This window comes from Hyla sarda, chromosome 4 (genome assembly GCF_029499605.1).
Source record: "Hyla sarda isolate aHylSar1 chromosome 4, aHylSar1.hap1, whole genome shotgun sequence".
Lineage (NCBI taxonomy): Eukaryota > Metazoa > Chordata > Amphibia > Anura > Hylidae > Hyla > Hyla sarda.
The window spans coordinates 309,724,215-309,846,110 of record NC_079192.1 but is presented as its reverse complement, the minus strand read 5'-3'; the positions used below and the strand labels follow the sequence as shown (position 1 = coordinate 309,846,110).

The following is a 121,896-nucleotide window of genomic DNA, read 5'->3' as shown; positions in this document are numbered from 1 at the left end:
ACTAAGGAATAAGCAAGGAGTCGTTTCGGTTGGGAAATTTTACAAATCTGTTGTTTTATTTATTTTTTGTTAGGAGCAGAATTTGAAGAAGAGATCTGAAAAAGGATCAGTGCGACAATCACTAATGGGCTGGATCTCAATTCTCCTTTACGAAATTCTGAGCCATTTTTTTTTTAGCAATTTTCGGTAGATCATCTTGCAAAGTTGTCTACTGTTTGGTGCACCCTACCCCGCTTTATGCAGTGGAGCTGTATTTATTATTTGCGCAAATTACATTTAGAAGTGTTTTTTGCGCAAAGCCTACTTTTTTTGCGCAAACCTACACCACCTAATAGGACACGTACAAAAGTGTCAGATGCTAGCGCACAAAGCTTAAACCAATCTCTGCAGCTCATTGGTTTCTATAATTGCGCAAAATTTATCAAGTCCTGTGCACCTTTTTGGTAAATTTTGAGCAACTGTGCAAACAATACACCAAGCAAACAGGTGTAAAATCTATTCCACCTTACACCAACATTGATAAATGTCCCCCCCCCCAGTGCCTACACCTCCCTATGCACTACTGTGCTCATCCATATCCAGCAACCCAGGCCAGAAAAAGCTTTGTCTAATGTTAAAGGAGAACTCCGGAATATAAAAATTGTCGTCCATACTGCCGACAGTAAATAAATAAAGAGGTACATACCTTCCTCCGCTCCCCGTCTCCGCCGCGATCCACTTCCTGGTTGCCGGTGGTTGGATGAATCAGCCAATCACCAGCCGCAGCGCAGTCCGACTCGGCCGGTGATAGGCTGAGCGGCAGTGTGAAAACGCTTCAGGACACAAAATACTTCATTACACCGGCACCTGCGGCCGGGCCCGAAAATGTCACACTGCCGCTCAGCCTATCGCCGGCCGAGTCGGACTGCGCTGCGGCTGGTGATTGGCTGATTCATCCGACCACCGGCAACCAGGAAGTGGATTGCGGCGGAGACCGGAGCCGGTTACCGGAGGCCCCGGGGGAGCGGAGGAAGGTATGTACATCTTTATTTTTTTACTGCCGGCACTATGGGGGACAATTTTTATGGTCTGGAGTTCTCCTTTGAAGAGGGGGAATCCACGTGACCTGGTGGTGTCACTAGGGTTGGTGTCTTCTGGTGTAGGAAATTCACCAACTCCCTGAAGTAATTTTTCCCCATAAAACACTGAATAACAATATCAGGCTAGCAGAGAACTGGGGTGGGGGGCTAGGGGGGCTGGAACGCTGGCCAAGACTCTTCACCCTGGAACTACGTGGATTTTGACACCGCCTCCAGGGCTCCCTCAGAGGTCTCTTCTCTTCCAGCAATTACATAACCTTCCTAAGGATGTTGTGTAGCAAGATTGTGTTTCTCGCTTTCCTCCCCACAGTTTTCCTTTCTGGTGGGCAAGCAAGCCATCTGAGGGTGACACCATTGCGGGACGAATATATTACCGCTTGAAGGGTGTGGTCTGCAGGACCCTGGCAACCACTACTGGAGCTCACCTTGTTTTGGACATTTTCTTCACCATGCCTTTATTTAACCCTTTCCTATGCTTTCTTAATATGGTACCTCAATAGGGGCAGTTTGGAGCAGTTACCCACATGAAGGTTGTCCTAAAATAGTCACCATGGATGGCCAATGACGGAACTGTAGAACAAGACCGAATGTCATCAGAGGATGCCCATTCATTGAAGACACAATCTTGATAATGGACTTGTGTTTGTGTAGGGTTTCTTGTGTTTGGTGACCATGGCCCATAATGGAGATTATAAAGAGGGCAGGTAAAAGGGTCTGCTATGTGCATTTGCTGTATTTTACTTGCACTTTTGTGTTTGTCTTATAAATATTGCTTTTCATAGCTACCAGGGCGTGCTAGGTGTAAACAAAATGTGAGAAGTACTTGTCACCTCTCTAAGGTCCACTAACCATCTGTCAGCATATGTGCAGTCATGTGTTCTATATAGAGCTGCTGAGAGTGCATTAGCAATCCTCTAAAGTTCACTGCTAAGCCTCCGCTACCTTCCAAGTGCACACGCTGCCCGCTTCATTGGCCAAGATCTCTTAGTATACAGAGGGTATACACTGCACCATATTTTACAGTACTTTTCTAAACAACTCATTGGGAGAGATTCATCAAAACCTGTGCAAAGGAAAAGTTGCCCATAGCAACCAATCAGATCGCTTCTTTTATTTTGCAGGCGCCTTGTTAAAAATGAAAGAAGCGATCTGATTGGTTGCTGTGGGAAACTTTTCCTCTGGACAGGTTTTGATAAATCTCCCCCAAACACATATTAATTTGTTTCTAAATGTGTCAACTAATATATCAGTGTGTTAGATCACTATGGCTGCCTTAGTCATCTAAATGGAAATAATTGGTAGCTACAAAAATTCCTGCAAAAACTCTGACCTGCGGAAATATGCCCTGAGGGCTTAAGTTCATTGTAGATTGTACCAGGAATGCCATGTTACAGCAACATGGCATTAGAGTTAGTCTTATATCACTAAGGAAAGATTCATGTTAATCTTTTGACAAATGTCTGACGTGAGGTTATGGTTACACACACCATTTTTTGAGGCTTTTATCTTGATATGAAATCAGCTGTTTTACAGGCCAAAAAAAGTCTGAAAAACTCACTTTTTTTTAGCCTTTTTGCTTTTGAGCCATTTTAGAGTCTCCTTTTACAAATGTATTGGGTCATATTTTCAGATGTTTTTGGGGCTACAGCCCACAAAAAAACAGCTGTTTGCAGAAATTCTTTTTGGATCTTTACTTCCCAAAATACATTCAATATGATATGCCAAAATACACATTCTAAGAGTCCTTGCTAATGCATGTATTTTATTCTCTCTCCTGTCTGATAATGCTCCTCTGTGCTCTCTCCTGTCTGATAATACTCGTCTGTGCTCTCTCTTGTCATTCTGATAGTACTCCTCTGTGCTCTCTCCTGTCTGATAGCACTCCTCTGTGCTCTCTCCTATCTGATAGTACTCCTCTGTGTTCTCTCCTGTCTGATAATACTCCTCTGTGCTCTCTCCTGTCTGATAGCACTCCTCTGTGCTCTCTCCTATCTGATAGTACTCCTCTGTGTTCTCTCCTGTCTGATAATACTCCTCTGTGCTCTCTCCTATCTGATAGTACTCCTCTGTGTTCTCTCCTGTCTGATAATACTCCTCTGTGCTCTCTCCTGTCTGATAATGCTCCTCTGTGCTCTCTCCTGTCTGATAGTACTCCTCTGTGCTCTCTCCTGTCTGATAGTACTCCTCTGTGCTCTCTCCTGTCTGATAATGCTCCTCTTTGCTCTCTCCTCTCTGATAATGCTCCTGTCTGAAAATACTCCTCTGTGCTCTCTCCTGTCTGATAGGACACCTTTGTGCTCTCTCCTGTCTGATAGCACTCCTCTGTGCTCTCTCCTGTCTGATAGCACTCCTCTGTGCTCTCTCCTGTCTGATAGCACTCCTCTGTGCTCTCTCCTGTCTGATAGCACTTTTCTGTGCTCTCTCCTGTCTGATAGCACTCCTCTGTGCTCTCTCCTGTCTGATAGGACTCCTATGTGCTCTCTCTCCTGTCTGATAGTGCTCCTCTGTGCTCTCTCCTGTCTGATAGCTCTCCTCTGTGCTCTCTCCTGTCTGATAGCTCTCCTCTGTGCTCTCTCCTGTCTGATAGGACTCCTATGTGCTCTCTCCTGTCTGATAGTACTCCTCTGTGTTCTCTCTTGTCTGATAATACTCCTCTGTGCTCTCTCCTGTCTGATAATGCTCCTATGTGCTCTCTCCTGTCTGATAATGCTCCTCTGTGTTCTATCCTGTCTGATAGGACTCCTCTGTGGTCTCTCCTGTCTGATAGTACTCATCTGTGCTCTCTCCTGTCTGATAGGACTCCTCTGTGCTCTCTCCTGTCTGATGGGACTGCTCTGTACTCTCTCCTGTCTGATGGGACTGCTCTGTGCTCTCTCCTGTCTGATAGGACTCTGCTGTGCTCTCTCCTGTCTGATAGGACTCTGCTGTGCTCTCTCCTGTCTGATAGGACTCCGCTGTGCTCTCTCCTGTCTGATAGGACTCCTCTGTGCTCTCCCATATCTGATAGCACTCCTCTGTGCCCTCTCCTGTCTGATAGTACTCCTTTGTTCCCTCTCCTGTCTGATAGTACTCCTCTGTGCTCTCTCCTGTCTGATGGGACTGCTCTGTACTCTCTCCTGTCTGACAGTACTCCTCTGTGCTCTCTCCTGTCTGACAGTACTCCTCTGTGCTCTCTCCTGTCTGATAGCACTCCTCTGTACTGTCTCCTGTCTGATAATGCTCCTCTGTGCTCTCTCCTGTCTGATAATGCTCCGTCTGATAATGCTCCTCTGTGTTCTCTCCTGTCTTATAGAACTCTTCTTCGCTCTCTCCTGTCTGATAGGACTCCTATTCGCTCTCTCCTGTCTGATAGGATTCATTTGTGCTTTCTCCTGTCTGATAGTACTCCTCTGGGCTCTCTCCTGTCTGATAGGACTCCTCTGTGATCTCTTCTGTCTGATAGCACTCCTCTGTGCTCTCTCCTGTCTGATAGCACTCCTCTGTGCTCTCTCTTGTCTGATAGGACTCCTCTTCGCTCTCTCCTGTCTGATAGGATTCATCTGTGCTCTCTCCTGTCTGATAGTACTTCTCTGTGTTCTCTCCTGTCTTATAGTACTCCTCTGTGTTCTCTCCTGTCTGATAGGACTCCTCTGTGTTCTCTCCTGTCTGATAGGACTCCTCTGTGTTCTCTCCTGTCTGATAGCACTCCTCTGTGCTCTCTCCTGTCTGATAGCACTCCTCTGTGCTCTCTCCTGTGTGATAGCACTCCTCTGTGCTCTCTCCTGTCTGAGAGCACTCCTCTGTGCTCTCTCCTGTCTGATAGGACTCTTCTGTACTCTCTCCTGTCTGATGGGACTCCTCTGTGCTTTCTCCTGTCTGATGGGACTCCTCTGTACTCTCTCCTGTCTGATAGGACTCCTCTGTACTCTCTCCTGTCCTATTAGACAGAGGAGTTTTAGCCCATCCTCACTTATTGGACTTAGTCTATGCCTGTGCTTCAGCTTGGACAAAGCCATCCTTTTATAAGCCATGATTTCTATAAAAAGGAAATAACATGTTTTTTTTATGAATTATATTAGAAAAGTTAATGTTTTGCCAAGATTTACAACATATAAAAATGGTTTGAATCTCACAGTGCACATTTAATTCAAAAACTTGATTTAAAGAAGAGATAATTGTCTTATGACACATTCCCTTTCAGGCTGACTTATCAGGGGTTGTAATCGAGCTGAAATTAAGGTGTGCCAGGCCTTGAGGAGACTACCTATACAGGCAGCTCCCACCCAAGCAGACTCCATGCCAACAAGCCCTTGGTTTAAGTACCAATGGAAAACATATTTTGTACCGTGTTAGCCAGTAAGTGAAAAGATGATGACAATAAACAGACTTTCAGGATTACTTGGGTCTCTTCATCAGGTATGTTTGAAGAGACCTGAGTAGTCACAAAAGCTCACTATTAGTCATCATCTTTTCAGTTAGCCATTAAAAAATAACAACTACTGAGTATTTTGTCTTTTACCAGTTATGTAGTATGTAGAAATACTGCCAGCCTATCATTATTTTAAGGGTATATCCACAAATATACTGTATACACTGTAGATTTAGTGCTGCAGATTTGATACTGTAGATTTTATGCCTATAAACTAATAAAAGGGTAGGGTCCCACGTAACGGATCCACAGTGTATTTTACGCAGCAGATCTGCTGATGGCCAACCCTAGAGTGAACTCCATGCCTGTGGCCGCTTGTAGCGGCAATACGCTGCTACGAGCGCGCACACAGGGTTCTGCGCAACTGTAGTAAACTGCGCATGCGCAGTTTTTACTCGCAGACATCGCAGACGCTCCTCTGCTCCCTGAACCAGCTAGAGAGCGTCTGCCATGTCAGAGAGTAAACTGCGCATGTGCGCACAGTTTACTTCAGTCGCACAGATCCCTGTGTGTGCTCATAGCAGCGGATTGCTTCTATGAGTGGGCAAAGGCAGGGGCTCACTCAAGGATCAGTCATCGGTGAGTCCACAGTGTAAAATACAGCAAATTACCAACAGTAGAAGAAACTGTCTGATCCCACGTCCGTTTATAGCCGCTTACCAGCTGAGAAGATCCATCTTGGAAAATAAATATTTAAACAGATTATCAGTTGTTTACTGGGTTCTTTAAAAACATGATAACCAGTCTGAGTCAGCCATTTAATTATATGAGATTTATGGCCACTTTCATGATTCTATTTTATTGGCAAAAGAAGAGAAATCTAGCACAAAGCATTTATGGGCGGATAAAGAAAACCCTTTCCAAGTGTTACATAAGAAATTTTTTTATTCCCTTGAGTTCATTGTATGTCAAGGACCTGAGGTACCTTGCCGTACCCGTATGTTGATTCTGCGGGCAGTGCCATTGTGTCCATGAGATTATCAGCAGCTAAAACTTCAATCATGAGAGATTATTACTTCAGTGTTGTTCCATCTGGAACTCCTATTGAATTAATCAGAGTCCAGATCCCAACAGAGCTCCCCAGGGCATGTAATGGCTAGAAATAGTGAAGAAAACAAAAGGGAAAACATGTATTTTTGTTAAAACAGTTAAAGGGGCTGTCCACAGTATATTTTTATCTTTAAAAGTGGCCAGGCTAGTCTTAAAAAGAAAACAGTAAACACCCCTTCATTAAAGGGGTACTCCAGAGAAAACCTTTTTTCTTTGGCTCAGTGGTTAGCACTGCTGCCTTGCAGTGCTGGGGACTTGGGTTCAAATCCCACTAAGGACAACAATAAATAAAGCATTATTATTATTATAATAACGTCAGCAGAGAGAACTGTGCTCGTGATGTCATCAGAGAGCATTCCAAAAAGAAAAGAATTTCCTCTGTAGTATTCAGCAGCTAATAAGTACATGAAAGATTAAGATTTTTTTAATAGAAGTAATTTACAAATATGTTTAACTTTCTGCCACCAGTTGATTTAAAAGAAAAAAGGTTTTCACCGGAGTACCCCTTTAATTCCCGACTCTCCCATTCTATTCAGAATAGTGCCACCCAGAAAAGACGTAAACTATTAAAGGGGTTATCCGGTTATATGTTTCTCTTTTTAAAAGTGGCCACACTGAGCTAAAAAAATATATAAGAAAAACAGTAATCACCTTCCGCTATCGCCTGCTGCTGCTGTTCCAATGGTTCTGGTCCCCACGGCTTACCATTTCCTGGTCTCTAAAAGGAAGGATTGAGCAGCAGGTACTGGGCACCAACTAAACGGAAGCAGTGGGGGATGGGGGCAGGTATAGCTACCTTTGTAGCAAGCTCCTTTGTATAGCTCACATATGAAAGTAGAGGTACAGTAGAAAGGTCATGCCTTACAAAGGGAACCCTATTATGGATGTATGCAGGGGTCAAGTCCTGGAAAAAAAAAGTGTGGGAACTCACTCAAGATTTCCACTCAAGGGCTGGTTCTGCTAATGGGAACAGTGTTCCTGCAGTAGAAAAAGTGCAGGGACTCAGTTCCCACGAGTTCCTGCAGGACTTGAGCCCTGGATAGATGACAATCCAGCCACATGTATAGGGCCTTTTAGGGGTTGTGCAACAGGGTATGAGATAGGTGTCTGTTTGCAGGGGGTCTGACTGCTGGGTTGGACCCCCTGCAATTAGATGCTTATCCCCTATCCTTTTGGGTAGGGTCACACGGAACGGATCTACAGCGTAATTTAAGCTGCTGATCCTGCCGATGACAAACCCTACAGTGTGCTTCCAGCTGTGCCTGCCTGCTCGTAGCAGCAATCCGCCGCTACGAGCAGACACACAGCGATCTGCGAGTGTGTACTTGCAGACATTGCAGCCGCTCCCCCTGCTCCCTGAGCTCCAAGAGCAGCCGTGATGTTTGTGAGTACACTGTGTATGGGCGAGGCGACTTGCAGAACACTGTGTGTCTGCTCGTATTGGCGGATTGCTGCTATGAGCAGGCACAGCTGGAGGTACATTGTAGGGTCCGTCAAAATATGCTGTGGATCCATTCCGTGTGACCCTGCCCTTTGATAGGAAATCTTTTTTTTTTTTTTTTGGATTGATAACTCCTTTAATACATATAGGATAAGTACATATAGGATAATACATAAGTATTGTATAACTGATAAATTGGCAATGTCTCAACAATGGTCAAATGAATACTTAGAATACTTTAGAAACCTCAGTGTTTTTGCAAGTGGTTCCCTTTAAGGATGTCATAAACACTCCAAACTAGTAACCATCATTCCTATTCAGGCTTTGGGGATCTACATTCCCAGCATTTGTCTTATCCTCTGTCAGACCTTTTTCAAATAGATTTCTCATGATTTGGTAAAGCATTTTCATCCTGAGAAAGGTAATAAACATAGTAAAACATAAAGTATAATGATAAGGGGTAGACAAACATTTGGACAGGATGTAACACAAAGCAATGTTTCCTTTCTGATTTTAAGGCGCCAAAGGAAAATGTTGCATTTAGATGCCAACTTCACTGATCTCTGGTTTCACACCGGCAGCACAAATCTAGCAGGACATGTGCCTGTGTTACGTAACCTATTTCTATGGGAAAGTGCAGGAGGTGAAGTGATAAGTATTATATTTCAGTGCAAAACAAGTCAGTCTTTATGGGTTCTTCTAAGGGCAGCTCAAACATTACAGCTGCCAAAACCCAGTCAGCAAACCCTCATAGTGTTTGTAGTAATATTTATAGGTTGTTCTACTCTACCTATGATGTGTCCCAAACCAATGTATACCCTAATATTACACAAGATTACTCCCTCCATTATCATTTTTTGTTAACAACTTTTTTTTTTTTTTTATTAAAATAGAAATGATCGTGACATACATCAGCAATAACAAATGGCAAAAATCTTCCAGGGAAATAAATACAAAGTGTCACAGGTATATTGGGTCTGTAAACGGCCATTTAAAAACCAGCATTTTATCTATATCTATATCTATATATATATATATATATATATATATATATACATATATATATATATATATATAAAACAAGGAAAACCCTTCATTCCCAGTTTGAAAACCTGGTCATTCACACTCCGATACACGTTCCAAATACAGGTTCCCCTATAATGACATATAAAGTTAGCACCCCCATTAAGAAAGAATCTGTATTCATCCCATAATTTGCATCACAGAGAGACCGTTGTCTTCTCTAAAGCCAGCCCATGCCGTCATTCAAGAAGATCCAATGGGGTCCCAACACTGTCTAACCAACTAAGTATCTTAAGCAAGAAAAATGCCATATATCTCTGTTCCCCCAATCCATCAAATGCTGCAGCTGTGCTGCCAAAAAAAGAGAGACAATCCCCTATCCTTCTTAGGGACCGGATTTATGCTTTAGAACAGTGTTTTCCAACCAGGTTGCCGCCAGCTGTGGCAAAACTACAACTCCCAGCATGCCCGGACAGCCAAAGGCTGTCCGGGCATGCTGGGAGTTGTAGTTTTGCCACAACTGGAGGCACCCTGGTTGGAAAACAGTGCTTTAGAAACATAGGGGGAGATTTATCAAAACCCGTCCAGAGTTTGATGGATTAAATGATTTAGCAGGCTGATAAGAAGTCTATGGGGGAGATTTATCAAAACCCGTCCAGAGATAAAGTTGTCCAGTTGCCCATAGCAACCAATCAGATCGCTTCTTTCATTTTTAGCAAGGCCTCTGCAAAATGAAAGAAGCGATCTGATTGGTTGCTATGGGCAACTGGGCAACTCTTCCTTTGCACAGGTTTTGATAAATCTCCCCCATAGACTTCTTATCAGTCATTGCTCCTCCTTCCAATCCCTAAAAGACTCCATTGAGTTAATTTCGACGTGCTATGCCTCCTATTCAACCACCCTTGTGGTGAGTGCTCTTTCAAGATGCTTAGATTTATTTTTATTGGCTGTGATTTCCCTAAAGAAGACCCCCCCTTCATAGCATCCCAAAATGTCTTGCATCAATGCAGAACCTACATTATGGCGAAAGATGATCATTAAAGGGGTTATCCAGGTAAAAACGTTTTTATATAAATCAACTGGCTCCAGAAAGTTAAACAGTTTGTAAATTACTTCTATTAAAAAAATCTTAATCCTTTCAGTACTTATGAGCTGCTGAAGTTGAGTTGTTCTTTTCTCTCAAAGTGCTCTCTGATGACACCTGTCTCAGGAACTGTCCAGAGTAGAAGCAAATCCCCATAGCAAACCTCTTCTACTCTGTGCAGTTCCCGAGACAAACAGAGATGTCAGCAGAGAGCACTGTTGCCGGACAGAAAAGAACAACTCAACTTCAGCATCTGATAAATATTGGAAGGATTAAGATTTTTTTATAGGAGTCATTTACAAATCTGTTTAAAGGGGTACTCCGGTGAAAAACTTTTTTTTTTTTTTTTATCAACTGGTGCCAGCAAGTTAAACAGATTTGTAAATTACTTCTATTAAAAAATCTTAATCCTTCCTGTACTTATTAGCTGCCGAATACTACAGAAGAAATTATTTTCTTTTTGGAACACAGAGCTCTCTGCTGACATCATGAGCACAGTGCTCTCTGCTGACATCTCTGTCCATTTTAAGAACTGTCCAGAGTGGTAGAAAATCTCCATTGCAAACATATGCTGCTCTGGACAGTTCCTAAAATGGACAGAGATGTCAGCAGAGAGCACTGTGCTCGTGATGTCAGCAGAGAGCTCTGTTCCAAAAAGAAAAGAATTTCCTCTGTAGTATTCAGCAGCTAATAAGTACTGGAAGGATTAAGATTTTTTAATAGAAGTCATTTACAAATCTGTTTAACTTTCTGGCACCAGTTGATAAAAAAAAAATGGCTCCAGAACAAACCAGTTTGAGCCAAAAAAGATTTAAAGAAGATAAGAAAGAAAAGCAGGAAAGTAAGAAAGTGGTGAGAAATCTATCCCCTGCCCACTGGATTTTGGACAGGGACTGTGATTTTCAGTCCACCATACATTATGAATAGTGGCCATATTCTTTATATTATATTGAGAAGATCATCTCAATATAATATAATAGGGAGCAATATTCTGTTACCTAAGCCAGTGTTTTCCATGCTGGGAGTTGTAGTTTTGCAACAGTTGGAGACACACTAAAAAAACACTGATTTAAGCTTTACCTTGGCCTGTCCTGACTTTGCTTATGGGGTTGGGGTTGAACACAGCCAAGCCTTTTACAGGGGGTGAGAAATGTAGTAAAGTCTAGTGATTTCGGTAGCCTGAGTCCCCCCACTAATGACTGATCTTTCAGTGTGTTATCACAAACTGAATTTGGCCATTTAACATCATAGAACCTCATGTAATCTAAGTTTATTTTAGTAAAATCACAGAAGTTCAGGTTTTGGGACATGGATGCTTAAAGGGGAACTCCAGAGGAAACAAAATGTTTTCAAATCAACTGGTACCATAAAGTTAAACAGATTTGTAAATTACTTCTATTTAAACATCTTAACCCTTCCAGTACTTATCAGCTGCTGTATTCCCCAAGGAAAGTAATGTCGTTCTCTTCAGTCTGACAACAGTGCTCTCTGTTGCCTCCTCTGTCTGTGTCGGGAACTGTTTGGAGCAGGAGAGGTATATGGGGATTTGCTTATGCTCCTGACAGTTTCTGACACAGACAGATGTGGCAGCAGAGAGCACTATAGTCAGACTGGAAAGACCTACACAACTTTCTTTGGAGCATACAGCAACTGGAAGGATTAAGATTTTTAAATAGAAGAAATTTACAAATCTGTATAACTTTCTGGCACCAGTTGATTTGAAAACATTTGTTTTCCTCTGGAGTACCCCTTTAAGTATAACCACTATACAACCTTCTGAAATAGGCCTTATACTAACTTAAAAAACCCACACAAAGTAGCTATGCAAGGTAGAGCAGACAGTATCACAGAGGTATGACCAAAAAGAGTTAATTCTGTGACTCACAATGCTCTACAGGCTGATTTCAATAATTAAACCTAAAGTTCCCTGTAAGACATAGCGGAAATGTTACAAGTCTTTGTCGTAACTCTATTAGTCATACACATACAGAACCCTTGACCATCATGCCAGCCTGTCAAGATACAATATTGTTTAGTTTTCTCAGTGAAAGAGTTGCCTTTGAAGTCATCGTAAGTCGTAGGATCATAAAATTATAAAGATAACATATCTACAATATTACTGGAAAACATTTTCTATTACAAAGTCTGATAAAAAATTGTCCTTGAATAAAGTGTATTAGCGGATAAGCTCTTAAGAACATTTAGGAACCATCATAGTTGGTATCGAAACATGGATATCAAGTAATTGGATATCTGACTACAGCCGGTGGCTTTGCACCGTCACTGGTTTTCCCTTCTCCATAAACCATTGTGAGGACACTACCCTGTTAAAAAAATGTTGAATATATGACTTAAATTGACTTGAATGGTAATAAAGATCAGTCTGTGTATCAGTCTCTCAGAGAGGAGCGCGTGTTGTCTACCAGTAGATGTCACGTGCTCCATTCATTTCTATGGGAGTGCCGAAAAGACCTGAGTACAGCACTCGGAAATCATCGGCACTCTCATAAAAATTAATGCCGTCTACCGGTAGATGACAAGCGCTTCTCTCTGAGAGACCCAGGGGCCAGTCCTGAAGATCACAGTGGGTCCCAGCGGTCAGTCCCTTGTGATCAGCTACTTATCCCCTATCCTGTGGACAGGGGATAAGTTTATTTTTTGCCAGATTTCTCCTTTAAAGGGTACCAATCATCAGATTTTACCCTATAGAACACTTGGCAAAGCGTTATATAGGGTAAAATCTTTATCCTCACCATCCACGGGAGACGTTCCTGCTCTCAGGGATGGTGAGGAAATGAACTTATAAACTAGTCCCTGCCGACCCCGCAAGTAGTCCCCTTGGCGGGGTGCTCCTCTTACCTTGTCCCGTTACTTTGGTCGGCAGCAACGCCCCCTCGGCTTGATTGATGGGCCGCGTCATTGCTCTGCTCACTGAACAGATGAAGCAGAGTGATGACGCGGCACGTCAATCAAGCCGAGGGGGCGTCACTGCCAGCCGAAGTAACGAGACTAGGTAAGAGGAGCTCCCCGCCCAGGGGACTACTTGCGGGGCCGGTGGGAACTAGTTTATAAGTTCATATCCTCACCATCCCCGGAGGCAGGAGTGTCCCCCGGGGATGGTGAGGATAAAGATTTTACCCTATATAACACTTTGCCAAGTAAAATCTGATGATTGGTTCCCTTGTTACTGTTACATAAAAAAAAAAAGTTTGATTGGTTGGGATCTCAGTGCTGAGACCCCCACGATCTCTAGATATAGCCAGGAGAAGCACGCAGATGCCCACTTCACTCCCAAGATTACCACTTGCTCCAACCCAATTGTAGTAGGAGGGTGGCTACATTGTAAGTCAGATTGAGCGGCCAGCCAGGGAGTGAAGCACACAATCACATGCTTTTCCCTGCTATATCTAGAGGTCATGGGGGTCTATGTGACATGTCAAAGTGACACTAACACTGTAAGTCACATATAGGCAGATTGAAAGATACCGGTAGTTTTTATCCAACTGCAGTCAGTCTAATACATCTTTTTATGTTATGTATGTCCTTTTGTATTAGGTATATGTCACGATTCGGCTTACAGGTAGTGGATCCTCTGTGTCAGCGAGGGATTGGCGTGGACCGTGCTGGTGGACCGGTTCTAAGAGGCTACTGGTGTTCACCAGAGCCCGCCGCAAAGCGGGATGGTCTTGCTGCGGCAGTAGCAACCAGGTCGTATCCACTAGCAACGGCTCAACCTCGCTGACTGCTGAGAAGGCGTGGGACAGAAGGACTAGGCAGAGGCAAGGTCAGACGTAGCAGAAGGTCGGGGCAGGCGGCAAGGTTCGTAGTCAAGATGGATAGCAGGAGTTCAGGTAACACAGGCTTTGGACAACACTAAACGCTTTCACTGGCACAAGGCAACAAGATCCGGCAAGGGAGTGCAGGGGCAGTGAGCAGATATAGCCTGGGAGCAGATGGAAGCCAATTAAGCTAATTGGGCCAGGCACCAATCATTGGTGCACTGGCCCTTTAAGTCTCAGAGAGCTGGCGCGCGCGCGCCCTAGAGAGCGGAGCCGCGCGCGCCAGCACATGACAGGAGGGGCCCGGGACGGGTAAGTGACTTGGGATGCGATTCGCGAGCGGGCGCGTCCCGCTGTGCGAATCGCATCCCCGACGGCCATGTCAGTGCAGCGCTCCCGGTCAGCGGGACTGACCGGGGCGCTGCAGGGAGAGAGACGCCGTGAGCGCTCCGGGGAGGAGCGGGGACCCGGAGCGCTAGGCGTAACAGTATATAAACCCATATGCTTCATTTTTAATTATGTGAATTTCATTTTTTTTTTAAGTTTCATATATGACAATAAAGCATTTTTATATCGGTATTTTGTATGGTATAGGAGGACAGCAATATATATGTTATTACTGTACCCAGCACTGTTTCATATGTTTCCTGTATGTTTCCTTTTTACGGGATGTAAATAAACTCATCTTGTGCTTTTGATGCAAATGTGTGGTTTATTAAAGTCACTTCCTGCTAATATTTCCAGTTAACCCTCTTATGACAAAACACGAATACAAACTAAGCAATGGTTTACAAGAAAACCCAGTCCAAATGTACCTGTCACTCAAAGATGCCATAATGTCAAATTACAGTAAAACTGCTATTTAGTATCAGTTATTTGCTTCACAATAGAATAACATATTATACTAATGGTGGCCACACATTAAAAAGTAGTATGTTGATGGCTGAGCAACCATTGAATGAACGGTCATCTGGTGAACATTTTAAGGACTACTCCGGCAAAAATGAACTTATCCCCTAGCCACATGATAGGGGAGAGGCAGCTGATCGCGGGGAGTGGGGTGCTTTGACAGCTAGGGCCTCCCACGATCTCCAGGACGGGACCCTGGCGCTGTCAGTGAGAAGTGCGTATCATCTACATGTAGATGGCACACGCTCCATTCATTTCTATGGGAGCGCCGAAAATGCCTGAGAGCTGTACTCGGGTCTTTTCGGTGCTTTCATAGAAATGAATGGAGGCGTGTGGGCTTCAGAACGTGCTCCTCACTCAGCACCCGGTCACGTCCCACTGATTGCAGAGGAGGGGAGGCCAGCTGTCGGACCCCCGCGATCAGCTTCTTATCCCCTATCCCGTGGATAGGGGATAAGTTAATTTTTGCCAGAGATCTTTAATTCACCAACGCAGATATACCCATTTTTAGTCCATTTTGGCAGTTACAGTTGTTCAGATTGGCAAAACATGATCAATGGCACCAGGCAAAAGACGCATTTCTGAGAATGTTCCAGGAGCGTTCTTTCAAGGATAGATGGTGGATGGATCGAATAGGTGGGGTTCCCTAATTAGAAGAATGATGGTGGGTACTCTTCCATAACTCTGCTAGATTAAAATGGCGAGAATCACAATTGTCCACAGCCAACTTTTAATGTAGGCACCCAATCTATGTAAGTAATACCAGCTGTTTTGAATTTTAAGTGATGGAACTGTTAATTTATGCTTGGAAAATGCATTTACATAGAGACATGTTTTGAGCACTTGAGGGTCCCGGGCAAGGCTGGAGGTCCATGTTCTGAAACACCCCCCAATCACTGAAACAAAGATGCAAAATTGCTCAGCCTAGCACCGTGCCCCTGAGGTTATTGATGAACAGACTCATACAATTTCTATGAATCCATATGTCACTCTTTTCGTGTCACTGAGGTTCAGATGAATTTTTTTCACTTGCTAGGGGGCATTCACATCTAGGATTTGTTGATACGGCAGGAAAATTTCACAACTGCCTCCTGCCGTTTCCACGCCTTACCCCACTGTTTCCATGAGCCCAGGGTCAGACCGTATGCATTTTTTTAAACCGGACTAAAAAATGTGGTCTGCTGCGCTTTTCAGTCAGACACTGGAGACACTTCTTGACTTTGGGCTCTTTGAAATTTTTGGGGTACAGCGTGGATCCGGCAACGATACACAGGAGGCGGATTTGAAATTGTCCTGATGTATTCGGCTTCTGGATCCACAATTCATAGATGTGGATGCACCCTACATTAACCTTGAAAATTGATATAAAACTCTGTTTTTCAAACATGATCAATTATTGTATTGCTATTTCCATTGTTATACTTAATTGAAACTTTGTCTTGAGATCTTAGACTTACGACCTTATGATTTTACCATCATTTTCCAAAGGTCTTGTCTGGGAAACATAGTGAAGTCACAGCTTATTACTCCACTGATCACACGTTTTAGCATAGTCACAAAAAAGAGGAACTGACGTAATATTCGACTGACTCGTGGGAAAGTAAAAATATTTCGCTAATTTTGTGACATGCAATGCCTCTGTGAAATCCCAATTCAAAAGGGACCAAGAACTGAAGTAAGTGCCTGTAAAACAAAGGGGGAAAAGTCCCTTATGGAACAATAGTCATACTAAGAAATTGTAAGGCTTCTTTTCTCAGGATTCCCATGAAACTGAGGAATTATAAGAATAATTTTATGTTATATAATATATATTGTTATAATACTAACAAAGCCAATATGTGTAAGAAAAGTATAAACCAGCAACAAGCGGTGAAAGGAAGGAAATGGAGACTTTGTATATGAGCTTATCAAAGTGAGAATTTAGGAGGAGTAAAAATTAAGTAAGCTAGGGAAGTTAATGGATCAGTTTTTAGCACAAGGGACAGGGAGAACATTATCTATTCCCTATTCCATTACTCCATGAGATAATTCTCCCATTGACCTATCATGATATATGGCATAGCACATATGCCATAAAGGGGTACTCCACTGGAAAACATTTTTTTTTTTAAATTAACTGGTGCCAGAAAGTTATACAGATTTGTAAATTACTTCTATTAAAAAATCTTAACCCTTACAGGAAGTTCTTTTCTTTTTGAATTTCCTTTCTGTCTGACCACAGTGCTCTCTGCTGACACATCTGTCCATTTTAGGAACTGTCCAGAGTAGGAGCAAATCCCCATAGCAAACCTCTCCTGCTCTGGACAGTTCCTGATACGGACAGAGGTGTCAGCAGAGAGCACTGTGGTCAGACAGAAAGGAAATTCAAAAAGAGAGGAGCTTGGATCATACAGCAGCTGATAGGTACTGGAAGGATTAAGATTTTTTAATAGAAGTAATGTACAAATCTGTTTAACTTTCTGGCACCAGTTGATTAGAATTTTTTTTTTTCCACCGGAGTATCCCTTTAAGTAATGTTAAAGAGGCTTATGCTCTGTATGGGAACAGGGAAACAGGGATTACTCCCACATTAACTATTAACAATTCTACTATTAACTGTTAAAAAAAACCTTAAAGCTACCAATCTAGCAAACATAGCAGCCCAGCTGCCAACATGACCAATTTCCACTCAATAAGTAGAGGGAGGCTGATATCAGGTCGCTTGAAATTAAAGAAAGAAGAAAAAGATTGAGTTGACTGGAGACCAAAATAATTTTCTTAGTCCAATATTAAGTTCTGATATATATACTTTATGGTTTTGAAATTTCATTTTCTATGCAGACCAGATAATGTGATAGATTCAATTATTATTATATAAATTATTATTATAGGGGGATTTTGACTTAAATTATCTCATCCTCTATTCGCAGGATAAGGGATAAGTGCCACCCGACTCCTTTTTTTTTTTTAAATGGAGCAGCAGGTTGGCACAAATGAAGCTGCAGGTTGGCTTGCATGCCACTGCTCCATTTATTGTCCATGGAGCCTCTGGAGATAGTCAAAGTACAGGGCTTGGCTATGTCCGGCAGCTCCATAGACATTGTATGGAGCAACAGTGCGTGTGATAACCCACCCCTTCTGTAAGGATAAAAAGGAGCCAGGGTGAGGTTTAGGAGATCATAAGTCGGACCAACATCCCCCACCACATGAACTCACACTTATCCCCTACCTTGTGGATAGGTAAAAAGATCATTTAAATGGAAATACCCTTTTAAAACCATTTTTTTACATACCAATTATTAGTTGGATAATAGTCATACCACTTACCTATTATACAAAAAGAAATGAAATACACAAAGTAGGGTCATTGCAGTATCCCGCTGCCATCTCCCAGCTGCTTTAGTTTAAGGTTGTCATGTGCTTGTCACGATGCCGGCTGGCAGGTAGTGGATCCTCTGTGCCAGAGAGGGATAGGCGTGGACCGTGCTAGTGGACCGGTTCTAAGCCACTACTGGTTTTCACCAGAGCCCGCCGCAAAGCGGGATGGTCTTGCTGCGGCGGTAGTGACCAGGTCGTATCCACTAGCAACGGCTCACCTCTCTGGCTGCTGAAGATACTGAAGATAGGCGAGGTACAAGGGAGTAGGCAGTAGCAAGGTCGGACGTAGCAGAAGGTCGGGGGCAGGCGGCAAGGTTCGTAGTCAGGGGAGATAGCAAGGTACTGGTACACAGGCTATTGAACACACAAGGAACGCTTTCACTGGCACTAAGGCAACAAGATCCGGCAAGGGAGTGCAAGGGAGGAGACTAGATATAGCCAGGGAACAGGTGGGAACCAATTAAGCTAATTGGGCCAGGCACCAATCATTGGTGCACTGGCCCTTTAAGTCTCAGGGAGCTGGCGCGCGCGCGCCCTAGAGAGCGGAGCCGCGCGCGCCAGCACATGACCGCAGGAGACGGGAACGGGTAAGTGACCTGGGATGCGATTCGCGAGCGGGCGCGTCCCGCTGTGCGAATCGCATCCCCAACGGCCATGGCAGAGCAGCGCTCCCGGTCAGCGCTGACCGGGGAGCTGCAGGGAGAAGGACGCCGTGAGCGCTCCGGGGAGGAGCGGGGACCCGGAGCGCTAGGCGTAACAGTACCCCCCCCCTTAGGTCTCCCCTTCTCTTTATCGGGTAACTGCCTCCCCTGGGATGAGGACACCGGGAAAGGATGGAGGGATTCCTCAACGGCAGGCAGAACCGCAGGAGTAGGAATGGGGAGAGAGGGCAGAGGGCGAGACCTGGCACGGGGCAGTGTGACACCAGGACGAGGGCCATGAGGGGACACAGAAGCTTGCCTGATGGAACTGGGAGGGGGGGAGGGGCATTTCCTGTGGCAGGCAGAGTCCTTAAAGACCTTAGGGGGACCGAATACAGGAGAAACCACAGAGTTACGGCAAGGGTTACTGGGAACAGGTTTTAGACAGTTCTTGGCACAAGAGGACCCCCAACTCTTGATCTCCCCAGTGGACCAATCCAGGATTGGGGAATGAAGTTGAAGCCAGGGAAGTCCGAGGAGAATTTCCGAGGTGCAATTGGGGAGGACCAAAAGTTCAATCCTCTCGTGATGAGATCCGATGCTCATAAGAAGGGGCTCCGTGCGGAAACGTATGGTACAGTCCAACCTGGCTCCGTTGACCGCGGAAATGTGGAGTGGCTTGACAAGACGGGTCACCGGAATACGGAATTTATTCACAAAGGACTCCCAAATAAAATTCCCAGAAGCTCCAGAGTCCAGGCAGGCCACGGCTGAGAGGGGAGAGCTGGCTGAAGTGGAAATCCGAACAGGTACCGGCATAGTACAGGCAAAGATTCTCCATGCGGCGTCGTGTCCTCTCTTGAGGTGTCAAGCAAGACCGGTCAACTTGCATAGCCTCCGCGGCGGGAAGCACAGGAACAGATTGCAGAGGACCAGAGGAGAGAGGAGCCGGAGAGAAAAAACGCTTCGTGCGAACAAAGTCCATATCCAGGCGGAGCTCCAGACGCCATCCGGAAGAACGCATGTCAATGCGAGTGGCTAGATGAATGAGTTCATGTAGGTCAGCAGGAGTCTCTCGTGCGGCCAGAACATCTTTAATGTTGCTGGATAGGCCTTTTTTAAAGGTCGCGCAGAGAATCTCACTATTCCAGGACAACTCGTAAGCAAGAGCACAGAACTGAATGGCGTACTCGCCAACGGAAGAAACACCCTGGGCCAGGTTCAGCAGGGCAATCTCGGCTGAAGAAGCTCGGGCAGGTTCCTCAAAGACACTTCGAATTTCCGAGAAGAAGGAGTGTACAGAGGCAGTGACGGGGTCATTGCGGTCCCAGAGCGGTGCGGCCCATGACAGGGCTTTTCCAGACAGAAGGCAGAACACGAAAGCCACCTTAGACCTTTCAGTAGGAAACTGGTCCGACATCATCTCCAAGTGCTGGGAACATTGCGAAAGAAAGCCACGGCAATACTTAGAGTCCCCATTAAATTTGTCCGGCAAGGACAGGCGGAGGCTAGGAGTGGCCACTCGCTGCGGAGGAGGTGCAGGAGCTGGCGGAGGAGAAGATTGCTGGAGAAGTTGCGACTGAAGTTGGTGCGAAATGGTGGACATTTCCGACAGCTGACGGGTTAGAAGGGCGATCTGTCGGGCTTGCTGGGCGGCCACCGTGGTGAGGTCAGCGACAACTGGCAGAGGAACTTCAGCGGGATCCATGGCCGGATCTACTGTCACGATGCCGGCTGGCAGGTAGTGGATCCTCTGTGCCAGAGAGGGATAGGCGTGGACCGTGCTAGTGGACCGGTTCTAAGCCACTACTGGTTTTCACCAGAGCCCGCCGCAAAGCGGGATGGTCTTGCTGCGGCGGTAGTGACCAGGTCGTATCCACTAGCAACGGCTCACCTCTCTGGCTGCTGAAGATACTGAAGATAGGCGAGGTACAAGGGAGTAGGCAGTAGCAAGGTCGGACGTAGCAGAAGGTCGGGGGCAGGCGGCAAGGTTCGTAGTCAGGGGAGATAGCAAGGTACTGGTACACAGGCTATTGAACACACAAGGAACGCTTTCACTGGCACTAAGGCAACAAGATCCGGCAAGGGAGTGCAAGGGAGGAGACTAGATATAGCCAGGGAACAGGTGGGAACCAATTAAGCTAATTGGGCCAGGCACCAATCATTGGTGCACTGGCCCTTTAAGTCTCAGGGAGCTGGCGCGCGCGCGCCCTAGAGAGCGGAGCCGCGCGCGCCAGCACATGACCGCAGGAGACGGGAACGGGTAAGTGACCTGGGATGCGATTCGCGAGCGGGCGCGTCCCGCTGTGCGAATCGCATCCCCAACGGCCATGGCAGAGCAGCGCTCCCGGTCAGCGCTGACCGGGGAGCTGCAGGGAGAAGGACGCCGTGAGCGCTCCGGGGAGGAGCGGGGACCCGGAGCGCTAGGCGTAACAGTGCTTGAGGAGTTTCTCTCCAAGTATCTAAATCTTTATTGAGTGTCACATAAATAACTTAAAATTTTGTCTTTTTCCAAGTCATTTTTGCCTACACTGGTATTTGAGAAGTGCAGGGATTAATATTTTGCTCTTTAAAGAAAATTTTCTTTTCAAAAAGACACAAAAACAAATAAGGTTGTATGAATAAAAGCTATTCATTTTAGAATGGAGTGAGTCCCTCAAAGTCTATTGGCCTGGAAAGGATTGAGCTAAAATCTAATTCACATCCACAAAACTGTCTTAGTATAATGAAGCAAGCAGTGTATGGCGATTCCGTAGACCGCTTGCTTTGATAGGGGGCAACAGAGCTGCCAGGAGTTTTAAACGTGTATCCTTCCACAGAAACAACATTATAGTTATATTTTAAAGGGGTGATCCACCATAAGGGGATTTTAGTACTTACCTGCCAGAACTGGGTATATCCTGTTGGATTTTGTTCTCTAAACTACACATCCCACAGTTCTATATTATATCACCAACAAAAGAACATGGCCATATAAGAATAGCCACCACTGGTTTGCTCCAAATATATGCACCAACCAAGAAAACCAGTAATGTAAAAGATTATCACTTTATTTAACATATATGCAAATTAAGACATTGTTACGCCTAGCGCTCCGGGTCCCCGCTCCTCCCCGGAGCGCTCACGGCGTCTCTTTCCCTGCAGCTCCCCGGTCAGTCCCGCTGACCGGGAGCGCTGCTCTGTCATGGCCGTTGGGGATGCGATTCGCACAGCGGGACGCGCCCGCTCGCGAATCGCATCCCAGGTCACTTACCCGTTCCCGTCCCCTGCTGTCATGTGCTGGCGCGCGCGGCTCCGCTCTCTAGGGCGCGCGCGCGCCAGCTCCCTGAGACTTAAAGGGCCAGTGCACCAATGATTGGTGCCTGGCCCAATTAGCTTAATTGGTTCCCACCTGTTCCCTGGCTATATCTAGTCTCCTCCCTTGCACTTCCTTGCCGGATCTTGTTGCCTTAGTGCCAGTGAAAGCGTTCCTGTGTGTTTAATAGCCTGTGTACCAGTACTTTTGCTATCTCCCCTGACTACGAACCTTGCCGCCTGCCCCCGACCTTCTGCTACGTCCGACCTTGCTACTGCCTACTCCCTTGTACCTCGCCTTTCTTCAGTATCTTCAGCAGCCAGAGAGGTGAGCCGTTGCTAGTGGATACGACCTGGTCACTACCGCCGCAGCAAGACCATCCCGCTTTGCGGCGGGCTCTGGTGAAAACCTGTAGTGGCTTAGAACCGGTCCACTAGCGCGGTCCTCGCCATCCCTCTCTGGCACAGAGGATCCACTACCTGCCAGCCGGAATCGTGACAGTAGATCCGGCCATGGATCCCGCTGAGGTTCCCCTGCCAGTTGCCTCTGATATCACCACGGTGGTCGCCCAGCAAGCCCGACAGATCGCCCATCTAACCCACCAGATGTCAGAAATGTCCACCATTGTGCACCAACTTCAGTCGCAACTTCTTCAGCAATCATCTCCTCCGCCAGCTCCTGCACCCCTTCCGCAGCGAGTGGCCACTCCTAGCCTCCGCCTGTCTTTGCCGGACAAATTTAATGGGGACTCTAAGTTTTGCCGTGGCTTCCTTTCGCAATGTTCTCTGCACTTGGAGATGATGTCGGACCTGTTTCCTACTGAAAGGTCTAAGGTGGCTTTCGTAGTCAGCCTTCTGTCTGGAAAAGCCCTGTCATGGGCCACACCGCTCTGGGACCGCAATGACCCCGTCACTGCCTCTGTTCACTCCTTCTTCTCGGAAATTCGAAGTGTCTTTGAGGAACCTGCCCGAGCCTCTTCTGCTGAGACTGCCCTGCTGAACCTGGTCCAGGGTAATTCCTCCGTTGGCGAGTACGCCATACAATTCCGTACTCTTGCTTCTGAACTATCCTGGAATAATGAGGCTCTCTGCGCGACCTTTAAAAAAGGCCTATCCAGCAACATTAAAGATGTTCTGGCCGCACGAGAGACTCCTGCTAGCCTGCATGAACTCATTCATCTAGCCACTCGCATTGACATGCGTTTTTCTGAGAGGCATCAAGAGCTCCGCCAGGAAAAAGACTTAGATCTCTGGCCACCTCTCCCACAGTCTCCACTGCAATCTGCGCCTAGGCCTCCCGCCGAGGAGGCCATGCAAGTGGATCGGTCTCGCCTGACCCTGGAAGAGAGGAATCGCCGTAAGGAAGAGAATCTTTGTCTGTACTGTGCCAGTACTGAACATTTTTTGGTGGATTGCCCAATCCGTCCTCCACGTCTGGGAAACGCACGCTCGCACTCAGCTCTCGTGGGTGTGGCGTCTCTTGATGCCAAGTCGGCTTCTCCACGTCTCACGGTACCTGTTCGGATTTCCACTTCAGCCAGCTCTCCCCTCTCAGCCGTGGCCTGCCTGGACTCTGGAGCTTCTGGGAATTTTATTCGGGACTCCTTTGTGAATAAATTCCGTATTCCGGTGACCCGTCTTGTCAAGCCACTCCACATTTCCGCGGTCAACGGAGCCAGGTTGGACTGTACCATACGTTTCCGCACGGAGCCCCTTCTTATGAGCATCGGATCTCACCACGAGAGGATTGAACTTTTGGTCCTCCCCAATTGCACCTCGGAAATTCTCCTTGGACTTCCCTGGCTTCAACTTCATTCCCCAACCCTGGATTGGTCCACTGGGGAGATCAAGAGTTGGGGGTCCTCTTGTTCCAAGAACTGTCTAAAACCGGTTCCCAGTAACCCTTGCCGTAACTCTGTGGTTCCTCCTGTATCTGGTCCCCCTAAGGTCATTAAGGACTCTGCCTGCCACAGGAAATGCCCCTCCCCCCCTCCCAGTTCCATCAGGCAAGCTTCTGTGTCCCCTCATGGCCCTCGTCCTGGTGTCACACTGCCCCGTGCCAGGTCCCGCCCTCTGCCCTCTCTCCCCATTCCTACTCCTGCGGTTCTGCCTGCCGTTGAGGAATCCCTCCATCCTTTCCCGGTGTCCTCATCCCAGGGGAGGCAGTTACCCGATAAAGAGAAGGGGAGACCTAAGGGGGGGGGTACTGTTACGCCTAGCGCTCCGGGTCCCCGCTCCTCCCCGGAGCGCTCACGGCGTCTCTTTCCCTGCAGCTCCCCGGTCAGTCCCGCTGACCGGGAGCGCTGCTCTGTCATGGCCGTTGGGGATGCGATTCGCACAGCGGGACGCGCCCGCTCGCGAATCGCATCCCAGGTCACTTACCCGTTCCCGTCCCCTGCTGTCATGTGCTGGCGCGCGCGGCTCCGCTCTCTAGGGCGCGCGCGCGCCAGCTCCCTGAGACTTAAAGGGCCAGTGCACCAATGATTGGTGCCTGGCCCAATTAGCTTAATTGGTTCCCACCTGTTCCCTGGCTATATCTAGTCTCCTCCCTTGCACTTCCTTGCCGGATCTTGTTGCCTTAGTGCCAGTGAAAGCATTCCTGTGTGTTTAATAGCCTGTGTACCAGTACTTTTGCTATCTCCCCTGACTACGAACCTTGCCGCCTGCCCCCGACCTTCTGCTACGTCCGACCTTGCTACTGCCTACTCCCTTGTACCTCGCCTTTCTTCAGTATCTTCAGCAGCCAGAGAGGTGAGCCGTTGCTAGTGGATACGACCTGGTCACTACCGCCGCAGCAAGACCATCCCGCTTTGCGGCGGGCTCTGGTGAAAACCTGTAGTGGCTTAGAACCGGTCCACTAGCGCGGTCCTCGCCATCCCTCTCTGGCACAGAGGATCCACTACCTGCCAGCCGGAATCGTGACAGACATACATTTAAAATATAGCAAGAATGTAAAAACAAGGCACCAAATTGACAACTACAGAAAAAGTGGAGGGAGTATGGTGGATACAGCAGCATGGAATACAGTGAGATACAGATACAGTGACCCCTCGACCTACGATGGCCCTGACATATGATCATTTCAACATACGATGGCCTCTCAGAGCCCATCGCATGTTGAAGGCAGCATCAATATACAATGCTTTTGTATGTCGGGGCCATCGCATAACCGGCTATCCGCAGCGCTGACTACTTCAGCTGCCACCGGATAGCCATTTACGGTGCCCCGTGAGGTCCGGTGATGGTCACTCACCTGTCCTCGGGGCTCCGGCGCGTCCTCTTTAGAATCCTCTGCATCGTCGGCGCTCTCCTTCATCGTCATCACGTCGCTGTGCACACCGTCCCTTCATCATCCAATAGGAGCGGCGTGCGTAGCGACGTGATGGCGGCGATGGAGAGCACGGTTGCCGGGGAAGCAGAGGCCTTGTCAGAGCGTCGGGGACACCACGGGGACGCGGCGACAGCGATGGTCGGCGACATCCCGGGCAGCGGTGACGGTCCGGAGCAGTGGGGACAGGTGAGTACAACTTTCTCTAACAGTGGTCTACAACCTGCGGACCTCCAGATGTTGCAAAACTACAACTCCCAGCATGCCCGGACAGCCAACGGCTGTCCGGGCATGCTGGGTGTTGTAGTTTTGCAACATCTGGAGGTCCACAGGTTGTAGACCACTGTCCTATACTTTACATTGCACGGATCCCTCAACATGCGATGGTTTCAACAAGCGATGGTCCGTTTGGAACGGATTACCATCGTATGTTGAGGGACCACTGTATTACAAATAATGCCAATATTTATCTTAATGCAAAAAGAGGGGATAGAGAAATCCATAAAGCTGACACAGGCAAATAGTGAACCAAATCATAATATAGATAAAGCTTGATACAAAAAAAATAAGAACATGTAAGATGTATGTGGCACGCCCCCTGGCAAAGCACAAGCGAAACGCACGTTGGGGTTGGAGGTGGTAGGTGGACAGTGCATGGCAGGATGTTCTGACTTTGTAATTGTACATCTAACATGTTTTTATTTTTTTTGTATCAAGCTTTATCTATATTATGCTTTGGTTCACTATTTCCCTATGTCAGCCTTGTGGATTTCTCTATCCCCTTTTTTTTTATTAAGATAAATATTGGCATTATTTGTAATATCTGTATCTCGCTGTATTCCCTGCTGCTGTATCCACCATACCTCCTCCACTTTTTCTGTAGTTGTCAATTTGGTGCCTTGTTTTTACATTCTTGCTATATTTTAAATGTATGTATTAATTTGCATATATGTAAAATAAAGTGGTAATCTTTCACATTACAGTTCCATGCTTGAAAGTTTGAGATCACTTTCCTTCCTCCCACACATCAGCCACCCCACCCATTGAAACACAGTGTTTTCTAACCAGGGGGCCTACAGCTGTTGCTAAATTGAAGCAGGACAGGCTCCCTCTGATCACCTGACTAGTGATGTCAGGTCTCGATGCACTGCAATCTGGGAAAAATCTGAGACATTAGTCATTTTGTATTAGGACGATAATCACAGAAGAATTATGAGAAAACCGTCACACACAGGCACAGACACTATATTATGAACTACACTAACTTTACAGCCCCTGTAGCATAGTCAAATAAAAAAAAGATCCTGGAATACCCCTTTAAAGGGGTTGTGCGCTGCCCTGCCTTTCGGAGCTCCGCTCACAGCGTCCGGAAGTTCATTACTCCGAACGCTGTGTGCGGGCTTCCGTGTTTGAGACCGCCGGGCGTGACATCATGCCCGGCCCTTCGTGACGTGTCGCCCGCCCCCTCGTGACGTCTCGTCCGCCCCCTCAACGAAAGTCTATGGGAAGGGGGCGCGACCACTGTCACGCGCCCTTCCCATAGACTTTGGTAGTGGGGGCGGGCGAGATGTCACGAGGGGCCGGGCCTGATGTCCGGCGGCCGCGAACACGGAAGCCCGCACACAGCGTTTGGAGTAATGAACTTCCGGACACTGTGAGCGGAGCTCCGAAAGGCAGGGCAGCGCACAACCCCTTTAACTGAGCTGACTGACGTATTTAGTTGTCTTTCAGCTGGATGATATATGATGAAGATTTCGCTATCTTATTCTATACTGTCCAGACCTTAAATTCAGAGGAGGCTGTAATGCTGTCACTGCTTGTGCAGCACTTGGCTTAAATGATACGGGCATCAAGCCATACACCTGTGCCGCTGAGGTCATGGTCACTTATGGTTGTGTCACACTGTTTAGCTCGGCTGATCCAATGTTCACATATGGACATGAACTTTTTAAAGCCAGAACTTTTATATGTGATCTCATGAAGCATTGGATTCTGGTGCTTATTTAATACTCCATAAGTGCATATCATTTTCCTCATGCATTTCATTTACATAGGAAAAGATATCTATTTTAGCCCTTCAAATAAAATATTAAGTAAAGATATATATATAAAAATACTAAAATTATGACAGTACTGTTTATACATTAACGAGTGGCCTATTAATAATTTTCAATAATTTTGTTTTGACAGGTCCAGTTACACCCAGAATCCTGCCTAACCATTGTTTCTCTATCTTAGGTTACTTTCTATTTTAGCCATGTTTGCTGAGAGATTTGTGAAATAGCATGCTATTAAAGGGGACCTTTCCAGAGTATCTTTATCCTGTTATCTTTGCTTTGTAAACAGACACTGGCGGATTAGCGGATTAGGAATTTAAAGTTGCCCTGGAAGAAAAAATATAAAAGGGGCCCCAAGTTGTAGGCAGGTCCGGCACAAGTAGGCAGGGTTGGCAAACCATTTGCCATAGCCATAATAATAAATGGGCTAATACAAAACAGAGCTAATGTACAAATAAGCAAGAAATGGTATTGGTAGATGAGGCAAAAGCAACAGAACAGTAGGTGAAGCAAACACACAAGATTGGTGTGGGTGAGGATGGTCAAGTGTAGCCAAGGCTTGAGGCATCCTGGACAAACTGGGCACGGTCTCCTTATTGCTCTCCTACCATATATAGCAGCTGATGGGGAGCGAAAGTATCTCTGAAGTCAAAGTTCCACCTGTAGCTGCCGTCCTCTTGCAGCTCCCAGCTCAGTTCATGATGTGATTCATCTTTCCAAACAAGCTTCTGCATACTTTGGTACCTGGTCTGGGGGCGCCATCCAACCGCTGTACATCGCACATGCTCTAAAGTCCTTTGGATGGTTCCTGCAGACCTGCAGTAGCGCCCTTGTCAGTCGAATGGCCCAATTAGGTAAGAAAACCCTATAAAATGTCAACAAAGAAATTGGAAAAAGTAAGATAAGTGCCTCCGAATCACAAATACATTGGCAGAAATCACAAAAACTTTTTCCAATATATCTGTACTTGGATCAGCATGGATCTCATTAAATATAGTCGCCTAATGACAGGCTCAGAAAAAGATAATTGAATGGAGCCTGTGCTCATCCGAGCATGGATATGACAGTAGCCGATTTTGACATTGTGCCCATGTAGGCACGAATCGTAATTTGAATCTGGCCTAAGGATTAAAGAAAAATAAGCTGTCAAGTGACACACATAAAGCATAAAAGTCGTATAAAAGTTGTATAAAAGTCAGAGCTATGCAGAGATCAGGAGCCTCCTCAGGGTCCTGTACCGTACACAGGGTTTCCCAGAAACAGAACATAGAGCTGCCCTCACCTGGTGTCCAAAAGAGCAGCTTATCCAAATACAGGTAAAGGGCAGTATAGGACATGTAGTACCATGCTGTTCTGTAGAGAGGCGCTAACAGACAGCCAGTCAGTGCATGCACTTCATTAATACACGCGTATTACCAGTTAAATGCCCATTCTGATGGGTCAGATCTTTTGTCGTTGACCCATTTAGCAGATCTGGTCTGTCTATTGCATTGAATGTTGAGTACGGTTTTAAATTACAGTGATCCAAAAAAAGCATTATAACCAGAGGCCTATTGTAACTTGAGAGATCCCAGTACGTGCTAACTTAAAGTGTGAATGCTTTGTTAACCTGTTGCCCTTGGTTATGTTTAACGCCATTTTTTAAGACACATTCAACTGCACTCTCCTGGTCTGTCCTGAAAGAACTGGCTTACAGTCTCTACTGTACATGCAAGCAAGGAGAATGTGGCAAAGCGTGTGCAATGTCACTCGTCTACGGTTCCGAGAAAAATAAGGAAGGGATCAGATCAATGGCGGTGGAAAAATAGTACAGTGATATAGTTTATAAGCCTCTGATTTTACCAACTTTGCTCAGTGCGAAAACCCCTTTAGACCCTTTTCTGTCTCTATAATAAGACAAATTCTTGTGGCTATACCCAGCAATGTATTTTGTTTGACTTGACAGGTAAACATAGATAAATCATGACGTAAACTGTCTAAGTGACAGCTGAGAGAAAACAACATGAGTTGTGTCTTGCTTTTATGTGTCGGCTATTCTAATGGATGCAGAGATATCCGGCTTGAACAAATGGACTAGTGCAGGCCGGTCTACTTAAATGACACAGGGACAGCTGGGTGTCATGCCTTAAAATAACATGGTCCTTAAGTGTAGAAAGCGAATCGCTAGAGATGTGGTTGACATCCTGTGCAGGGGAGAAGAGCTGGATACTAAAATATCCGAAGGGCGCTCTAGTCCAGGAGTGAAGTCATTTTCCTCAATAGAGAGTTATGTCGTGTTCCAGCTATGCCTGGAGGAATCCATACAAGAGGAACTGCAGCAGGTCTGACACTATGCTGCATGTATAGCAGTGGAAAGCTACAAGCACTATAGTTATGCCTGCCATTTCAGCCTCCTAGTGAAAAAGAAATTATATTCATGTAATCCTAGCAGTAGGTGGGAAAAAAATAAGAGATTAACAATTAATTGATCCGAAAGTTACATAAAAAAGGATTAAAGTCTTGGGGAAAAAAAACTTTCCAAGCATGTGTGAGGGATATAAGCTTCATACACTCTATACCTTGAGAAACTGCTATACTGTCTGTCTGATTTGTGGGTATTTTCCACTGCCTTCAGAATAAAGAAAACTCTAGAAACAAGTGATATGTTCAGTTAGTAGTGCAAGATGAGGTTGTGTTCTGCTGTTTGTTGTTGCTTCTGAGTCTGCAGGACTATTTCTTGAAGGAGCAGACCAATCTAGTACATCAGGGCATCCATAGAATAGTCAGAATTTGGAAGAGGTATGGGTGCACACATGAGTAGATAAAGGTTAGTGCTTCTAAAATTGGGAAGATCCCTGGTAATAAATAAACAGATAACTCAGACTTGTCATTACCCTTTTTTATCTTCTATTGATTGCTATTACTGTTCAGTGCTATGTACTGGCATAGCACTGATAAGTAATTGCAATTCATTTGTATAGTCTTTAAAAAGGTAAACCATACCAGTGGATGGGAGCAGAGCAGCAAAGACCAGGTAAGCAGAGCTCCGACTTCCATCTTGACACATCGGACCCCCACAGTCTCGCTGCAGGTGATCCACTGAGTCTCACAAAGCCCCCCTATTGATTGTACTTCACTGTACATTCAACACCAAGACACAGCAACATACAGGTATGTTGGGTGTCCTCTAGGGGTTAATAATGAACAGAATTTTGGCAGGATTGATCAACAATGCATTGGCGCAAACCAATATTTGCCCCAGCCCTAGACATCCACTGCTGCAGAAAGTAAAACTGGACATGTAGATCAACATTAATTTGACAGTAGTGGTCATCTCAGGAACATATATCTGTTGCTACTTAAATGGGTTCTTACCCAATGCCATTTTACATTTTAAGGGAAACTACCTAATCTTAATAGGATACATCCTATCCATACATACCCTGAACAATCACTGCACTAGGAACAGCTGGCACATGACATCTTGTGACCAATGATGCAATACCACATGGTTGCTGCATCACTATCGACTTTCAGATAATGTGTTGACCTCTCCTCTGCACAGCAGAAGGCAACATTTTCCAGACATGGATAAACGTGGTCACTAGAGTGTCTTTGGTCCTGGGCAGATTGTTGGAGCCTGGATGTATGGTGTCATTATTTCTAAAACAGCTGACCTTGTTTGCTGTTCCTGAACCAGACTATCAATAGTGTACTAAGACTGAGTGAATCATGTATTGACATCTAACAGAAAACCAGTTAGAGCCAGGCCATGTGTGGTTGATCCAATAGGTGAGTGTCAGAGGGGCATTTGGTATCTCAGTAAAAGTAAGTCAAATATCCACAATAACCATTCTATTCCCCTTTTGTCGACTGTGGTTCAATAGCTGAAGATCACCTAGGCTGCCCAGGAGAACCGTACACCATCACATACAATACCTTATGTGGGCCACAAAAAGGCAGTTATTGTCCCATTTCCTGCTAAAACATATGCATGCTAGGGTCTGCATCTAGTATGAAGCCACATCCTGTGGGTTGGGGTCCAATAGGCCAGTGGTGGGAGGCCATGGTCTGGGGGGTGTTTTTCTTGCCCTAGGACTTTTAATCATCATACCACAATTCTTGAATAATGAATACTATAAGGACCTCTTAGCAGAAAATCTGCAACCATGGTCTTCACCGGCCACGATGGGTCTTCAATCACTAGGGAGTGGTTAAAAGTACATGACAATAAATTCACTAGACTGTAACCCCATTGAACATGTTTGGAATATGCTAGAACATGTTTTGAGATCTGCTCCCACTCCTGAAAAATTGGCACCAACTAATGGAGCTGCTGCAATAGAAAGCATCTTGCCTGTCAATCACATCTGCCGAGGCATGATCTATCACAGGCAAATAGCGGCGACTAGTTTCAGCCAGAAATGCGCCCCGATGACTACTTGGTATTGATTAGCATAAGGTGCACAACTAATTCAAAGTTCTTTATTTCGGGATTACTATATCACAGAACGGGTAGGGATGATTATTTAAAGGCCCATAGCACAGAGTGAGCAGACTAAGGGTGTAGTCACACGTGCAGTATCCTGCTCATATTTGATGCACAGGATTTGAAGCTGCAGATTTGAAGCCGTGTTCAGTCATTTAGTTTACACTGAAATCTGCAGCTTCAAATCCTGAGCATCAAATATGTGCAGGATACTGTTCATGTGAATACACCTTAAAGGGTAAAACCTGGTGACAGGTTCCCTTTAACAAAATCTACATATCTGTTGTACTCATTTGTGATTGTGTAAACACAGTCGTCTTCATAGAGGCACAAAGTGTACACTGGTGCATTCACTGAAAGGTTAAATATCATCACAGTTCCCGTTTCCTTTATGTTTGCCATCAGAACCTAATGTGCTTTATTTGTACGCAATAGGAAATATCATGCAATTCCTGCCTCCCACCCCTCCTCACTGTGTGGGAACTAAAGGTATCTATTTCTATACAGGAACTGGACTGGAAGTATTGTTCTGATCTGGATCACTGCATTTCATTATTTCTATCACCTGTTCACCACCAATCTGTGTTTACATGGACGTGTGTTTTCCAGGACAAGATCCAATTTTGTCCTTTAGGGGGGAAGCGTCACTTTTCACTAGTCTATTCTAGTCTAGTCTTTCAGTGGAGCAGGAAATACCTTTTTTCATTCCAAAGCAAAGTATAGCATTTTTGTGTGACCTACAACACAGTGGTAAATATTCACACCTAGTCATAAAGATACACACCAATGACAAATGCAAGTAGCACCCAAAAGTAATGTCTTTAAAGGGGTATTTGTACATTATAAAAATATGGCAACTTTTTTTTTCAGAAAATACTGCATTGGTGTCCATGAATTTTGCAGTTCATTTTCAGTGAAGTGAATAGGGCCACACTGCAATAGCACATACAACCCTTTGTGTGGTGCTGTTTTTGTTAATAAACATCCATGTATTCATAATGCAGGAAAAATCTTTAAAGAGGTACTTTAGGGAACTAAACCCATAGCCTATCGTCTCACTCTCCTCAACCTTGTAGTTTCCCTACTTTGGTTGTCACTTGCAAGCATGAAGTGAGGGAATTACATCATCCAGCTATCCACTCTGTCTCTTTCCAAATCTCCTTCTGAAAGCAGCACTCATCCTCTTGAGAGACACAGACCATGTGGTTTCTGCCCTGCACTCATACTCTTTCCTATGTTAAGAACTGAAAGGTGTGTGCACCCTCAACCAATCAGACACTGAATATCTCTCTGCTGCTCAGAGTTGAAGGCTGGGGGCTGCTCTAAGAGAGTGAGCTGGCGGGCAGAGCAGAGCTACAATGATTGCTGGGAAATGTAGGCAAGGGGAGGGAAGGATGGCAAAGAATATCAAACAGCCACAAAAGACAAAAGGGGCCACAGTAGCCGTGCATATCAGGCAAGATGGTTTACCAGGAACATATCCAGGAAGTGTGGTGGCTTTAGATATATATCTATATCTATCTATCTATCTATCTATCTATCTATCTATATATATATATATATATATATATAGATAGATAGATATACTTCCCAGGAGAACCCCTTTAAGTGCTTATTCAATAAAGGCCTAGCTTTTGTATAGGCCACCAACGTTTGAAGGGAATTCTGGAGGTTTAACCCCAGGGAGCCTCTCCCACCCTTTTAATAATGCTAGGCCTTTAGAAAAATGGCTAAAATTCATGGTGGCTCAATGGTTAGTACGGTGGCCTTGTAGTACTAGGTTGGAATCTGACAACATCAGCAAACAGTTTGTATGGTCTTCCCACGTCAGAATAAGTTCTCCCTATACTTCAATATTCTTCTACACTGTAAAAATATATTGATAAGTTAACCCCTAAGTGTGATCTGTCACCAAGAGGTGAGCCTGCACCATCAGCAGTAGAAGTCAGCCATAACAAATAACTGACTCCTTGCTGCAACAGTCAGGATTATAGCCAGCTCCAATCCTGGCCATTTCACAGCTTAGATGCCACAGTCAGTAGGGACTGTGGCATATTAACTGTTAAATCATACCCCTACAATTCACTCATGGAGGTTGATGTGGCCAGTTCTGCCATGTATGGAAGCTAGAGAAAGTTTTATACATCATAGAGCAGTATTGCAGCATGTAATACAAGTGATCAGATGATGCAAAAAATAAATAAAAAACAATAGAACTACAATAGAACAATACAACTAGAAATGTTGAGTTTCTTTGCTACTTGCCTCCAAAAAGTGGAGTAAAATGTAATTGAAAAGTTGCATGTGACCCAAAAACATACTGTCACGATGCCGGCTGGCAGGAGGTGGATCCTCTGTGCCAGAGAGGGATTGGCGAGGACCGCGCTAGTGGACCGGTTCTAAGCCACTACAGGTTTTCACCAGAGCCCGCCGCAAAGCGGGATGGTCTTGCTGCGGCGGTAGTGACCAGGTCGTATCCACTAGCAACGGCTCACCTCTCTGACTGCTGAAGATACTGAAGATAGGCGAGGTACAAGGGAGTAGGCAGAAGCAAGGTCGGACGTAGCAGAAGGTCGAGGCAGGCAGCAAGGATCGTAGTCAGGGGCAACGGCAGGAGGTCAGGAACACGGGCTAGGAACAGACAAGGGAACGCTTTCACTAGGCACTAAGGCAACAAGATCCGGCAAGGGAGTGCAGGGGAAGTGAGGTAATATAGGGAAGTACACAGGTGATCACACTAATTGGTAATTGGGAAGATTGGGCCAGGCACCAACATTGGTGCACTGGCCCTTTAAATTGCAGAGACCCGGCGCGTGCGCGCCCTAGGGAGCGGGGCCGCGCGCGCCGGGACAGGACCGACGGAGAGCGAGTCAGGTACGGGGACCGGGGTGCGCATCGCGAGCGGGCGCCACCCGCATCGCGAATCGCATCCCGGCTGGAGGCGGTACCGCAGCGCACCCGGTCAGTGGATCTGACCGGGGCGCTGCAGCAACGAGGATGAGGCGAGCGCTCCGGGGAGGAACGGGGACCCGGAGCGCTCGGCGTAACAGTACCCCCCCCCCTTGGGTCTCCCCCTCTTCTTGGGGCCAAAGAACCTGAGGAAAAAAAAGTCAATTTTTCCGTGATGAGGTCCGATGCACATTAGGAGGGGTTCTGTGCGGAAACGCATGAGACAGTCCAATCTTTTATTGTTAATACAATAGATGTAGAGGGGTCTGGCGAGACTGTTCACAGGGACGTAGAACCTGTTGATAAGAGAGGCCAAAAAAAATTTTCCTGCAGATCCGGAATCCAAGGAGACCATAGTAGAGAAGGAGAAGGTAGAGGCAGATATCCGCACAGGCACAGTAAGGCGTGGAGAAGCAGAGTTGACATCAAAAACTGTGTCACCTTTGTGCGGAGTCAGCGTACGTCTTTCCAGGCGGGGAGGACGGATAGGACAATCCTTCAGGAAGTGTTCGGTACCGGCACAGTACAGGCAAAGATTCTCCATGCGGCGTCGTGTCCTCTCTTGAGGTGTCAAGCGAGACCGGTCAACTTGCATAGCCTCCGCGGCGGGAAGCACAGGAACGGATTGCAGAGGACCAGAGGAGAGAGGAGCCGGGGAGAAAAAACGCTTCGTGCGAACAAAGTCCATATCCAGGCGGAGCTCCAGACGCCATCCGGAAGAACGCATGTCAATGCGAGTGGCAAGATGAATGAGTTCATGTAGGTCAGCAGGAGTCTCTCGTGCGGCCAGAACATCTTTAATGTTGCTGGATAGGCCTTTTTTAAAGGTCGCGCAGAGAACCTCACTATTCCAGGACAACTCGTAAGCAAGAGCACGGAACTGAATGGCGTACTCGCCAATGGAAGAAACACCCTGTTCCAGGTTCAGCAGGGCAATCTCGGCAGAAGAAGCTCGGGCAGGCTCCTCGAAGACACCACGGACCTCAGCGAAGAAGGACTGGACTGTGGCTGTGGCAGAATCATTGCGGTCCCCATCAAACTTGTCCGGCAGGGACAAGCAGGGGTTAAGAACGGCCGGTTGCTGCGGAGGAGTTGCAGGAGCCGGCGGAGGAGATGGTTGTTGCAGCTGTAGCTGTGACTGAAGTTGCTGTATCTGCGGCAGCAGCTGCTGTGACTGAAGTTGCTGTATCTGCGGCAGCAGCTGCTGTAACTGTGACTGAAGACGCTGTGTCTCGGAGATCAAGTATGCCAGCTGTTGATCTCGTTGGGCGATCTTTACGCCAAATTTGTCCGGCAGGGACAAGCAGGGGTTAGGAACGGCCGGTTGCTGCGGAGGAGTTGCAGGAGCCGGCGGAGGAGATGGTAGTTGCAGCTGTAGCTGTTGCTGTATCTGCAGCTGCTGTATCTGTGACTGAATACGCAGTGCCTCGGAGGTCAAGTATGCCAGCTGTTGATCTCGTTGGGCGATCTTTAGGGCTAGCTGGGCGACCAGTGTAGGATCTTCAGCGGGATCCATGGCCGGATCTACTGTCACGATGCCGGCTGGCAGGAGGTGGATCCTCTGTGCCAGAGAGGGATTGGCGAGGACCGCGCTAGTGGACCGGTTCTAAGCCACTACAGGTTTTCACCAGAGCCCGCCGCAAAGCGGGATGGTCTTGCTGCGGCGGTAGTGACCAGGTCGTATCCACTAGCAACGGCTCACCTCTCTGACTGCTGAAGATACTGAAGATAGGCGAGGTACAAGGGAGTAGGCAGAAGCAAGGTCGGACGTAGCAGAAGGTCGAGGCAGGCAGCAAGGATCGTAGTCAGGGGCAACGGCAGGAGGTCAGGAACACGGGCTAGGAACAGACAAGGGAACGCTTTCACTAGGCACTAAGGCAACAAGATCCGGCAAGGGAGTGCAGGGGAAGTGAGGTAATATAGGGAAGTACACAGGTGATCACACTAATTGGTAATTGGGAAGATTGGGCCAGGCACCAACATTGGTGCACTGGCCCTTTAAATTGCAGAGACCCGGCGCGTGCGCGCCCTAGGGAGCGGGGCCGCGCGCGCCGGGACAGGACCGACGGAGAGCGAGTCAGGTACGGGGACCGGGGTGCGCATCGCGAGCGGGCGCCACCCGCATCGCGAATCGCATCCCGGCTGGAGGCGGTACCGCAGCGCACCCGGTCAGTGGATCTGACCGGGGCGCTGCAGCAACGAGGATGAGGCGAGCGCTCCGGGGAGGAACGGGGACCCGGAGCGCTCGGCGTAACACATACCAATTAAAACGGCAGTGCACCCTGCATAAACAAGTAAAAATGAATACTGACCCATAGAGTTTTTGATTTGGAAAATTATATAGTATAATAGTAGAACATTATGGAAAACATTCATGGTGCAAAAAAGATTTAAAGGAGTTCCTTTCCTTCTTTCCTTCAATCCTTCCTTCTTACTTTGGTTTACTCTTTCCTCCTTCCTTACCTCCCTCTATCTTTTCTTTTTTCTTTTCTTGGTTCTTTTTCTCTTTCTTAGTTCTTTATTTCATTCATTTTTCTTTCTATCTCTAACATTTCTTCTTTCCTTCTTTCTTTCTTTCTTTCTTTCTCTGTCTTTCTTCCTTCCTTCCTTCCTTTCTTTCTTTCTTTCTTTCTCTCTCTCTTCTCTCTTTTTCTTTCTTTCTTTCTTTCTCTCTCTCAATTTCTTTCTTTCTTTTCCTTTCTCACTCTCTTTTTTTTCTCTTTCTCACTTCTTTCTTTCTTCTCTTTTAGTTTAAAGGGGAATTCCAGGCAAAACCTTTTTTTTATATATATATGAACTGGCTCCGGAAAGTTAAACAGATTTGTAAATTACTTCTATTAAAAAATCTTAATCCTTCCAATAGTTATTAGCTTCTGAAGTTTTCTGTCTAACTGCTCAATGATGATGTCACGTCCCGGGAGCTGTGCATGATGGGAGAATATCCCCATAGGAACTGCACAGCTCAACTCAACTTCAGAAGCTAATAACTATTGGAAGGATTAAGATTTTTTATTAGAAGTAATTTACAAATCTGTTTAACTTTCCGGAGCCAGTTGATATATAAAAAAAAGTTTTGGCCTGGAATACCCCTTTAACTGCAATAGCTAACCCTGGAAATATAATAGACATCTCAGCCTGGAGGATATGAAGCAGGGCCCACATCTCATGTGAGCTCTTGAATATGAGTCCATATTGACAAATGTGATTACAAAAGTGGAGCAAATTTTTTTCCCTTGTATATTAAAAAAAATTGGTTTAAAAAAAAAATTTTTTCATAAATGTACACCTGACCTTTACAGTCCTATTATGTTAATATTATATTTTAAATTCACAAGACTTCACAACAGAGATTGAAGTGCTGGCACTGCTCTCCCTCTATATACTCTCCCTTTAACAGTCTGTATGCGTACTCTAGCAGCGTATCTTCATGCGGTGGTGCTCATGTACTGCGATAGTGATAGGATGAATGCAACTCCAAATAATCAAGAAGAAAGTACAGGCAACTCACCACGTTGTAGTAACTTCGTGTTTATTGCTGGGACATGCAGGTAAAGCGGCTCCACGCCACACCGGGATGCCGAACACTAGTGCGTTAACCGATGACAGCTGTTTCTTTCCTTTCAGGAACTTCAACAGATCTGTTGAAGTTCCTGAAAGGAAAGAAACAGCTGTCATCGGTTAACGCACTAGTGTTCGGCATCCCGGTGTGGCATGGAGCCGCTTTACCTGCATGTCCCAGCAATAAACACGAAGTTACTACAACGTGGTGAGTTGCCTGTACTTTCTTCTTGATTATTTGGAATTATATTTTAAATATTTATGGAAAGAATGAATAAAAAGAAGATGCTGATTGATAGTCTATGTACCTGGTGAGTTTTATGTGTTTTAATGGAAATACAGCTCATATAGCAGCTGTAATGTACTGTATGTTCTTGGGAAGGTACAATGTTGGGAGGCATACAGTACGTATGCAGATACAATATGTGTAATACATGTAACAGGAAGTATTGGGTTTTTCCCCATAAGGTCTTAAGTTATATAACAGTGACATTCTCTAGACTGAAAACCAGAAAGTTTTTTTTAACTAAATGAGTCCTACCACAGCAACCCATGCACCACCAGCAGCGGGTAGGGGTGGAGTACAACATAGCTAACAGCATGGCAAGGGTTACATGACACGATGTAATCTGACGCTTGCTTTGTCACTGCCCAACCCTGTTACGTGAAATGTTATTACCACACGCTGGAGACACAAAGTTCAAACTTAGAAAAAATCCCAAAGCTCAGCAATACTCAATACTCTGGGAACTTTTGCCTGATTTGTGTCTGAAGTTATATGTTTTGCTGTCAGTGATGTTGCTACATTTTTGTTCTTTGGACTTCCATAAGCTAAAATAACAAAAAAAAGCATTGAGTATATACATTACTCTCATAAGTGAGTCCACCCCTCACAATTTGATGTTATCACTCTAACACTCTCTAATACTGGTCACTGGAAGTTCAACATGGCAATCTTAAAAATAATTGTTTCTCTACATAAAGATGGTCTAGGCTATAAGAAGATTGCCAAGACCCTGAAACTGAGCTTCAGCACGGTGGGACCATACAGCGGTTTTAAAGGACAGATTCAACTCAGAACAGGCGTTGCCATGGTCAACCAAAGAAGTTGCTCAGCATCATATTCAGAGGTAGTCTTTGGGAAATGGATGTATGTGTGCCGCCAGCATTGCTGCAGAGGTTGAAGGGGCGTGTGTGTGTGTGTGTGGGGACGTGCTCATACCATAAACTGGGTCTGCATGGCTGTCATCTTAGAAGAATGCCTTTTCTAATGCTGAAGCACCAGAAACCCACAAAGTAGTCTGTAGTCTGAAACTAAAGAGAAGCTTATTTGGTTGGTGTCAAGTGTGTGCGGCAGCAACCAGGTAAGGAGTGCAAAGAAGAGTATGTCTTGCCTACATGGTCAGTCAGTCCCCCATGGGTGGGTGATATCAGTGCCTGTCACCCACAGAATATTGGTACTAATTAAGTGGAGATGGCTGCTAATCTGACTATGGTTGACCAGAAATGGGGCCTGTCACTGTAAAATTATGAGAGAGGAAAAGGCACATAAAGCAGTGCTGCTACACATGCCTTTTTCCCTAACTCTTGATAGTCCTAATTTAGACAAACTATTAGTTGGCTTACTTTTTACGCCAACATTAGCCAAAATGTTGCTGCATTATGGCCCTTTTAGTGAAGCCACACCCCTTTGTAGTATGAGAAGCATCTAAAAGGTGTATAAAACATAAAATAAATATGGTACAAGTCATGTCAAGTCAAGTCAGTCTTTCTGCTCATTTGCAATAGAAATCTTCCCAAGACTGTCAGTAGGTGTTCCTTTTAAAACTTTCCCATTTTTGTTTATACTTGTACCAAATTTTATACATAACTGACTAGGAACGACATTGCTGCCACACTCTGAGTTGGATTTCCATCTTGAACTGTATAATCCTTGTCATTGTTTCAGTTTACAACTCTTTTTGTGGGCCATGTTTTCTTTCAGTTAGACAAGTCCACATCTCGGTAAGGTCTGTATATACTTTCCCTTTTAACCACAGACTCATTTGCATATTTAGACTGTATTTTTTGCATCATTTTTTCCTCTACTTGATCTGGAAAGACATAAGCAATGGATGAAAATGATTTGGTTTCATCTGTTTGAAATATATATTACGAAGCCTGAACAGTCAGCTAACATTGTTCTTTTTTCCATCTGTAATTTGTGTATTTACTACAAATAAAGAAACTTAGGTGACCATATTTTAAGTTTGAGAATTGCATATTTTTTGCCATGAGTTGTATGTTATACTTAAGCAATAGTGAAAGAGCACATTTCCATCCTCCAAATTTACCACTGAAACATAAATAGTTGAATAACCTTTTGAGGAGACCGCTGTATGTCTGGGACATGTTGTTCCAGTGCAAGCATGACTCTCTAAATGAAACACTCTCAATGGAGAAATCGTCTCACATCAGATTTCAAAGAGGGACCCAGTATCAACATGGATGCACCTACTGTCTGTAAACACGTCTAGATTGACTGTAACTACTCTCTCCATTTCTCTCTTCAGGTTTAAAGGGGTAGTCCAGTGGTGAAAAACTTATCCCCTATCCTAAGGATAGGGGATAAGTTTGAGATGCGGGGGGTCCGACCGCTGGGGCCCCCCGCGATCTCTCTGTACGGGGCCCCGGCTCACCGCCGAGATAGCGGGTGTCGACCCCCGCACGAGGCGGCGGCCGACACGCCCCCTCAATACATCTCAATGGCAGAGCCGGAGATTGCTGAAGGCAGCGCTTCGGCTCTGCCATAGAGTTGTATTGAGGGGGCATGTCGGCCGCCGCTTCGTGCGGAGGTCGACACGCCCCCTTCCCGCGGGCTGTCGGGGCTTCGTACAGGAGATCGCGGGGGGCCCCAGGGGTCGGACCCCCCGCGATCTGCAACTTATCCCCTATCCTTAAGATAGGGGATAAGTTGTAAACCACTGAGTCACCACTGGACTACTCCTTTAAGTCTAAATATGAGAAATTTAGTTTGGCAGCCATGGATATATTCTTCCAGTGCTACTGATATTACGTATTGTATTTTCTTATGATTCACTGATATATAGTGCTTTTGGGAATTATTTCAAGTTCCTCATCATTCTGCACTCAATACCCCATAGTAAAGTGAAAACAGAATGTTACAATCTTTGCTAATTTATTTAAAAGGAAAAACTACAATATTGCATTGACATATGTATTCAGACTCTTTACCCAGTACTTAGTTGAAGAACCATTGGCAGCTTTTACAGCCCACAGTCTTCTTGAGGATGATGCCACAAGTTTTACATACCTGGATTTGGGTTTTTCCACCATTCTTCTCTGCAGAACATTTCAAGCTCTGTCAGGTTGAATAGGGACTGTCAATGGACATCCACTTTCAGGTATTTGGAGATGTTAGATGTTGGCTTTATGTCAGAGCTCTGGCTGGGCCACTCAAGGACATTCAAATAGTTGTCCCCAAGCCGCTCCTGTGTTGTCTTGGCTGCATGCTTAGGGTCATTTTCTTGGTGAAAGATTAATCTTTGGCCCAGTTTGATTTATAGAGCATTGTGGATCAAGTTTTTTTTTAAGGAATATCTCTGCACATTGCAACATTCAACTTTCCATCAACCCTGACCAGTCTCTTTGTCCCAGTTGCTGAAAAACACCCTTACAGCATGATGCTGCCACCACAATGCTTCACTGCGGGGATGGTATTGGGCAGGTAATGAGTAGAGCCTGGTTTCCTCCTGACATGATGCATAAAATTGAGGCCAAAAATTTCAACCTTGGTTTCATCCTGTTTTGAAAACTTCATGTAGGCTTTCATATCCCCTTTACTAACGAGAGACTTCTTTCTGGCTACTCTGCCATAATGCCCAGGTGGGGTGCTGTGATGATTGACCTTCTGGAAATGTTTTTCTACTGCTAATAGGATATTTGGAGTAGAGTCACCATTGGGTTCTTGGTTATCTCTCTTACCAAGGTCCTTCTTCCCCAATTGCTTAGTTTAGTGGGGCGGCCAGCTCTAGGAAGAGTCCTGGAAACTAGACATGTGCAATTCGGTTCGGCACGAATGTCTAAATTAACGAATTTTACCGTTTTCGTGCATTCGGACCGATCCGAATGCACGAAAACATATTTTGAACATTCCCGAATAGCCACGATAATACGAATAGCAAAGTAACGAATACATTCGTTATTTCCCGACCATACTGCTGTAAATAACGAATGCATTCGTTATCTGTAAAGGAACGTGAAGAATTCATTCTGATAACAAATATAATAAAAAGGATATAGATAGTTTGATTTTTCGGATACATTCGGTATTCGGGTACATTCGGTAAATCTTTTTATTCTTTTTTTGGACTTTAGCGATCCTAAAAAATTATGGAGATACCTTTTTTATAAAAATTTCGTAGGGTATCATAAAAAAATCATAATAAAAAAGATACAGTGGTGATGGAAAAAATTGTATCTAATAAAATGTATCATTTTTATTATGAAATGTTTATTCATTTTTAAACAGGGATCAATTTATGTGAGCGGGTAAAGCACTAAAAATGTAGCCGACAATAATGAAAATGTAGTGTGTGCGTGTTTTTCACTTTTTTTTAAAACATTTTTTAGGTAGTACTACTACTCCCAGCATGGAACACACTCTTCCATGATGGGAGTAGTAGTTACCTGTACTAATTGACAGATCGCAGGGGTCCCTTGCGATCCTCTTGTATAATGTATAGATGCAGCGGCTGCTCTTCTATGGTCCCCTGCACTCACGTATATATACACATATTCATATTTCCCGCAGAGCTGTGATTGGCCAGATGGTTCCAGCCAATCACAGCTCTCTGTGAGAAATAGGAATATGTGTATATATACGGCCGTGCAGGGGACCATAGGAGAGCGGCCGCCGCTTTCATACATTATACTGGAGGATCGCAGCGGGCGTCAGGAGTGATACCCGCAGTGATCTTTCCTTTACTACAAGTACTACCACTCCCAACATGGAGTACACTCTGCTCCATGCTGGGAACTGTAGTATCTGCATTAATAGACAGATCGCAGCGGGTGTCAGAAGTTACACTCGCTGCCATATGTCTATTAATGCAGGTACTACAGCTCCCAGCATGGAGCAGAGTGTGCTCCATGTTGGGAGTATTAGTACCTGCAGTAAGGGACAGATCCCAGGGATGTCACTTCTCCTGACACCGCTGCGATCCTCCTGATGTGAATGTCGGGATCAGCTGTTCTCAGGGCTACAGAGCCGGGAGATCAGCTAACGCTGAACCGTAGGTATACATCGTATATCTACTGCCCAGCAAGAACTTACAGTGAGCTTGCAATGTGTATACAGTATACACATTGCTGGCTCACTTAACCCCTTGCTGAGCTGTGTGCTATGCGCAAGCCCAGCAAGGGAAGAGTTAACTTACACTGCTGGACAGTGTAGGTTAACCCTTTGGGCGGTATACACTATATACAGCTATCTATAGATAGCTGTATACAGTGTATACAGAAGACGAAGTCCAGCTTACTTCCCTCGAGTCCCGGGCGGGGTTCGTGTAGCTCCGCCCCCTAGTGATGACGTCATTAGGGGGCGGAGCTACAGAAGGGAACAAGGCTAATTAATCTGAAGCTCTGTTCACATTGTACGTTATGTATAATGTGAACAGACCCTTCTGGCAGTGTCTACCCAGACAGGGAGACTCCAGCTGTTGCTAAACTACAACTCCCAGCATGCCCAGACAGCCAAAGGCTGTCTGGGCATGCTGGGAGTTATAGTTTTGCACCAATTGGTGGCTCCCTGTTTGGATAGACATTGCATCATGGGTGCTCTCCCCAGCGGACAGCGCCAAAAATGTCATAACCAATTTTTTGTGTTTTTTTCTTCTCGTTTCAGATCCGTGTATGCAGAGGATTACTGCGGATTCGATGGATTGCGGCGGATTATTTATTTTTTACTTTAATAAAATGGTTAACAAGGGCTGTGGGGGAGTGTTTTTTTAAATAAAATAATTTTTCCAATGTGTTGTGTTTTTTTTTTTTTTATTGAATTTTCAAGGTTAGTAGTGGATGCTGTCTTATTGACGGAATCCATTACTAGGCCAGGGCTTAGTGCTAGCCCCAAAAACAGCTAGCGCTAACCCCCAATTATTACCCCGGTACCCACCGCCACAGGGGTGCCGGGAAGAGCCGGTACCAACAGGCCCGGAGCGTCAAAATGGCGCTCCTGGGCCTAGGCGGTAACAGGCTGGCGTTATTTAGGCTGGGGAGGGCCAGTAACAATGGTCCTCGCCCACCCTGGTAACGTCAGGCTGTTGCTGTTTGGTTGGTATCTGGCTGAGAATGAAAATACGGGGAACCCTATGCGTTTTTTTTTATTTTTTTTTTATTTAAATAAAAAAAAAAAACGCATAGGGTTCCCCGTATTTTCATTCTCAGCACAATACCAACCAAACAGCAACAGCCTGACGTTACCAGGGTGGGCGAGGACCATTGTTACTGGCCCTCCCCAGCCTAAATAACGCCAGCCTGTTACCGCCTAGGTCCAGGAGCGCCATTTTTGACGCTCCGGGCCTGTTGGTACCGGCTCTTCCCGGCACCCCTGTGGCGGTGGGTACCGGGGTAATAATTGGGGGTTAGCGCTAGCTGTTTTTGGGGCTAGCACTAAGCCCTGGCCTAGTAATGGATTCCGTCAATAAGACAGCTTCCGCTACTAACCCTGAAAATTCAATAAAAATTTAAAAAAAACACAACACATTGGAAAAATTATTTTATTTAAAAAAACACTCCCCCACAGCCCTCGTTAACCATTTTATTAAAGGGAAAAAAAATAATCCGCCGTAATCCATCGAATCCGCAGTAATCCTCTGCATACACGGATCTGAAACGAGAAGAAAAAAAAACACAAAAAATTGGTTATGACATTTTTGGCGCTGTCCGCTGGGGAGAGCACCCATGATGCAATGTCTACCCAAACAGGGAGCCACCAATTGGTGCAAAACTACAACTCCCAGCATGCCCAGACAGCCTTTGGCTGTCTGGGCATGCTGGGAGTTGTAGTTTAGCAACAGCTGGAGTCTCCCTGTCTGGGTAGACACTGCCAGAAGGGTCTGTTCACATTATACAAAACGTACAATGTGAACAGAGCTTCAGATAAACTAGCCTTGTTCCCTTCTGTAGCTCCGCCCACTAATGACGTCACCGCTAGGGGGCGGAGCTACACGAACCCGGCCCGGGACTCGAGGGAAGTAAGCTGGACTTCGTCTTCTGTATACACTGTATACAGCTATCTATAGATAGCTGTATAAAGTGTATACCGCACAAAGGGTTAACCTACACTGTCCAGCAGTGTAAGTTAACTCTTCCCTTGCTGGGCTTGCGCATAGCGCACAGCTCAGCAAGGGGTTAAGTGAGCCAGCAATGTGTATACTGTATACACATTGCAAGCTCACTGTAAGTTCTTGCTGGGCAGTAGATATACGATGTATACCTACGGCTCAGCGTCAGCTGTTCTCCCGGCTCTGTAGCCCTGAGAACAGCTGATCCCGACATTCACATCAGGAGGATCGCAGCGGTGTCAGGAGAAGTGACATCCCTGGGATCTGTCCCTTACTGCAGGTACTAATACTCCCAACATGGAGCACACTCTGCTCCATGCTGGGAGCTGTAGTACCTGCATTAATAGACATATGGCAGCGAGTGTAACTTCTGACACCCGCTGCGATCTGTCTATTAATGCAGATACTACAGTTCCCAGCATGGAGCAGAGTGTACTCCATGTTGGGAGTGGTAGTACTTGTAGTAAAGGGAAGATCACTGCGGGTATCACTCCTGACGCCCGCTGCGATCCTCCTGTATAATGTATGGATGCGGCAGCCCACGGCCGTATATATACACATATTCCTATTTCTCAAAGAGAGCTGTGATTGGCTGGAACCATCTGGCCAATCACAGCTCTGCGGGAAATATGAATATGTGTATATATACGTGAGTGCAGGGGACCATAGAAGAGCAGCCGGCGCATCTATACATTATACAAGATGATCGCAAGGGACCCCTGCAATCTGTCAATTAGTACAGGTAACTACTACTCCCATCATGGAAGAGTGTGTATCATGCTGGGAGTAGTAGTACTACCTAAAAAATGTTTTTTAAAAAAGTGAAAAACACGCACACACTACATTTTCATTATTGTCGGCTACATTTTTAGTGCTTTACCCGCTCACATAAATTGATCCCTGTTTAAAAATGAATAAACATTTCATAATAAAAAAGATACATTTCGTTAGATACAATTTTTTCCATCACCACTGTATCTTTTTTATTATGATTTTTTTATGATACCCTGCGAAATTTTAATAAAAAAGGTATCTCCATTATTTATTAGGATCGCTAAAGTCCAAAAAAAGACTAAAAAGATTTACCGAATGTACCCGAATACCGAATGTATCCGAAAAAAACAACACGAATACCCGAATACCGAATGTATCCGAAAAATCTAAACCGAAAATATTGCCGAACCGAAATTTTTTTCCAAAACGAAAAAACGAAACGAAATTAAACGAAAATTTTTCTAGTGCACAAGTCTACTGGAAACTTCTTCCATTTATGAATTGTGGAGGCCACTGTGCTCTTGGGAAATTTCAGTGCAGCAGAGCCCTTCTTGTACCCTTCTCCAGTTCTTTCCACCTAATGGCTTGGTTTTTCTTCTGATATACATTGTCAGCTGTAAGACCTTATATAGACAGGGCTGTGTCTTTCAAAATCATGTCCAATCATCGGAATTTACCACAAGAAACTCCAATCTAGGTGTAGAAACATCTCAGAGATTATCAAGATGAATGTGAGGCCCCCAGAGCTACATTTTAAGTGTCATAACAAAGGGTTTGAATACTTATGTCCATGCAAAATTAAAGTTAATTCATTTAAAAATTAAAGTTAATTCATTCAATTTTGCAATCATTTCTAAAATTGTATTATGATAATGGGGCATTGATTGCAGAATGGCAGAGCCGGAGATTGCCGAAGGCAGTGCTCCAGCTCTGCCATAGAGTTGTATTGAGGGGGTGTGTCAGCCGCTGCTTCGTGTGGGTGGTCAACACGCCCCCTCCCTGCCGGGGTCCCATACTGGAGATCGCGGGGGGCCCCAGTGGTCGGACCCCCAGCGATCCTATCCTTAGGATAGGGGATAAGTTTTTCAGCACTGGATATCTCCTTTAAGTTCTCCTGCAAAATGTCTTGATAAACTTGGGAATTCATTTATCCTTCCATGATAGCAATCTGTCCAGGCCCTGAAGCAGCAAAGCAGCCCCAAACCATGAAGCTCCCACCACCATACTTCACAGTTGGGATGAGGTTTTGATGTTGGTATGCTGTGCCTCTTTTTCTCCACACATAGTGTTGTGTGTTTCTTCAAAACAACTCAACTTTGGTTTCATCTGTCCACAGAATATTTTGCCAGTACTGCTGTGAAACATCCAGGTGCTCTTGTGCAAACTGTAAACGTGCAGCAATGTTTTTTTTTTGGACAGCAGTGGCTTCCTCTGTGGTATCCTCCCATAGAGTGTTTTATGTATTGTAGATTCGCTAACAGGGATGTTAGCATATGCCAGAGACTTTTGTAAGTCTTTAGCAGACACTCTAGGATTCTTCTTCACCTCATTGAGCAGTTTGCACTGTGCTCTTGCAGTCATCTTTACAGGACGACCACTACTAGAGAGAGTAGCAGCAGTGCTGAACTTTTTCCATTTATAGACAATTTGTCTTAATGTGGACCGATGAACAGCAAGGCTTTTGGAGATAATTTTATAACCCTTTCCAGCTTTCTGCAAGTCAACAATTCTTAATCGTAGGTCTTCTGAGAGCTCTTTTGTGCGAGGCATCACTCACATCAGGCAATGCTTCTTGTGAAAAGCAAACCCAGAACTGGTTGGTGTTTTTATAGGGCAGGGCAGCTGTAACAAACACCTCCAATCTCATCTCATGGATTGGACTCCAGTTGGATGACCCCTCACTCTCATTAGCTCTTGGAGATGTCATTAGTCTAGGGGTTCACATACTTTTTCCACCTGCACTGTGAATGTTTACATGGTATATTCAATAAAAACATGGTAATATTTAATTATTTGTGGGTTATTAGTTTAAGCAGACTGTGAGTGTTACGCCGAGCGATCTGGGTCCCCGCTCCTCCCCAGAGTGCTCACAGCGTTCTCCTATTCGCAGCGCCCCGGTCAGACCTGCCGACTGGGTGCGCTGCGATAATGTTCCCAGCCGGGATGCGATTCGCGATGCGGGACGCGCCCGCTCGCGATGCGCATCCCGACTCGCTTACCAGACTCGTTCCCCGTCTGTGCTGTCCCGGCGCGCGCGGCCCCGCTCCCTAGGGTGCGCGCGCGCCAGGTCTTTGCGATTTAAAGGGCGGTGCGCCACTGATTGGCGCATGAGTTTTTAATCAGTACCTTCACCTGTGCACTTCCCTACTTATACCTCACTTCCCCTACACTCCCTTGCCGGATCTTGTTGCCCTTGTGCCAGTGAAAGCGTTTCCTTGTGTGTTCCTAGCCTGTGTTCCAGACCTCTTGCCATTGCCCCTGACTACGATCCTTGCTGCCTGCCCTGACCTTCTGTTACGTCCGACCTTGCTCTTATCTACTCCCTTGTACCGCGCTTATCTCAGCAGTCAGTGAGGTTGAGCCATTGCCGGTGGATACGACCTGGTTGCTACCGCCGCTGCAAGACCATCCCGCTTTGCGGCGGGCTCTGGTGAATACCAGTAGCAACTTAGAACCAGTCCACCGACACGGTCCACGCCAATCCCTCTCTGGCACAGAGGATCCACCTCCAGCCTGCCGAATCGTGACAGTAGATCCGGCCATGGATCCCGCTGAGGTCCCGCTGCCAGTTGTCGCTGACCTCACCACGGTGGTTGCCCAGCAGTCGCAACAGATAGCGCAACAAGGCCACCAGCTGTCTCAACTGACCGTGATGCTACAGCAGCTTCTACCACAGCTTCAACAATCATCTCCTCCGCCAGCTCCTGCACCTCCTCCGCAGCGAGTGGCCGCATCCAGCCTCCGTTTATCTTTGCCGGACAAATTTGATGGGGACTCTAAATTTTGCCGTGGTTTTCTTTCACAATGTTCCCTGCATTTGGAGATGATGTCGGACCAGTTTCCAACTGAAAGGTCAAAGGTGGCTTTCGTAGTCAGCCTTCTGTCTGGGAAAGCCCTGTCATGGGCCACACCGCTCTGGGACCGCAATGATCCTGTCACTGCCTCTGTACACTCTTTCTTCACGGAGATTCGAAGTGTCTTCGAGGAACCTGCCCGAGCCTCTTCTGCCGAGACTGCCCTGCTGAACCTGGTCCAGGGTAGTTCTTCTGTTGGCGAGTACGCCATCCAATTCCGTACTCTCGCCTTGGAATTGTCCTGGAATAACGAGGCCCTCTGCGCGACCTTTAAAAAAGGCCTATCCAGTAACATCAAAGATGTGCTGGCCGCACGAGAGATCCCTGCTAACCTGCATGAACTTATTCATCTTGCCACCCGCATTGATATGCGTTTTTCCGAAAGGCGTCAGGAGCTCCGCCAGGATATGGACTTTGTTCGCACGAGGCGGTTTCTCTCCCCGGCTCCTCTCTCCTCTGGTCCACTGCAATCCGTTCCTGTGCCTTCCGCCGTGGAGGCTATGCAAGTTGACCGGTCTCGCTTGACACCTCAAGAGAGGACACGACGCTGCATGGAGAACCTTTGCCTGTACTGTGCCAGTACCGAACATTTCTTGAAGGATTTTCCTATCCGACCTCCACGTCAGGAAAGACGCACTCTGACTCCGCACAAAAGTGAGACAGCTCTTGATGTGAACTCTGCACGTCTTACTGTGCCTGTGCGGATTTCTTCTTCTACCTTCTCCTTCTCAGCTGTGGCCTTCTTGGATTCCGGATCTGCAGGAAATTTTATTTTGGCCTCTTTCATCAACAGGTTCAACATCCCGGTGACCAGTCTCGCCAGACCCCTCTACATCGCCTCTATTAATAATGAAAGAGTGGACTGTACTGTGAGTTACCGCACGGAACCTCTCTTAATGTGCATTGGACCCCATCACGAAAAGATTGAATTTCTGTTCCTCTCTAACTGCACTTCGGAAATTCTTCTTGGACTACCGTGGCTTCAACGCCATTCCCCAACCCTTGATTGGACCACCGGGGAGATCAAGAACTGGGGTACTACTTGCCACAAGAACTGTCTTAAGCCTGCTCCCTGTACTGTCAGTCAAGACCCTGTGGCCCCTCCGATACCTGGTCTTCCCAAGGCCTACCTGGATTATGCTGATGTTTTTTGCAAAAAACAAGCAGAGACTTTGCCTCCTCACAGGCCTTATGACTGTCCTATTGACCTCCTCCCTGGTACTACTCCACCCCGGGGCAGAATCTATCCTCTGTCTGCTCCGGAAACACAAGCCATGTAGGAGTACATCCAAGAGAATTTAAAAAAGGGGTTTATCCGCAAGTCTTCCTCCCCTGCCGGAGCTGGATTTTTCTTTGTTTCCAAAAAAGACGGCTCCTTACGTCCTTGCATTGATTACCGCGGACTTAATAAAATCACTGTAAAAAAACGCTATCCCCTACCTCTTATCTCGGAACTCTTTGATCGCCTACGAGGCGCCCACATCTTTACCAAGCTGGACTTAAGAGGTGCATATAATCTCATCCGCATCAGGGAGGGGGACGAGTGGAAGACCGCGTTTAACACCAGAGATGGACACTTTGAATATCTGGTTATGCCCTTTGGGCTTTGCAACGCCCATGCCGTCTTCCAAGACTTTGTAAATGAAATTTTTCGTGATCTTCTATATACCTGTGTTGTGGTCTACCTAGACGATATTTTGATTTTTTCTGCTAACCTAGAAGAACACCGCCAGCATGTCTGCGTGCGCGCCGGGTCTTTGCGATTTAAAGGGCCGGTGCGCCACTGATTGGCACATGAGTTTTTAATCAGTACCTTCACGTGTGCACTTCCCTACTTATACCTCACTTCCCCTGCACTCCCTTGCCGGATCTTGTTGCCATTGTGCCAGTGAAAGCGTTTCCTTGTGTGTTCCTAGCCTGTGTTCCAGACCTCCTGCCGTTGCCCCTGACTATGATCCTTGCTGCCTGCCCTGACCTTCTGCTACGTCCGACCTTGCTCTTGTCTACTTCCTTGTACCGCGCTTATCTCAGCAGTCAGAGAGGTTGAGCCGTTGCCGGTGGATACGACCTGGTTGCTACCGCCGCTGCAAGACCATCCCGCTTTGCGGCGGGCTCTGGTGAATACCAGTAGCAACTTAGAACCGGTCCACCGACACGGTCCACGCCAATCCCTCTCTGGCACAGAGGATCCACCTCCAGCCTGCCGAATCGTGACAGTGAGTGTCTATTGTTGTGACTTAGATGAAGATCAGATCACATTTTATGACCAATTTGTGCAGAAATCCATATAATTCTAATTCTTTCAACTGTATACAATGATAGAGGTGCAGCCAGCTTTACACTATCCCCTAGCTTTTCCAGGCTCCTAAATGGAACATCTGCTTAGTATTACAACCAGTAATTTACAGGAACATTTATATGTGTTCTAAAGTGTACTTGTCCATAAAGTGATAAACCGATAAGCAGATAGATAGGAGAATAGAAAATCTAGGTGAAAATGTCTGACCTAGCTTTTCCATGCTCCTGAATGACATATCTACTTATAGCTGTAATACTTTATATACAGGTACATTTACCAACTCATATAATTGTCCCTGTAATGGTGCTGGAGCTAGTTATGGTGACCAACTGGCCATGTGGTTACTGTACTAAGCAGATGTGCAATTCAGGAGCTCCTCTGCCTTAACCCCATCTCCACACCCCCATCCTTTGTTACTAAAGCCTCCCAACTGCTCTCCTATCCCAACCCCAATGGCTGCCTCTCTTCCAGCCTACCATGTTATGTCAGGTTCACCTAGGACTTTGCAGATCTGAACTCTGTATTTTTCACCATTTACTTTGTCCATGTTTTGCATCCTTTATAGAAACTTGAGTATTAGATTGATGCATATTAGACCTGAAATGTTTACGTAATTGATCATACATAAGTGCACATATATAAGTCTGCCTTGTGAAGAATTCTATTTACTATTCTAGAATAACTCATAAGGCATCATTGAAGCGTTTCCCCATTGTAGTAGATCACAACTAGCTCCAGTGTGTGGTCTGCACATTCCGAACTTTTGTTAAAAACAAAATGTACAAACTGTTTAGACAGATATTTGGTGCTAATTATAGAAGTCTGTTTACTGCACATATAACTTCCTGTCACAAACGCTCTTCTCATCTACATGCTCCATGGTTTGTAGCGATGTACCACAATACCTTAGAACGAGGGCCACATTACATCAGTTATAGCTTTCTTACCTCGCTTGTGCTATAAATAAAACAGGGTCAGTATTACAAGCAGCTTTTAGCTATGAATGTATGTGTTTACTTAATGTACTTACTCTTCTTTTATATGGATTTTCTGATAATAATTGAAGGATTGAGAGGCTTGGTTGGATTAGTTTTTAATGCATTATATTTTATTTATATGAATCTAGACATGGCTCTTAAAGGAGTACTCTAGTGCCGACTATTCCTCCTCCGTTGTGCCCAGGCTGAAAAAAAAAAAAGAAAATACATTTTCACTCACCTTACTGTGTTCCCCCGGAGTGCTGCTACAGCTGATCGGTCCTCTGGTCCAGTCTTCTGCCTTCTTCCTGTGCATGGATCGTCACACGGCTCTCGGCCTATCACTGACCGAGGCGGGACATCGCTGCGGCCGATGAAAGGCTGAGCGCCGTGTGACGATCTCTGCACATGGAAGAAGACAGGACCGGAGGACCAATCAGCTGTAGCCGTGCTTCGGGGGAACGCAGTGAAAGTTTATTTTCATTTTTTATCAGCCCTGGCACAATGGAGGAGGAATAGTTGGCACTAGACTACTCCTTTAAAGGCAGAAAATGCATTAAAGGGGTCTTCCAAGTTATTATGGGTGCATTCACACCACGTTTCTGCAATACAGTAGCCGAATCCAATAATAAGCCGACCAGAGTCACTATCTGACTCCGACTGGCTTATTCAAATAATGGGGTTTGGCGCAGGTCCAGCGGGAATATGACAGCAGCCAGTTATTAAATTATGCTGCCATATCCAAAAATCTGGTGTACATGTACCCATAAAAATGTTCCCTTCTTTTGGATTCTGTTAATTACAATAAATGAACTATGACAGATTTCAATGGATCTACCTACAACCACCCAGTAAGTCTTTCAGACTACCACAGTTGATGCACCCTTCTGAACCAAGCCTGGTAGACCTCCCTGGCCATTTCCCTTCTGTCTATTTGTCTTCTTTCCCTTCCTTAATGTTTGCAGGCTTTGCTAGGCCTTGGTTTAGCCCTATGCTCAGGTTGCATTCTATACCCCCCTTTTCCTGAGATCTAAGGTAAGGACTAACACACAACGACATTCTTGCCACTGAATAAATCATCCATCATACAATTCTATTATTTCAGTATGTGACTGATCTTTATGGTTTGTCTGTTTAAAGATTTACAAATTAAAAAAAAATCATGAAATTAAGTGGTACTCACCAATTCAATCAACAATGGCTTTCAGCACTATCACTCGGGTCTTTCCTACTGAGTTTTGTTTACTTGGTTATGTTGATGACATGCATGTATACCCACATGTCACCACTGCGTTGTGGCTCACGGCACAAAACTACTGAGGCCAGTGATTGCCTGCAGTAATAATGTGCAAATACAGGCACATTATCGCAGCCAAGTAAACACAGCAGAGCAGAAAAGACCAAGACCAGTGACTTTGAAAGGAGCAGGGTAGAGCACCATGAAAACTATTTCTAGGAGCAAGGACTCCACCCTTTAAATGACAGAAGTTCCTGTGTGGTGTCAACAAGGAGGATGCATGGGTTGTCTAGGTAAGCTGACGATAATTGTTCCTCTAGGATGTGTATTGTAGCGTCACGCATAGCAGGGGGATCTCTCTAACCTGGTGAGTCTCCCTGTGAGCCTGTGCAAACCTCCCGGAACTCTGCACAATGCCATGATCACTGTGATCCTGATCAAGATCTGCCTGAGGTTAGAAGGTTCTAACAAGTAGAACTGTACATGGTTCTCTGGTGCAGATAAGTCTGTGTATCTTGTTTGCAGCTGGTTTGGCTCTCTGGTGAACAAAAGGCCAAGTTATCTTGCTTATAGAAGGTTTGAGCTTGAACAGGATGTTAACTAACTGGGCCTCAATGTTTCTGACAGGGCCTAGAAGGTTAAACTCTGACTAATGCATCTGCAAAGCAGAAGCAGATCTTGGAGACTTCCTCATACTACTCTGGCTAGAGCCAGACTGGTTTGGAAGATGGTTAGACTTGGGAACTCCTCCCTCAGTCCTTGTAGATGTTTCCACATAGAAACTGACTGGGGAGAGTCAAGTGGCCTATGATCCACGGATCCTGTACAAATGTAATCCACCAATAGTGGCAGCAAAAGAGTTTGAATATTAACCCACAACACATCCATACTACTTCATTGTACTGTATACTGATACACATTTCTGTCATTTAACTTATAATACTGAGACAAAGGTTAACATTTCAGCCACCCGACTTTACGCTGTAGCAGCTGGGAGACAGTACCAGGACACTGCACCTGTACACTATTTTAGTGAAGCATACAGTGTGCTCAGTTACATTTACTGGGTCAGACACAGAGTTGAAGGCATCACTGTGTACATTCACATTGGTCTAAACAAAGTCAGACCAAAGTCCTTTCTCCTTGCTTACCATTGCTAACAGGATTTGTAAAATGTGCCAAATGAATTAATTCTGTACACCAATTTATGGGTGCAAGATACTGAAATAAGGTACAACTGTCATGAGGTGGCATAAGTAAGAAAAAAGTTGTGATTTATCATTCCTTATGCATCATTTTGATAGATGTAGCAATTCAAGCATTTTTTTTACTATGTCATCAAATTTTAAATTTTACGACAATATTGGTAAATCTCCCCACATACCTGAATAGAAATATTTTTTAACAACCTTTAAAATGAATACACATCAGAGACTTCTATTTGTTAGTTACATTTTGGGAGAACATGCATTTTTATTTTCAGTACATTAAACTTTTGTTAACCTTTACAAACAGTATGGAAAATTACAAAATCATAAGACATTCGGTCAATATGAAATATGGTTGACGAGAACATAACGCAATCATTATTAGCCAATGTCCTACACGTCCATCACATTGCTCAAAGGTCATATATTTGTATTTAGACATCCACTGCAAATGGAAAATGGAAATAGAAGCAAATAAGGGACAGAAATGGAAAAAACCTATAAAACTGTTTTACCAATCCCAATTTAAAGTGTCACGCCACGACCCCTACATTCATGTCTATAGGAGGGAGCATGATGACCATCACGCCCCCTCCCATAGACATGAATTGAGGGGGTGTGGTGTGACGACACAGGGGGCCTTTCATGACGTCACGTCTCCGCCTCAGGAACAGCACCCGGCACAGAATGCCGGGTGCTGAAAGGAGATGGATCAGACTATCCTTTGGAAAGTGGATAAGATGTCTAAGGCCGGAATACCCCTTTAACTGATTGTTATAAACTTTTGACATATCTCATCCTCAACTCATCTACTATGAGGGAGATTTATCAAGGGATTTAAGCAGCTTTTTTTTGCTTACAAAAGTCACACGTGCGCCAAAGCTATTTTTTGTGCCACTTGTGGGTAAGCAAAAAATACCAATCTGCCCTACCTAAGCAATTTTCAGTTTTTACTTTACAGTGGTCAAGAATTTATCATAGCGAAAGTCGCACGTAAGCAAATAAAATTCACAAACCCTCTTCAAAAAGTTGCCAGTGTAAACAAGGTCTACCTGGCTTACAAACTTGCTTATGACAGGATGTTCAAAAAGTCGCAGGTGAGACTTTTTGTGTGACTTTTTTACTTTCATTTTCACAGGTACGGTGGGACGAGCGGGTAGAAGATGTACAGGAGGGTGACAAGATTGTCACCCGCCAGCACATCTCCCACCCATGCAACACTACTACAACTGTAAGGACATGCTGGGAATTGTAGTTGTGAGGCATGGGGGGAGTGTGTTAGATGGGCGGGTGGACGACAAGCTTGTCACCTGCCTGCGCCGCATGACTAAAACTCCCAGCGTGTCCTTACTATAAGGGCATGCTGGGAGTTGTAGTCATGCAGTGGGGGCAAGTGACAAGCTTGTCACCCGCTTGCACATCTCCCCCCAGCCTTGCTGCATGACTACAACTCCCATTATGTCCTTACTGTAAGGGCATGCTGGGAGTTGTAGTAATGCGGTGCGGTGCGGGCAGGAAATGTGTCGGTGGGTTACAATAAATGTACTAACCTATTTTCCTTTTTTTTTTTCTTCTCATTTGAGATCCGTGTATCCTGTGGACTACGACAATGACCAGTGTTTTTTTTTTTATGTTAATAAAATGGTTAATGAGGGCTTGTAAGGGAGGGTTTTTTGTAATAAAAGTTTTTCAAACATTTTTTTTAATTTACTTTACAGGCTTAGTAGTGGATGCCGTCTTATAGACAGAATCCATTACTAAGCCAGGGCTTAGTGTTAAAACCAAAAACAGCTAGCGCTAACCCCAATTATTACCCTGGTACCCACCATCACAGGGGTGTCGGGAAGAGCCGGTACCAACAGGCTTGGAGCATCTAATATGGCACTCCTGGGCCTAGGTGGTAACAGGCTGGCATTATTTAGGCTGGGGAGGACCAGTAACAATGGTCCTAGCCCACCCTGGTAATGTCAGGTTATTGCTGCTTGGTTGGTATTTGGCTGAGAATGAAAATATGGGGAACCCTATGTATTTTTATTCCCATAAATAATAAAAGAAAAACGCATAGGGTTCCCTGTATTTTTATTCTCTTCCACATACCAACTAAACAGCAACAGCCTGACGTTACCAGGGTGGGCGAGGACCATTGTTACTGGCCCTCCCCAGCCTAAATAACGCCAGCCTGTTACTGCCTAGGCCCAGAAGTGCCATTTTTTACGCTGTGGCGACCCCCCTGTGGCGGTGGGTACCGGGGTAATAATCGGGATTTGGCGCCAGCTGTTTTTGGGGCTAACAATAAGCCCCGGCTTAGTAATGGACTCCGTCTAAAAGACAGCTTCCACTACTAAGCCTGTAAAGTAAATAAATAAATAAAAAACACTTAAAAAACTTTTATTCCAAAAAACACTCCCCTACAAGCCCTTGTTACAAAATGTTGTTAATATTACACAAAAAAAAAAAAACGCTGGTCATCATAGTCCAAAAAATCTGAAGTAGCCCACAGGATAGACAGATCTGAAATGAAAAAATAAATAAATAAATGGGTTAGTACATTAGGGGGAAAAAGTGGTAAAAGAAAATTAATAAACACACATACATTTTTTTTGCTTATGTGTGATAAGAAAATGGTATTCCAAAGTGATTTATTTGTTTTTGCTTATGTGAGCCAAATTAATCAACCCCCTGTGATAGTATGATAAATATGTCACACATAAACAAACCCAAAGCAAAAAAAAAAAATGCCTACAGAACTCGCTTACCAAAGCAAACAATGTCCCCTTATATGTTTTTCTGCACTGTGAGTGCAACAGACCAGAAATATCATATGCTACTGTGTATGGTATGTTAAAATACATCATGAAAAACATCATTGTGACATCATGATCTCATGGCACAATGCTGTTTTTGATTTCTGTAGGATGAAATGAGTTGACCATTGACTAGTTACCTGCTTTTTAAAACTAAGATTTTGTCTAAAACGGCCCGAAGTAAATCATAGTCTGTTGGGATTGCGTGCCCTTTCACTGTTGCTGCCAGTGGTTAGGGCAGCTTAAAAGGAGTAGTGAAGTCTCAGAATAGGGAATAAGTGTCAGATCACGAGATGGGCTCTGACCGATAGGACCCCCGCGATCTCCTGCCCAGTGCCCCGCTCTCCCCATAAATGTAGCTGTGTCGACGATGATATGAAACGGTGGCTGACACCCCCCCTATATGCATCTCTATGGGAGATACATAAACTGTGTATCTTCGGCTCTCCCAAAGAGATGCATAGAGGGGGGGGGGGGGGAGGGGTGTCGGCCACCGCTTCGTGCCGTGGTCGATACATTTAATTTTTCAATTTATAAAAAAAAAATTTGCCTGGATAACCTCATGACAGTTTCCAGTTATAGCTGGAATACCGCTTAAAGTATCAGGTTCTGTTTCAAAGTTTGATATCCAAATATATAACCTGAACTTTAGTAAAATGTTTGCATATAACTTGTTTGTGACGCATACATGAAATCCAATTCACGTACACAAAATACCTTTGCTAAGAGCATGTAAATACCCTAAAAATAGATGTACTATTCATTGATACACAAAGTATTTGCATCTATTTTGACTAGCGCAAATGGACGTAGATAAAGTCTCATAACATCAGGTACTTCCGAAAGCTGCATTTGCCTACATGCCAAGGCTGGATCAGTCTGCACAATAACTGAATACTAAAGGGTTTCTCTGGTTTAGAAATAGAATTTTCTAACAAGCTATAGGAGAATGCTGAATTAGTGGAGAGAGGTCCATTATATATTAATGGCTATGAAGAGTAACTATGTATAGTGGTGCTTGTGAAGTTAACCCTTTCTAAATTTTCTATATTATGGCATAAAATTGACCTATAACTACATCAGATTTTCACACAAGCTCTAAAAGTTGATAAAGACCAAATTAAACAAATGAGTAAAAAATGATCCATCAAATGCTTTCAGAACCTGATAAGACTATGTACAGCAATAACTGTATCTAAACAGTTTCTGTAAATGTTGATAGTACTGTACTTTGACTTTTAAGGAATTTCAGCCCATTTCTCCATACAAAACAGCTTCAGCTGTTAGTGAGTTTCTCCCATTAACTTATCGATTGGAGTCACTCCACAATATTTCTATTGACTTTGCCATTCCAAACCTTTAACTTTATTCTTCTTTAACCATTCTTTGGTGAAAAAGGATGCAGTCTGCTTTTACTCACCGCCTCTGTAGTTATCTGCACTAGCTCCTGTATTGCTCTTTGCTATATATAGATGCTGTGTAGTCTGACCTTGGCTTGTTACTCCACTTTCCTCTGCTTTGTAATTTGGTACTACACTACTGTCTAGATTTCTGCTCCTGTCCCTGTGACTTCTCTTATCTTATCTGCTTGTTTGTATATTCCCTGTGTTTTGCCTCTAGTTCTGTGCCTGTTAACCCATTGTGTCCTGACCTGCTTCCCAGACTTCTGTACGGTGTTTATTGTATTGTATTGTACACTGCCACACCCTGCAGTGTAGTATAGTAGGTACTGGCAATGTGGTTGGGGCCATCCTATAATGGAGGTGAGCACCCTAAAAGGCAGGAAAGAGGTTTTGGGCATTTATAGGGCCACACTTATTGAAGCTCGATGTGACAGCAGTGTTTTCCTTTCTATAAGCCTTCCACTTGTCATTTAACCCCTTTCTGCTATAGGATGTATGCTCTAGCTGCTCTAAGCAAGAATGCGCTGGTCTCAGCAGCATTAACCCAAAAGATGCCATGGTCAGTACTGACCATGGCTTCTATAGAATTGACGAGAGAGGAGGCTTCCTCTCTCCCCATTGGCAACCTCGAGAAGTGATCACAGGGTCCTGATGGTTGCCTTGCCAGCAGGAGGCCAGCTAATAGGCTGGATCTCACAGGCTAAGTGTCAGTGTAATACAATAATAACAGTTATGCTGTGCTGCTGTACAGAAGTACTGCAGCATAGTATAACAGTGGAAAAGTATAAAAATAAAAGGTTTATCAAACAATAAATAAACTGTAAAAAACATAAATAAATGGCCCTTTCCCAATAAAGCCCTGTATTATCACAAACAAACAAAAGCAAAAAAAATAAAAGGCATTACACATAAAAGGTATTACCACATTGGTAATGACTTGTAAAATAAATAAAGGCTATATAAATTGGGTATTGTCATAATCGTACTGCCCCACAGAATTAAGATAACATCATTAAAAATAATTTAAAAAAATACATTTTCAAATTTTTCACAATATTAACCACTAATATAAAGTACAGTATGTCATGAAAAAAAGTTTCTGAATCGCTTTGTTCAGTAAAAGCTTGTCAAGGTTAAGGTAGAATAAAGCTGGCACTACCACTTTAAGACATCTTACTAGTCCACAAATTCCCCCAGCTCTGCACTTCTACCGTTGCTACCTTGCAGTCCGTGAAAGTGGTGCTCAGTTCCACAGAAGAGTAGATCGAAATGTCCACACAGTAGAAATCGAACGGACTGCTACTCACTCGAATCCACGGGTTCTTTTATTAAGCAAAGGGAGTGCAATTGACAAACAGCCACAATCACAAACAGAGCAACGTTTCGCATGTCAAAGTTATTACCACTAAAGAGACACTTGTCAGATTTGAAAAATCAGGCTAGATCATTTAGGTAAAAACAGGCTGCATCCTTAAGGGGTTAAACAAAAAAGCTCTATTTTTGTCTCATCCATCTACAAAAGATTGTTCCAGTAGCCTACTGGCTTTGTCCATGTGATCTTTAGTAAACTGCAGATGGGTAGCAATGTTCTTTTTGAGGAGTAGTGATGTTCTCCTGGCAACCCTGTCATGCACACTATACTTGTTCAGTGTCCTGATTTTTAAAAATCTTGTAACATGGGTTTTTCTGTCACCCCGTGGACTATTATACTTGTCTTGGCATAATCTTTGTGGGTCAACTAGCCCTGGGAGGAGAGTTAATAATAGTTCATACTCTTTATAAATTGTTTTGTAACCTTTTCCAGCCTCATGAGCATCAACAAACCTCCTTTGTTCAGGCCATGGTACACTTCTACAAACATGTGTTGTGAAGATCAGACTTTGAAAGATCTCTGTTCTTTAAATAGGTCAATGGTCACCCACTAACACCTGATTGTCATTGATTGAAAACAACTGACTTTGGATTGATTTCCTCAATAAATAAATTACTAAGTCTAATATTTTGACTATTTTGCTTTCTTTATCTATTTTATGAACTTTAAACTCTGATGTAAGTCAAATTTATACAGCCATATAAAACATTCTGATGGGTTTACAAACTTTCAAGCACCACTTTGCATTACACAAATAGCCCTTCAACTTTGCGATCATGTTTCCGTTTTATTATTTCAATTACCAATTGTCTTGTTTAAAACTATTTGTGTAGGGTCACACACAGCACATTTGTGGCATATTTGACACTGGGGATGAGCTTCCGGTAGTCATAGAGTGATTGCAGCTTGAGCTCCTTGCTGGGCCGGGTAACTCTGTGTGTCAGCTCATGACTGCTGGCGGGAAATCCGCTGCTACGAGCAGACACACAGAGCTACAGGGAGCCGAGAACTCACTTGCTCTATGACTGCCGGCAGCTTATCTGCAGCATCAAATATGCCACGGATGCACTGTGTGATCTTACCCTTCAAATGTTTTGTGTCTACAGCTCCTCTGTTGATCAATCTGTTTCCTTGGTTACAGACTAAAAAAACAATTTTTTTTAGTCTAAACCTACAGCTATACTCCATTACTAATTAAAGGGGTACTCCAGCACTAAAAAATTATCCTACACTTGGCCCTATACATATTTTGGTCCCAACCTGACATTTACTGGAGGAGAGAGAGAGAAAGAGAAGGAAATAAACATCAGTGCACTGCAGAACTGTGCCTCTCGAGTGGCTGGGATGGAGAGGGACAGTTGCAAGTCCATAATATGAGTGCAGACTGCTAATTAGGAGTGTGTGTGTGTGTGTGTGTATGGGGGGGGGGGGAGATTTCAGTGCACCCTGCTATCCAGGGAAGATGGGGGTTTCTTTGTACCCTGCTATCCAGGGGAGGGATGGTGGTGTCAGTGCAGACTGATATCCAGGAGAGGTAGGTGTCAGTACACACTGCTATACAAGGGGAAGGAAGTGGAAAGGTTGGCAATATGGATTTGGTGCACATTGCTATAGACATGGGTGTGTGTGTGTGGGGGGGGGGGCTAAGAGATTGTTTGGGTGTTGTGGGGGCACATCAATGCACATAGCTATCCACGGAGTGTAGGGTGTAGAATACTCCTGCATTCCTGGAGGGGGAGGGGGGCAGGGGGAGTAGATTTAGTACACATTGCTGTCCACAGGGGTTGAGGTTGTACGTGCTCTACTTAGGCTGGGGGGGGGGTGCCCCTTGGTAATAAGAAAATTCTGTGATGTGATTTGCTTTGAGCTGTTAAAGGTTGGGGAACACTGCTTTAGACCCACAACTACCCACTATGCCAGTGTGCCTATAAATTATAAACTTGCCATGTCTGTATTTTGTAGTCATTTTACAGGTAGATGTGCATTATTTGTATTGCTTTGTGATGAAGCACAAGATAACAGTTGTACTGTACATGCTTGTTCTTTCAAGAATTCAGCCTTAGACCTGCCCAACGCACTTCATAGTCCAAAATTATATTTCCCCCTAAAAAGGGAATGAAATTCACAAGTGCAGAGCGCCAACTCTTGCGGAATGTAATTACTGCCAGACATATGCTGCAGTATACATTCCTCACATGACTTGGCCCCTGTGTATATAAAAAGTTAAGGATACATGAATTCGATGAGGTAGTGAGGCCTGGTGGTCTCTGTGGAATTTCAACATTAAAAAATAACACTGCACCTTCCAGAGGCTTCAATTCCATTCCTGTGACATCAGCCCTTCTATCCCAGATGTGCCTTGGAATTTGCGATATGCTATTATTTATTTATTTAGAATGCCATGAGAGTCATATTACAGTCCCATCTCCAGATCCATTAACTCCCGTCATTTATATTGCAAACCACAGCAGATAGGAACGTGCTGATTTCTGAAATAGCAAACATAGAAAATGAAGCTATTTAACTTTCACGCTATGCTGCTGAGACACATACATCAACACGGCCCTATAAATTCTTCAAATATTGTAACAGTCTTTGTATGAGATGTTTGTTGTAGAATCTCTTTACAAACCCAAGGCGCCGCACATGATGATTATATGATTGTTTAAGGTGTGGTCCCTCTGTGGCCTATCTGAGGAACGAGCATTGCTAGTAAGATTGACATATGGGCTAGAGCCTAGTGCTCTTCTCACACTGTTCAACATATGTACCTTAAAGTCCAGTGGATACCAGTTTACATGCCAAAAATTCACCCAACATATGGATAAAATTTGTACAAAAAAAAAAAAAATTTTTCACTGGAATCATTTCTGGAGTGCCTGAGGAAGCTGTCCATGCACAGTGAAACACGTTGCATGATGAAAAATAAAAGTTTTTTCTACCTTTGCTGATGCATTGATCATGGTCAGCATCGAAATATTCCTGCATTTGTTGTGACGTTTGTTTGTGCACCTTTTCAATTGTTGGATTTTTGGATGAAATTTGTATGTACTCTATGTGACTTGTGGGTTTCGTATAGTTTCCTCCAATGCTCCAAAAACATATTGGTTTTTGGTCAGCACTCTGTTCTGTGCGGCGTCCATTACTGCCGCGGCACCGTGTCTGTGGGAGGAGCGGCCCAGGGACTGGTTCGGGCAGCATTGGGGCTGCTCTGCCAGTGGGCCATTCCCCCTGTGGGCACTGGTGTTGCAGCGGTGGTGGTTGCCGCTCAGTGCGGCACTATTTTATGCTAGGGATGTTAGGGACCCGCTACTTACAGGTGGCCTTGACGTGGCTAGCGGGCTTGCACTTCATAATCATAAAGTACACAAACAACCTGTTAGTTTAATGAATTTCACTGAGAAATGTTGTGGATGACGACCATCTCTGTTTTTCTCTCTACCTGAATTCATACTGGTGTGTTTGTTGGCTTCCTATGAAATCATCCCTAATGTGTGTTTGTGTTTAAGATAAGAAGATAAGAAGAATACTACATGGCAGGCCAAACAGAATATTGACATAGTGTACAGTATGGTACAAACTATTTTATATATATATATATATATATATATATATATATATATATATTGGCATTAAACTATCTAAGAGACACACAATAAACATCGCAGGCTGCCTATAAGAGACCCTGGGTCACATTGTGTAGACTTTTTTTTTTTTAAAGTAAGAGTTTGTGGAACCTCTAAGTCCCAATCTGTTTGCCATTGACAAAATCAGGGTGCAAACTTAAATAACATTTAGAATGTATCCTTTAGGCAGTGTTAGATGCCAGGTCTTCAGCAGCCGGGAACAGGGAATTGCATGATATAATTTCCTTTGTGGACTCAAGAATTGTAACCAATTATTTTTGGCTCCTTAAAGGCAAATGCACTATGTTCTTCCAGAAGTTAGTTTTCTGATGGATGTATTGTGATGTATTACAAATGTATGAGATATACATTTTCCTGGTTAGATCAAGGCCTCTTTACTAGTCACCATTTAACAGTAGGTGCACTGCAGAAGAAGTCAGGCTGAGATATGGTGTAGAGGAGGTGTGTATGTCAGAATAGCCTGGAGTCAATACCAGGAGAGTTGAGTCCCTGCACTGTGATTTACAAATATACCACAAAATGCCTTAGTGTCATAAGCAGCTCCAATTATTAAAAACGTTGGGGGCAGCTATACCATGCTTACACCATATGTGGCTGGTACAGTATATGTCCATTTGTTGGGATTTGTTGTATAGCCACTGCTACGTTTTTGCGTTAAAAGAAATCTGTCAGCAGCATCCCCCACACCAACCTGTTTATAGTGCAAGTTATAATGATTGTAATGCAGTTACCTTCTCCATTTCTGAGATATATAGAAAAAACTCCTAATATACAAATTACCTTCTTGGAGCACTAAGGACATTCCCAGCCCAATGGTGCACCCCTCTGCACACCCGGCCCTTTTAACCCAGCCCCCTTCATAAATATTCTTCTCTCCAGTGCAACGCCAACACGTCATGTATGGCCCTGGCCCACCAGCACTCATGCTCTGCTTTTCTGAGGTCAAACCACATATCAGCGATGTGCTGGAGAGAAGAATATTTATGAGGGGGACTGTATTACAGGGCTTGTGCGGGTGGGTAGAACGATACACTGGATAGAAGATCATTTGTACATTTGAATTTTTCTATTTATCTCCAAAATGGCGCAACAGATTTGGAAGAGGTAACCTGCGTTACAATCAGCATCACCTGCACTATTACCCTGTATAAACAGGTTAGTGCGGGTATTTCCCTGTTGGATCCTGCATGTCACCCAGTCAGAGGCTATATGCCCAGCAGAGGGGAGTAGAATGGGGGTGTTAGGGTCCACCTCCGCGTGGTGGATGGGGAACATGTTTTGATCAAAAAGTACGCTAAGAGCCTCCATTTTTTGACCAAGAGTGCTGTTGCAACCTTCTTTTTTGTATATAGTCCGGGTGATGCTGCTGACAGATTCCCTTTAACATATGAGCAGAAATATTGTCTAGTTAAGTTAATGTTTCAACAGAGAAATCATCCATATATCTTCAAGAGGTCGCTAGGGTATGCAGCTTTGGCATAGGTACACACAGTTAAACTGTACTATATACTCAGAGTATCCAGTGTACAACTTCAGAACTATCTGTATTAGCAGAACTTCTATGTTTGTCAATAACTAATCATCAATGAAGACCAAATGCGGCCTTCTCAGTGGTCAGGTGATCATCGCAGTCCAAATCTTTGGAAACTCGTAGCGAACAGTTGATGTTACCAGGGAGGTTGTGGTTGGATACACTTCCACCAAAGAAAGTCTCCATTGAACAATGATATGTACAACGGAAATGAATGGTACAATGGAAATAAATTCTCAGTGGTCAGGTGATCATTGCAGTTCCAATCTTTGGGAACTCGTAGCGAACAGTTAATGTTACCAGGGAGGTTGTGGTTGGATACACTACAATCCAATGAAAGTCTTTATTGAACAATATGTACAACGGAAATTAAATTTTTCTTAAATTGTTTCCATCTCATATACAGTATACTGGACTATAATTTTCCACTCAAGCTGAGCAGATTTTATATTGTTAAAGTAAGTGGCGACATAGAACGAAGGACCGTGTACAGGAACGTTTCTGCTGGTTTTGTCTCCCTGAATGAGCTAAACAGTTGCGCTGACATCATGGTACACGCCTTGTACTTGGAACACATATGCATTCCAAATCACTTGTCTCATTAATCCCCCACAAGGCCACACCATGAGATACTATTATATAAAGCTTCAATGGGGTGTATGGTCATGCTGGTAAACTAACAATAGATCTCCCTAATCACAGCCCATTGGAAATGATACAGTACACGACATTGCTCACTCAGCGGGTCATATTTCCCCAGAATTCATACATGCGTTAGTGTTTCCTTACTGCTCACAGGTTAGTAACATAGACAACATACGCTCCCCATATACTGACATTCCAAAAACCTTCGTTAACATCACTTTGTGTTTCATCATTCCAGTTTCCTGCACAATTTCTATTACAGATAATGCAATTTCTCTGTGACTCATTGTCAGATTTCCTGATTCACATATAGAGTAAGGATTTTCATTTTTTTTTATACCAGTCACCACCACCCCATTCCTAAGTATGAGCATTTCTGGTAGGGGGCTGATTCATATGATGTCATGAAGTGACCCACCTTTGTGCAATCTTTGTTTGCTTTTACTACAGAGCACATAAATGATTGATAGAAGGATCTCAACACGTGATGACACGACATGCCTGAAGACTGTGAAATGTCCTCTGCTCATATTTTACCTACCTCATTGTTACCTAGCTTTACTATTAGGCCTCTGGATATTGTTTTGTGTTATCAGCATCCTGTACTTTGTAGTCTGAGTAATATGTGTTATGTATTATATGTCTTCATGACCACCTTCCTCTCTAAATTACATGAAGCTTCCCCATTGAAACAAGTAATAAATGTATTCATTATATATGTAATACACTTTTAGTATTAGATGAGGAAAGTACAATATTATCAATCTCCTCTTTCAATGCAATTTTCTTAATTCTTGCCTTTAAAGGGGTACTCCACCCCTAGACATCTTATCCCCTATCCAAAAGATAGGGGATAAGATGTCTGATCGCAGGGAACCTGCCGCTGGGGACCCCCGCAATATAGCAAGCGGCACCCACCTGTTTCTGCTCCGGAAGCGGTGGAGGGTCTGGGTCCCGACCACGGGAACGGAAGTACGTGACGTCACGACTCCGCCCCCGTGTGACGTCACGCCCCGTCCCCTCAATGCAAGTCTATGGGAGGGGGCGTGATGGCATAGAGCGAAGTTCGCTCCGTGCATCGGATGTCTGTGGTGTGGGGGTTGCGGGGGTCCTTTGGATAGGGGATAAGATGTCTAGGGGCGGCGTACCTCTTTAAGGCCATTTTCTTATGTCAGAATCTCCGTGCCAAATTCTGCTTGGAATGTCCGCACCAAAATTCTGCTGCAGCAGAGTCCTGTTGAATTCAACAGGATTCTGCTGCGCTGTGCACATGGCAGAATTTCCGTGGAAGATGTTTCTGGCATGGAAATTCAGTTTTCCGTTTCCGCAGATAGAATGAACACGTTCATTCTTTCTGCAGACACCGCATGGAATGCATCTATGAGACAGCACATTCCTGTGCAGTCCTAGCGGACTCCGGAACATTCCGACATGTGAACTTAGCGTAAGACTAGGACCAGTTCTGATAAACTGTGCCAAGCCGGCACCATCATCAGAAAACAAGCCACATATACAGCAGACTCTTCTAATGAGAATCAAAATAATCCGACAACCTTGGCCAGTTTCCTCCTCTTAATGGACATATACATTTCATTTTTATGTATTTTTTTTATTGTATTCATCAATTCAATACAGGTGGATTTGAAGGTTATGAAGTTCTGTAATTTTTGCATGATATTCTCTGTGATGCACACATGACTTTTTTTTCTTTTTTAATAGCACCGGCGTATAAGAAGCACCCAATTTATAGGTGCAAAATCTAAAAAAATAAAGATTTTGAACCCAATAGTGGTCTTCAACCTGCGGACCTCCAGATGTTGCAAAACTACAACTCCCAGCATGCCCGGACAGCCGTTGGCTGTCCGAGCATGCTGGGAGTTGTAGTTTTCAACATCTGGAGGTCCGCGGATTGAAGACCACTGCATAGGAGGTAATACTCACGTGTCCCCGCCGCTCCGGACCCGTCACCGCTGCCTTCGATGTCGCTCCATCACTGTCGCCGTGTCCCCGTCGCTCCGGAACGTCTCTGCTGCCGGCCTGGTATCCTCGCTCTCTGTGCCCGCCATCACGTCGTTACGCACGCCAACGCACGTACGCGACGACGAGGAAGGAGAGCGCCGGCCATACAGGGGATCCCTGAACGGAGGAGGCAGGTAAGGTCCCTCCCGGTGTCCTGTAAGCACAAACCCGGCTATTCAGTCGGGCTGTTCGGGACCGCCGCGGTGAAATTGCGGCGGTCCCGAACAGCCCGACTGAACAGCCGGGTTAGTGTCACTTTCGCTTCAAATGCGGCGGTCAGCTTTGATCGCCGCGTCTGAAGGGTTAATACAGGGCATCACCGTGATCGGTGATGTCCTGTATTAGCCGCGGGTCCCGGCCGTTGATGGCCGCAGGGACCGCCGCGATAGGGGTGTATTCGCCGTATAAGACGCACCGACTTTTTCCCCCCAGTTTTGGGGAAGAAAAAGTGCATCTTATATGGCGAAAAATACGGTAACTGTTGTATTGGGCCCCTAACTACAGCCCTATATCTGCGTGTACCCATCTTCTGCATTGCTCATTTTTTGATTGGTAAAATAAATAACAATGGATGAATCAGCCACCCCTCCAGCATCTGTGCCAATACAGATGATAATGTTATAAAGAACGGTGCCTTCTTTTCTCACTTTGCATTGTACAGCCGCCACCTTGCATATCAGGGAAGTGTCTACCATTCTAAATATTTAGCGCTGTGAGAAGCCACCTCTTCAATAATGCTTATCCATTTTCCTGTATACATTTTATTTTGTACATCTCACCAATGCAACCATTGTTTCTCTTTATCGCATCCTGTCCTAACACCCACACATTCAAGGATTACGTCAGTCCTGAAATTGCTCATACATTTTTGCACCCCTTTGGACTTTATAGGGGAGATCGATCAAAACCAGTGCAGAGGAAAAGTTGCCCAGTTATCCATAGCAACCAATCAGATCGCTTCTTTCATTTTGCAGAGTCCTTGTTAAAAATGAAAGAAGCAATCTGGGCAGCTTTTCCTTTGCACAGGTTTTGATAAATCTGTATAGATGCGACCGGCCGCTCTTCTATGGTCCCCTGCACTGCCGTATATATACACCTATTCATATTTCCCGCAGAGAGCTTTGACTGGCCAGATGGTTCCAGCCAATCACAACTCTCTGTGGGACAATATTTGATCCCTTTGTCTCGAGTATTTTTCTTTCTGGCTGCTGCTGATTTTTCATCATGTTTTATTCTATTTGGTAACAATAAAGATTTATACTTATTCATTATATATTGTGTCAGTTTGGTGCATCTTGATAGGTATTTCTAGTATTCTTTGGCGCCAAACACTGGTCGGTACCTTGTTTGTCTACGGCCATATACTATTGGTTTATATAGGTATATGTCATAAGAGTGGCCGGCAGCATCTATTCATTATACAGAAGGATGACAGCAGGTGTCAGGAGTGACACTCGCTGCGATCTGTCTATTTATGCAGGTACTACAGCTGCCAGCATGGAGCAGAGTGTGCTCCATGTTGGGAGCAGTAGTACCTGCAGTTAAGGACAGATCACAGCGGGTGTCACTCTTGATCATCCTATCTTTGCAGAGATGCGGAGCAGCTCTATACAGCGCTCGCATCTCTGCACTATACTTTGGCCGGCCAGTGATGGGAATAGAACATCACTGATTCATATTTCCCTCTGAGAGTGGGGATTGGTTGCCACCACCCGGCCAATCCCCACTCTGGGCGGAAAATATGTTCTATTCACATCACTAGCCGGCCTTAGTGCAGAGCAGACATGCGATCGCTGTATAGAACTCCTTCACATCTCTGCTATATTATGGATAATCGCATCGAGTGGCAGGAGTTACACCTGGGGCGATATGTCTATTAGTACAGGTACTACTACTCCCATCATGGAACAGTCTGTTCCATGCTGGGAGTAGTAGTACTACCTAAAATGTAAAAAATAGAGGAAAAAAAGTAAAACACACATACACTTTATAAAAAATGTTAAATTTCGTTATAAAAAATATAAATGTCATTAAATAATTTTTTTTCCCATCGCTCCTTTTTTTTGTTTTTGTACCCAACAAATTTAGAAAAAATGTCCAAAAAAGGGCCAAAAATGCAATTTCCACTCAAAGGCAAAAAACGCCAGAAAAAACGCAAGAAAAATGCCAAACACAGTAAAATGCTGTGGTGTTTATCTGGGTTTTTTTGGGGCCACAAAAAAAAGCAGAAACTTAGCCTTATAGGCTCAGATTTATAAAAGAATGTCTGCGGTAGAGCTTTTGATGTGCTTGTGATGTCATCAGTGTTCCAAAAAGAAAGGAATTTCCTCTGTAGCATTCAGCAGCTAATAAGTACTGGAAGGATTAAGATTTTTTAATAGAAGTAATTTACAAATATGTTTAACTTTCTGCCACCAGTTAATTTAAAAGAAAAAAGGTTTTCACCGGAGTACCCCTTTAAGGTCTCTTTGTCACTGGTCACCCCCTTGTGCTCTGGCTGAACTGTATAGACTTTACCAACTGTCTACCCTCAGTAAAGCTACTGTTGTCTGTAACTTAGCATCTGAGTCTTTATTGCCCCCGTGCCTAGCCCAGGATCCAGCGGTATACCTTCGGGATACCACATAAACCAAGACTAAACTTCTAGATAACAATTCATGACAAGGATGCACATCTGAAAATAATCTGATAAGATTAATGCCTAAAGTAATGTTGGATTTCAACATGTCTGATCTCCACCGCCAGAAGTGTCTGGCAGCAATTTATCCCCCTCTCCCTATTGAGAACACATGCTTGGTTGGCTCGGCCTAGCGTTCATGTGTATGTGGGATGAGGGGGTAGGGGGGAATAGCTTTAGGATGAACAAACGCTTAGTTGCCAGCTAGCTAAGGTGTAAGGCCACCTGGACTTCCACCTGCCTAATTCCACATGGACAGTAATGTAAAATCGGGAATAAGACCCTTTTGTGCAGTCTGGATACACTTCATAAATTCTGGAGCCGATAATGACTTAATAATGAGAGTCATGTGCAAGGACAAAGGTTATGCGCTCACATTTGGACAATGCAACAGATGTAAGCCATAGGGAGCATTTACAAAGTGTGATACAATATCTTGCATACTGTGTTCTCGGGAAACATACAGCGCATTTCTAGTCTGCTCCAGTTATTTTACTTTATCCAAAAGTATTTCATGTCAACACATGGGAAAGAATCCTTGATGCTTTAACCTCTTCCTGTCTGCGCCATAATAGCACATCACGGAAACTGCCTAGATCTGACATACTATTACAGCACTGTGATGGTGTGGGTTCAGTGTATTATATCACTGAGCCCAAAAACAAAAATGAAAGACTTATGGAAACAAAGTCTTCACGGTCTATTTAGTCTTCCCTTCTTATTCCTTTTTTATTTTAATCTCAGGATAGAGATGCATCTACTATTCCAGTAATGTTTTCTTATCTTCCCCTTAGCCAACCTTGGATTCTGCCATTTTGTTATTGACACAAAGTATTAAAATATTGCATTATTTAACCCACATTGCTGCTTTTGTGTCTCCCATTTTCCAGAAAAATTGAATAAAAACAATTAAAATGATGTAATTATCCAAAAGTAGTACCAACAAAAACTGATAACTCATCCCCCCAAAAAATAGCCTTCACGCATGTTATTGGTCATTGAATGCGATAACACCTTTTTATTTTTTTAGTGTGCAGAAGTGGTAAAACAAAAAAGCTATATATTTTATCAACAATATAAAGTTAACCCGTTATTTATGCTGAATAGTAAACAGCACAGAATTAGAAATGTAAAAGACAATAAAAGAATTGCTATTTTTCTCCATGTAAGGCTGGGTTCACATATGGCATAGGTGAACTCATCCTGGATCTCCACGCAACTGATCCCACAACTGATGACAAGTTGTCATCAGTTGTATGGCATCCGGCATCCATTGCTTCTGGACGGTTGACAGGGGAAGGCAGCAAACTGTGTTCCCCTCTCTGGTGCTCTCTGGCGTGTCCAACCATCTGGCATCAAAGTTGAGATGCTGGATGATTGTGAACTTCCCCATTCAAATGAATGGGATCAGTTCTAGCATCAGTTTCCCTCCGGTGCACACCAGAGGGAAACTATGCTGAACGCCCGATATATGTGAACCCAGCCTAACCCAGACAGATTTAAAAAACAGTTCTATTCTCCAAAACTATACCACTGAACAATAAAACTCCTCCTGCAAAAAAGGAAGCCCTCATTAAAGGGGTAGTCCAGTGGTGAAAAACGTATCCCCTATCCTAAGGATAGGGGATAAGTTTGAGATCGCGGGGGGTCCGACCACTGGGGCCCCCTGCGATCTCTCTGTTCAGGGGCCAGGCTCTCCAGTCAGATAGCGGGTGTCAACCACCGCACGAAGCAGCGGCTGACACCCCCCCGTCAATACATCGCTATGACAGAGCCGGAGATTGCCGAAGGTAGCGCTCCGGCTCTGCCATAGAGTTGTATTGAGGTGGCGTGTCAGTCGCCGCTTCGTGAGGAGGTCGACACCCCCCCTTCCCGCGGGCTGCTGGGGCCCCGTGCAGGAGATTGCGGGGGCCCCAGCAGTCAGACCCCCCGCGATCTGCAACTTATCCCCTATCCTTTGGATAGGGGATAAGTTTTTCACCACTGGATATCTTCTTTAAGTTACAGTGATGGAAACATAAAAGTTGTGGCTTTTCGGAATGTGACAAGGGGGGATTCCACTCTTCAGAACAGGGCCCTAGGACTTTGTTATAAATGGAACAGCGAGTTGCGCATGTGCATTGCCTTTCTATTCATTTCTTCAGGAGCTGCCCATAGTAGTCAAGCGTTGTGCTCGGATACCTGTGGCATCTCTATAGATACTGAATAGAGTGGTAACACGCATGTATGGTGCCGCACCATTAAAGACAAAGACTCTGAACCCCGTTTTGCAGATTGCAGGGTGTCCCAGTGGTCAGACCCCCCCCCCATGATCTCACTTTATTCACTATCCTGTGGTGGGGGAGATTTATCAAAACCTGTCCAGAGGAAAAATTGCTCAGTTGCCCATATCAACCAATCAGATCGCTTCTTTTATTTTTTAAAAGGCCTGTGAAAAAGGAATCTCCCCCTGTGTGTGCACATAGCCTTACAATATGGAGCTTGAAAATCTCAACACTTTTCTGACACATAAAAAAAAATGATCAATTAATAAGCCATAATCCTATTCTTGTCACTGGATTTACAGTAACATAAAATATAATAAGAAATATTCAGCAAGGATGTCCATATTAAAGGGGTACTCCGCGCTTAGACATCTTATCCCCTATCCAAAGGATAGGGGATAAGATATGTGATCACGGGGGTCCCGCCGCTGGGGACCCCCCCGTAATCTTGCACGCAGCACCCCAGTTAAAATCAGTCCCCGGAGCATGTTCGCTCCGGGTCTGATTACCGGCGACCACGGTTCAGGCGGCGTGAGACGTTGCACCTCCGCCCCTCAATGCAAGCCTATGGGAGGGGGCATGGCAGATTTTAACTGGGGTGCTGCGTGCAAGATCACGGGGGTCCCCAGCGGCGGGACCCCTGCGATCAGGCATCTTATGCCCTATCCTTTGGATAGGGGATAAGATGTCTAAGCGCTGGAGTACCCCTTTAAGGCTCTCGCTTATTGTTGCATGTTGCTACTTCACTTTGCAAACCATGAAATTTAAATTATTTTTTGTCATACAATTCGTCAGTGTAACTTAGGCCTTATTACTTTTAAGTTCTATTAAAAAAAATGCTCCTCTGTTGTTTCCCGTAAAGTGACCCAAGGAAACCCTTTTGAAATTGTTGTGGAACTGAGCCACGTCATGATGTATGGTTAGACTGAAGATGATCAAAGTGGCATGAGTATTAGGTGACTTGAAAACATAGTTTGGTATTTCCTTTATCTGACATTTTGATGGTCAAAGGTTAAATACAAACATGCCTAAAGCAATTGTCCATGAGTGCACAAAGCAAAGGATCAGTGCATGTTCATTCGCTCAACCTTATCTCTGCTCGCTATATTTTTTTACATGACCCTTTATGTGAATAAAGGATCATCTATGTGAAACATAAATTATAATATAATATAGCTAATATTTAGTGTTGCTCGCGAATATTCGCAATGCGAATATTATTCGCGAATATCGCATATTCACGAATTCGCGAATTTCGCGAATATAGCGCTATATATTCGTAATTACGAATATTCGTTTTTTTTTTTTTTTTTTTTCTTCACAGTACACATCACAGTGATCATCCCTCTCTGCTTCCAGCTTGTGTGGTGTAAAGAAGGCTGTAATACCACTGTATGAGACTGGCGTGCGAAAATTCGCATATGCGAAAATTTGTATATGTTACTTTTCGCATATGCAAATTGTCGCGCATGCTAATTTTCGCATATGCGTATTTTCGCATATGCGGAAATAAAACGAGAATATAACGAATATGCGAATATTCGCGAATATATGACGAATATTCGTCCATATATTCGCGAATATTCGCGAATTCGAATATGGCCTATGCCGCTCAACACTACTAATATTCTGAGTGACTCAGGTCTGATAAAAAAAAGATTTGTCAATTGTTGACATCATTTGGTCTTTTTCCAGTGTAATACATTGGGAATCCATCCCAGGCATACCCAGAAGATGGTCATGCCCATTTCATAAATGCTAGTTAAATCTCCTAATCAGGAAGGAGAAAAGGAATTTCCGGCTCCCAAGGCTGGGTAAAAAATCCAAGTTTATTTCTTCATTTTAAAATCCAGTGCATGAGCAAAAATAAAAGCATAGAAAGGTAACACAACACAAAATGCACCGACGCGTTTCGACTTAACGCTAAGTCTTAATCATGGCCATGATTAAGACTTAGCGTTAAGTCGAAACGCGTCGGTGCATTTTGTATTGTGTTACCTTTCTATGCTTTTATTTTTGCTCATGCACTGGATTTTAAAATGAAGAAATAAACTTGGATTTTTTACCCAGCCTTGGGAGCCGGAAATTCCTTTTCTCCTTCCTGATTGCCTCACCTGAGGACTTGGCCTCAGAGATTATCCGAAGCTCCCGCTGGTTTAGGTGTATAGTGCCACGTTCCATATACCTTGGAGACAACCGGGTGAGCTGATAAACTTTTTCTTTCCATTGTTAAATCTCCTAACCCTTAATATGTCAGATTCTTTGGTCCGATAGAACATAAGCCAGATAAAGGCAGGCAGCTGCCTCTTTGCCGAGCACGCTTGTTTATGGGGAATTCTGAAGGAATAGTTGTTGGCCAACATTAAAAGGTATTCCAGCCATTAACACTTATAATATAAGAGATAAGTGTATACTTGAGGGAGGTCTTAATGCCGGGCTCCCCATGATCTCAAGAATGTAGTCTTAAGTCTTCCATCAGAATGGAGCGGTTGTCACGTGTGAGCACTGTCTATAGGAGTAAAGTGCACACATGACTACCACTCCAGTCCATTAGAAGATTCCTATGAATAGTGGATCTGATGATTAATGATTGGAATATCCCTTTAAGTGGATGGCCATCTTTTGCTACAAATATGTATTATACTCTTACCTACTTATAGGCACTAGTTTACTATTCCATTTTCTTGAATAATGCAATTGAATACATGATAGTTTTACTGCATTGTTTTCCAACTAATGGCTATAAGCCACATTGAACTTTCTGAATCTGGCTCCATCGCTGTTAGCAGCACTAGATACAAGTGGCATAAGGTGATAACATTACTAGAAATCGGTACCGGTAAAAAAAAAAAATAAATTACCGTATTTTTCGCCCTATAGGACGCACCAGCGTCTAAGACGCACCCTATTTTTAGGTGCAAAATTTAAAAAATTAAAGATTTTGAACCCAATAGTGGTCTTCAACCTGTGGACCTCCAGATGTTGCAAAACTACAACTCCCAGCATGCCCGGACAGCCGTTGGCTGTCCGGGCATGCTGGGAGTTGTAGTTTTGCAACATCCGGAGGTCCGCAGCTTGAAGACCACTGCATAGGAGGTAATACTCACGTGTCCCCGCCGCTCCGGACCCGTCACCGCTGCCCTGGATGTCGCTCCATCGCTGTCGCCGTGTCCCCATCGCTCTGCTGCCGGCCTGCTGCTGAACGTCTCTGCTGCCGGCCGTGTATCCTCGCTCTCTCGTCGCCGTCATCACGTCGTTCCGCACGTATGCGACGACGTGATGACGAGGAAGGAGAGCGCCGGCCATACAGGGGATCCCTGAACGGAGAAGACACCGAGGAGGCAGGTAAGGTCCCTCCCGGTGTCCTGTAAGCACTAACCCGGCTATTCAGTCGGGCTGTTCGGGACCGCCGCGGTGAAATCACGGCGGTCCCGAACAGCCCGACTGAAGAGCCGGGTTAGTGTCACTTTCCCTTCAGACGCGGCGGTCAGCTTTGATCGCCGCATCTGAAGGGTTAATACAGGGCATCACCGCGATCGGTGATGTCCTGTATTAGCCCCGGGCCCCGGCCGTTGATGGCCGCAGGGACCGCCGTGATAGGGGTGTATTGGCCGTATAAGACGCACTGACTTTTTCCCCCCAGTTTTACGGCGAAAAATACGGTAGTTTACACTAGGTTTCAGATGGAGTACACTGCTGGGAAGACATTTTACCCACATATTTACTGGAAGCTTCCAAATTCCATCTAGCACCAGTGGCGCAATGATATGGCCATTAAACTCTAACCACTATATCCCAGCTTGAATAGGACATGTCCTGGAAGTTTATAAATAACAAACCTAGTAGACACCTATAACATTCTTACTAGAAATACCATGGCTTCAAAAACAATCGTGTTTATTTATTTTGGTTAAGCTTTGCCAGCTGTAGTCCATGGTCAGTGGATCAAGTATGACAATAGAAGAGTGATATACCTCGAGATACAGTCATAAAATGAGTCAGATATATACAAATAGTGTATCAGTAACTATTTGTATATACAAATGTCACAAACTGGTTGGTACTGCCTTGTAGGGTCTTGACCACTGAACCCTACATATTCAGGGATGACAGGGGACACATTCTGTATTCACTTCTATGAACAGCTTTGCAGACTATGTTGGAGCTATATGACAGGAAATAAGTACATTTGCCAGTATTTTCTTTAATGAGCCCTGCCCACTCATTTTAGTGGCAGAATATTCCGAAGTAATGGTTTCCATCTTATGCACTCATGAGGTTGAAAGAGCTTAATGCAAATGAAATCATGAATTTACATAAAGCCGGTATCTATACTGTATATCAATGGCTTGTGATGCATATTTAGCCACAGAGACATACAGAGAAGACTGTGTAGAGATGAGTTATGCAAATACTTAAAGGGGTACTCCGCCCCTAGACATCTTATCCCCTATCCAAAGGATAGGGGATAAGATGTCTGATCTCCCTGCTGCACCCGACGTTCGTTTAGATTAGTGTTTCCCAACCAGGATGCCTCCAGGTGTTGCATGTCTGGACAGCAAAAGGCTGCCAAAACTGTCCAGGCATGCTCGGAGTGGGAGTATTGCAACATCTGGAGGCAACCTTGTTGGGAAACACTGGTTTAGAGCGTCGGGTGCAGCGCCGGAGGCTCGTGACGTCACGGCTGAGCCCCGTTTGTGACATCACGACCTTGCCCCCTCAATGCAAGTCTATGGGAGGGGGCGTGACATTCGTCACGCCCCCTCCCATAGACTTGCATTGAAGGGGCGTGGTCATGATGTCACGAGCGGTCATGACCGTGTCGTCACGAGCCTCCGCTCAGCATCACCAGTCATCCGGCACAGAGCAAAGTTCGTTCTGTGCATCGGATGTCTGGGGTGCCACAGCCAAGATCGCGGGGGTTCCCAGTGGTGGGACCCCCTTGATCAGACAGCTTATCCCCTATCCAAAGATAAGATGTCTAGGGGCGGGGTACTCCTTTAACATTTCAAGAAGGATTGGCTTTGGTCCTTCTCGAAATTCATGAGCTGAAGACTATCAGGCTAATGTTGATGTTGATATGTGTTCCTCCTGAGGGCTGGTTTATTTCTCAATGTTTATCACTTCTTTGTGTAAAGGAGTTGTCATAATATATAATCCCGACCTGTGACCTTAGGCTTGAAAGTGGAGATAACAAACAGAACCCCAGACTGTCTGGTTGGCTTTAGAGAAGCATAGTTTGCACGTTTCCCTCTTTACTCAAAAGATAATGAATGACTACAAATTTTTTGGAATATAAACAATTCATATTATTAGTTGATATATTATTTGTCGAATCTTAGTAAGGAAAAGTATTTACTATCATACAGCATAAACTGGCTTACTGTGTATTGTTTTTAAGTTTGCACCAGTTTAAAGAAATGCAGTGTACAATGTTTCCTCCATTTGGTCAGGTAGCCAGTGTTAGGGCCCTAATACATCGGGTGATTATCTGCCAAACTGGTCAATCTCATCTTGTGTAAAAGGGCCAAGGATCTGCTGAAGAACAAGCAAACTCTGGTTGTCAACTGATTGGGTTGTTTTGACCCATAAAGTTATCATTGCTTTTCGGCTGCACATCTCCCATAGGGGTATGAGGCAAACAAGTGATGGCAGCAGGGGGTCGCAGAAAGGATGTAACGATCATTCATCCAGCCCTCCCCGCCCGATGCTTAAAGCTTGTAATAGGCTCTGTAAATGAGTAAACTAGTATATGTGAGCTTTTTAGTGATGGAATACAGTATATCATGTGGTGAGTCACGGGGGGTGCGATGTGAGGTGAGGGGCAGATGGTGTTGCTCAGGGGTAGTTGGTGTTAACCCCTTAGTGTTTGTGATGCCAGGGCGTGGTTTGTAACCACCCAAAGGAAATCCCATTACTCCTAGGTTAGGCAGGGGTAAATAATAGTCCAAGGCCAGGTTAAGGTTAACGGTAGCTTTACTGAAGTTGAACAGGTCTAACAGTCTTTACAGGGTAGTAAGGTTCCCAGAGAGGTGACCAGTAACACGAGGGACCTCGCAGCTTGCTGGGACTAGCAGTGACTTGACAGACTCTAGCACAGCCAGTTGACTGAAGATAGTGACAGCAGACAAAGATGACTTGACTTGGCTTGAGGCCTCCAGATGTACTGGACACTGGCCCTGAGACGTCTGGACTGGACTTGACCTCAGCAGAAAGTGAAACACAAGAGAGAGATAGTAGTAGTGTTGAGCGGCATAGGCCATATTCGAATTCGCGAATATATGGACGAATATTCGTCATATATTCGCGAATATTCGCATATTCGTTATCTCCTCGTTTTATTTTCGCATATGCGAAAATTCGCGCATGCGAAAATTAACGTATGTGAAAATTTGCATATACAAAATTAGCATACGCGAAAATTCGAATATGCGAAAAGTAGCATGTGCTAATTTTCGCATATGCGAATATTCGCACGGCAGTCTCACACAGTAGTATTACAGCCTTCTTTACACCACACAAGCTGGAAGCAGAGAGGGGTGATCACTGTGATGTGTACTGTGAAGAAACAAATAAAAAAAAAAAAAAAAAAAAAAAAACGAATATTCGTAATTACGAATATATAGCGCTATATTCGCGAAATTCGCGAATTCGCGAATATGCGATATTCGCGAATGATATTCGAATTGCGAATATTCGCGAGCAACACTAGATAGTAGTACCTCCCCCTCTCATAAAGGGGAGCTGAGCAAGGAGCCCATAGACCAACTGCGGGTCACCTGGTGCTCTCTGGGTAACAAAACATAGAACTTAAAGGGGTATTCCAGGAAAAAACGTTTATATATATATCAACTGGCTCCAGAAAGTTAAACAGATTTGTAAATTACCTCTATTAAAAAATCTTAATCCTTTCAGTACTTATGAGCTTCTGAAGTTAAGGTTGTTCTTTTCTGTCTAAGTGCTCTCTGATGACACCTGTCTCGGGAAACGCCCAGTTTAGAAGAGGTTTGCTATGGGGATTTGCTTCTAAACTGGGCGTTTCCCGAGACAGGTGTCATCAGAGAGGACTTAGACAGAAAAGAACAACCTTAACTTCAGAAGCTCATAAGTACTGAAAGAATGAAGATTTTTTAATAGAAGTCATTTACAAATCTGTTTAACTTTCTGGAGCCAGTTGATATATAAAAAAAAGTTTTTTCCTGGATAACCCCTATAACATGTGAAAACCCTTATCATGTGACTAACAATCATGTGACCATGTCACATGCATACTACACCCCTTCTAACCTGTCAAAATCCTCCACCGATCCAGCATCAATGTTTTAGCGGTTTCCTAATGGTCTTTGTTGAAGTGTCAACAGCAATGACATACCGTACCAGCACGTGACCGCTGCAGCCAATCTCTAGCCAGTGATTACTGGCATCACTGCTAGAGCGGTGGGGAATCTAATAGTTAAATAATGTGTTATCTGTTACTTATTTGATATGTTTATATTTTTATACTTTAAAAAAAACACTCTATTTATGGTATTTTTGCGAATGTGCGGACGGGCTACAGATTTGTTTTTGTTGTTCCACAACAATATCTGCAGTTTATCTGCCACGTGTAAACACACCCTTACACGTGTAATCCGAGTATTTCCTTATTTCATACATAGCATAGCAGTTGGAAGTTGTGTTACTTTGTCATTTTGTGTGTGACCACAAAATGAATGGCTATGAGGTTGGTCTTCAAATGACTCAATGAACACGATCTGCCTTTTTATGCGGAGGTTTAACCTTAGTTGGTATTGATGACACGTGAGTTGTAGCACAGGGACAGGAAGATGTTGAAAATATCAATGGCATGTGACCACAAATCCCAGTTGACTGCCCCAGCCTTCAAGCCCATGTGAATTTCTGTTCTCAATTGTTCTTGTGAATTTCCTACTTATTCTACTGGGGCACAAAGCCAAAATATGTCAGTAGAAATGAATAGCTATGATGAAGTATTTTTGATTCTGCTATTTTGTAAGCGGCAAATGTGGCCCAGGTGAACAAACATTGCACATACATCTCCAGTTGGCAACAAACGAAAAATATTCAAACAAAGGTAATAACAGAAATTAATATGGGCGTGTGTTCTCACATAGCATTGGACATGTTTACTTGGTATACTGTGGTATACCCTGGAGCGTGATTTGCTTTTTAGGGTGGCACATAACACATGTGGGAAAAGGTGGTAGGATAAAAACAGTGTTAACCATATACCGTATATACTCAAGTATAAGCCGAGTTTTTCAGCACGATTTTTCGTGCTGAAAATGTCCCCCTCGGCTTACACTCGAGTGAACTCTCCACCTGTGAATCCCTTCTCAGTGGTCTTCAACCTGCGGACCTCCAGATGTTGCAAAACTACAACTCCCAGCATGCCTGGACAGCTATCGGCATTCGTCATCATCCAGACCCCCCCTTTAGTTTTCTACTCACCTCCCCTTGGTGGAAAGGAAGGGTGAGCTGGTCCGGGCCATCTATGCTGCAGGGACCGTCCGGTGGGGAGGGTTAGTCATTCTGAGCTATCCATCTTCACCGGGAGGCCCTCTTCTCCTCTCCGGGCCAGCCCCGGACTAGTGACGTTGCCTTGATGCTGCCGCACAGGGAAGCCCCTGCACATGAACATCCCTGTGCATCGTCGTCAAGGCAACGTCACTAGTCCGGGGCCGGGCCGGAGCGGAGAAGAGGGCCTCCCGGTGAAGATGGACAGCCTGGAATGACTAACCCTCCCCACCGGACAGACCCTGCAGCATAGATGGCCCGGACCAGCTCACCCTTCCTTCCCAGCATGGCTGTCCGGGCATGCTGGGAGTTGTAGTTTCGCAACATCTGGAGGTCCGCAGGTTGAAGACCACTTATTGAAGGGATTGACAGGCGGTGATGATGAAGGGGGGGGGGGGGATGATGACGAGGGGGATGATGACAGGGGGATGATGACGAGGGGGATGATGACGAGGGGGATGATGACAGGGTGATGATGACGGGGGTCTGGATGATGACAGGGTGGTGATGACGGGGGTCTGGATGATGACAGGGTAATGATGATGGGGGTCTGGATGATGACAGGGGGATGATGACGGGGGTGTTAATGACGGGGGTCTGGATGATGACACGGGGGGGATGATGTATTTCCCACCCTAGGCTTATAGTCGAGTCAATAACTTTTCCTGGGTTGTTGGGGTGAAATTAGGGGCCTCGGCTTATATTCAGGTCGGCTTATACTCGAGTATATACGGTAGGTTTCTTTCATACTTCCATCACTCCAAAAACTGGTTAAATGGAAGCCAACCAAGCTGTTTCTTTGTATTATAAGCATAATGTTTACTGAGCACGTGATTTTTGTTTATTGCATAGGAACCAAAATATATCTTATTTCTTCCTACTGAAAATATACAATTTAGAGTAAGAAATAACAATAATGGCAATGTTTAGTGAATGCGATCTGCTTGTGACCACTTGTCGCACAGTAAAAACCTGTGGAGTGAGTATGCATTCACATGTTCTATTGTTGTCCTTGCCTGTGGCTTTTCAAGGAAAACAGACAATCTAATGTTTACCGCAATGACTAAGGACATCTGAATTTAACCCCTAGGACTGCACCCCGTATCTCCCTTCCACTTTTTTGCTGCCTTATCATTCAAATGTCCTGTAACCAAATGAGCTGTAAAAATGAATCATCTCTGTTTATTGACATACCTGGAATCTAATCTATGACACATTAGTCACATGTAAAGACTGTTATTTAAAGACCATCATGGTTCTCATGCAGTGTATATACAGTATATTGCGAAAGTCTTCAGACCCTTTCTCTTTTTTCACATTTTGTTATGTTGAGGCCTTGTAGTAAAAGCAAGAAAAATTAAAGGGGTATTCCGGGCAAAAAATTTTATCCCCTATCCAAAGGATAGGGGATAAGATGTCTGATCGCGGAGGGCCCGCCGCTGGGACGGCCGCCACGCCCCCTCCCATAGACATGAATGTTGGGGGCGTGGCGTGACGTCACATCCCCAGTCCCGGAAACCTGGAGGTTTCCGAAACTGGAGACGCAGCTCCCGCATAGAATGCGGGTGCTGCAGGGACATCGTGCGGGGTCCCAGCGGCGGGCCCCCATCGATCAGACATCTTATCCGTAGGGGATACATTTTTTTTGCCTGGAATACCCCTTTAAAGTTTACCCAATTAAAGAGGTTATTAGGGGGTGTCACTTATGTCCTAAGCTCAGATCCCTTAAAATAAATGGAGAAGAATTGTAATTCCACTGTTGTAGGAAAATACCAATAATTATTTTCTAATCTTGAGGACCCCTTCATTCAGCACTGAATACCCCATAATAACAATGTGAAAAAGGAAAAACTAAACTTTTGCATGCACATAAGTATTCAAATCCTTTGCTATGACAAATTTAGCTCTGAATCCTCATGTTTCTCTTTATCATCTTTGAGATATCTCTACACCTTGATTACAGTCACCCAGAGATAAAAATGGTAGTGCCATCTAAAAGTAAAAATATCTGGCGGGTATGGAGTCCCAAGCACACTTCATACACTGTTAACTAGTGTTGTTCGCGAATATTCGCAATTCGAATTTTACTCGCGAATATCGCATATTCGCGAATTCGCGAATATTCGCGAATATAGCGCTATATATTTGTAATTACGAATATTCGTTTTTTTTTTTTTTTTTTTTCCACAGTACACATCACAGTGATCATCCCTCTCTGCTTCCAGCTTATGTGGTGTAAGAAGGCTCTAATACTACTGTGTGAGACTGGTGTGCGAATGTTCGCATATGCGAAAATGTACATATGCTAATTTTCGCATATGCGAATATTCGCTTATACTAATTTTTGTGTATGCAAATTTTCGCATATATTAATTTTCGCACACACGAATATTCGCATATGCGAAACTAAAACGAGAATATTATGAATATGCGAATATTCGCGAATATGATGAATATTCGTCCATATATTCGCGAATATTCGCGAATTCGAATATGGCCTATGCCGCTCAACACTACTGTTAACAACCCCAGCGCAAGCATACTTGTTCTGGGTCATCAACAGTTTTAGTAAAGTTACCCGTTGTGAAGCAACGCCTCAAGTCCCATTGTTTTGGGTTTTCAACTGCACGTGAACCACCAAGAGCATCCCATTTACCACCAGCCAAAACATTGTGAACCAAGTAGTGTGGCAAAGGACAAGAAACTAACACCTGCCGTGCAGCCACCCCCCTTCTTTACAGTTTGTGGTATCCCCATGGGGGTACTAAGGACCTAAACACCACTATAGCTACTGTGAATAAGGTATGCTACAGAGGGTGGGACTACAATGACCAGCCAGCCCTGGCAACACCCATCTTCCGCCTTCCCTAAGGTGCCACAATAAAATGTGTCAGGCCAAGGAGCACCAGGGTTTATCAATTACATGGGTAAAAACAGATTTTCAAGAACTATAGGGGAGATTTATCAATAATAAAATAAATAAAAAAGGCGATCAGATTGGTTGCTATGGGCAGCTGCTCCAATTTTCCTCTGCAAAGGTTTGAAGAAATCTCCCCCTATGTTTTTTTTTTATATTCCACAACGAAATAAATACTGTATATCTTATTTTTATTTTTAACAGCAACCCTATTGACCGGCCACGTATAAGAATACATTGTGTTGGTAGGTGGATGGGACCTTATACAGGGAGAGGGGCCCAGCTGATCTATGTATTACAGGGCCGATCAATTATTTAAATGGCTGGCATGTGGTACTACATTTTCCCTGCTAAACTGTATATGGCCAACAGCAGCTTCCTCCTGCCTATTACAGCTGGTATCTGATGGTTTCTGGATTCACAACCCCAGTGGACAGCTGACCGACAGGCTGCATTTATTTAAAAAGGGAGTTGCTGATATGATGGTGTCACAGATGTGTGGTGCGATGGAGATATTGTGACATATATTAACTGATAGTATTAACTGCATGCAACACTGTTAGCACATTAGCACTGCTGCCACCAATCTGCGACTATTCTGAAAACAACAACCTAGGGACATCTTTACAGTAAGGTCCAAACTACTTTGTGGTAGTTAAAAAGTACCTGTCACCAAATAAACTGTTCTAAGCTACCTCAGGATATGTTCCCTAACTACTCCTAACACCCCTCCTGCCTTTAAAAACAATTTCAGAGCTTTAGAAACCTGTGTATCATACCTTTCTTCTTGCTCGCATAGTGCAATTTCCCAGCAGGAGAGAGTGGGCGTTTCCCAGCAGGCATGACATCATTGAAGCCTGCTGGGGGACCACTTCTGCCCTCACATGGTTGCAGTAATGAATGATGAATAGAAGGCCTCAGGCACTGTGCATGTTTCAGTCTGTGCAGATTTCAGTGAGTCTCTCCATCAGCTGTCAGTCTGTGCAGCTTTCTGTGAGAATCTGTGGAGCTTTTACTTTCTGTGCAGCTGACAATCAAGCGCAGTGCATCCTGAGTTTGGACTCCTGCCAGGCCGGGAGGAGACCAAACTCACTGTATTCATTGCAACAGGGAACAGAACAGAGCCACCTAGTGGCCGTTTTTTCTATTACAATTTAAACATGTTTATGTTGATAATTTTAAAAGCAAGTGAATGGGAAAGTGTCTGCAAATTACACAAGGAACACTATATTAAAAGTTTTATTTGGTGACAGGTACTTTTTAATGGTAAAGACCGGGGATCCATTAAACTCTGTACCCCAGTTTAGCAAGAGCCAAAAGAGTATGGCTTAGAGTTTTCCTTACAATATTCTCAACAAAAAATGTGACAATGAAATGTGACTTCTTATGAGAAAAGGATGATATACAGGCCTAAATTCTGACAATTACAATAGAAAAGGGCAATTGCCATAAATCCACAACAATGGCATTCAAATTAAAATGTTGTTTTCTGAATAAAACAACGTTTCCTGTGCCTTACCTCCTTTCTTTACAGATGTATGCAGAGAAGAACAAAGAGATTGGGCCAATAAAAGGCAACCTCTTCACCTAGGAGCTGTGGTGATACAGTATAATGTTTCACACCATGTTTTTAACTGCTCACACATGGGTGTGTTTTCTATGGTCTAAGACTGATGCACACCAAACAGTATATCACAACAATCATTGATGTGAAACCATTTATCTTACATTGGATTTTGGCTACTATCTTTTTGCAGCTCAGAAGTGCTGGATGTGCTTGTAAAACACAAAAATACATATTATCAGCTAAGGGTGGGTTCACACTACGTTTGTAGCGTACGGGTGCCGGATCTGGTTGGGAAGAGTGAAAACCGGCCGCTCCCGTATCCCAGCTGGATCCGGCCCGAACCCCAGTCATTTCAATGAGCCGACTGGAGTCAAACGCTGACTTTGGTTGGCTCATTTTTGCCCGTATATGGTTCTAAAACCGGACCTAACACCGTGATATACCGGGGTTTTAAGTCCGGTCAGAAAACCGCATGAGGGGCAAAAATGAGCCAATCAGAGTCAGCGTTTGGCTCCGGTTGGCTCATTGAAATTAATGTGGTTCGGGCCGGTGCCCAGTTTTCGCTCCTCCCAACCGGATCCGCCACTCGTACACTACAAACGTAGTGTGAACCCACCCTAAGGCTGGTATTCTAACAGAGTAGTTTTTCTCCATTTGTTAGTTTCAGATCTCAGCGGACCCAAGTTTGAAAACATGGGACCTAAGTCACTCTTTGATATGGAATGGTCTGTCAGGCTTGCATGGCATCACTGTCTATGGAACTGCTGGAGATAGCCAAGTGGTCAGACCCCTGCAATCTGTGCACTAATGCCCAATTCTCTGAAATACCCCTTAAAAGAACCGGCATAATATTGTAATATAGTTCTTACATAATAATACAATTCAATTCCCAAATACACTGGGTCATTTTTGTCTTCTTCTGGGTTCTCCTTCTTGGAGGTCCCCCTACCATTCCTGTAACCAGCATTTCTAGTCAATGTGCATTAACAATCTCACCACTGTCACCACTTAGATTTATTAGAATGTCTTCAGTCCCATTTACAAGTCAGGAAATTGAAGAATTGCAGATACACTTTTCCATTATAATATGTATTGTACAGTATATCTAGTTGTTTTGGCAGCTAACTTGCATTTATCAGTAACACGAACCATTACTATTTTAAAATCAACCATAAACAATACTTTCATTATTCATCCTTTTAAGCTTTAATTCTAATCAACTGCTTGAAAAAAAAAAATCAGAATAACTATTGCTATTTCTGAATGGGCCTTTAAAGAAAAGACGTCCTAATAAATGATTACAAAAAGAAACCATGACCCCACCCCCCCAATAGATTTTTTGGGCCATCTGTAATGATAATACATAAAAATTAAGCTGTCTACAAATATCATAACAGGATTACAGCTAAACTAATATCACAAGCCTTATGCTTGACATGCATACAGATGCCTACATTAAGTTTGGGAGATTATATCACAGAAACCGCCACTGTTTTACATAGACAGGATAATTGTGATGAGATAGTGTTAGCTTTTCTATGTTATCGTGGCAGTCGGATCTCTGCATTTTGTACTTTCACAAAGCCTATGATGAGTGCGTGTCACAATTTTATTACTGGCTAATTGTTATCATATAATCACTAAGGTTCACTAAAGTGTAAAACCTCAGGGTACATGTTCAGCTGTGACATCAGTCACGTCCTATTGCACATTTGTGATCTATTGTACAGAAAAAGGCTCTGATAAAACTCCTTGATAGTATAGAGCAGTGAAATCTGTTAGTGCTCTTAGGCTATGTTCACATCAACGTTGTGGAGCTCTGCTAGGGAGTTCTGTTACAACAACTAATAACGGGGCGGGGACCGAGGTTGTGACAGCAGGCATCAAGGGAACGTCATCCCATTCACTTAGAATGGGGTCAGTCTGGGTCCCGTTAGATGCCAATTATTTTACATGAGTTATTATTAATCTTTTGTAGGTGAAATACTTTTCACGTAGTATGGTAACACACACATATACCTCAGTATGGGGGATAACTAGTCGGACCACTGGGACTCTGCAGAGAACACAGGAAAAATGAGACAAGGAAGGTAACAAAGAGTAATACATTTATTCTAGGCTTAAATATTCCTGTATTCTCGGGAATGGCAGGTATCCTAGCAGTCAGACCCTTACTGATCCACTGGTTATCTCCTCTCCTGTCTATAACTTTGGAAAAGGAGAATAAACTTCTAAGAATTTTGTCTGAGATGCCAATATTAAAGGAGTAGTCCAGTGGTGACTCAGTGGTGAGCAACTTATCCCCTATCCTAAGGATAGGGGATAAGTTGCAGATCGCGGGGGGTCCGACCGCTGGGGCCCCCTGCGATCTCCTGTACGGAGCCCCGACAGCCCGCGGGAAGGGGGCGTGTCGACCTCCGCACGAGGCGGCAGCCGACACGCCCCCTCAATACAACTCTATGGCAGAGCCGAAGCGCTGCCTTCGGCAATCTCCGGCTCTGCCATTGAGATGTATTGAGGGGGCGTGTTGGCCGCCGCCTCGTGCGGGGGTCGACACCTGCTATCTGTGCCGAGAGCCGGGGCCCCGTACAGAGAGATCACAGGGGGCCCCAGCGGTCGGACCCCCCGCGATCTCAAACTTATCCCCTATCCTTAGGATAGGGGATAAGTTTTTCACCACTGGACTACCCCTTTAATAACTTTCCTCTAGTGTTCATAAATACTGGTGGTGATATATTAGGTCTTTTCAAAATGGTAGCTGGCTAAAACCAGACTGGCATGTATCTTTTCAGGGAACTCAGCCACTGGTAAGAATTGTGATACAAAAAAGAAAAAATAAGTTATAGTCACCATCAGTTTAATCCCCCCGCTGCTTTTATGCTGCTGCTCCTGTCCTTCCCACCAGCTTTGTACACATGGCTGCAGCAGTGATGGCCGTATAGCCCACACCTGGCCAGCAGGGTGTATACCTTTATTATATTAAATGTAAAATTTGTATTGCTTTTCAGATTAATCAAGCAGGTACTTTTCCAATTCATAATCTTATCTTTTGTACATAGTGTATTTGGTCTTTAATTTCTATCAAAGCAGCAAATGTAGCGAGGTAACAAACTGGCTGTGTAAATACAAAAACAATAAAAAGTTTTATCGCTAAAGATAAGAAAGGAATATAAAACTCTGTTGTCCACTTTGTTGCTATAACAACCGTGAAAACATTTTTAAATATTTCCCAGTTATAAAGTCAAGAAAAAAATCCTTTAAAGAGCATGTGCACATGGGCATATTATGCTTCTGAAACCCACCACAAACAGTGCATGCTGTCCATTTAAATGAATGACTGACAATGTAGAGCTTGAAAGGCCTGGGTCAGGCATAAAGAGAGACTTTCTCGTTGATCTTGTATTGTATTCACATGGCTTATTAATTGTTACAAACAACACTTTTCAAAAAATTGTCTATAGGCTGGAACCAGTCTTAAAGAGTACCTGTCATCAAACGATATTTTCTAAACTAACTCGGATAATATTCCCTAAATACTCCTTACACCCCTCCTGCCCTTAAAAATTTTTTTCGAGCTTTAAAAAGTGGTGTATCATACCTTTCCCCTTACTCACATTTTTTTTTCAGGAAGCTCCACGCCCCAAAGACATCCGAGGAGGAGGGGATGGGGTCGTCGCTGACTACTACCGCAATCTCTACGCCCCAAAGACATCCGACCCTGAAGCCGCCAAGAGGTTCCTGTCAGGGATCACTAACGTTGTTGATCCCGCAGATGCGGCTATGGACAATCCCTTGATGATGGGGAGCTGCTCTCTTCCGCTAGATCCTTTAAGCCCGGCAGGACCCCGGGCAGTGACGGTCTCCCGGCTGAGCTCTATGTAGCGCTGGGGGACCTCATCTGTCCGGACCTGTTGCAGGTGTACGAGGAGATGGTGGTGGGGGCAGAATGCCTCCGTTGTTGAGGGAAGGGATGATCACGATCTTGTATAAGGGGAAGGGGGAGAGATGTGACTTGAAAAACTGGCTTCCCATCTCTCTCTTGAACGTGGACTACAAGATCCTTGCCAAGGTGCTAGCCAAAAGGCTGAAGTCTGTCATCGGGCAGATCGTCCACCCGGACCAGACCTGCGGCATTCCCGGTTGCAGGATTGCGGAAAGCCTTGCCCTTGTGAGAGACACGGTCAGTCTGGATCAGGAGAAGGCGTTTGATCATGTCTCTCATGCTTTCATGGGTGGGGCTTTGCGCCAGCTGGGTATGGGGAAGATGTTTCGCTCATATGTTAACGTGATGTATCTTGACATTTGCAGCACAGTGCTGGTGAACGGCTGGAAGACTGACCCCTTTTCTATCCTTTCCGGCGTCAGAAAAGGCTTCCCTCTTTCACCTCTTCTTTTTGTTTGTGTTATAAAGCTCTTCGCTGAGTCTATCCGGCAGAATGGAGAGATCAGAGGGATCAACGCACGGGGACCATATCGCTACGAGGTCAAGTGCTCGCTCTACATGGACGACGTGACCGTCTTCTGCGCTGATCGTGTTCGGTGACTGCACTCGTCCAGACCTGCGAGGACTTCAGCAGAGCTTCGGGGGCAAAAGTCAACTGCAGGAAGTCGGATGCTATGCTCTTCGGGGAGTGGCACATGGCTTCTTCCGCCCCCTTCCCTTTTACTGTTAATCCAGACTTCATCCAAATCCTCGGAGTCTGGTTCGGGAGGGAAGGCGCGGCCCTCAAGTCCTGGCAAGACTGACTGGCTTAAATTAACTCAAAGATCGCACTTTGTAGTACCAGACAGCCCTCGAGGGCAAAACACTTGTCTTGTGGAGCTACAGTACACCGCACAGGCCTGGCCCCCCCCCTTGCCACCGTTTGCAAGGCCATCACCCAGACAGTATTTTGCTTCATCTGGGGCAAAATGGACAGAGTTAAACAAGGATCCTATCAAGGGTGGGAAGGGAGTCCCCGAAATCCCCACTCTGCTGCGGCCTTCTTTTGCATGTTTCAGCACACAGAGGACTTTGGTTGAAAAGAAAGGCTCCGCGGGCAGGTCCATGTCCTGCCTGTTTCTCCTGCCCCACTGGAAGAGGATCGGCTGGGACAAGTGGGACAGCTCCATCCCTTACAACTGGCACACTTCCTGGTTCTATGGGGATGTTGTCCGGTTCATAGGGGAACACCAACTGGAGGGACTCAAGCCCGACTTGTGGAAGCCTAAGACTTTTTACAAGCTCATCAGAGCCAAGGACTTGCTGGAGCTTGTTCCAGGGCTCCCTAAGGCCACGGCAGAGACTGTTTGGGACAATGTAGCCTCTGCAAGGCTAACCGATGGACACAATGATTTGTTGTGGATGGCCATTCAGGGGGGGCTATCTCTGAGGTCATTTATGCATGTCCACGGCCTGTGCAAAACCAGGTACTGCCCCAGGTGCCTCTATGTGGAGGAAACATCTATGCACATCTTTTGGCAGTGCCCCTTTGTGCAGGGCCTATTGAACGCTCTGGAACTTGAACTTAGAGACTCGGTACCCAAAAACAACCTATTGTACCATTCGGTGCTTTATGGACTTTTTCCTTGGGTTCACGACGGGGAGGCCATCCAGGAGGCCTAGTGCCATATGAACTGTTTTAAGGACGCTATATGGCTGGACAGGAATCGCCTCATCTGCTACAGTGAGAACAAGCCCCTCCAGGACTGCCGTAGACTGGTCCACAGCCGGCTTAGAGACTATTCCATCTTGGACTGTCCAGACGTCGATGAAGAAGAGGATTATTGACCTTCTGCTTCCCCTACCCCCCTAATGCATTTGCCCAGTAGTTCGACCCTGTGATCCGCCCTACCCCCTCCCCCCATTGATCCCACGCCCTCCCCGATCATAGAGTGTAATATGTTGTTGTTTTTCGACTTTGTTTCCACAATATTGAGTGATGGAGCGGAGTGTTAGTGTAGCATGTGGTACGGTGTATAGCTTAGGGAACCTGTGCTGTATGTTGTACTGTAATGCCCTCAAGTTTAGACTAACTATAGAACCAACTATTACACCAAAATGTTTTACCTCAAATTTGGTGCAGTTTTTGGCATACACTAGCAATAGCCCCTTCCAAAATCCTTCTTGTAAAGCCAGGCTCAAAAATGTCTAAAAAGTATCATAATAAATGTGGAACAAATCATGTAAGGGTGCATTCACACAACGTTTTTGCAATACAGTTCCCGCATCAGGTTTTTAATGAAAAATGGATTCCTCAAAACCGTACTAAACTGTATCAAAAAATTTTAACCTGTACATGGTAAAAACCGTATATGGTTTGAAAAATGATGTCCGGTTGCATCCGTTTTGTAAGAAATAAACGTATACGGTTTTACCTTCATTACGAATAAAGTTTCACTTGTTTGATTGAAATTTCAAGAAAAAAACTGTGCAAAGTCAAAAACCGTATGGTGCAAACCGGATGGAACTGTACGCACATACGGTTCTCTATGGTTCCCATTGACTCCCATGTTAAAAAAAAAGGACGTATACGGTGTCAATGTTTTTTCACCCGGACCAAAAACCGTGGTAGGCTACTATTTTGGGTACGACAAAAAAATGGGCAAAACCGGACAAGATGCAAAACGGATACAACCGGATGCATCGTTTGGCATACGGTTTTCAATGGAGAGTCAATGCATACGGTTTTCAATACAGTTCTGTATGTTTTTCAAATTGAAAATGTAAACGGAAACTGTATTGCAAAAATGTGGTGTGAATGCACCCTAAGTCTGTTTTTGGTGCAAATTGTTTCAGAATTCTGACACATTTCTGCCCCAGTGTGTTCACTAAAAAGTGGTACAATGATATATTGACATATATACAATAAAATATATATATCTATGTATACACAGGAGAGCCATGACTACCTCAGAGCTTAAAGGGGTTGCCTGTTGAAATTGATCTTGTCCCCTATCCCCAGGATTAGTATCTAATTGCATAGGTGGGGTGTGGGGGCGAACCTCCCGCAATCTACAGAGCACATGCTGTAGATGACATGTGCTCCATTTATTTGTACGGGAGCGCCGAAGATGCACGAGTGCATTATGTCAAAAGAAAAAGGGACAATTGTAGATTCCCATAACTTTTTAATATGAAAAGAGAAAGTTTACAATTAACAGTTTACAAAAAAAAAAAAAGCAATAACAACACTGCTTGCATTGATATTGTACTGTTATATTGGTATGTATTATCCAAGGGTAACTTATAACATAACTAGGAGATAGGGTAGCAGGACCAATGTGCACTTACACATGACAGTAGAAGGACAAGACACTTCCTTTCCTATGTTCTGTGAGGACGTTGGCAGAGGTATCCTGTGGGCACCCGAACACTGTTGTGGGGATGTTTTTATATATTTAACCCTTATTTAGCCTCATATTTTACTGGTATATGCCTATATATAAACCCATTATAGGTGGAAAAAAGATAAGTAAAATTAAACACTTTTGTACAGTTACAAAAAACTACACAAAAACAATCGAACAAGTTTTTATAGTACGCTTTATTAAATTGTACTTGTCAGCAGGAAAACAGTTGTATAAATAGTCGCATGGCTAGATAGGGGTAGTCTGCTAGGATTCTGGGCATACTTTTTTTTTTTTTTTTTTTTTTTATCTCTATAGTCTTTTCCAGGGTCAAGATATCAGCCTTTTTGTTGTTATGCAAATTAGGCTCAAAAGCCATGGGGGAATTCCTCAGCATGGCAAGACCCCTGGTAAGTCCAACCTATGTCCTCCTTATCTATTGATCAGTCAAATAGGGTAGGTAGGTGCAAGCGAGCCAGTGGGTGGTAATAAAGAGGACATGGGCTGGACTTTCCTGGGCTCTTGTTGTGCTGGGAAAGCCCTTTGAGAACTTGAGCTTAAAGGGGTTATCCACCATTAGGTGATTTTACTATGTACCTAGCAGACAGTAATGGACATGTTTAGGAAGGATCTGCGCTTGTCTTGGGGCTAAATGGCTGTGTCATTTGATTACTATAATACTGTGGCTAGCTTTTTGTGAACTGGTATTTCCTGTTTGACGTTTCTTTTTTTGACTACAAATCCCACAATTCCATTTTCTTCCCTCCCACACATCAGCCACCCCACCCATTGAAACATAAATGAGCTGCATCCAATCAAAAGACCTGTGGTTTTCAATCAGTGTGCCTACAGCTGTTGCATTAGTTGCAGTTGATCCCTCCACCCATTGAAGCAGACAGGCTTCCTGTCATCAGCTGACTAGTGAGTCAGGTCTCGGCCGCATTGCAACCTGGGAAAAATCTGAGACAACAGTCATTTTGTATGCTGATAAAAATAAATATTGGAGGAAAATTACAGAAAAATTTAGAGAAAACCGTCACACACAGGTACAGACACTATATTATAAACTACACTAACTTTACAGCCCCTGTAGCATAGTCAAATAAAAAAAAATCCTGGAATACCCCTTTAACTTGCATAATAATAATAATAATCAGACTTTGACTTCAGCGCTAGGAAGGACTATGGAGATTTTAAAGCGATTTAATTCTGATAATTTGTCTTATCTAGCCACACACACGCATACACCTATGTTTTTCTGCTGACAGGTCTGTTTTAAACAAACACCACATAAAAGTAAATATTTGGAATCCTGAACTGTAACAACCTATTCAGGGAATGTTTATTGTGATCAGTACATAGTGTAGATACTGTACATTCAACAGACCGTAAAAGTCAATGAACATTAAACATTTAGTTATGTGTATGACAAAAAAGGATCTAAATACAACTATGTTGACACTTGATATTTTTCAGCCATAAAAACATTAAATTACAAACTGTGCAGAATACAACTTTTTCTTCCTATGATATGTTTGCATTTAGGATTTTTAAAAATGTATGTTAAAAATGACTGTGGCAAAACACTGCTGGATACCTTGTGTAGTATACTAGGAGGATAAAAGAAGTTAGGTCGTAAGGTAGCAAACTAAGGCTTAAAACTGTGAGATATATTGTGTAGTATACTAGGGGGATAAAAAAAATTGATAAGGTAGCCCACTAAGCTTACATTCACATCTAGTTTTTTACACATGGTTGCCATTTGCATGCCATTGCGCCATTTATTCTCTATAGAAGCCACCAGATACCAGAGTATAGTTTTTGGTTGCTTCCACAGCTATCAAAGAGAATGAATAGAGTGACGGTGTGCATGTGCGACCCCGTCACTCCATCGTAATGGTAAATTTGGGTCTCAGTTCTCAAGACCGGGGAGAGAGGGGGCTCAGCAGTCATATGAAAAAAATAATTCAAATATTACATTGAACAAATGTATGGTAGACAGATCACTATTTAAAATGTTTGCAATCACTTCCACCATTTTGTCCTGTTGGGTGAGGCCCCAGTAATAAATGCTTGAGATGCCATGAGATAGAGAGCAATGGTGGGGGAGGAGAGGTATGGCTCCGCTCTCCCTCCTCAGCTCAGCATTCAGTCTTATGCATAAAAACACAAGAGGCTAATTGTAAAGTGTGAAAATGCCTTTAAGGGCAACAGTGACACCCGTAGAGGTGTTATTGTGACCTCTTATAGTCACTTTTATGGAAAAACAATCCAAATGGCTTGCTGCAGCCTTACTGCAGAAGTGGTCGCTGCAAATACAGTGAAGGAGTTTAAAGGACATCTGCAGCAAAAGACAACTTATCCCCTATCCACAGGATAGGGGATAAGTGTTTGATCGCAGGGGGGGGCCCGACCGCTGGGACCCCCGCGATCTCCTGCACGGGGCCACGGCTCTGACGCAGCTTTCCCATGTAGGAGGCGTGTCGGCCGCAGCATGACACCATGGCTGACACACCTCCTCCATGTATCTCTATGGGAGAGACAGAGATGCAGCGTTTGTGCCTCTCCCATAGAACTGTATGGGGAGGGGGCATATCGTCAACCTCAGAAAGCTGCTCTTAGCTGCCGGTGCAGGAGATTGCGGGGGGGGGGGGGGGGGTCCCAGCGGTCGGACCTCCCGTGATCAGACACTTATCCCTTATCCTCCTAGGCCAGTATCCTGATCACTAAGAGCCTATTTGGCTTTGGAATTGATGTCCCTTTATGCTTGGAGTGGGGTGTCTAGTGTGTTCTGAGTCCAGTGTGAACATTGCTCTTGATTTCCTGACCCGTTTACAGTTCTGACATTCAGTTAACCTGTATATCCCCTGCATCTCCTGTTTTTTTCTGCTGTATACTTATCCTCATATCTAGTCTTATTATCATATCTGCCGTTAATCTTGATTCTGGTTTCTGAACTGTATGTTAGTATGCTATATTCTGCCTAGTTTGTATTTATGTATCAGTTTGTTGGTTCCGTTAAATTCCTGACTTATTTCTCTACTTTGTTCAGTTCTGTTTGGTTTGTTGACTTCAACGCCAATGAACTTTAGCGCAGGAAGGGACCGAGCCCAGTTGTCAATCCATCTTTTAGGGTGGATGAGCAAGTAGGCAGGGAGAGTGGTCTTAGGGACAGCTTAAGTGCACACTTGTCCCTGCCCAACCTGTTCATGATATACACATTCTATGTTTCTAACACATACCTCCCTGATATTGGAAAAAAGAAACTCTATTGGCATACATTAGATCAATTGGACCAAACTTAAATGTTTGTTATGTGTGCCCTTAGTTTTTTTTCCCATGTTCCTCACACACACTGTAAATGTCCACATACTGCAGTGTGAACTTTGCCTAAAGTATAAATAAGAGTAAGCCTTAAAGGGGTTCTCTGGGGAAAAACATTTTTTTTTTTTTTTAAATCAACTGGTGCCACAAAAAGTTAAACAGATTTGTAAATTACTTCTATTTAAAAATCTTAATCCTTCCAGTATTTATCAGCTGTTGTATGCTACAGTGGAAGTTGTATGGTTCTGTGTGGCCACAGTACTCTCTGCTGACACCTCTGTCCATGTAAGGAACTGTCTAGAGTAGGAGCAAATCCCCATAGCAAACCTCTCCTGCTCTGGACAGTTCCTTACATAGACAGAGGTGTCAGCAGAGAGCACTGTGGTCAGACATTAAAGAATACAACTTCTTCTGGAGCATACAGCAGCGGATAAGTACTGGAAGGATTAAGATTTTTAAATAAAAGTCATTTATAAATCTGTTTAACTTTCTGGCACCAGTTGATTTGAAAAAAATTTTTTCCACTGGAGTACCCCTTTAAGAGTAAGCCTTCTGATGGGTTCCTTTTAAAGTGTAGCTACCAATGCAAATGTGTTATCCTGTGTTGTACTTTGATAGAACTCTACATTAAAAATGTTGCAACTCAGTCCATCATGGGAGCTTAGATGGCAGAAGCTTACATTACGCAAATGTCTGCAGAAGGCGGATAACCTGTATCCAGATTCCAAGAAGAGACCAACACAGTCTTTATTTTCACTTTGAGGGTAAATGAGACATAAAATGACCTATAGCCTAAACCATAACAACATTAGATAAGTAAATCAAAACAGTATTCAACAAGTCACTCAATATTGTGTATAGAATATGTTATTGAACAGTATAGGGTTATTTTAGAAATGCTGTAAACAACCAAAACTGGCTTTGTCTCATGGACATATACTTTGGGAACCGATAACATCATGATAAACAGTGTCTTGAAATGTAAGTTACTGCCACCTTCTTACATATGGAAATGCGCTATACTAATCCTTTTTAACATTTCCTAAGGAGTGCTTCCATGCATATTCACTACACTGCCACAATACTGAATAATGAACTTACATTGAAAAGTAATAGGGACAACATAGGACAAAGCCAGGCTTTGGGCAGAATCTTTCGAATACAGCAACTAAAAAGGTTACATCAAGTAATGGCCAACTGTATTGTATCCGGAAAATGTTCATGTTGATATTAAGAATTTATACAATGTTTCCCAACCAGGATGATTAAGCTGTTACAAAACTACAACCCCAAGCATGCCTGGACAGCCGAAGGCTGTCCAGGCATGCTCGGAGTTGCAGTTTTGCAACAGCTGGAGGCACTGTGGTTGGGAAACACTGCCTTAAAGAGTAAATATAGACTCATGTACACTGAAATGTAAACTCCTTTGCTCCTTCTGTTACCCATTGCAGTTTTTCATTAAAAAAAACACAGCTTAAGTGACAGGGGAAAAAAATTAGTTTTACACCGAATTACTTTGTCAGTGAAAAAAGAGGAATCGGTAAATCCATCAAGAAATGTAGTAGTGTAGTGTTCAATAGTTATGTAGGAATCTGGGAGCTGTTTCTCAATCTCATTCACACTGCATATAAAAGCATGGCTTTAAGGCCTTGTTATGTATTCACCTCCACCACAACCTTCTTTGAGTGTTTATCCCAACCCTAACCCATTTCTTCAACCTATCAATAACCACTGGCGCCTCCCTGCCTTCTTTTAAACATGAAACCTTCACACCCATCCTTAAAAAGCCACTCCTTGTCCCATGCTCTTTGTCCAGATATGGCCCCAAACACTAGTCTCATTTGCTTCAAAATTTCTCATACAATATGTCTATGGTTAGCCATCCTCCGAAGCTACATTCTGGCTTCCTACCCCACCAATCCAGAGAAAACGGTATAAAACTAGTGTTGCTCACGAATATTCGCAATTCGAATATTATTCGCAAATATCGCATATTCGCGAATTCGCGAATTTCGCGAATATAGCGCTATATATTCGTAATTACGAATATTCGTTTTTTTTTTTTTTCTTCACAGTACACATCACAGTGATCACCCCTCTCTGCTTCCAGCTTGTGTGGTGTAAAGAAGGCTGTAATACTACTGTGTGAGACTGGCGCGCAAAAATTCGCATACACGAAAATTAGCATATGCTAATTTTCGCATATGCGAATTTTGCATGTGCTAATATTCACATATGTTTATTTTCGCATACGCGAAGTTTCGCATATGCGAAAATATAACGAGAATATAACGAATATGCGAATATTTGGGAATATATGACGAATATTCGTCCATATATTTGCGAATATTCGCGAATTCGAATATGGCCTATGCCGCTCAACACTATATAAAACGTGAGCCCACTCTATATGTAGTGGGTACTAGCTGTATATTACAACTGACCCTCACAGTGAGCTGTGGAGGTCAGACTTCCATCTGATCCTGGTAAATCGTCTCCCAAGATGTTGCAGTCCATAGTGATCATTTTGATTACTGATCAATATATATATATATATATATATATATATATATATTAAGAAATATACATACATTACAGACCAAAAGTTTGGACACACCTTCTCATTCAGAGTTTTCTTTATTTTCATGACTATGAAAATTGAAGATTCACACTGAAGGCATCAAAACTATGAATTAACACATGTGGAATAATAGACATAACAAAAAAAATGTGAAACAACTGAAAATATGTCATATGCTAGGTTCTTCAAAGTAGCCACCTTTTGCTTTGATTACTTCTTTGCACACTCGTGGCATTCTCTTGATGAGCTTCAAGAGGTAATCACCTGAAATGGTCTTCCAACAGTCTTGAAGGAGTTCCCAGAAATGCTTAGCACTTGTTGGCCCTTTTGCCTTCATTGGGTTCAGGTCTGGTGGCTGTGGAGGCCAGGTCATCTGGCGCAGCACCCCATCACTCTCCTTCTTGGTCAAATAGCCCTTACACAGCCTGGAGGTGTGTTTGGGGTCATTGTCCTGTTGAAAAATAAATGATGGTCCAACTAAACGCAAATCGGATGGAATAGCATGCCGCTACAAGATGCTGTAGTAGCCATGCTGGTTCAGTATGCCTTCAATTTTGAATAAATCCCCAACAGTGTCACCAGCAAAGCACCCCCACACCATCACACCTCCTCCTCCATGCTTCACGGTGGGAACCAGGCATGTAGAGTCCATCCGTTCACCTTTTCTGCATCACACAAAGACACGGTGGTTGGAACCAAAGATCTCAAATTTGGACTCATCAGACCAAAGCACAGATTTCCACTAGTCTAATGTCCATTCCTTGTGTTCTTTAGCCCAAACAAGTCTCTTCTGCTTGTTGCCTGTCCTTAGCAGTGGTTTACTAGCAGATATTCTACCATGAAGGCCTGATTCACACAGTCTCCTCTTAACAGTTGTTCTAGAGATGTGTCTGCTGCTAGAACTCTGTGTGGAATTGACCTGGTCTCTAATCTGAGCTGCTGTTAACCTGCGATTTCTGAGGCTGGGGACTAGGATGAACTTATCCTCCGCAGCAGAGGTGACTCTTGGTCTTCCTTTCCTAGGGCGGTCCGCATGTGAGCCAGTTTCTTTGTAGCTTTTGATGGTTTTTGTGACTGCACTTGGGGACACTTTCCACCTAGAATATGACACATTTTCAGTTGTTTCACACTTTTTTGTTATCTCTATAATTCCACATGTGTTAATTCATAGTTTTGATGCCTTCAGTGTGAATCTACAATTTTTATAGTCATGAAAATAAAGAAAACTCATTGAATGAGAAGGTGTGTCCAAACTTTTGGTCTGTACTGTATATGCTAATATGCTGTAGAAAAACATTATTTTCCTTATCATAACCCATACATCAGCTTGCTATTTGCTTGCAACTAAGATGGAGACCTTGGGATGATGCCAGGAGGCCCAAGATGAGACGTCAGAAGACAAAATAAGAATAAGAAGATACAGATTGTATAGAAGGGCAAAGATCTGGAATTTTACAGTTTTAGAGTGAAGAGCCGCATAAGTGAACTTTGGCCAAGAAAGAAATAGATGCTTAAATATGCTAATATATACAGAGACAAAGCTCAAATAACCAATCAAAATGTAACATGATGATTTTGACTTCATAACTAACCTCCCTTTTTTTATCAAATGTAAAAATAATGCGCTTCCGTAAAATAAACAAGAATTCTCTCGGAGAACTCTCTGATAACACTTGGGAACTCTCTGAGTTTTCTTGCTGAGAAAGAGTTTTATACCAACATTTTTGTATGGATTATATTTCTTTATGTCCACACAGCAGTATACAGCAGCAGTCACGCACATTTTAAGGCCTCATCCGCTACCATCCCTGACAACTGTAGCATCTAGAAGGTTATATGTCAGGTGCTGGACCTCTCACTTTTCCATGTGGCACCCCTACAGTGCATTTGTGGGGTGCTGATCAGTTGTCATGGCCACTGAAGCCCTTGCAAAGACCCCCCTGGCAGCCATAACAGATTTCCAGTAGCACTCTGGTATAGACAGAGTCTAATGATAAAGTGACCCTAGTCCTCAATGTCAGCCATAGACCAAAAAAGTAAGGCTACCCCTGTCTTACAACCAGAGCCTCCTGCAGGGTTTGACATACTTGGCTACCAGAGACCGGGGTTGTGTCTGTAGAGAACTTAAATGGAGACCAGCACACACAGTACACTGCAATGCATAAGTATTGCAGTATACTGTATGATTGATCAAGCAATTGTATGTTCTAGTCCCCTAGGAAATGGTTTAAAATATATATATATATATATATATATATATATATATATATATATTTTTTTTTTTTTTTTTTATAAAAATTAAATAATATATATATATATATATATATATATATATATATATTTTTTTTTTATTATTATTATTTTTTTCTTTAAGCTTATTTTAAACTCCAAAAAAATAACAAAAACTACAGCAACTGGTTAATGCTGTAATTATACTGACCCGCAGAATAAAGTTAACATGTGGGTAACCACACGGCAAAGTGTGCAATAACAAAAAAAAAAAAACACATAAGTTGCACAATTCCATTTTTTCTCAGTTTCATCCCACAACATTTTTTTTGTTCCTCATAACATTTTATGGCAAAATGAAGGAAGCTGTTAAAAATTAAAACTGGTCCCACAAAAAACAATTCCGTAAATGCAGTTATGGCGTTTTGAAGCTGAAAAGGAAAAAAACAAAGAATGCAAACATTTTAATTGCTATGGTCATAAAGAGGGCCAGTGTACATAGACAATAATGCGGTTGTACTTGGTCACAAAAAATCTGCTATTTATGGGGTGTGGTTGCAATTTAGTTTTTTAATGGAAATCTATGACTACAAAACCAATTCTCTTTATAGCTAACCTTGGCGTTGCTTACTGAATTACTTAGCGAATGCTGCATTACATAATGTTTTTATTTTTTTTCATACACTAGTTTACATTGAAGATCTGACCTCATACTAATGCTAGCAGTTACAGTCATGGGTTTTGGTTGCCCTCCGCTCCCCTCAGAACCTTCCTCCCCTGATATATGACATAATGTTTGTAATGTTCAGTGAGTATTTATTTATAACATATGTGAGGCCCACCCCATGAAATTGTTGGACACCACTCATTTAATGAATCAGAAACTGTTAATTCACCATGATAGGGCCATAGTAATGCACCATACAAGGTGAGATCACTGGTCACATTGGGTGAATCATACTTTCTTGACATTTAACATCACAACCTTAAGCAAACAGATCCTTAAGTTGGCATTCCAGCACTCTATTACAGTTTAATTTAGTAATATTTCTCGAACATTTCAAGTTTATAATATGAACTACAGCCCACATCTATCTATGTTTCTCTCTCCTATCTATCTATCTATCTATCTATCTATCTATCTATCTATCTCTCATATCTATCTATCTATCTATCTCATATCTATCTATCTATCTATCTATCTACTGTATATAAGCCGACCCGAATATAAGCCGAGGCCCCTAATTTTACCCCAAAAACCCAGGAAAAGTTATTGACTCGACTATAAGCCTAGGGTGGGAAATACATCATCCCCCCATGTAATCATCCAGACCCCCTTCATCCCCCCCCCCCCCGTTCACCATCACTGCCTGTCAAACCCTTCATCAGTTGTCTTCAACCTGCGGACATCCAGATGTTGCAAAACTACAACTCCCAGCATGCCCGGACAGCCATCGGCTTTCCGGGCATGCTGGGTGTTGTAGTTTTGATACCTCTGGAGGTCCGCATGTTGAAGACCACTGCAGCCTTTGTCATCATCCAGCCCCCCCCCCTTTTGTTTTGTACTCACCTCCCCTCGGCAGGAAGTTAGGGTGAGCTGGTTTGGGCCATCTATGCTGCAGGGACCGTCCAGTGGGGAGGATTAGTCATTGCGGGCTGTCCATTTTCACCAGGGGGGCCTCTTCTCCGCGCTTCGGGCCCGGACTAGGGACGTTGCCTTGACGACGACGCACAGGGACGTTCATGCGCAACGTCCCTGTGCGTCGTCGTCAAGGCAACGTCACTAGTCCAGGGCCGGGCCCGAAGCACTGAGAAGAGGCCCCCCCCGGTGAAAATGGACAGCCCGCAACGACTAACCATCCCCACCGGACGGTCCCTGCAGCATAGATGGCCCGGACCAGCTCACCCTAACATCCCGCTGAGGGGAGGTGAGTACAAAACAAAAGGGGGGGGGGGGGGCTGGATGATGACAAAGGCCGCAGTGGTCTTCAACCTGCGGACCTCCATAGGTTTCAAAACTACAACACCCAGCATGCCCAGACAGCCGATGGCTGTCCGGGCATGCTGGAAGTTGTAGTTTTGCAACATCTGGAGGTCCTCAGGTTGAAGACCACTGAGAAGGGATTGACAGGCGGAGAGTTCACTCGAGTATAAGCCGAGGGGGGGCGTTTTCAGCACGAGAAATCATGCTGAAAAACCCGGCTTATACTCGAGTATATACGGTATCTATTATCTATCTATTATCTATCTGTCTATCCATCTATCTATCTCCTATATATCTAGTAAAGAAAATCAGCGGCACTCAGGAAATCCATGGATAATGGATTATTTTTTTATTCACCAAGAATCACAAAAAGCAAAGTTTCAGCCGTCTCGCACAGCCTTTGTCAAGCAGCGACTAGTACAAAGTGCTGAGTATATATAGCATACAGGTGATGTACAATTAGTGACATAAATTAATTACAATCAATAAACATAACGGTGTAGTGACATTACGATCACATGGTGCGGGCAGTATAACATATACAACATATTCTTTACGAGACCTTCAGCATATGAATAACACAGTGAAAAAAAAAAACTCACAAGGAAGTCTGTATGTACATAATCCATAATTAAAGATAATCTATAAAGATATCAATGCACATATCACCCCAGAGCAGTGGCGTTGCTAGGGTTGGTGTCACCCGGTGCGGTAGAAAATGGTGTCACCCCATACCTACCCCCTCCCCCCAGTAAGTTTTTAGCCTGTTGTGACAGACACCACTGTTGTAGCGCATTGTTAGAAATTCCAGTATAATAATCAGATATACCAGTTGCCACAGAATAGGAAAGTGTTAAAGAAGTTTTCACCATTGAAATATACAGCTCCCAGAATTACTTAAAGGGGTACTCCACTGGAAAACATTTACTTTTATATCAACTGGTGCCAGAAAGTTAAACAGATTTTTAAATTACTTCTATTTAAAATCTTAATACTTACAGTACTTATAAGCTGGTGTATGCTCCACAGGAAGTTGTGTAGTTCTTTCCAGTCTGACCACAGTGCTATTTGCTGACACCTCTGTCCATGTCAGGAACTGTCCAGAGCAGGATAGGTTTGCTATGGGGATTTGCTCCTACTATGGACAGTTCTTGACATGGACAGAGGTGTCAGCACAGAGCACTGTGGTCAGACAGAAAATAAATTAAAAAAGAAAATAACTTCCTGTGAATCGCTTATACAGCTGCTAATACGTACTGGAAGGATTAAGATTTTTAAATAGAAGTAATTTACAAATCTGTTTAACTTTGTAGCACCAGCTGATTAAATTTTTTTTTTTCCAGTAGAGTACCCCTTTGAGCAGTGGTGAGGTTATGCTGGGAGTTGTAGTTTCACTGACCATAACTGTAGAACTGACAAGTGACTACAGCTCTGATAGGACACAGAGAGGAGAATGTACAATGATATCAGTGACTACAGGTGACGTCTTCTCTATAGTGAGGAGAATACACAATGATATCAGTGACTACAGGTGACGTCTTCTCTATAGTGAGGAGAATGTACAATGATATCAGTGATTACAGGTGACGTCTTCTCTATAGTGAGGAGAATACACAATGATATCAGTGACTACAGGTGACGTCTTCTCTATAGTGAGGAGAATACACAATGATATCAGTGACTACAGGAGACGTCTTCTCTATAGTGAGGAGAATACACAATGATATCAGTGACGTCTTCTCTATAGTGAGGAGAATACACAATGATATCAGTGAATACAGGTGACGTCTTCTCTATAGTGAGGAGAATACACAATGATATCAGTGACTACAGGTGACGTCTTCTCTATAGTCTTCCCTTATCTAATTCAGATGGTACATACCGCCTGGTCCAGCTAAAACTTCTGTCTGTAGAATGTGACGCCCAGATGTCTCCTCACTATGTCAGCGCATTCTCATCCTCTATATGAAAACAATAATTATTATAAACCTGCCAGACACTGTATCCTCTAAATATAATACTACTATACACTATACTCTTTCATTATAAACCTTCCATACACCATACCCACTGAATATAATACTACCACACACTGTACATTCTGAATATAATACCAACACATACTGTACACTCTGAATATAAATCTGCCACATACTGTACCCCTGAATATACCGCCACACACTGTACCCACTGAATATAATACTACCACACACTGTACATTCTGAATATAATACCAACACATACTGTACCCTCTGAATATAAATCTGCCACATACTGTACCCCTGAATATAATACCGCCACACACTATACCCTCTGAATATAATACTACCACAAACTGCGCCCTCTGAAAATAAATCTGCCACATACTGTACCCTCTGAATATAAATCTGCCACATACTGTACCCCTGAATATAAATCTGCCACATACTGTACCCCTGAATATAATACCGCCACATACTGTACCCTCGGAATATAATACTACCACCCACTGCACCCTCTGAATATAATACTTAGAGATGAGCAAACTACAGTAAATTCAACTCGTCACAAACTTCTCTGCTCGGCAGTTGATGACTTATCCTGCATAAATTAGTTCAGCTCTCAGGTGCTCCGGTGGGCTGAAAAAGGTGGATACAGACCTAGGAGACTCTTTCCTAGGACTGTATCCACCTTTTTCAGCCCACCGGAGTACCTGAAGGCTGAACTAATTTACGCAGGATAAGTCATCAACTGCCGAGCCGAGAAGTTAGTGACGAATCGAATTTACTGTGAGTTCGCTCATCTCTAATAATACTACCACAAACTGCGCCCTCTGAATATAATACTACCACCCACTGTGCCCTCTGAATATAATACTACAACACACTGCCCCCTCTGAATATAATACTACCACAAACTGCGCCCTCTGAATATAATACTACCACAAACTGCACCCTCTGAATATAATACTACCACAAACTGCGCCCTCTGAATATAACGTTGCCATACACTGCCCCCTCTGAATATAATACCACAACCAAAGTAACACCCCTCAACATCCGTTAGCTGATGCTATTACCACGGGAGGGGGGTATTGGTGGTGTTGCTAGTGGATGATAGGGGTGCTACTACTGGGGGGGTGTTGCTGGAGAATGATGAGGGTGCTACTGGCCATCCCCCCTGGCAGTATCACCCCCATCGTCCATCGGCAGGATCATCCTCCTGGCAGGAGCACCTCCATCATCCACCATCAGGATATGTTGATGGAGGTGCTGCTGGGGGGGTGTTGCTGGTGGATGATGAGGGTGCTACTGCCAGGGGGGGGAGCATTAGGTAGGCAGCAGTGCCCCCACATTAGGTAGGTCGCAGTTTCCCCACATTAGGTAGCATCTATTCCCCACATTAGGCAGCATAGATTCCCCACATTTGGTACCAGTTCCCCCACATTAGGTAGGTACCAGTTATCCCACATTAGGTAGCAATTTCCCCACATTAGGTAGCAATTTCTCCACATTAGGTAGCACAGATTCCCCACATAAGGTAGCATAGACTTCCCACATTTGGTAGCACAGATTCCCCACATTAGGTAGCATAGACTCCGCACATTTGGTAGTAGTTTCCCCACATTAGGCCGCAGGTTCCCCATAATGGGTCAAAGTCTCCCCACAATAGATCGCTGGTTATACCCCCCCCCCCCCCCCCCCACACACACACACACACACACACAAAAAACACATACAACACAGAGAGACAAACACACACACACACACACAGTCAGAGAGACACACTCACAGACAGACACACACAGTCACACAGTCACACACACACAGAGTCACACACACACTCAGAGAGTCACACAAACACACACAGTCACATACACACAGTCACACACAAGCATAGATAGAGACAGACAGACAGACAGAGAGACAGACATACACACTCACCCATCCAGCGCAGCGATCCTTCTCACCGGGCGCCGTGCGAGTGACGTAACTCACGTCCTCCTGCGCGGCCATGCGGTGTGACGTCAGGCCGGCGCAGACGTGGGAGCGGAGGACGGGCACAGTACTGGTGAAGGTGCGGGGGGGGGGGGGTGATGACGGACGGGCGCAGAGTGAAGGTGAAAGGGGGGGGTGGTGATGACGGACGGGCGCACCGCACACACAGCGCAGGGGGGGGGGGGGGGGGGTGCTGACGGATGGGAGGCCGGTCGGGCACAGATGGGGGGGGGGTGCTGCGGAGCGTCTTGGTGTCACCCCATTAGGTTGGTGTCACCCGGTGCGGGCCGCACCCCCCGCACCCGGGTCGCAACGCCACTGCCCCAGAGAGTATCGGGGTACAAATGGTGTGAGTCGCCGCTCAGCCAGTGGGTTGCAGGAGAAGACAACAGTTGTCCTGGAGAGGCATGCGGAAGAGGTGAAGAAGACCCTTGGAATATGGTGCTGCAGACTCTTATGGATGAAGGAGGTGGATGCCAGAAATAGTTTGAAGTAGTCCTCAGCAGGACCGTTTATTAAACAAAAATAATAAAAGACAGCATTACGCGTTTCAAGAGGAGCCCTCCCTTCCTCAGATCACAGGAGAACTTCCAGTGGATCATAACAGCAGCTGATAAGTACTGAAAGGATTAAGATTTTTTAATGGAAGTATTTAACAAATCTGTTTAACTTTCTGGCACCAGTGGATTACATTTTTTTTTTCAAGTGGAGTAACCCTTTAAGCATTTGATCAGTTCATGTGTCAATAAATAAACATAGGAGTCTGTTCACATTGGCTTCATGGGTCTGTGACATTAAGCTTCCATTGCTCCGATGACCAGAATAGTGTAGTCTTTATATTCTGCATATTAGATATTACATATGGGTCTATCACATCTGGACTTTTTGCAATTTTGCCTCTCTAAATATATATATACAGTCATGGCCGTAAATGTTGGCACCCCTGAAACTTTTCTGGAAAATGAAGTATTTCTCACAGAAAAGGGTTGCAGTAGCACATGTTTTGCTAAGTGAATTCGGGTAGAAAAACAGACATGGTGCACATCTACAATCTTGTATAATGATCTGATTGCTTCTCAGCATAATATCAAAAACTAACAGGTTGTTAGTATACATTTTTGATCAAAAAGTACAAGCCCACTCTCCACGTCAAGGCCACCTATTTAGCGTGGGTCCCTAACGTCCCTACACCAATGCCCACAGGGGGGAACGACCCACCGGCAGAGCGGCCCCAATGCCACTCAAACCAATCTATGGGCCGCACCCCCCCGCAGACATGGCGCCACGGCAGCAACGGACACCGCACAGCACCACACCAGTGTGAACAAGGTGTAATAGCTCACTTACCATGCTCTCCCAGTCAGACTGGGAGGCTGCTAGGAAAGAAATGACCCATGTGTAGCTAAGTACTACTTATATAGGGTTGGGCTGAGGGGGTGGGGAAGAGTGCAGCACATGTTAAAAAAAAAAAAAAAAAAGAGGGGATAGAAATCACAATGTGAATTCGGGTAGAAAAACAGACATGGTGCACATCTACAATCTTGTATAATGATCTGATTGCTTCTCAGCATAATATCAAAAACTAACAGGTTGTTAGTGTACATTTTTGATCAAAAAGTACAAGCCCACTCGCCACATCAAGGCCACCTATTCAGAGTGGGTCCCTAACATCCCTAGCATAAAATGGCGTAGCACCGGGCGGTGACCACCACCGCCGCGACACAGGTGCCCACGGGGGGGAGCGACCCACTGGCAGAGCGGCCCCAATGCCTCTTAAACCAGTCTATGGGCCGCACCCGCCCGCAGACACAACGCCACGGCAGCAACGGACACCGCCCCGCACCACACCTGTGTGAACAAGGTGTAATGGCTCACTTACCATGCTCTCCCAGTCAGACTGTTTGCTATTTTGCTATACACATATTTATTCCCTTTGTGTGTATTGGAACTAAACCAAAAAAGGGAGGAAAAAAAGCAAATTGGACATAATGTCACACCAAACTCCAAAAATGGGCTGGACAAAATTATTGGCACCCGCAACTTAATATTTGGTTGCACACCCGTTGGAAAAAAAAAAAACTGAAATCAGTCACTTCCTATAACCATCAATAAGCTTCTTACACCTCTCAGCCGAAATGTTGGACCACTCTTCCTTTTCAAACTGCTCCAGGTCTCTCTTATTGGAAGGCACCTTTTCCCAACAGTAATTTTAAGATCTCTCCACAGGTGTTCAATGGGATTTAGAATTGTCCTGCTGGAAAACCCAAGATCTTGGACGCAAACCCAGTTTTCTGACACTGGGCTGTACAGTGCGACCCAAAATCCTTGGTAATCCTCAGACTTCATGATGCCTTGCACACATTCAAGGCACCCAGTGCCAGAGGCAGCAAAACAACCCCCAAACATCATTCAACTTTCACCATATTTCTTTTATTTGTAGGCCTCATTCCATTTTCGGTAGAAGGATGTGCTTTACCGAAAAGCTCTATCTTGGTCTCATCTGTCCACAAGATGTTTTCTCAGAAGGATTTTGGCTTACTCAAGTTCATTTTGGCAAAATGTAGTCTTGCTTTTTTATGTCTCTGTGTCAGCAGTGCAGTCCTCCTGGGTCTCCTGCCATAGCATTTCATTTTATTTAAAGGGGTATTCCAGGAATTTTTTTTATTTGACTATGCTACAGGGGCTGTAAAGTTATTGTAGTTCATAATATAGTGTCTGTACCTGTGTGTGACGGTTTTCTCACAATCCTTCTGTGATTTTCACCCCAATATTAATTTTTTAACAGCATACAAAATGACTTTTGTCTCGGATTTTTCCCAGCTTGCAATGCGGCTGAGACCTGACTAGTCACTAGTCAGCTGATGACAGGGAGCCTGTCTGCTTCAATGGGTGGAGGGATCCCTTGGTGGGAGTAAGATCATTCTGCAACTAATGCAACAGCTGTAGGCACCCTGATTGAAAACCACAGGTCTTTTGTTTCAATGGGTGGGGTGGCTGATGTGTGGGAGGGAGGAAAATGGAATTATGGGATTTGTAGTCAAAAAAAGAAAAGTCAAACAGGAAATGCAAGTTCACAATAATCTAGCCACAGTGTTATGCTAATCTCATGACATAGCCATTTATCCCCAAGACGAGCTCAGATCCTTCCTAAGCATGTCCATTACTGCCTGCCAGGTACGTACTAAAATCACCTTATGGTGGATAACCCCTTTAACACCTTGAGGACCATGGACGTGTATACACGTCCAGGCTGAATGCACGTTCAGCCATTAGGACGTGTATACTCGTCCATGGCTCTCGTGGGTGCTGCCCAGTGCACCCACGAGATCGCAGCAGGGACTCGGCTGTAACACACAGCCGGGACCCTGCCGCAATGCCGGGACTAAAGTAAACTTCAGTCCCGGCATTTTAACCTTTACAGCCGTGGTCGGAAGTGACCGCTGGCTGTAAATGTTATGACAGAGGGAGGGAGCTCCCTCTGTCTTCCCTGCAGCACCCCGCAGCACGATCGTGGGGTGCTGGGTGTAATCTCCGGCAGGCGGGGACCTGCGTTCCTGCCGGGACAGAAGAAAACTTCGGTCCTGGCAGTTTAACCCTTACAGCCACGGTCGGAAGCGACCGCGAGCTGTAAGGAGTTTTGACAGAGGGAGGGGGCTCCCTCTGTCTCTCTCCTGAAGCACCCCGCAACTATTGCGGGGAGCTGCTGCTTACCTGGGCAGTCAGGGGTCTTTACTAGTACCCCCAGGTCTGCCCCGGTTATTGCCTGATAGGACAAAGCATTAAAAAAAGTGTAAAAAAATATAAAATAAATTAAAGTTTAAAAAATAAAGTGTAAAGACAATAAATGTAAAAAAAATAAAGTGTAAAAAAATGTAAAAAAGTGTAAAAAAAATAATGAAAATACATTTATTAAATAAATATAATCAAAAATAAAAATGCATAATGTGTAGGATCACACGGCGCACATCACGATAATGAGCTCCCTGCCGGCAGTCATGAGTGGACACACTGAGCTACCCAGCTGAAGCAGTGATCTCGCCCCTTGTGACTGCTGCTGGGGGGCAGTGTGAAATAAGCCGCGGATGTGCTCTGTGCCCCTACACTGCGTCCCGTTCATACTGCGTTTGTGCAGTGTTAGAGGTATACGTCAAAAAGAGTGATGCTGACGTATACTGTAGCAGCTCCATTCATTTCTGAATGAGACAGTATAAATTGGCATCCCTTTTTTGACATGACAACGGACACCTGTACTGCAGAAACGCAGTATGAATGGGGACTATTCATATAATAATGCCCTGAAAGCCAAAGGGGGCTCCTCTCCTTCTTGGTCCTACCAGGCGGTCAAGTAACAAGATATGGCCTAAGTAGGGGTACTGCTCAGCCCGGGACGAACAGGGTGATAAAATAGGGGGCGTATTTCCTCCATTTCAAAGCGACTTAGCAAAATGATGTCCCACAAATAAAGAATTTGTGGGGAAAAAAAGCTAATTTCTATTTTTTCCACTGACTTTGAAATAATTCTAGCCACACAATAAGGGCTCAATGTACTCACTTTTGCCCTAGGTGAATACTTTAGGGGGCGTAGTTTCGAAAATGGGGTCACTTCTGGGGGTGCGGTATTGTTCTGACAGTTAGAATGCTTTGCAAGATGAAGTGCGGCCTATAATTTGTATAATGATATCCTGAAAGCCAAATGAGCTCCTCTCCTTTTGGGTCCCACCATGTGGCCATGCAACCAAATATGGTCTAAGCGGGGGTATTACCGAACACGGGACGAACAGCGTAATAAAATATGGGGTGCATTATCTACTTTTCAGATGCAATGTACAAAAAATATGTCCCACAAATGATGCAATTGTGAAAAAAAAAGAAAATTTAAATTTTTCCACTGATTTTGTAAGGATTTTGTAAGTACTGAAAGTACTCCCTTTTGGTCTATATGAATACTTTAGGGGGTGTAGTTTCCAAAATGGGGTCACTTGTGGGGGTTCTGTATGGTTCTGGCAGCTAAAACCCTTTGCAGGCATGAAGTGTGGCCTATAATCCATTCGGCCTAAAATGATGCCCTGAAAGCCAAATGGCGCTCCTCTCCTTCTGGGTCCTACCATGCGGCCAAGAAATCAAATATGGCCTAAATGGGGATATTTCCAAACACAGGCCGAGCAGCTTAATAAAATATAGGGTGCATTTCTTGCAATATCAGAAGTGATGTAAAAAAAATATGTCCCACAAATGATGCATCTGTGAAAAAATGCAAGTTTCGAATTTTTAACACTGACTTTGTAATAATTCCTGCCAAAAAACTATGGTGTTAAAATACTCACTGTACCCCCTAGCGAATACCTTGAGGGGTCTAGTTTTTAAAATGGGGTCATTTGGGGGGTGTTCCTATGTTCTACCACCTTCAAATGTCTGCAAACCTTGCATAGCACATAAAAAAAGATGTACTTTTCAAATTTTCTAAATTTCAAGTTAAATTGTTAGGCTTCTAATTAATTTAAAATGTGAATTAAAAACAAAAAAAATGCTGTCAAAATAAAGTAGACATCTGAAAGTATAAGTTTCATAAACTACTTGGTCAGTAAGTATAAATATATGCAACCTATTAGTGTTAAAATAGCAAAAAATCATAATTTTTCTTAAAATTTCATGATTTTTTGCATTGTAAAAAAAAAACTACAAATGATATCGGCTTACTTTTACTATGTACATGAAGGACAACTTGTGACAAAAACAATGTCAGAATTATCGTAATTGGCAAAATGCTACCAGAGTTATTCTCTAATAAAGACAGACATCCCCGATTTGAAAAAACAGGCCTGGTCTTTCAGGAGCGTACAGGTTTACTTGTGTTGGTCCTTAAGGGGTTAAATGTTGACGGATAGTTCACGCTGAGAGTGATGCTCCCTGAGCCTGCAGGACAGCTTGATTATCTTTGGAAATTGTTTGGGGCTGCTTATCCCCTATCCAGACTATCCTGCATTGACACCTTTTATCAATTTTTCTTAGGGAGTTTAGCTACAGTGCCATGGGTTGCAAACTTCTTGATAATGTTGCGCACTGCGGATAAAGGCAAATCTAGATCTCTGGAGATGGACTTGCAACCTTGAGATTGTTGATATTTTTCCACAATTTGGGTTCTCAAGTCCTCAGACAGTTCTCTTCTCCTCTTTCTGTTGTCCAAGCTTTGTTTGACACACACATGCACACAATGCCAAGACTAAGGGAACTTCTCTCCTTTTTATCTGCTTTCAGGTGTGATTTTTATATTGCCCACACCTTTTACTTTCCCCGGGTGAGTTTAAAGGAGCATCACATGCTTGAAACAAACTTATTTTTCCACAAATTTGAAAGAGCCGCAATAATTTTGTCCAGACCATTTTTGGAGATTGTTGTGACATTATGTCCAATTTGCTTTTTTTCCTCCCTTTTTTGGTTTAGTTCCAATACACACAAATGGAATAAACATGTGTATAGCAAAACATGTGTTACTGCAATCCTTTTCTGTGAGAAATACTTCCATTGCCATGACTGTATATATAGTTTTCACATACATTTTTTGCACTAACTTAAAATCTCTGCAAGAAGAGTTTTTAGGCTTAAACCAAGTTTTATGCTAAGAATGTTTCTCTGACAGTCATAGTGACTCCAGTCCAGTAAGAGTTATGAATTGTAACAGCCAGTAATTATATCATGTTAGAAATCCATGTAAAAATATTTATCTATTATGGACTTGTTTGGTCATTGAAGGTACTTTACCAAAATTATATTTTTGTGGAAAATATGAGCCGCCTCCAGATGATCTCACCAAGTCATCTGCTGCTTTAAATAGATGATGGAGTAAAACACTTGCATAAATAAACCAGTTTCCTACTGTTGGACAGTCTGGGCTGTAATAATCTCACTCGAATATGTTTTTACTATAGGGATTTATACCACTTTTCTACATTGGTTTAACAAGACTCATAGCATAATTTAGTTCTGCCGGAGGAGTAGCCACATTCACATGCATTAATAAGCTTGGACAGGCCGAGGCCTACCATATGTGACGTACGTTCACACGGGCATATTTCTTTTCAAACTCGCAGCGTATTTCCTGCTGCAATCTTGAAAAGGGAAGGGTCTCAATGGGCTTTCTTCAGCAGATTTTGGGCAGCGGAATCTCCACTGCTGAAAATCCGCTGCAGACCCTATTGACTTCAATGGCGTCTGCGGAAGATTTTCTGCAAAGGAGACTCTGTTGCCGAAATGTTGGTGCGGATAGCTCTCCCCTTTTCAAACTTGCAGCGTATCTCCGAGGTATGCCAGTGTGAAAGTACCCTTTGGCAGTGTTCACACTGTGTAAAGTAATATCAAGCAGTGTCTCTTTAACATAAGCACTGGGATAGTCCTAGTACATGTGTTAAATGGATCCATTGACCCCAATTACCTGAATGGAGACAAAATAGTTAGTTTTTTGCCTTTAGGTTGTATCTATTTGGGTTTGCTGGGTGGAATTTTGCAGGGTTCTATGCTATTGAGCTGAATCCTGTGAAAAAAAACCTATATAACATGATATACATTCTTTTAGCATGGCTTTTTATGTATGATGGATGCCTCTAAGTACCATTTGTCATAGGTGTATGTCGGAGACTCCCCCTGATGTATATACGGTAATCATGATACTGTTTTCAATGTATATATGTACATATTTTTATCATAATTTTACATTAGAGACTTATCCAACAGAGTCAAATGTAGTTTTTTTTTTAGGAATGTTTTAAATAGGTTCATAAAGGGGCATTCTGGTTATACATTTTTTGTCATCTTAATCAGACAAAATGGTGCAGGGGGCTACTGATATTTACAATAAATTGCCCTTTTCCCAGATTTTAATGGAAAAGATGTCAGCGCTCACTCATAAGCCCTAGTGCAGGGGAGCAACTTTTTGGCATGTTCACATTTAATGGATATGCAACAGATTAACTGCGTATTTATTGCAGATTTTTCCAATATTTTTCAATAGTGTAGTCAAAATCTCCAACAAATCCATAAATTCACAATGTGTGAGCATACTCTTAAAGGGGTACTCCTGTGAAAAACTTTTTTTTAACCCATTAAGGACTCAGGGTTTTTCAGTTTTTGCACTTTTGTTTTTTCCTCCTTACCTTTTAAAAATCATAACCCTTTCAATTTTCCACCTAAAAATCCATATTATGGCTTATTTTTTGCGTCACCAATTCTACTTTGCAGTGACATTAGTCATTTTACCCAAAACTTCACGGCGAAATGGAAAAAAAAATCATTGTGCGACAAAATCGAAGAAAAAACGTCATTTTGTAATTTTGGGGGCTTCCGTTTCTACGCAGTGCATATTTTGGTAAAAATGACATCTTATCATTGTTCTGTAGGTCCATACGGTTAAAATGATACCCTACTTATATAGGTTTGATTTTGTCGCACTTCTGGAAAAAATCATAACTACATGCAGTAAAATTTATATGTTTAAAAATGTCATCTTCTGACCCCTATAACTTTTTTATTTTTCCACATACAGGGTGGTATGAAGACTCATTTTTTGCGCTGTGATCTGAAGTTTTTATCGGTACAATTTTTGTTTTGATCAGACTTTTTGATCACTTTTTATAAATTTTTTAATGGTATAAAAAGTGACAAAAAATATGCTTTTTTGGACTTTGGAATTTTTTGGCGCACACGCCATTGACCGTGCGGTTTAATTAACAATATATTTTTATAGTTCGGACATTTACGCACGCGGCGATACCACATATGTTTATATTTTTTTTTTATTCACACTGTTTTATTTTTTTTTATGGGAAAAGGGGGGTGATTCAAACTTTTATTAGGGAAGGGGTTAAATGACCTTTATTAACACTTTTTTTTTACTTTTTTGTTCCAGTGTTATAGCTCCCATAGGGACCTATAACACTGCACACACTGATCTCTCATGCTGATCATTGGCATGTATTAACACGCCTGTGATCAGTGTTATCGGTGCTTGACTGCTCCTGCCTGGATCTCAGGCACGGAGCAGTCATTCGTCGATCGGACACCGAGGTGGCAGGTAAGGGCCCTCCCGGTGTCCTGTAAGCTGTTCGGGATGCCGCGGCGGTACCGAACAGCCCGACTGACTAGCCGGGATAGTTTCACTTTCACTTTAGAAGCGGCGGTCAGCTTTGACTGCCGCTTCTAAAGGGTTAATACCGCACATTGTGGGCGATGTGTGGTATTAGCCGCGGGTCCCGGCCGTACATGAGCGCCGGGACCGATGCGATGTGATGCTGGTCGCAGCGCGACCCCGCTTCATATTGCGGGAGTCGGCGCAGGACGTAAATAAACGTCCTGTGTCGTTAAGGGGTTAAATGAACTGGTGCCAGAAAGTTAAGCAAATTTGTAAATTACTTCTATTTAAAATCTTAACCCTTCCAGTACTTATTAGCAGCTGTATGCTACAGAGGAAATTATTTTCTTTTTGAATTTCTTTTTTGTCTTGTCCACAGTGCTTTCTGCTGACACCTCTGTCCGTGTCAGGAACTGTCCAGAGCAGCATAGGTTTGCTATGGGGATTTTCTCCTGCTCTGGACAGTTTCTGATAAGGGTATCAGGTGTCAGCAGAGAACACTGTGGACAAGACATACAAAGAAATTCAAAAATAAAAGAATTTCCTCTGTAGCATATATGGAAGGACAAATATTTTTTATGGAAGTACCCCTTTAAGGTTATGGAGTACCCCTTTAAGGTTCAGTTACCCAGGTCTGCCATCAGGTGAAGGTCTGTGCTAAACTGTGAGGATTCAAATAAGGCACATGGGGTTAAAACAGGGCATATTTGATGCAAGGTACATGGGCTAAGGCCTTTTTACATAGGCTGATTATTGGCCAAATAAGTATTCCTAGGAATGCTTGTTCACAATAATCGGCCTGTGTAAAAAGGGCCAGCGATCACCTGCTGAATGAGAAAATCCTTGTTTGTCAGCTGATCGCAATTTTTGTGCATGCCTAAAAATCATTGTTATCAGCTGCACATCACCCTGTGGTGCGTCTGATAACAATGTTATCAATGTTATAGTAGCAAGTCCGGCACTGTCGATAGCTCATTGCCCCGTATTCCAAATCACCTGCACTCGGACTGGCCAGCATCATCCCGGACCAGATTGGAGGTACACAGAGAGGAATGTCCAGCGCACAGCGTGCAGTAGAACAGGAATTCATTATTGACGGATCATAAAAAAGTCACAGGACATAACGCTGACGCGTTTCGGATCACGCTTGATGTCCTATAACTTTTCTATGATCCGTCAATAAAGAATTCCTGTTTTACTGTACACTGTGCGCTGGACATTACTCTCTGTGTACCATCAATGTTATAGTGTTTCTAAGGCACATGAGACACATGAAGCTACAAGGCGAAGAACCCCATGTGCTTTATATAGGTAATCCAATATTTTTTTTTACATTTATATTAACTTTATAGTTCCTACTGACAGTCTAGTGCACTACAGAGCACAGAAAGGAGCACAAGTCAGAAAGAAATGTACCACTGATACTGCGGTACACCTTCCTAGCCTTCTACAGTAACATTCCGGCTATGCTTGTGCCCCTCTGTCTCTAGCTCCCCTTCCGCCTTCTTTTCTCTCTCCCTTATGGCTCCTACCCTCTCTCCCTTAAAGGGGTACTCCGGTGGAAAACTATTTATTTTTAATTAACTGGTGCCAGAAAGTTAAACAGATTTGTAAATTACTTCTATTAAAAAATCCTAATACTTCCAGGACTTGTCAGCTGCTGTATACTACAGAGGAAGTTATTTTCTATTTTAATTTCCTTTCTGACTGACCACAGTGCTCTCTGCTGACACCTCTGTCCATGTCAGGAACTGTCCAGAGCAGGAGCACATCCCTATTGCAAACCTATCCTGCTCTGGACAGTGTCTGACATGGACAGAGGTGTCAGCAGAGAGCACTGTGGTCAGAAAGAAAATAAATTAAGAAAATAAAGAAAATAACTTTCTCTATAGTATACAGCAACTGATAAGTACTGGAAGGATTAAGATTTTTTTTATAGAAGTAATTTACAAATCTGGCACAATGGAGATAGGATGGAAAACGCACTCACCACTTGCTTCATCGGATGCAGCGTGTACATCATAAAATCTTCTGACATTAGCTTCAGGTACAAATGTGCACAGGGAGCTGTGGATGGACACAGGCAGGGGGCGGCAACTAGTTTCGGGCACGTGGGCGCTTCCTCTGGCTCGCACTCGGAGAACTGTCACATGCATGCTCCATTGGTACACCAAAAGCCGTATTGACACCGCTTACTGCAGTCCTCATATAAGTGGTGCTGGACATACATTTTCTAGTAATTTACAAATCTGTTTGACTTTCTGGCACTAGTTCATTTAAAATAAATAGTTTTGCACCAGAGTACCCCTTTAACCTTTATGAATTTGGTGACAGTGGTCACTCACATAGCACCTGGGAAAGCTATGAGGTCACAGGCTGATGTTACAGAGATGTGTTATTCCTACTTCACTGCGCCGTCTGCCCTTTTAGGTTCAGATAGAAAGAGTCAGGACAGCTGGTGCACATGGTCTGGGTTTGGAGGTTTGGGCAGTAGTCCACCAATTGAGTACCCCTACCCTAGTGGAAGGTTACCATTGTGTTAGCAGTTATCTCAGTTTAGTTTGTTATATACACATGTAGCCAGCCACATCTTCCTCCCTGGTGTTATACAAGATATTGTACTGCACTCCTGATATTTAGATAAGTTATCCTAAATCATTATACAAAGCTAAGAGTAACATGACTCCTTAATTCCTGGCCTTATCTTGATTCCTGGTGCTTTAGGATGTATCCCAACACAACACATTTCTGTATATGGGTAACACTCAAGATAACCATGGCTACATCTGTACATTTATAAATGGTCCCAGACCCTAACTGATCTGACTTCCTTCTGAATACCCCTTTAAAGGGGTACTCCAGCACTTAGACATCTTATCCCCTATCCAAAGGATAGGGGATAAGATGCCTGATCGCGGGGTCCCGCCGCTGGAGATCCCCGTGATCTTGCACGCCGCACCCCGTTAAAATCAGTCCCCGGAGCGTGTTCGTTCCGGGTCTGATTACTGTCAATCACGGGGCCGGAGCATTGTGACATCATGGCTCCGCCCCTGTGTGATGTCACACCCCGCCCCCTCAATGCAAGCCTATGGGAGGGGGCGTGACAGCTGTCACGCCCCCTCCCATAGACTTGCATTGAGGGGGCCGGGCGTGACGTCACATGGGGACAGAGTAGTGACGTCACGATCTGCCGTTCCAGTGGTCGGGAGCCAGAACCTCCAGTGCTGCCGGAAGCAGATACAGGTGGGTGCTGCGTGCTATATTGCGGGGGTCCCCATGGGAAGGATCCCCGCGAACAGGCATCGTATCTCCTATCCTTTGGATAGGGGATAAGATGTCTAAGCGCCGGAGTACCCCTTTAAGAAAAACTAGGAGAATATATAGATGGGAGGGTTGTGATGGTTATATCTTCATTTACAGATGCAATATCACAACTGACTATGTTACGCCGCCTTGTGATTTATCAGAAATCGGAACAAATCCTAAATGCCAGCGTGAACAATCCTTACAATATTAAAACGTAATTCAATAATTGTGTTGTTATTTTTTTTTTACATTCATGGCTTTAATACCATATATTTCTTCTTGCTTCTGCTTTTATATGACACAGAGAAAGTGTCTAGCATAAGCAATGTATATTTCGTTCCCACAATGTAACACTGTTTATGGTCTCAGTATGTTTAGTAAATACGAACCACAGAAAAGTGTTGTGTTTATGCCATAAGACACATCGTATCAGAGATGTCATCTGCCGGTGAAGTCAATCTATGACATATGTAGCATTTGTTTCCTTCAGCCCATCCCCTCTTACTCAAATATGTAATGTGACACATATAAACACACAAAACACAATACACTCCACGAGTCACTGTGAGTGCCTCATGAGTCTCTCAGCCTCTCCTTGAAACGTCACAATCACATGACCCTCATGTTGCCTGAAACCTGCCTTAGGGCGTGACGTCAGTGATCACATCAAGGCCAGGAAAGGTGACTTGTAAAGCCACCTGCTGGTCTCTCGTTAGTAATACTGACACAGGTCAATCCATTCCTGACATCTTGGTTTGCATATGACCAGAAGGCAAAGGACGGATATTTATCACTTCCTTTTTATGTTAAACTACGCTACATAAGTACAGTTCCATAAATGGTACATTTCATCTACATTGTTATGAACTTTATAGCAGTGTGTTTATTAAAACGCAATTTACTTAAATTAAATAGAAATATATAAATCTAGATAAATAGAAAGCAAATACTAGAGAGCTAGGCATCCATATAGGAGTCTGTGTATAACATACAGCACTGGGGGCATGGCTAAGCCGATAGAATATTCCGACATTGTACAAGTTATTTGCAGCAACAACCGGTACACAGAATAAACAGGCTAGACCTGTCACACAGGCTTCCCCCAAGTTTAGAAGATTACAACCATGCTGGAGACAGTGATGTTGATAAAAGAACTCGCAGCATTGTCTATTCTAGGCACGTAATCTATAAGGCTCTGTGAAAGTCTGAATTGCAGGTGACAAAATTACAGAAAGAATATATCTTATATCCGTATCTCTCTCTCTCTCTCTCTCTCTATATATATATATATATATATGTTACAAACACACAGTTTTGTTCTGCT

The 121,896-nt window shown here is 44.0% G+C and overlaps 2 protein-coding genes and 1 long non-coding RNA gene across 4 annotated transcripts; 2 read left to right on the top strand and 1 right to left on the bottom strand.

The window, feature by feature from the left end:
• Window positions 1–977: 977 nt before the first annotated feature.
• On the bottom strand, window positions 978–82,299 carry LOC130369494 (trichohyalin-like). The gene is made up of 2 exons (XM_056574832.1): window positions 82,172–82,299; window positions 978–5,094 (listed from the first exon to the last, which is right to left on the bottom strand). Exon 2 carries the CDS (start codon window positions 5,087–5,089, stop codon window positions 3,128–3,130), a length of 1,962 nt encoding a protein of 653 aa, XP_056430807.1. The 5' UTR covers window positions 5,090–5,094; window positions 82,172–82,299; the 3' UTR covers window positions 978–3,127.
• On the top strand, window positions 9,793–28,130 carry LOC130369496 (uncharacterized). The gene is made up of 3 exons (XR_008892786.1): window positions 9,793–9,908; window positions 16,262–16,448; window positions 27,584–28,130. It is a non-coding gene; the product is annotated as an uncharacterized LOC130369496 (long non-coding RNA).
• LOC130369495 (uncharacterized) lies at window positions 62,393–93,509 on the top strand. 2 transcript variants are annotated; one of them, XM_056574833.1, is made up of 2 exons: window positions 62,393–62,453; window positions 91,133–93,509. In XM_056574833.1, the coding sequence occupies exon 2, from the start codon at window positions 91,334–91,336 to the stop codon at window positions 92,324–92,326; it is 993 nt and encodes a 330-aa protein (XP_056430808.1). In that variant the 5' UTR covers window positions 62,393–62,453; window positions 91,133–91,333; the 3' UTR covers window positions 92,327–93,509. The 2 variants fall into 2 exon arrangements, with proteins under 2 accessions (XP_056430808.1, XP_056430809.1); XM_056574834.1 differs by lacking the exon at window positions 62,393–62,453 and adding an exon at window positions 90,735–90,901.
• Window positions 93,510–121,896: the final 28,387 nt, after the last annotated feature.

What these genes read in the sequence shown, in the direction of transcription:
- LOC130369494 (XM_056574832.1), bottom strand. Translation starts at nt 5,089, where the DNA reads ATGGCTTATAAAAGGATGGCTTTGTCCAAGCTGAAGCACAGGCATAGA.
- LOC130369495 (XM_056574833.1), top strand. Translation starts at nt 91,334, where the DNA reads ATGCTATGCTCTTCGGGGAGTGGCACATGGCTTCTTCCGCCCCCTTCC.